This window comes from Euleptes europaea, chromosome 19 (assembly GCF_029931775.1).
Source record: "Euleptes europaea isolate rEulEur1 chromosome 19, rEulEur1.hap1, whole genome shotgun sequence".
Lineage (NCBI taxonomy): Eukaryota > Metazoa > Chordata > Lepidosauria > Squamata > Sphaerodactylidae > Euleptes > Euleptes europaea.
The window spans coordinates 2140059-2277679 of record NC_079330.1 but is presented as its reverse complement, the minus strand read 5'-3'; the positions used below and the strand labels follow the sequence as shown (position 1 = coordinate 2277679).

Below are 137621 nucleotides of genomic sequence, written 5' to 3'. Positions count from 1 at the left end.
ACCAGAGGACACTCGCATTTAAAAAACATTTCAAACCCTGACTAAGCCTCCGTCTCCATATTCCTCTCAATTGGCCGGTGCCCCAAGATCTACCAAGAAGCCCCTTCTGAGCAGGTCTTGAGGGTTGGTGTGGTGTACTGGTTAGAGCATCAGACTAGGACCTGGGACGACCAGGTTGGAATCCCTTGCTGGACTATGGAAGCCTGCCAGGTGGCCTTTTGCCTAACCTGCCCTCGCAAGGTTGTTGTTATGAGGATTCAGCGGAGGAGGGGGGAAACGGTGTGAAAAGGCACTTTGAGTCTCCAATCAGGGAGAAAAGCAGGATATTAACAACAATATAACTCAATGCAACTTTTCCCCTTAGCCAAACTGAATTTCCCACACAGCATCCGGCTGCTGCTTTTCAGCATCCTGCAACTGACACACACACACACACCCCGGCTACAGAATACATGAAGCTGCCTTATACTGAATCAGACCCTTGGTCCACCAAAGTCAGTATTGTCTACTCTGACCGGCAGCAGCTCTCCAGGGTCTCAGGCAGAGGTCTTTCACATCTCCTACCTGCCTAGTCCCTTTAACTGGAGATTGACCGTGGTCTTGGTATTTTCTTTCCTGACGTTTTGCCAGCAGCTGCGGCAGGCATCTTCAGAGGATTAACACTGAAGGACAATGTCTCTCAGTGTCAAGTGTGTAGGAAGAGTAATATATAGTCAGAAACCAGTCTAGTTTACAGCCTATGTCGGGGGCAGCAAAATAATCCCTGTTGGCTTCTGGCCCAAGGAAAGTCATCCAGGGTCGTTCCCCACAAGCACCAGACTTTGGAAACCAAACCGACTGAATCTGATTTGCAAGCGGCATTGATTTGAGGAAAGGAATCTCAGGCCCGCCCTTGAAGGCTTTGTGCTTTCCTCACCGGCCAAAAGGGTTTCCCGCCAAGTGGGCAGAATTCACACCTGTCCCTAAAAGTGCTTTTCAGCTTTTCCTCTGCCATTGGGGGTGCTGCACAGGTGAAAAACAGAGAGGGAGTGTTCTATGCACTTGTGCAAGGTCCCAAACAGGCAGTTTTATATGCGCGCATGCAAAACAAGCCACTTGATAGGCACAGGTGCCTAGGTGGAAAACTGAAAGGCAGTTTTGAATGTGCTTGAATCCAGTTTCTGAATCGCATTGTTTCAACCCTCTCGCGCTTTGCGGTGGACGCCTGATTTTGGCCTGACACACCCATGCAGTTGCAAAGGGTTATCAGTGTGGCAATGTGGCCCTGGAGCTCCAACCGCCCTCCGCCACTGCGAACGTTGCCCGCTTATCTCTTCTGCAGGGCTCCGCGTGCCCTGAGTTATCTGGTCTGAGGACCCACATGGGGTGGGAAGCCGGGCCCAGAACCAGGAAGCCCCCCCTGGGCAGCCCAACACTGTAGCCGGTGCTGGCAGATTGAAACGTCTCCCTGGCCTTGGGTGGCCGAGAAGAGGCGAGTGGGAAGGGGGGGGGGCGGTGGCTCTGAACTGGGTTTTGTCCTGGTATCTGTTTGCAAGGCCGGCTGTCAACTTGGCACCTTGTGAATGAAACGCCTTTCAGCATGCATGTGCAGAGTGCATTTCCCTCACCACTGAGAGCTACCATGGAGCAAGGGTTTGGCGGGCAAGGGGCAGCTACGGCAGACAGTGGGATTGTCTGGCAGCACGCTGGGGGTCTCGCTTTACTTAAATCCTGAGCCCCACTCAGGGGTCACTTTCCCCCATTTAATTATTTTTTTAAGCAGCTTCTGTCCAAAGGCAAGGATAGGTTGCGCTTGCTTAGAAGTACTTTGGCCTTTTTAAAGAAGCTGCTTTCAATTGGGGAAAAGGCATTCTGTACGTGGGCAGAAGAACTTTAGCTGTGCTTCCTGGGGGTGGGGGATTGCTTCACTCCAGGGGAAGGCGTTCTGCGTAGGATCAGAAGCACCCTTTCAAAGATGGAAACGTGTGATTTACGGGGGCGGGGGGGGGGAAGAGAAAACTAAACTCTGCCCATGCTCAGAGTATCTTGGCCAGAATTAGGGCAAGGGGTTAGAAGTACTTTGGCCTTTTTAAAGAAGCTGCTTTCAATTGGGGAAAAGGCATTCTGTACGTGGGCAGAAGAACTTTAGCTGTGCTTCCTGGGGGTGGGGGATTGCTTCACTCCAGGGGAAGGCGTTCTGCGTAGGATCAGAAGCACCCTTTCAAAGATGGAAACGTGTGATTTACGGGGGCGGGGAAGAGAGAACTAAACTCTGCCCATGCTCAGAGTATCTCGGCCAGACTTAGGGCAAGGGGGTATTCCGTGGCCAGGTGGTTGCACCAGTTCGTTTGGCCCCCGCTGACGCCACATCACCTTTTCTTTAAAAAAAAAAAACCTGTTTGGCCGTGAAACGCGGACCTGGGTCGCGAAGAGCAAGCGGGGCTCTCTGCCCGCGCGCAGAGGACCCTCCGCTGGCGGCTGCGGTCCAGCCGCGCCTGTGGCGAGAGGCGTCGCTCCTCCGGCCTCGCCCCGCTGCCCGCTTTTCCGGCTGCCCGAGGAGGAGGAGGAGGAGGAGGAGGAAGGAGGCGCGTGGGGCGGGCCGGAGTCACGGGTGCGGGCCGGGCTGGACGGGGCTGGACGGACGGGGCTGGCCGGGGCGGGGCGCGGCCGCAGCAGAGGAGAGCCAGCCGGCCGCCCGCCCGCCCGCCCGCCTCGCCCTGCCTTCCCGCAGCCATGGAGGTGCCGGCGGTGAACCTCAAGGTGCTTGGGGGCGCGCCGGGCAGGGCGAGGGGGGCTGCTGGAGCGCTTGCAGGGCTGGGCTGGGACGGGACGGAGCCGGGGGGCTGGTGCGCGTGGCCAGTCCCGCCGCCAGCCCTGGAAGGCAGGCCGGCGCGGAGTCCAGCGGGGCAACTCCCTGCCCCAGGAGGTGGGGATGGCTGCCAACTTGGAAGGCTTTAGGGGGGCGGGGAGTGGACCGGTGCATGGAGGAGAGGGCTAGCCGGGGCTACGAGCCACGAGGCATACCTGTTCTCAACTGTATCAGAGAAGCAGGCCGGTTATCTTAGCTGCTGTGGAACCCAGGCAGGACGGTGCTGCTGCCGTCGTCTTGTTTGGGGCTTCCTAGAGACACCTGGTTGGCCCCTGTGTGAACGGACTTGATGGGCCTGGGTCTGATCCAGCAGGGCTTTTCTGATGTTCTTAACACAGGCAGGACGGTGCTGCTGCAGTTGGCTTCCTTGCGGGCTTCCTAGAGGCACCTGGTTGGCCACGGTGTGGACAGACTGCTGGACTTGATGGGCCCGGGTCTGATCCAGCAGGGCCTTTCTTATGTTCGTATGGAGGAGAGGGCGATCCATGGCTACTAGTCAAAATGGATACTAGTCATGATGCATCCCTATTCTCTCCAGGATCAGAGGAGCAGGCCTATTCTATTAGGTGCTGTGGAACACAGGCCGGACAATGCCACTGCAGCCGTCTTGCTTGTGGGCTTCCTAGAGGCACCTGGTTGGCCGCTGTGTGAACAGACTGCTGGACTTGATGGGCCTGGGTCTGATCCAGCAGGGCCTCTCTTATGTTCTTATGTCCCCACCCTTCCTTGAAGGCTTGAAGAGGGGAATGGACATGTTCATGGACGGTAGGGCTATCCATGGCTACTAGTCATGATGCATATCTGTTCTCTCCAGGATCAGAGGAGCAGGCCTATTATATTAGGTGCTGTGGGACACAGGCAGGATGATGCTGCCACCGCCGTCTTGTTTGGGGGCTTCCTAGAGGCACCTGGTTGGCCCCTGTGTGAACAGACTGCTGGACTTGATGGGCCTGGGTCTGATCCAGCAGGGCCTCTCTCATGTTCTTTTGTTCTTATGTTATCTCCATTGGGGGGGACGAGGGTGAGAGGAGACGGGATGCCCTTTGACCATTGATGGAGGTCTGGGGGGGGAATACCTCCTGGCACAGAGCTTGCGGACTCTGGGACTGCCCCAGAGGAGAAGAGGTGTACACTGAAAGCAGCCTTTCGTTCTCTTTCTCCCAGGCAACAGGTTCAAAACAAGGTAAAAGATGGAAAGTTTAAAGCAGCCGTTTATTGGAGCTGGCAGTGTGGTGCAGTGGGCCGAGTGTTGGGTAGGGGTTGGGGGAAAACCTGGGTCCAACTACGGAACTCTTCAGGGCCCTTGGCCCTGTATCACGTTTTCTCAGCCCAGCCTCCCTCCTAGGGGTGTTGTGAGGATGAACTGGGGATTGGGGCTGCCTTGGAGGAGGGAGGTGGGAATAGGAAAAATATAACGAAGAAGTCTTCCAGGCGGGAGTGGGCGCAGCTGGGGGCGACCAGAGAGCAAGACGGCTGGGTGCGTAGCTTGTGCAAGAGTGTGCAAGGGGGGGAGGAATCTTCTTGTGGCAGAATGTAGGGCTTGAGACGTCTGTGGGGTGAGCCTTGCAACTTCTTGGAAGCGACCCCCTCCCCAAGCAAACACGCCCTCTCTGCGTCCAGAATGTGAAGAGGTTCTGTCCTTGAATTCTCCTGCCCTGGATTTCCCCACCCACCTTGATGCCCTGGGACGGTTACTCTGCACATTCCTGACGCAACAGAGTAAACTCCCACGGACTGTTTCCTTTCTGTTGAAAAGTTCTCCCTGTTTAGTTTTATTTTCTGCTGGTAGCCGGGAAGGGGGCAGTTTCCCAACTGAGTGTCTCAATAGTAAGGCTTGCTTCTACTTTCTCTTTAAATTCTCAGTCTCCACTTCCTGGTTGGGGGTGGGGAGGTTCCTTTCCAACTCAACCCCCTGGTTATGCCCCCATAATCTTGGACCCATGAGGCTGCCAAGAGCCCCTTTCCCTGAGTCCCCAACAGTTCAGTTGCCTCTTGCATTCAGAAGAGCACCTCCAAGACTTTTGGGCAAACAGGGTTTACTGCTGACATTTATTTACGGTATTTGTAGCATGTTGCATGAACACATGAAGCTGCCTTGGTCCATCAAAGTCAGTGTTGTGTACTCAGACTGGCAGCGGCTCTCCAGGGTCTCAGGCAGGGGTCTTTCACATCACCTACTTGCCTAGTCCCTTTAACTGGAGATGCCGGGGATTGAACCTGGGACCTTCTTCACGGCAAGCAGGTACTCTACCACTGAGCCACGGCCCCTCCCCAAATACGTCTTTCTCACTGAGATCCAATGAGGATTACGCAGTGTAAATACCCTCTTTGGGTCATCTTTTTTTTTTTGTATCCCCAGTTTTGTGTATTCCCAGTTGCTGCCCCCCTTCTTTTGCTGGCCCTGAAAACCTTGTTCACGCATTCAGGAAAAGCATGTGACAGAACCGAGCATGCCCCTTCAGGTGGTTGGCAGTGGAGAATCATGCTTCATACCCTGTGAAAAAACTCCCTGCAGGTCAAAAATCAGTGCAGCAACCAAGGGGAGTGGGGAGGTACAAGATTTCTCCCTGCATTTTATTTGCATGGATGCTTTTTTTTTTTACACAAAGGAGCCATCAAAGCCGGAATGCACCCCTGGCAGAGATGCGTTCTCTCCCGCTGCCTCATTTTGCACATGTGAACTAGGCCAAAGTTCTCACTTCTGCTGGTGTTTCAAGGCTACTCCATGTCTCTGTTTCTGGTTATTTGCACCTGGCCAGGCCCGGTCAGCCCAGAACGATCCAGGAAGGTCGATTGAGAGGGTTCAGACTGGAAAGAAAATTAAGGAACGCCTGCTTGAGAGATTCAGTTCCTCCCAGGCTGTGATTGGAACCGCCAGACCAAGGTAGTTTAGAGCTGCTTTAATTTCCGATCGGTTTGTGGCAGCCTCCACAGGTGGAACAGCCACCTGAACTCTGGTTGACCGATTCAGACATTGCATCCAACCACTGTGAGCACAAGCTGAGGCTTCTGGTTTTGCTTGGTCAGCCAATTCAGACATCATATTAAACTAGTGAAATTCCCTGTGCCCCTGGACTGGTGGGGTATCTGAACTGCCCGTTAATCCTAGGAGAGTGAGGCCTATGAATGGGCAAAAAGTTGGAGCTGAATTCTAGCGTTGCCTCTGTTTCCTGTGGATTCCTTGTATGCCTGGTTTTTCGTTCTGGCAAATGGGAATAAAGAATCCTACCATGTGAATTTATTTTGAACGTCGCTGTGCTACCAGATAATTGTACCAGTGCAACCGGGAGGTGTAGAGATGTGGATGCTGAGATTTAGCTGAATTACACTCTTGGCAACATAAAAATCTTTCCCAGAGCCTGCTGTTGCTTGTGTGTGTGTGTGTGGGGGGGGGGTGCTTTTCAAATGCTTCCCCAAAGGACCTCCCTGCATGTAGGGAATTGAGTGCACTGGGGCAAGAGGCTCTAGCATAGATCTTGTCCTTGAAGTGCTAGCTTTCCACATGCAGGGAGACAGCTTTTTTTTGTAAAGTACAAGGATTTACATCAAAAGGGATAACTAGAGAGTCCAAATAAGGCTTCTCAATCAACTCTCGTATGGATGAAGTGATGTCTGTCCTCTCAAATTTTTCCCCAAGCAGCTGGTCCCCAAATCATGCATTTACATAGGAAAAGCCGGGCCCAAGAAGGACAAGCAGGAAGGCCAGCGAAGTTCTCAGGGGGACAAAATAGGGTGCAGCACACAGGAGAGAAAGAGCTTGGAACTTCTTTGATTTCCTAGCCTTTGCCAGGAGTTAAATATTAACTTGGCACATTTTTTCCTGGCAAGAGGAATTCAGTGGAGTGTCCAAGCAGGCTGACGTCTCTCTGTTGACCTGTGAGTGGAAATCAAGGCTTATGATTAATCAGTAGGAATTACGCATCCACTAAAGTTTTGTTTGCAGATTAAGATTTGTCCCCTTGATTGATTGATGAATTTGGGGTTTACGACAAACAGAGGCTCTTTGGGAAGGGAAGTGCCCCTGCTGCCCTGCATCCCTTTTCACCATGAAAAAAGCTTTGTCCAATAGAACCTGCGTGTTCAGAAGCAGTCTACCTCTGAGCTGCCAGCCGCTTGGGTCAAACATCAGGATGGGGGTGGATGCTAATTATACAGTGCTTTCTTTAGAAGCTTCCTAGAAGCATCTAACCAACTGCTCCGACAGAAACCGAATCCAGTTCTTTTGTGCTGCGTAAGAAACCTTATCAGCTAAGAGCGGAGGGTTTTTCAAGGCTAGATAATGGGGTTTCAGTGTTTCTGTGAGCTCGTGTGTCTGGCTGATGGGAAGGGGGGTTGTAATCTGGGGTGGAGGGGCCAGGACTGTCCTTGGGTAGGAAGCTCTTCCCACAGATCTTGATTTTTGCTCAGCTAAATGTTGCAAATAGAATGAGAGAGGGAACAAGGAAGCATCAGTTGTCATTTTTTATCTTGGTCTTAGTCAACAACCAAGAGGCGGTGGGGGGGGGGGAAGATGTTGTTCTCGGTTGAATTCCCACTGCCTGACATTGTGGCTACCTAAAGGATTTCCTAGTGGGAGCAACCCCAGGTGACTCTCCTGTTACCCGTCTCCTGACAAATGACTCTTTCTTTTTTTTTTCCTTGGATCTTCCTAAACATGTTTTGCCATTGTTCTTAACCACACCCCATTTTTGCATCATCGAAATTGTTTTGAAAAACCTGCATTTTAGGAACAGGGTGAAATGATGCAAGTTTGCTTAATTGCCGTTTCTCCAAAAATCCAGTTTTTAGTTCCCTAAGTACAGGTATACCTGGTTTTAAGTACTTCTCTGATGTTAGGCTCAAAGGTTAGTCAGCATCTAGAAGCTGCACACAGACGGGATTCTCTTGCAGGATTTCTTAAGCTTTGCTTCTTATTTCTCAGACTCTGCCAGGTTTCCTCTGCGTTCCACGCTTTATGGGTCCCAGAGAGTAGAACAGATCAAGTCAAATAGCTGTTATTGGAGCATCTTAAACTGACAGGCTTTAAGGTTTCACAAAATTCCTCAGGATTAGTAGCATCCCACAACTAATCTGCTCTGCTAATAGTAGTTGGAGGTGGAAGGCAGGCTTCTCTGGCTGCCTGCCATTGGCTTAGCTGCCATGATGTCACAGAGGCAGAAGAACTGTCACAGAGCCCTTCAGTTGCAAGAGCACCTTTTTTGTTGAAAGGAGACCCTGCATATATCCCCTCGATGGCTTTCAAATGATGCCTTATGGGCGCACGTTGTTTGAGCTGTGACAGTCCTGGTGGAAGGTCGTGACCCAATGGTCAGGTGACGCTGGCTGTTTAATTGGGGCCACCTTTGGGATTTTGGTGGGGCTTGGTTCCTCCTTGGTCCCTGTGATCCAGCAAGGGGCAAAAAGGGTAGAGTTTGCAAGCTGACCCTAGTGTCTTCAGAGCAGACGGCTCAAGGAAGCAAGCCCAGCCACAACACTTGTCCAATCACTCATAAACCCCCGCCTAGATCTAGCATCTCTGTCTTTTTTCCTAAGGGCTTCTGCATCACAATTTAAGTCAAGGAGAAAGCAGAGTCTTTGTAGCTGTTTTTCCTCCCAGGGTCTTGGGCTCAGGACTTGGCATGACCCACCATTTCTGCCTTCTGGCCCTGCGCTTCTGGCTTGCAGTGGCAATTAGGAATGGGTCCTCAAATAGCCGTGCTGCATTTCAGGAGGGAGAGAAATTTCAGAAGGCTCTGAGGAATTTTGAAGTTCCCTGCTACCTCTCATACCCCCAGAACCATCTTGCGCCTTAAAAAAAAAAAAAGAGAGAGAGAGAGGGATTTATTAATAAAATCCTTGAGTTCATATTAAATAATTGGGTGCTAAAGGTGACAAACTGTTTCGTCCCCCTTCTGCCTTCTCCCCCGCTTCGTTCCAATTTTCATAGAAGCCCGGGGGAGCAATTAAAGTGTGCATGATCCCGGAGGTGTTTGCACTGGGACGTGCAAGGTTAATTGTGTTGGGTCTTTGGTGGGTCTTGCAGTGTTGGAGGACACGGCTGGGAAGCGAATCTTAATGAGCTGGGGTCCCTCTAATGAATGTTGCATGCACTCAAGACCCCCTGAAGCCTTGCTGCTAACATAATGAAGCCAGTCCTTTTTCAAGAACCGTCAACATACATGAGAAATGTGTTAAAATAAGGGAGTTTCTCCCCCTCCCTCCGCCTTGTTTAGGGCTTTATTAAGCAAATCCATTATGATCCTGTTTCCTGTGCGGACTTTAGGAAACCGGCAATTCTCAGATACCTTTAGAAGGAGTGGCCAGTTACACTGGACACAATTTTTAGAAAACATTATTCATTTTTTTTTAATGAGCATAATCTATACACCTAACAATTTGCACCGCACTGAAACAATATCCTCAGCGTTTAAAGGCTTAGGTTACTCAATGAGAGGTGGGTACTTTGCAGAAGCTCAGAGGCATTTAAAAAATGTTACAGGTAACATTTTATTGTTTTTGTCAATTACATGTCTGCCAGTTAATGAATTTGTTATTATTTGCATATGATACTGTAAACAGAAGCTTATAAATATTTTAACACCGGGCTGAAGAAGCATAACTCTGCGAAAAACGTTTGGAAATTCCGGAAGGCGTTTCCCATCATTCCCACTACATCAATTCTTCCAAGAAAATGGGATTTTTCTCCCTTATGTTTGAAAAATATGTACCAGGACATAGTCTAGTCCAAATGGACATTGTTTAAACTTCATGTATTAACAACTTTCAGAAGTCTCCTTTGACTCTACAGAAAGAGTGTATATAATTAGTGTATGTGTATATACACTATGTGTATATAATTAGTGTTTAGTTTTGTATGTAAATTTCCGTTTACAGTTCACAATTGTCTTCACTATTTTTGTAATACTGTTTGATACTTTTGCATATAGAACTGAGTAGTGTTTTTTTTCTAACTACCCAAATAAGTCGGCATGAAGGAGGTACCTGTTCTCTATGGTTTGCCCCTTGAATCTAGTATTCAGAGGTATGCTACCTGTGCCTATGAAGGATCTCTTCAGTTCATTATTATTTTTTTGCTGTCGTCACAGCCAACTTAGGTGACCCCATACGATTTTCAAGGCAAGAGATATTCAGAGATGGTTTGCCATTGCCTGCCTCCGTATCAAGCCACTGGTGTTCCTTGGTGGTCTCCCATCCAAGTACTAGCCAAGGTCGACCCAGCTTAGCTTCTGAGATCTGACGAGATCAGGCTAGCCTGAGGCTATCCAGGTCAGGACTCAGTTCATTATAGACCATGGGGTTTTCCTGTTTTTTTCCCTTGTCCATCAGCTAAATCTATGGCGATGAATATCATTTTCTGTATGAGTTTTGAGATGTCTGATTTAGTATTCTCAAATATTCTGGCTGACCCCAGCACCAGTTAAAGGATCTTGTGTTTGGGAAACTCTGTAGAAAACCGAGTGAGCAGGTTCCTTCCCAGGGCAGGTTCCCACCAAGGAAGTCAACCCACCTGTATCAGTATTGCCAAATCTGTATTCTGCTGCTCGTTCCCTCGTAGCAGGTCAAGGGTGGCGTCATGTTCTCGAAATGAGCGGTTTCCTGGTTCTTGGCTCAATTCTTGCGTTTATTGTTGTTTTTCCTGATTAATGCTCTAGTAATTTTGGTTTTTGGGTTGCACCACATGAGGAAGGAGAAAGAGAAACAGGATTGGGGCTTCCCTTAGGGTTGCTTTCGACATTTCTACTCAGAAAGCTCACAGTTCAGCTTGCGCTAGAATATGGCACTTGCAGAATCGGCCTGTGCAGATCTTTGTCCACCCAGACTGTTGGAAGTGTGGTGTCGTGGTTAAGAGAGGTGGTTTGGAGCAGTGGACTCTGATCTGGAGAACCAGGTTTGATTTCCTACTCTTCCACATGAGCGGTGATGGCTAATCTGGTGCACCGGGTTGGTTTCCCCACTCCTCCACATGAAGCCAGCTGGGTGACCTTGGGCTAGTCACAGCTCTCTTAGAGCTCTCTCAGCCCCACCCACCTCACAGGGTGTCTGTTGGGGGGAGGGGAAGGGAAGGTGATTGTAAGCCGGTTTGAGTCTTCCTTAAGTGGTAGAGAAAGTCGGCATATAAAAACCAACTCTTCTTCAAGTTCTGTTGATGTCAAAATCTATTGAAAAGTACCACTTGCAACAATTAATGAGCTCAGCAAAGTGTGTCTGTTTGTGGAGGAGCTAGCACCTTCCATTTTCATCCACAACCAAAACTTTGCTTAATGTGTGTGTGCGCTCGCAGTTCAAATTCCTTAATATGGCTGCTCGAATTTTTTTAAACTGTTAAACTGCAGATAGACAGTCAATTTTGCATTATTTTTGTATTTTTATATTATGCACACAGCAGGCCTCATCTTGGTGGAAGGCACCTATAGACCTGCAAATATTTACATTTTTAACTATCCGCCTGATTGGAAAATACGTGTTCAAGGGACCTGGGGTCTGTTTGATTAATTGTCTAAACCAGTGGTTCCCAACCTTTTTTTGACCAGGGACCACTAGGACTTTTTTGTTCGGTGCAGGGACCCCAAGGTTCAAAATAAAAATTCAGAGAATTTGAAAATAAACTTTAATCATAACTGTTAGTTAAACATTAAACTTAGAATAATATTTGAATATATGTTTTTATAATAGAGAACTTTTAATTGAAAATATTAATTTATTATGGGTTTATAACTTTGTTTCGCGGACCTTAATTTAGTTCTCGCGGACCCCTGGGGGTCCACGGATCCCCGGTTGGGAACCAGTGGTCTAAACAATAAACAGGAGTCTTGAGACACCTGAACGGCTAGCAAGTTTTTCCTCCGGTGTAAGCTTTTTTTTTTTGGGACTGGAGCCCCATTTCTTCTGCAGAAGCGCTATAAAATTATGCGAGCCATTAAGGTGCCTCTGGATTCCTCTTTTCTGTTTGCTCCTCCGCAGCCTTCTTCTGCATTATTGTCTAAGCAATATAGTTCTACTTCCTGCTTCCATGGAGTTCAGGGTGGCATCGACAGCTCTTCCCTCCTCCATTTCACCATCATAACAGCCCTTCGAGGGAGACGAGACAGACAGTGGTTGGCTCCATGGCTGGGTGGGGATTTCAGTTTGGGTCTCCCCAATGAGCCCCTCTACCAGCTACTCTGCCTCTTGGTTCCCTTTCCTGGCTTCTTCCTGTCCTGTAAGTTCCTCAGGGCAGGGACCTCTTCCCTTTTGCCTTCACTGCTCTACAAAGCACCGTATGCCTTGACCTCTTTTTTTTTTTTTCTGTTTGCAGGCCATCGTCCTGGCGCACTGGCTGCTTACGACATGGTAAGCAACTTCCACACCGTTCCTCCCTTGTGAGACCGGGGTGGGTGGGTTGTGGGGACAGGAGTCGCGCAGAGATGCGACAAGCTCGTGTCTGAGTTGGCCAGGAGCCTGCGCGTGAATGACGGTAAGAGCAAAGGCACCCAAATTCAAAAACCTTTATCGGCATAACAAATCGTACAAGGTATTCCAGAATTTGACAAATGATAAAAACATCAATATCGAAATCTGTAGCAATAGATATGAATAAAATGAGGTATGCCGGAGTACAGTGAATATAAGGTATACATAGAAAGGGAAGCAAGGGCACCCCAACAGCTCCGCCTTGCTGGTGCAGAGTCAGAGATGAGAAGAAAAACCTGCAGGGGAAAGACCTCAACTGCTGAGCTTAATGGGGGGAACTCATCTCTGGGTTGTGGTGGGAATAGTTGTGGTGAGGGGCTCTATGGGGCTCAGAGCTCAAAGCACTGGCCGGCATGTAAGAGGAGGTGAGCATAAAGGGAAATTGGCCGAGTTACTTTTTCAGCTTGCTGCAAAGTCCGTTTGTCAAGCAACGTCCAGTGTGTGTCCCCCTTTTCTGTTCTCCTTGGCTCCCCTAAGGGTGTGTGCGTGCAGGAGGACAGCTGTTGGTGTGTAAAACTGGGTCTCCCTAGTTATGTGACTTCAGGTGTCTTCCAAACGGCTTAAGCCAAGTTGTGCTTTTCTTCCCAATCAGGGGCTACATGGGACCGTGGCTGCCACCGTCCTACGCATGGGGGAATTTCACCATTCTGGCCGTCGGGGTCTGGGCCGTCGCCCAGAGGGATTCTGTCGACGCCATCCTCATGGTTTGTGCCGGAAACTTATTTTCTCGTTCGGCTTTGTTTCTGTTAGTTGCATCACCCGAGAGTTCGCAGTGCCAGTTCAAACCCTCATGGGAAAGTTGTCTTCCCCCCTTGCCCGCAGCTTCTGTGGCCTCCTGGTTCTTACCCCCCCCCCAAATTAACTGGACAGTACACATTTTTAAATATTAATTATGAATTGACTGCGTAGAAACTGCCAAGTGCCATTTTAGAAGAGGACTTCTCCCCTTCCATCTTTATAGGAGGGGAATGCCCCTCCCACAATGAAGTCTTCCAAGAATTGTAATGTGAACTCAAAGGTATCTGCTTCCCCCTCCTTCAAAGCTTTTCCCCTATTCATATTAAATGTCGTGTAGATTTGAATGAATGGATACGCCAAGATTTCTTTAGGTTGGCTGCGCTGATAAGAGTAACAAAAATTACTGAGCCGGGGAGTTCCGCAGGCTAACGGCGTGTGTTCTTTCGGGCTGTCTCCCCCTCCAGTTCCTCACTGGCCTGCTCCTGACCATCCTGACGGACATTGTGCACATCAGCCTGTATTACCCGTCAGGCCTTTCGGACACTCTGCGCTTCAGCAGCGGCATGGCCATCTTCAGTCTCCTCCTGAAGCCGCTGTCCTGCTTCTTCGCCTATCAGATGTACCGGGAGCGCGGGGGAGAGTACGCCTTCAGTTTAGGTAGGCTGCCGCCGCCTGGGACGGTCCTGCCCTGCCAACATCCACCTCCGTTGGGCCTGGCGCTGGGTTCCCTTCAAGGTTGATGGGTCTCCTTATGCTGCTTTGTGTGCTCTGGTTGGATCTCGCTGGCACTCTTGCCGACCATCTGGTCTTAGAATCATAGCGTTGGAAGGGACCACCAGGGTCTACGCAGTCTTCTTTCTTGAATCATAGCGTTGGAAGGGAACACCAGGGTCATCTAGTCCAACCCCCTGCACAGTGCAGGAAATTCACAACTACCTTCCCTTCCTCCACACCCCCAGTGACCCCTACTCCATGCCCAGAAGATGCCCTCTCTCTCATCATCTGCCTAAGATCGTAGAATCAGCATTACTGACAGATGGCCATCCAACCTCTTCTTAAAAACCTCCAGGGAAGGAGAGCTCACCACCTCCCGAGGAAGCCTGTTGTTCCACTGAGGAACCGCTCTATGTGAAAATTCTTCCTAATGTCTAGACGGAAACTCTTTTGATTTAATTTCAACCCGTTGGTTCTGGTCCAACCTTCTGGGGCAACAGAAAACAACTCGGCACCATCCTCTATAGAACAGCCCTTCAAGTACTTGAAGATGGTTCTCCTGTCCCCTCTCAGCCGTCTCCTCTTCAGGCTTGAGTTTGTCCTGTGTGTCTCTGTCTGTATGTGTCTCTATCTGTGTTCATGTTCTCTTTCTCTCTTTTTGAATTTCTCATCCCTTGCAAACCTAGAGTCGTCTTTGGACAGTCATTTTAGATGTGACGGTATTGACTCTCCTGCTCTACCCCTCCTTCGACATTGCTGGGCCTGCTTCCTTTTCTTTTAGCTGCCTCCCTCTCCCATTTTGCAGATATTCCTGCCCCCACCCGTCATGCCCTGTCCCAACCTCCAGGAGCCTTCTAAGAAGGATAATAGACTAAAATGCAGAGGTCAAGATACCCCCCCACCGCAGGCCCTTTGACAGGAGGGGTTGCGTACTTGTCAGTTGCAAGCCCGTATGCGTTACTTAGAAATGTAACCATGGTGGCTTTTCTGACCCTTACAAAACGCTGGGAATTGTAGTTTTAGGAGAGAACAGTACCCCCTTCTTTTCACAGCCATAGGGACCTCCACCAGACTATGATTCTTTGGAAGGTACCTAGGATAAGCGTATAAACTGGTTTAAGCTTGCAGTATAAGCATATTCTGAGATTGCAGGTGTGTGTGGGGGGTCCATTTCTTTCCCGGGTCTGGGTAATGGGTTTGGTTTTCTTTGTTCCCTGTATGGAAGCAAGGAGAAACCTCGCTCATGGAAGAGAGGGGAAGATTAAGGCTCCGTAATCATATGGTGGGGCGAGGGGGCAGAGGCTGTCAAGGAATTAAAATCCTGTATTTCGTAACTCGCTGGTTTTGTCTGCTTAACGATGAATAAAGTATTATAATAGAGAGGAGAGCCACTGAATAAGGCCCTTAAAACCCTATGAGAACCTTGCTTTAGCGATGCAAGCACTTTGGTGGTGGTAGCAGCAAACATATTGCCAGCAGGGGGCACCGCTGAGACATTGTTATAGCATTCTGAGGATTGTCTCACCTTGTGGTGAGATTTCCCTGTTGTGAATTTTTCTGTGTGTGTGTGTGTGTGTGTGTGTGTGTTTTTAAAGGGCAGTCTCTCATCAGTGTCTCTACTGCTGATTGGTGTCTTAGAAGGACACTCCACTCACCCACTCCCCTGTTGCAAGGTTCTTAATAGCACCCCCGGGCTAGATTTCAAGGCTCCATCACGTACTTAAGGCAGCTGCTCCGTCATACTTGCCTTGGTCTCCCCCTGGATGGGATTGCACCAAAGGTCCAATTGGTCCGCCATTCTTTTCCATCAGAGGTATACTGCCTTTGGTTTTGGAGGCTCCATTGTGCTATGATGCCTGATAATTGCTGACAGACCTAAGCTTCTCCCTAAATTTCTTATCCTTCAGAAGCCATCTAAGATCAGCATAGCTGATTCTGGAATATACAACCCTGTACCGGAGCATGTGCAGAGCGTTTTTCCTCTCACTGCTCTCCACACCACACACGCTGCTGACCCGCTTCCTTGAACCGTGGATCTTCTTATGTTAGCGATGGGCTTCCTTCAGCCATTTGAAAGAGTGTATTTTGATACTTAAGAAGGCTGGGGACCTTCTCTTATCTGTCTTGTGTCCCTTGCTGTTGCACATCAGAATGGAAAAGCGAGGCACAAATTTTCTAAAATAAATATGCTGCCAAGTTGTATCCAGGATACTGTGCAGGGGGCTGGAGGCTCATCCTTTCTGGGCTCAGGACACAGAACACGGTTGGTTGCCCCTTCTGCACCCCAACCTATATCTTTACCCCTCTCCTTTCCTCCATATAGGCGTTCTTGGTGTGGCGCAGGACCCCAGTGCGTACCAGTCCATCGACCACGCCGATCCGCCACGCCCCTTTCCGGACGCATCCAGCAAGATGGCTCCACCCCGCCCCTACTGAGATGCTGTCCTTCGTTGGGTCTCCGGCCTGTGTTACTTCTCGTCCTGTGCCCTTTACTTGCTGCATTTGGGAATAAACTTTAACCCCCGCCCCCCCGTTTCTATACCAGAGGAAATATGATCACCGGCACAGAAGAAAACTGGACTGTCTACTCATTTCCTTTCTCCGATCGAGAGAGCTGGAGGGAAGGGGGTTCATCTCTTTCCAAATTTCCTGCTGCATTTCCTGAGCCGCTGGGCTGTGGCTTTTCTGTTCTGTTCTCCTGCAGAGCTCTCAAGTGCCCCTATTCTTCCCCTGGCCACGGTGCACCGAGGGTCGCTTCGACTACGTTGCTGCCAACCAGCCCCGGAAGTGTGAAGAAGTCCAGTCTAAGGAGAGACCCTGTGTGGTTGTCTGAACAAATCCTGAGCAAGCATATTGCAGGATCTCCTTTGCCAGGCTGCGGGGCCCCAAGAGACTTGCCGTTCCCACAAGGACGGGACCCCGAGGCTCTGTGAGAGTGGCGTTCGCTGTTTTCGTTTTGTTTTTGGCATTGAAGGGACAATTGCCCCCCACCCCAGTGCCTAATCCTGTGCCGCGTTGGGATGATGAATTATGCATCTTCTAATGCCTATCTGGGGGGTGGGGGTTGATTGACCTGTGACAGATTGTTGTGCCTGAAACCCTATCTCCCCTCCCCACACACACACACACACACTTATTTTGCACCTGGATTTCTAAAGAGAATTAAAGGTTTTTTAAATTAAAAAAAATTATCTGGAGATTTCTGTGCAAAGGAAGAGGCCAGGTTTCTTCCCTCTTGGCCTGTGCAGTAATTTGGCTATTGTGTGTGTGTGTAAAGTGCTGACAAGTTACAGCCCCATAGGGTTTTCAAGGCAAGAGATTTTCAGAGGTGGTTTGCCATTGCCTGCCTCTGCATAGCAACCCTAGACTTCCTTGGTGGGTCTCCCATCCAAGTACAACCCAGAGCTGACCCTGCTTAGCTTCTGAGATCTGACAAGATTGGGCTAGCCTGGGCCATCCAGATCAGGGCAGTTTGGTTATTCCCGGGGCATAAATCCCCATGCTGTAAAATATGATGAAAGAGGTTGTATCTCCAGAAAATGTGGGTAAGAGCAGGGGTGGGAAATGTGTGTTCTGCCCCACAGACCCTGGAGAGCTGCTGCCAGCCAGATCACTTGATTTATTCATTTGTAGCCCACTTTTAAGGTTGACAGTGAGGCAATTGAAATTGTTCAAGACTTTCTATTCCTTGGCTCCACCATCAACCAAAAGGGAGACTGCAGCCAAGAAATCAGAAGGAGATTGAGACTGGGAAGGGCAGCCATGAAGGAGCTAGAAAATATTTTGAAGTGCAAGGATGTGTCACTGGCCACCAAGATTAAGTTAATTCATGCCATCATATTCCTTATTACTATGTATGGGTGTAAAAGCTGGACACTGAAGAAAGCTGATAGGAAGAAAATAGATTCCTTTGAAATGTGGTGTTGGAGGAGAGGGTTACGGATTCCGTGGACTGCCAGAAAAACAAATCAGTGGGTTATAGATCAAATCAAGCCTGAACTGACCCTAGAAGCTAAAATGACTAAACTGAGGCTGTCGTATTTTGGTCACGCCATGAGACGACAAGAGTCCCTGGAAAAGACAGTCATGCTAGGAAAAGTTGAGGGCAGCAGGAAAAGAGGAAGACCCAACAAGAGATGGATGGACAATAAAGGAAGCTACGGCCTTCAATTTGCAAGATCTGAACAAGGCTGTCAAAGATAGGACATTTTGGAGGACTTTCATTCATAGGGTCGCCATGAGTCGGAAGCGACTTGACGGCACTTAACACACACACACACACAGAGCCCACTTTTCTCCCTCGTGGGGACCCAAAGCGGCTTACATAGTTCTCCTGCTTTATTCTCACAGCTAGGGTTGCCAACCTCCAGGTGTGACCTGGAGATCTCCCAGAATTACAACTGCTTTCCAGATGATAGAGATCAGGTCCCCTGTAGAAAACAGCTGCTTTGGAAGGTGGACTCTTTTGGCATTATACCCTGCTGAACTCCCTCGGTTTCCCAAACCCTGCCCTCCCTAGGCTCCATCTGGAAATGTCCCCACCCAGAGCTGGCAATCCTCCTAACAACAACCCTGCGAGGCTGAGTGTGTGTGACTGGCCCGAGGTCACCCCGTGAGCTTGTTTGGCAGAGTAATTAACACAACAAAGGTGCACAGCCCGAATAAAGTGTAGATAAAGGTTTATTAAGGAACTACCATACTTGATAGTAAAGAGTAGAGACAGAAATGGTCTCCTAACTACACACCTAGCTGAGAGAGGGCCGAGAATGAGAGACTGTCTTCCGAGAAGGAGGAGGATCTTGCCCTAAGAGTAGCAATCTGGAGACAGACCAGGAATGACAATTAGAGGGAAGGAAGGCGCTGACCTCACTGTCCTGTCTAACTGCCCACCTGCAGCACTCGTCTTGTTAGTGGCTTCCTAGGGGCACCTGCGGAGGTGGGCACCTCGTGGGCTCTGAATGCCAACAGCTGCCAGTCCGCCACCCCCTCCAGGAGCACCCCTCTTGCCTGCTCGTCCTGCCCATCCCAGGCGGCCTGCTCTTCTGCCCCCTGGGCTGGCAGCGGGGTCTGCGCGACCCTCCAGCAGGGGCTTGCAGCCTCGCTCTCCGGACGGGGAGGTTCGTCTCCGCCAGCCTCGCCCCTTTGTCCCCACCCGCCCCGTCGACGCAGATGCCAAAGGCCCCCTGGCGCTTCGTCCCTCGAGGGCTCCCTGCCGGGGCCCCCCGCGCCGCGCCCGCCGGCCCTCGCGCTCCCCCTTGGCTTCCCCCCGTTGCACGCCCGGCGGTTCGGAAAAAGGAGCCGCTGCAACGGAAAGCGCCTTTCCTCCCCCGGGCAGGGAGCCCCTCTGCAAGGAGGGGGGGGGTCCCTGTTCCTCCAGCACCGGTTTCCCCCCCTTAGGAAAAATGCCCGCAGCTGCTTCTCCCCCCGGGGCAGCCAGATGGCCCCCAACCCCGATTTAGCCCCCGTAGACGGAGGTAAGACCCCCCCCGCTCTCTCCCCCCCCCAGTACAACCAAGAAGTCACACATGAAGCTGCCTTATACTGAATCAGACCCTCGCTCCATCCAAGTCAGTATTGTCTACTCAGACTGGCAGCGGCCCTCAAGGGTCTCAGGCAGGGGTCTTTCCCATCACCTACCTGCCTGGTCCCTTGAACTGGAGGTGCCAGGGATTGAACCTGGGACCTTCTGCATGCCAGGCAGAGGCTCTGCCACTGAGTCACGGCCCCTCTCCAAGGCTCTCCAGGGTCTCAGGCAGAAAAGGGGCTTTCACATCACCTACCTGCCTAGTCCCTTTGACTGGAGATGCCAGGGATTGAACCTGGGACCTTCTGCATATCAAGCAGGTTCTCTACCACTGAGCCACAGTCCTTCAAGTCGGCCGAGGCCTCTGAATGCTGCAGGAATTGCAAGAAAGGAAGCGTTCCTAACAAACCAGACGGCCCGTGTAGGGTTGCCGGCCTCCAGGTACGTAGCAAAAGAAAGAAAACAGCACCGTGGCCAACAATAATCACACCAGTGCAATCGACTCTGCCCATATAACTATCCAACGGCGATTTTACGACCATGAAAGACAGCTCTTTCTTCCACACTCCCCAAGAATTTGTTCTCCAGGCGCTTTAGGCATTACTACAACCTTATAATCTTAATGACAAAATAACACACACAAGAAAAATGGACTTTTCTGTGATAGATTCCTTATATACAAAAACAGAAATATTCCTTGGATCTAATTCCCAAAAACAAAGACATTCCTTGCATATAATTCCGTGTGTTCGTGAATACAAAACCAAATCCGGTCTTGCAGGTGGCACCTGGAACAATTTAATCCACAGTCGACTTTATTTTGGGACATTGCCTTCTCATTTAAGTTGGAACATTGACTACAAGCAAGACCGGATTTGGTTTTGTGTTCTGTGTCCATTTTTCTTGTGTATGTTATTTTGTCATTAAGATTATGGAGGATAAGCATTGAGCCGACGTGCTGACTTTGCCATTTAACTGTGTTTAATACATCATAGGTACACTAGTTTTTTTTGTCAAATTACTACAACCTTGCCAACTACCTATATAATCTAGCTCTACCATTCCAGAGAAGAGCCTTCACGTTGGCAAAATTAAATGCCTTTCCATCGGCAGTGACTCATGGCAGGTTTCTTTGTACACCTCACAATGCCCGACTATGCGCCTGTGACGCGGGAGTCCCCGACTCTGTGGAACATATCCTATTGGACTGCCCGTTCCACAGCAGACCTCGCCATATAATGCTCAGATCCTCGGCGTAGAAGATCAAAAAGGGATGTGACTCGCTTCCTTTTAGCAGATCAGGATAGTAACCTCGCTGCTCTTGTAGCCTCCTTTTTAGCTACAGAATCCCCAAAGATCATCCGGTTCAAGAGAGCTCAAGTATTATATAAACTGTAATTTTAATCGATAAATTATCATTACTCATGAATCATAAGAATGATTTTAACCTATCTTCGCCGGCTGTTTGGCGTGTTTTATTACTTCAAGATGCCAATAAAGGTATTGTATTGTATTTATTGACTGCCAATATATGCTTATTGGTTATGGTTGTTGCCGTTAGCCTTGCCTTTCGCGTCTGATGTCTTAGTTTTATGTCTCTAATCCTATATTGGCAGTCGTTTACACTTGTGTGATTATTGTTTATATTGTTGGCCACTGTGCTGTTTTCTTTCTTCTGCTAAGCTCTTCACAGCACCATATTTGTTTGTTGCAAAACCTCCAGGTACTAGCTGGAGATCTCCCGCTATTACAACTGATCTCCAGCCAATAGAGATCAGTTCATCAGGAGAAGATGGCCGCTTTGGCCATTGGACTCTATGGCATTGAAGTCCCTCCCCTCCCCAAACCCTGCCCTCCCTAGGCTCCGCCCCAAAAACCTCCCGCAGGTGGCAAAGAGGGACCTGGCAACCCCAGGCCTGAGGGAAGCAGCCCTTTGAAAATCCCCTTGAGTTCTCAGCAAAAGCTGTGCTGGGTGAGTGGGGTCTAACAGAAAGAGCCAGGTGGTGTAGTGGTTAGCATGTTATGCTTGGGATCTAGGAAACCTGGGTTCGAATTCTGGGTTTGCCACAGAGCTTGCTGGGTGGCCCTTGGGCCAGGCATGCTCCTTCAACCGTCTCCACTTGTTCTGAAGATGAAATGGGGAACACATGAACACATGAAGCTGCCTTATACTGAATCAGACCCTGGGTCCATCAAAGTCAGTATTGTCTACTCAGATCGGCAGCTGCTCTCCAGGGTCTCAGGCAGGGGTCTTTCACATCACCTACTTGCCTAGTCCCTTTCACTGGAGATGCTGCCGGGGATTGAACCTGGGACCTTCTGCATGCCAAGCAGATGCTCTACCACTGAGCCACAGCTACTGAGCCACAGCCCCTCCCCAGAAAGAGAACCAGGTGTGCTTGCCCAGAACTCATGGGAGGAAGGGTGGGGTAAAGTTGCATAAACACAAAAGCCTTCCTTTGGTGGTAGTGGTGGGGTCTTTCTTGCACTCACTGGCTCTCCTTCCAACACTTTAATTCGCCAGGTATTTGATGCAGGACCCTGCTTTCCTGGTGCCAGAATGGCCTTCCTCTAGTCTAAAGCTTTGAAAGTTGAACAGCGTGGCCATGGAGAACCCAAACAAGGCCCCGAGAATCAGGAAGAAAGAAAACAGACCACCTCGCTTAAACAGGGACGCCACACCAGGTAAGCTGGCTTTGTTTTTTGGGGGGTGGGGGTGTATTTTTGCACCTAGAAAGTCCTGCTTTGTCAAATACAAGACCAGCCTTTGCTAGGTGAGGCCTGAGGTGCTTCTACTCCAACATCAGGGGCCAGACAGATATATTTTTTTTGGAAGGCAGCAGCTCACTCCTGTTTATTTTCCAACACTCAAGGATAGACTGCCTCTGAAGATGGAAGTTGTAGTTATCAAATCATGGTCCATTCTCCATGAACTATTAAAAAAATACCCTAAGAATGGCCCTGCTGGACCGTACCAAAGGCCCTCCAAAATCCAGCGTCCCATTTCCAACAAGTGCCCAGCCGGTGTCACATGAAGCTGCCTTAACAGACCAAGATCAGAATTGCCTACTCAGACAGGCAGCTGCACTCCAGGGTCTTTGACATGCCGGGGATTGAACCTGAGGCCTTCTGCAGGCAAAGCAGATGCTCTGCTACTGAGCCACAAACCCCTCCACTGTCTCTGGAAGCCCCACAACGAGAAGAAGAAGAGTTGGTTTTTATATGCCAACTTTCTCTACCACTTAAGGGAGACTTAAACCGGCTGACAATCGCCTTCCCTTCCCCTCCCCACAACAGACACCCTGTGAGGTAGGTGGGGCTGAGAGAGCTCTAAGAGCTGTGACTGGCCCAAGGCCACCCAGCTGGCTTCATGTGCAGGAGTGGGGAAACCAGTCCAGTTCACCAGATTAGGCTCTGCCAATCATGTTGTTGCTGAACCAGAATTCAAGAAGAAGAGTTGGTTTTTAAACTCCGACCTTCTCTACCACTTAAGGGAGACTCAAACCGGCTTCCAATCACCTTCCCTTCCCCTCCCCACAACCGACACCCTGTGAGGTAGGTGGGGCTGAGAGAGCTCTAAGAGAACTATGACTGGCTCAAGGTCACCCAGCTGGCTTCGTGTGGAGGAGTGGGAAATCAATCCCGGCCCTCCAGATCAGAGACCACCGCTCCAAACCACCGCTCTTAATCTCTACACTACACTGGTACAACAGCCTCCCCCCTTGCATTTAGCCCCCACCCCCAGTTAGTGGCATGCCCAGTTCTAGTTAGAGGTGTGCCACAGAAAGGGTGGTGAAAACGTCCCTCGAACATCACTCCTGCCGTGTTTTTGATGGCAAACGTGATTGCCTCGTTGGGAGCTCATTTCCCTCGCCCGTCTGGAGGGCGGAGGGTCTAATTAGATGCGGATCAAAGCTTCCCCCTCCCTGGGACATCTGGAGCCCCCGCGACATCTTTAATCGTGGGCCTTAAGCCGCTTAGAGTGACTCAGGTGGCTCAGTGCTCCAGCGTGTGCCAGCTACAGGGGTGGGGGGGGGACCGCAAAGCGGCGGCTTCGGCTTCCCCCGTCGAGATCAGAGGAGCCAACACAAAGAGACTTCTGCTGGCGCCCCGGAGGCTCCGGACAGGGCGAAGGGAATGTCCCGCACTGGTGATGGGAGTGAGTAAGGGCTCAGGCGGCAGAGAGGTGGTTTTCCCCCCCTGGAGGTGTGTTGTGACAGTTGCTTGCAACACACTGGAGAATCTGTTCAGCTCAGGCCGTGGCCTGGCCAGGTACAGCTCCTTGTGCCGGGGTGGGGGGTGGGGAAGGGACGGCCGTGTCCTCGGTTTAGCTTCCTGGCAGACAGGACGCGAGGAACCCGAGTTTAAAATCTGGTTAATTGTGGCAGCTTCCCTGCCAGCCGATTGCGTGCCTCCCCGCTCGTCTGGAATTCGGGGGTGAATTGTTCCAGGCAGCTCAGCATTCACGGTATAGTTTCACCGTTCATTTGCTTGTTGTTAAAAGGCTGGTGCTTTTCACCTCTGTGATTGCAAAGGTAAACTTTGAAAATACATGGAGAAAGTCTCGTGAAATCTAAGCAGTAAAGGCCGGTGGGTGTGGGTGTGGGTGTGTGGGTGGGGGGGATCCTGCCAAAGAAGCAAACGATTGGTGGGCAGAATCTGAGCTTTAGAATGTGTAGCGTGGTGTAGTGGTTAAGAGCGGTGGTTTGGAGCGGTGGACTCCAATCTGGAGAACCATGTTCGTTTCCCCACTCCTCCACACGAAGCCTGCTGGGTGACCTCGGGCCAGTCGCAGTTCTCTTAGAGCTCTCTCAGCCCCACCTACCTCACAGGGTGTCAGTTGTGGGGAGGGGAAGGGAAGGTGATTGTCAGCCGGTTTGAGTCTCCCTTAAGTGGTAGAGAAAGTCGGCATATAAAAACCAACTCTTCTTCTTCTTGGTTCAAAATTAGGGATTTCTTTTTAATTTTTTTAAAAACGCAAAATACACATTTTTATATTTTGCATGTCTACACTAGCAACAAGAGTGAAGTTGGATTTTTTCCCCTGGGTCTTTGGTGGCCTAGAGATACCTTTCCCAGTTCTTGTTCCCGAGGGAACATAAAGCCAGTGTGGTATAGCAGTCCAGGAGACCCCGGTTCGAATTCCCTGCTTTGCCATGGATGCTCTCTGGGTGATCTAGGGTCAGTCACACACACTCAGCCTACCTCACAGGGTTGTTGTGAGGATATAATGGAGTAGAGGAGAACAATGTAAGTTGCTTTGAGTCCCCATTGGAGAGAGGTAGGGTATACATGAAATAACAATGGGCTGTCTTGATCGTACAGTGTCCATGTTGTCGGACTGTGTTCCAAGCATCTGCCTCGAGAAGAGGGTCTGGTTTTGTTATTGGGTTGAATTGGGCAGGGTAGGCCTGGCCTATGGGGAATGCTCTGGGGCAGTGGCATTACCTCTGGACTTGGAGGGTTTCCTATTCAGCAAAGTTTTTTATGCTTCACCTGGTGCTTGGGCAAAAAGGTAATCAAGGATTTTAAATAAAATAAATAAATGGCATCTGGAGTTTGCAACCAGAAGGCGCTTTCATTAAAAGCTTATTACAGTGAATGAGCGTTACCAGGTTCTCGTCTGTCTTACTCTCTCGAGAGGGTGTGTCCTTGGCAGCTCCCCACCTCTTCCATTGGCTTTGCTTCTCTGACATCATGGAATTTTGACAGTCCTTCCAAGTGTGAAGGATCCATCGTAGAATTAGCACTGAATACTAGCTCCAGCAGGCAACGGGAATCTATTTGAGAAGGGGCTTCCGAACATTAACAGGCTTATGTTTCTTCCCTCTGACCCCCCCCCCATGCCCCTAGAACAAAGAAACATTCAGAAGAACGTCAACATTAACCTGTCCTTGGACTCCTTCAGCGACGCTGCCGTTTCCCCTCGCAGCTCTAGGGCTGCCCTTCCCGCTACCAACTGTCGCAGAGCCGCTGCCCATGGGAAGCCACCTGTAGCGTCGATCAGAGGTGCCGAGCCACATCGGCGCATTTTGGTTCAGACCAATCTCGCATGCCCTTATCCGCCTTCCTGGGACACTCCCGGTGGGCTCTCCGGCGGCCCCTCCCGGCAGCAGAGCAACCTCGAGACCAGGCTGGGGTGTCGCAGGTCGGACAACAGGGCCCGTGTCGGTGAGCCGTCCCGCCTACCTGCCGTGGATCTTGGCCGAGGCTGTTCTTGCCTGAATGAAGAGGGTTTGAAAAACAGCCCTAAAAATGACTTCTCAGGCAGGAGACCATGTTGGAGCCAAAAACCGAGGGAAGGACTCGGGCTCCGTGGTGTTCCCCATTCTTGCAACGATATCTCCGAGAGCGGGGCCGGAAACAAAGACCCACAAGTGTTAAAACGTCCAAGGGGACGTTTCTCTATGTCGGAAGAGAGCTGCAGGACTCCTGGCGATTCCTTCTGCCCTGCCAATTTGTATGAGAGACCCTCTGCCGGCTCCTTTCTCCATGGCCTGTGTTCGTGTCCGGAGAGCCCCGGCAGCAGTTTTAGCTCATCGCCTCCTGGGCCTGCCCTCACCTTGGACCACCTGAGGTCCTCGGCCGAGAGCCCCCTGACCTCAGCCGCATTGCACGTCCTCCTGTGCTCCTCCCAGGTGTCTGCCGACCTGCACAGCTCCATCCAGCACCTTCAGCAAGAAGCGGCTTCGATGGGGGCGCTCGGTTCCTTCCCCTGGGAGCCCAAGTCTGCCCCGCTGCCTCACCCGTCACGCTTTGAGCCTCGGGTCTCCACCTCGGGCAGGCTGAGGACCACAGAGCAGCTTGCCTGGGAAGAGAGCTGCGCCAAGCAAGCCAGGGTGAAATGGCGGAACACCTTTGCCAGAGACTGGGGCCTCGGTTCCGCCACAGGCTCTTTGGAAGGACCTCATCCTGTTGGTTACGGGTGCAGAAACGCAGGACTGTACGCAAACCCGGTGGAAGCCTCAGACCAGTTCTGGCCGTCGGCCTTCTACAGCGGAGTTGGGTCGACCTCCTTGGTAGGTCGAGGAGAAGAAAGTGGCTCCAGCCCTTCTTTTTGCTACCTCGGATGTTGCTCCCGAATTCAGGAGGCTCTGGAAAGGAAGGATCTCAGCGGCCATCTGAAACCCCATTATCACCAGAGGAGGCTTGATCCAGAAGAACTTTCCTCCAGGTTCTTCCATTATCACCAGAGGAGACTTGATCCAGAATTTTCCTCCAGGTCCCATGAGTTGGGGCATGGGGACACTCCCTTCTGTCCTCCCTCCTTCGATGGTTTGGCGGTGTCCCTGGAGACACTCCGTGCCGGGTCTCCGGTGAACGTGGGGGTGACCGTGGACGGCACCCAAAGGGAAGTGCACGTGACGATTCATTCTCCGGCAGTCGATCAGTTGGGCATTGGCTCCGAATTTGTGGACTCGCGTGGACTTCAACGTGAACTGGCAGGGGCTGGTGGGGACCTGGCAACCGTACAGACTGTGGATGGGGCCGCCTTCTTCCTGCCTGCTCACAACTCTTTGGAAGAGACAACGGGGAAAAGTCCCAGGGAGCGTTCATCAGCTGTCCCGGCCAGCTTTGGAGGAAGCGCTTCTGGTACCAGAAATTCCAGCCGCAATTACCGTTGGGCTGGTGCAGGAAACGATGGCGGTGGAGAGCCCCCTAAAGAAGAGAACATGGAAAGTTCCGAATTTCGACACCGTGAAGAGAGCTGCCAGGGAATTCACGCTGTGCAGAAGGAGGTGAGCTTGGTCTGTTTGTTCATTGCAAAGTTTGGATTTGGGAGCACCCCGCAAATAAGCGGCGGACAGAGAAATTCCGGAAAGCATTTGACGAGTGAGGCCGGAGATGCCCTTTGTGATACGGCCGGCCACTGGACTTTATCCTGTTCTCAGAATTATGTGTCTCTCCTAGTTCAGGTTCTCGCAGCGCAGAATCTGGAATCTTTGCGGGAGGAGTGCACAAAGCCCAGCATTTCCGATGGGGAGGGGAGGGCTGCGGACGCTCTGATGGGGACGGTCTGCCTTCTCTTTCTTTTGTAGACTCTGAGAAGAAGCGATGGATCGGTGGATGGAGAAAGAAACAGGTGACGGGGTGCCAAGTCCTGGGGGGGGATTGCCTCAGGGGTACGGGCCATGCTCTAAAGAGGCAAATGTCATCCTTGCAGTTATTCTGATTCATTGATTAATTTTTTATTATTTATTTACAAAATGTATATCCCACCTCTCTGTGGCTCACAAGGTGGCCCACAAATTAAAACATATTTAGTAAAACATATATATTCTTGTCTCCACCCCTTTCTACATAAGGACATAATATTTTTGTTCTTCTTCTGTCCCAGGTTCAGGAGTCACCATGGGCCAAATGTCTAGCTAATGGCAATTTGGGGCAGCTGAAACTCTGGGCCCAGGCTGGGAATGTCTCCTAAACAAGACCCTTGTTTCCCCCCTTCCCCGTTCCCCCTTTTTTCTCCTTTAGGGTGCCTCTGCAGAACACCCTGCTGCTGGCGAGATGTTTTGCAGAGTGGCGCGACCAAGTCTTTGGCAGTAGGGCTGCTGCCCAGGCGCTATACGAACGGCTGCTGCTGCGCAAAGGACTCAGGGCCCTGAGGTGGGCGGTGGAACTGCGGCAGGTCCAAGTTGGCATCGCCCAGCGGAGACACCGCCGGACGGTGCTGGCTGCCAGCTTCCGCAGAGTAAGTTCGCTCAGGGAAGCAGTAGAAAAAGCGGGCAAGGGCCGGGGGGGCGCAGGCCACAGCACAACAGTGGAGCCGAGGTCCCGGTTTAATTCCACACATCCCCAGCAAAAAGGCCACAGGGAGCAGGTGGTGGGAGAAACCTTTTGCTGCCTGTCAGAGCCTACAGTGTTGAGGCACGTGGTCTGGCTTCTTGTTTTACAACGGCCACTCTGTGATTGGGGGAAAGGGCTTCAGCCTACCCTAGTTAGTGGAAGACGCCTTAAACTGAAGCAGACCCTCGGTCCATCAAGGTCAGTATGGTCGACTCAGACTGGCAGCGGCTCTCCGGGGTCTCAGTCTTCCGCATCACTTTTACCCTGGTCCTTTTTAACTGGAGATGTCAGGGATTGAACCTGGGACCTTCTGCATGCAAGTGCTTCACCACTGAGCTTTGGCCCTTCCCCAAACACACATGAAGCTGCCTTATGCTGAATCAGACCATGGGTCCATCAAGGTCAGTACTGTCTACTCAAAGTGGCAGCAGCTCTCCAGGGTCTCAGGCAGAGGTCATGCACCTCACCTACTGTCTGGTCATTTTTAAACTGAAGGTGCCGGGGATTGAACCTGGGACCTTCTGCATGGCAAGCAGCTGCTTCACCACTGAGCCACGGCCTCCTCCCAGTGCCTTAGCTTTGGGGCAGATCTTGGGGAGGGGCAGTCTAGGAAACACCCAAGTACTTTGGAGAGTAACTCCTGGTCGAAACTAGAATGTCTGAAATATTGAAAATGTAAAGCTCCCACCTTTCCGCTCCTGTATGATGGGCAGGGGGGCGTGTATCCCATGGCATTGAAAAGAAGCCGTTCAGCTGACTCTGGTTCTATTTCAGTGGCAGGGAGCCACGGCCAAGCAGCAGAAGGAGCGAGCGTCACGGGTGGAGACAGAGGCTCACAGCAAAAGCTCACTGGCAGCCCCAGGAGGAGAGAAGGTTGCCAAGTGCACTGTCTTGTGCCAGCTGTCTGCCAAGTGCCTGGAAGCGGCCACCCAGTACGGCAGGTGAGCAGATCCAAAATTCAGCCCTCCATCTTGCAGTGGGACTCAAGACACTCTCTGGTTTCCCACACACACACACACACCCCCTCCCACCCCAAATCTGCAGAGTGGGGCACCGCTTGGCATTTCCTGAGAATTTCGGCTGTCTGTTTAAACCGAGATTCACATTTCTAGCCCACTAAAAGAAGCGAGAGAGGGGCATACTCACTTGGCAGTTGGCTGCACCTTGTGATCAGTAGGAACTGCGTACATTATGCAAACAAAGGAACAGTGTACAGATGTGCATAATATAAGCAGGTCACCACATCTAACGCATTTGTGTGCATATAATAATTTGAATGAATTATGCAAATAATCGAACAGGGCACCTGGTTATTCTCTATTGTCTCAGGGCAGCCGCTGAATCTTTACTGCATGTTTCCACCATGAAAGTTAGGCCAGTTTACTGGGGGTTATTGTGTGGATTTGTTTTTGTACTAAACCCTGCAAGGTAGACGATGCGCACCCTAATTAAGTTCCTGGTGGAGTGAGGATTCAAACTGAAGTTTTCCTGTGGTATGTCTGACACTGTCCATCCTGGGATAAACAGAATATTTTGGCTTTTTTCAGGGCAGAGGGAAACCTGTGGCTGCAGATTCACCACAACCGGGGAGTGGACAAGCCGCATGGAAGGGTCCAAGCAGTCCGGGACATGCGGCGTCTGGCTGGTGAGCACTCGTTCTAGCTGAGGATGCTGCCAAATTTTGCATGCTCACTGTTTCAGCTCAAAAATCCCCCAGCCTCAACTTTACGAATCTTTATGTCTGAGCCGTTTTGTGTTCCCTGGCTCCAAACTTTCCCCATTCAGTTAATGCAATTTTTACAATTTCTGCTGTATAGAAATGGTATGAAAATGCCACTAAAACAAACAAGCTAAATGGTCTCAGGCAGAGAAAGGTCTTTCACATCATCTACTGCCTGGAGCTTTCAGCTGGAGGTGCCAGAGATTGAACCTGAGACCTTCTGCATGCCAAGCAGATGCTCGACCACTGAGCCACGGCCCTTCTTTCCACCCCTGGTTCCGACATCTCTTTTCCCCCCCTCTCCGTCTTGCAACACAGCAGCATTCCGATTATGGCGCCTGCAGAAGGAGAGCCTGGATGCGGAGGAATCCCGCGCCCAAGAAGCTCGTGCCCTCCTGGAGAAAAAGAGGCTGAGGAACACGTTCAGGACGTGGCGAGGCCGCCACAGGGCCACCGAGCGGATTTTGCCGCTGATGGCTCAGATCCAACGAAGGCTGCTCAGCCAGTGAGAAGAGCACTCTCCTACTTTTTGGGAATACTTTTTGCGCATCGCAACAAAACTTCAACACCCAGGGGTCTTTACACCGACCCTGCGATGCAGGTCGGATCCTGGGTCCTATGCAGCCGCTGCCTCGAACTGTCAGGCCTGTAGACCTCTGAGCTCAGAGGGGTCTTGGCAGATTGGCAGCGGCCCTGCAGGGGTCTCAGGCAGAGAAAGGGGCTCCCCCCCCCCAAGCCTTTAACTAGAGATGCTGGGGACTGGATGGGGGGGGGGCTGGCTTCTGCATGCTGGCTCATGCTCAGCCACTGAGATAAAAGATGGGGAGAGCTGAAACTTTAAGGGAATGGCCCTGCACTGCTCTCGCTTAGAGGGGTTGAAGCGAAGAGGGAGGACCCCACCTCCAATTTATCCTTGTGCAAAACATGGAGGTGGGGGGGGGGGTTTACAAAGCCTGCGGGGTGGAGGGAGGGAAAGATTGGCCCGGCACCAGATGGTCGACGGAAGCCTCCGGTCGGGTTGTGAATTCTGTACAGCTCCAACTGAAGCGTTGCCAAACTACAGCGGGAGGGCAGACCTGGGAGATTTCCAGCTGCGAGGTTTTTTTTTTGGGTGAGACCCAGGTGTGTGTGTATGCTGTTAGTGCTTTTGCAGTGGTTGGAGGGGCCAGGGAGGGATGCAGAGTAACGTAAAGGGGAGGGAGTGGGTGGTTATAGCACCAGGGAAGAATCCCCACTCAGACTCGGGTAAGGATTAGCACAAGGCAGAAGAAGAAAGAGCCAGTCTGACATTTTCCAAGGCTCAGAACACAGGAGTGTGTGTGTGGAGGGGGGGGGGTCTTTGGGTTCTCCTGTTTCGAGGAAGGCTGTGACCATCAGAGTATGAACTCCACCCCTGGGGCCTTCTGCCCAGCTTCTTGAAAGCAGAACAGAAGAGGATTCTGGGATGTCTTGACCAGCTGCTGACCGTGAGCCTCCTTTGGGGGCAGAGGGGAGGCAGGCCTCCATCACTGGGTACCAAGAAAACACATGAACAGCACACGAGGAAGGCCTTGCAACGGGCACTAGGAAGGGCGGGAGGATGAGCAGGGAAATCCGGCCGTCCACAGGGGTCAACTTAACTCTTCTTGGTCTCTCCAGGTGCTTCGACACCTGGAAGAGCTTTGCCGAAAGGGAGGCTCACAGCAGACGCAGTCTGGACCGCCGGCGGATCGGTGTCCTGAGGCTGGGCTTCCGGATGTGGGCCCTGATGGTGCGGGTCCGGGAACGGGCCAGGAAGACGCTGCTGGAGCTGCTGGCCCTGAGGCAGAGGATCGCCTACGGTGAGGAGCGGAGGGCCTCTCTGGACCCCAAGGCTTGCTCGGAGCCATTGGTGACCCCGGGCAGGCTTGGGGGAGCACCTTTGACCTGCCCCCCACGTGAATCCCTGTGCCTGCTTTTCTCCCGGGTTGCTTCCTGACCCTTTGATATTTTATGGTTCTCCTTTCCAGCTATTTATTTATCAGGCTTCACTTAATTTTATTCATTTATGTTATTTACCGTCCGCCTTTCTCACTGAGACTCAAGGCGGGTTACACCGTGTAAGACAATACAATCAGCAGGATGGGACTTCCGATAAGCAGTGTGGTAGGATTAAAATCTAAAACAGAAATAAAGCATAAGTATCCATATGACATGCTAATGCAGAAACCTCATAATAAAAGAATGCACGCATTAGCAGGAAATATGTGTGACGCTCTAATAACTGATTATTTGCTGCTGTGGATTTGTAAGAATTTTTAAAAGGATTCTGTTATTACTGCTGCCGTTATTTTAATAGCTTTCCTTATATATTTTCCTTTCCTTATATATTCCTGATATATATTTTTTAATGCTGAGGTTTCAAAATACTGCTAAAATATTCTGCTAAAAACATTTTTTGGGGGCAAACCGGAGTGAGAATCTCTTGGCTGAGATCACAGTCTAGAAATAACCGTAATAGATAATAGTTATCAACTTACTGGGAAGGCCACGAGAAATCTCTCGAAAGGATTTCCCGCGTGGCTTTTCAAGAAAGCACTCTGATCTTTGCCTTGTACCCCGGAGGAACTGCGTCTCCCTCCCCCCGTATTTGCACATGGGGGATTCTAATAAATTCTCTTCTCTCTTTCTTCTCTTGGTATAGCAAGGTTTGGTTTCGCTTTGAGCCCTCCCAAGACGCAGCCACATCTGAATGCTGGAAGGCAGTCTCAAAGGAACGGACCCGACGCCCTGGACTGCCTCTACGTTGCGTTGGTGCTACAGGAAATGTTTTACACCTGGAAGGCAAGATGGTGCCAGCAGCAGCGTCTTGGGTCAGTCCTCAGCCATGGCCAAGAATGTGGCAACGGCGGGTGTGGAATTCAGCTTTCAGGGGATCCCAGTTGTCATTTTCCTTTTTGAAAAGGCAAAGATGCCTGCAAAGATATGCTTCAGGGTGTGAAACTGCAGGAACTGGAAAGGTGGGAGGATAAGATTTTTGATGGTGGGGAATCATGACTGGCAAATCCAGAACAAATGGTATATAGTAGGAAAAGCTTCAGAATAAATTAGAGAAATTGGGCATATTTGCATAATTGAGAGAGGTCAGCTGGAGTTTTTTGGAGCCGAATGTGAATATCTTGGGTGCAGAATTTTAATTCCACACCTCCCCCGTATTGTAGAGGAAACATATTTCTGGCTGTTGATTAGTCAAAATTAGTATTTTTTAATCAACCTCTTAGCCTAGGCTAGAGATTTACACCCTGAGGTGCTAATTTTCTGCTTGCAGGGAGTTTTTCCCTAGGAGGGGAACATTCAGAATTGCTGTCTCCCCCCCCCCACATACACACACACGAGGTGTTAAATGGCATACTCTGCCAACTGTTCAGTCATATTTGCAGTATTTGCAGCACTTCCTCTCTGGAAGCCTGGTGTCGAAACAAGACGCAGGTTTTCCTCATGTCCAAAGGCTCCTAAATTTTTATTTTTAGGGCCTTCCGTCAAGCTGCGGAGCAAAGGCTGCTCAGGGAAGCTCTGGACTGGTGGCGCTGGAGGACCCTCAGTCTGCCCCCTCTCAGACGCTCGGCCTGGGGTCTGGGTGAGGAACCCCTCCTCGCCTCGCTGGATTTGGATGAGAGCTCTGTGGTGTCGTCTGGCTTCCACAGCAGCCCACCCACCCTGCCTGCCTCCAGTGATTCTTTGGAAAGGGTGAGGGAAATGTCCTCTGCAGGGCACTGCGTGGCCCTTGGTGGGGTGGGGGACTCCCTGTGGGGAAAGCAGCAGTGGGCTGTGGCTCAGTGGTGGCGCCTATGCTTGGCACGCAGAAGGTCCCAGGTTCAATCCCTGGCATCTCCAGTTCAAGGGACCAGGCAAGGAGCTGATGTGAAAGACCTCAGCCTGAGACCTTGGAGAGCCGCTTCTGGTCTGAGTAGACAATACTGACTTTGATGGACTGAGGGTCTGATTCAGTAGAAGGCAAAGAGAGGGGGTTTAGTTGAGAGCAAGAGCATCTGCTTGGCATGCAGAAGGTCCCAGGTTCAATCCCTGGCATCTCCAGTCAAAGGGACTAGGCAGGTAGCTGATGTGAAAGTCCTCTGCCTGAGACCTTGGAGAGCCGCTTCCGGTCTGAGCAGGCAATACTGACTTTGATGGACCAGGGGTCTGATTCAGTGTAAGGCAGCAGGTGATGTTAAAGACCTCCACCTGAGACCCTGGAGAGTTTCATGTGTACCGGCATCCAGTTTGGCAGAGGCTCAGCTTGGCTGTCGTTGACGGAAGTTACCACGCAAAGCAAGCAGCCTCAGTGCGGTGCAGTTGTCTTTCATCCCCTTTGGCAAATGTCTAAGGCACTGTGCAGATGAGATGCAGAGCGCCACTTTTGCTCAGTTCGGAGAGGGATCTGAAGTCATACAGAGGCAGTTCTGGCGGGCTGTTAGAGGAGGCCCTGGAACTCCAAAAAATAGCAATTGGACTGGAAATGGATCCCCACGTTATGACGATCAGGTTGGCTCGGTCAGAAGGCCGGAATTGATTCTTGTCTCTTCCTGTGGCCAAGAACAGGTCAGCAGTCTGACGGGCAGCAGCCCTGGCAGCGTCTCCTCCTTGGTGACAATCACAGACCCCGGGCACTTTCTCCACCACCTCTCCCCAACCCCAGCACCCTCTCCTGGCCAGGAAGAACCTGGGGATGAAGCCGTGGAGTTCTGTGTTCAGGCATCCTCTCCTTTGAGGAACATCAAGTAAGCCAGTTTCTCTTTTTGATCTGTTTTTTTTTTTTTAATTGAACTGTGAAGGGGCTTGCTGAAATGTTTTTTTTTTTTTAAACCACTGGTGCTGTTTCCAAGACCCAAACTCAGTGGGAGGGACTGTGGCTCAGAGGAAAAGCATCTGCTTTGCATGCGGAAGGTCGTAGGTTCAATTCCCGGCATCTCCGGTTAAAAAATAAAGACCAGGCAGCAGGTGATGCGAAAGACCTCCACCTGAGACCCTGGAGAGCTGTTGCCAGTCTGAGTAGACAATACTGATCTTGGGTGGACAGATGGTCTAATTCGCAGAAGGCCTGGAGGGTCTGCATTCCCATCTTCTTAACCCGTGAGGTCTCCTGGAACAAAGTCGGGGTGGTTTTTCTCCTGGGCTTGTTGGCGCTGTAAAAACAGGTCGAATTTCTGTCTAGCAGGAAAGATGGCTTCATAAGAGATCCCTTCCAGTCTTTGGTTTTTTTTAGCCCAGATTGCGGAGTTCACTCCATCGCTGCGTCCTCGTCATGGGAAGTATCAAGATCCGGAGGTGACGAAAAGGAGATTTTAGAGGTTGGAAACGGCTTTGCAAGATCATACTTAATTGAATGATGAATGTGATTTTGAGGTGCCTCTGGGCAGGTTCCTCACCCTCCTTCGTCCCTCGGTGGCCGAAACCTCCAAGCGTGGCCTGCATAGGAATATGGGTTTATAGATAGAACCTGCCTTTCTGTCATACTTTATTCCCTCCTATGTGCAGTGCTTTTCAGCAGAATCTACTCTACCATCTCCAAAATGAGATGATAGAGTCTTGAGGTGGTATAATGGACTGCACCGTCGTAGACTGCGGGTAGGAGACTCAAATTTTTGAATGCCCTGTGGTTTTTCCCCCTTTAAAAGTCGCATCCCTGCAAACAGAAAACCAGTACCTCAGGGAGAAGAATGGGTGGTAACCGTCCTACGTTTTCAGGGATTTTTTTTAACACGAGGGAGCATTTAAAAAGCAACCCCACTTCCCCCACAGCCTGAAGCAATGTAGCCCCTTCCGCCCACCTCATTGCATTGTGAGTGTCGATCCTGCATCGGCTGTTTTGTGTCCTGCAAAGGTGTGCAGAGAAATCCAGGGATGCCCCCGCACGTGTGTGACCTTGCTCTTCTCTGTTTTGACTCCAGGATCAGAGGCAGCTCCTGGCAAGATGCTTTGCGCTCTGGTCGTCTCGGACTCTGCAGAACTTGAAAGGTCAACGGCTTCGCAGGCGCACCCTCCTCTCCCGGTAAGACTCCAGGGAACCAGGTTGCTCTCTTCTCTAGAGAGGCTGGGGCAGGAGAAGCACTCTCAGGTACCCAGCGTCCAGCTTCCATGGCGACGCTGAGTGCATGTATAATGCCAGTCCAGGAGAATCATGCAGTATATATAGAGAATCCTGCACCACCCAGTGATAATCATGGGTATTCAGTGTGGAATGTACCGGAGGAATTCTCATGATCTGGCCTGTGAAAGAACTGCTGCTTCTGTGGTTTGCCTATATGAATGTTTTTCATATTCATTTTTTCCCCTCGCTCGGAACTGCGTTTTCACAGGGCTCTGGCTAACAAGTGTTTTGAATAACATTAAGAATTAGGGAGAAACTGAGGGTCCGTGCTCCCCCAAGAGCGGTCATTCTTCCCCAAGCATCTTTCGTAAATAAACTTTGGGGGCAAGGCCGAAATGTGCCTTCAAATTTAATTCAAAGCGTGTGTGAAATTCAGGTTCAGCAACAAAGGTTTCCTCTGAACATGCACAGAGGGTTTCCCCCCTTGCAGCTGAGTAACCCTAGCCAGCCCCTGTTGTGATTGCAAGGGCTTCCCCCTCCCCTGAAATGTGGGGGCCCTCTTGCGTGCGAAAAGGTTAATTGTCCGGCGGCAGGCCAGATGGTTTCTTCGTAATGAACCCCTTCTCAGTCCTCCCCCCCCATCCGTCCGTTCCCCCCCCCCCCCCGCACCCATCTGGCAAATCTGGGCGTGGATCTTTTTGATGGCGATGAGCAGGCAGGATTCTCTTTTTTTTCCCCTCGTTAAAGATCAATTTGTGGGAGGAAATTAGCACGAGCCCAAGCCGAGCGAGGCGTTCCCGCCGGGGCACAGTAACCTGTCCTCAAGAAGGGAACAATAGCTTGTCCGGAGTCCCAAACAGCGGGAGCAGAGAACCCCTCCGCCTGGAGAGGAGAGGGGGGAGAATAATGAGCCCCAGGCCCCGAGGCTGGCAGGACAAAATTGGGGAGGTGTTGGGAAGGGTCTGCCCCGGTTCTACCTTTGAAGCTTCCATCCCAGCCTCCTGCGGTGGGAGGTGGAGGCTGGAAACGGTTCTTATGCCTCCTTTTTCCCTTCCCTGCTGGTACTGAAAGCCCTAATGGGAAGGGAGGCAAGAGTGGGCTGGCTGGCGCAGATGAGAGAAAGGATGCCCAGCAACACGCAGGATTCTGCTGGAACCCACAGAACCACCGCTGAAGAGGCTTGCTGGATCCGGCCATCAAAAGGACTAGAAACCTTGTTTTTTAAAAAGTGAAAGCCAAAAATTCAGGGCAAGGACCTGCATTCTCATGGGGACTATTCCTGGTGGGACCAATCCCCCCCCCCCCCACATTGCTTTGGCCCTGAGTAAGAAGCAAACTACGTATCACCAAATGTTGTTGTGTAGGATACCCTCGCTTGTGCCTGAATATGGAAAAACAATCAAGACAGCCTCCTTTTCCCCTTCGTTCCCTTCCCCCAGGGCTTTTATTTCCTGGTCTCTTGCCGCAGCCCGTACTTCTGCGCAGCACCGGGCCCATGTCTGTCTGCAGAGCGCCCGGCAGCGACGGCTTCTGGCCTTCTGCTTTGGGAGGTGGAAGACGGCGGTCTGGAGAGCCCGACAGCGAAGGGAAGGGGAAGGCCTGCGAAGGAGACCTGCCGGGGGCAGAGCCGTGCGGCGCTGGAGGAAAGCGGTCCGGGGCTACCAGGCCCTGCGGCCGAACACGGGGACCGAGGTGCAGCAGGTGGGGAGAAACATCGGAAGAGCCCTGCTGGACTAGACCAACCGTCCACCTGGTCCAGCATCCCGTCTAACACAGTAGCTGACCGGATGCCCCCACAGCCCCCCCCCCCCACCAACGGCACAAGGCTAAAACCCCTCTCAGTTCCTGTCTCTTTGAAACTGGCATTGAGAGCAGCATGCAGGGACGGGGGCTGTTTATTTATCTGAATATTTGTATCCTGCTTTTTTCCCCACGCAGGGGGTCTCCAAGTGGGCTTAAGATACATATAATATGCATTTAAACCTTACGCAACCCAGCAAGTCCTCAGTCCAAGACTTAAAGGGGGGTTCTGTTTAGCTCTCCTGGCTGACAGCCACAGATGTCTCCTCCTTTGTGAATCTGTCTTATCCCCCTTTTAAAGCTATCTAATCTAGTAGGCATCGCCCCATCCTGTGCCAGGGAGTTCCATAAGTTAATTCCACATGGTCAGAAGTACCACTTCCTTTTGTCCCGAGTCTGCCGCTTGCCAGCTTCATCTTGGCGCCCTCCCAAGGTGTAGTATTATGCAGGTGTGCCTGCTAAGAGTACAACGCACCCTCCATTTGCAGCAGAGGCAGGTACGGTGGCTGGAAAGTTTTGCCTCTTCCTTTTCTAGAGCTGCAACTACTGGACGAAAGCTGCTGCCTTCCACCTGTGCCTGCGGGAGAGGAGCAGTCTCATCGGAGCCCCCAAATTCCTGAAGATGCCCCTCTCCTGGCCGAGCAGTAAGAAATCCAGAGAGCCAGCATGGTGTAGTGGTTAAGAGCGGTGTACTCTAATCTGGAGAAGCAGGTTTGATTCCCCACTCCTCCACGTGAGCAGCGGAGGCTAATCTGGTGAATTGGATTTGTTTCCCCACTCCTACACACGAAGCCAGCTGGGTGACCTTGGGCTAGTCACAGCTCTCTCAGCCCCACCGACCTCACAGGGTGTTTGTTGTGGGGAGGGGAAGGGATTGTAAGCCGGTTTGATTCTTCCTTAAGTGGTAGAGAAAGTCAGCATATAAAAACCAACTTCTTCTTCTCTTGCTCTGCTTCTTCTGGGGCAGGGTCCCCACCTTTTATAGCCCGTGGGCACTTTTGGAAGCCTGACCCAGCTTGGGGGGGGGGGGGTGCAGCCACAAAATGGCTGCCTCAGAAGGTGAAGCCAGCCACAAAATAGCTGCCACGACTTATACCTTCAGTCATACAGTGAAGACCCTTGTGCTGTGGTGGCAGCTGCTTCCAAAATCAATGTCTTTTAAAAATCTGCACAGCCAATCAAATCTCCAGTGGTCAGTTGGAAGCCTTGCTGGGCAAAAGCACCATTTTGTACCGCTGCGGAGTCAAATGCTGAAGCAGGAGATAATCCGTTGCACATTAATGTGGGTCCTCTTCTTCAAGAGCAGAGAAGGAGCAGAGAGGAGGGACCCCCTCCCAGCTTAGCCGTCTGTGCCAGGCTGAATGGCAGCGCTTTCCACGTCTGGCTGATGGTCTACAGATGCCAAAGCAGGGCGGCGGGGCCTTCTCACCGAGGGCCCCCAGACGGTCCAGGCAGAGCAGAATGGAGAGGGAAACAAGCCCAGATCCGGAACAGCAGTGCTGAAATGGATTCGACGAGGTGGCTTTGGTAAGGACCCAATCTGTCCCTTTTTGTGGCATGTGCTCTGTGAGGTGACAGAGCCTCTGGATCGTGGCTTCAGAGAATTCTGGCACCTGATATAAGATTTGTCCCATGATAGGATAGTTGGGAAAGAGTATAATGCAGTAATCGATAGTGAATTCATTCTTTGTTTCTTTGACCCAACTCCAGGAGGAAATACCTGAGACTCTGGAGACACAACGTTCTCTTGCGGCGTTTCCAGGATGCCTGGAAGATGCGCTACCTGGTGGGGGCGTGGCTGCTGTGGAAGGATGCCTGCAGGACCGAGTGGGTGGTACAAGCTTTGGTAAGCGCCCACAAGAGTGGGGCGAGAGAGAATGACAACCTCTGCCTTTCACTCCACCTTCTGGCACTCTTCCAAAAATTGATCTGCTGAGACTGGTCCTTGATGCGCTTCCCCTCCGACAGGCAAGGCAGAGGCTGGCCCAGTGGGGCTGGAAGGCGTGGAGACGGCGTTACCTGCAGACTCGGGTGGCCGAGCGTTTCCTGGAGTCCCAAGACAGGAGTCTGCTCAAGAGGGTAGGGTAATCATTCCTGAACTCATTTGGGGCCACCTTTAGATGCACCACGAGATAGAAATGAATTAAAACCTTCTGTGAACTTGTGCAAATTAGTCCTTTACAGAGGTTGTCAGCTGCATCTCTGTATGATGTACTGCTCTGGCCCAACCATCTTTTCAGCCAGTGTGGTGTAGTGGTTAAGAAAGATGGTTTGAAGCGGAGGAGTCTGATCTGGAGAACCAGGTTTGATTCTCCACTCCTTCACGAGTGGCTAATCTGGTGAACTGGATTGGTTTCCCCACTCCTACACATGAAGCCAGCTGGGTGACCCTGGGCTAGTCACGGTTCTCTTAGAACTCGCTCAGTCCCACCTACCTCACAGGGTGTCTGTTGTGGGGAGGGGAAGGGAAGGTGATTGTAAGCCGGTTTGGGTCTCCCTTAAGTGGTAGAGAAAGTTGGCATATAAAAACTAACTCTTCTTCTTCAATCACCTTTGGTTGAGGTGAGAGTGTAATTCTGCTGCTTCTCTGCTTTGGAAGCATTCTGTTGCTCCTGATGCAGAGGAGGCTGCCTGTTGTATTTATATGTGAGTCACTGCTCTTGGCTGTGATTCACGCCGAGGGCTTTGCATGGCCTCAGGGCCACCGTTGCAGATATTCACGTGGCCCTGCTTCAGCTGCTGGTTTGATCAACTGAAAGTGGCAAGAGGATCCCTATTGGGTGACGGAATGGCACCGTTCAGACATAACCACAAACCCTGGTTTGTTGCTGCAGGATTAAGCCAGGGAAACCTCCTGCTTACCCACTCCCTTCTGCCCATAGCCAGTGAACAAAAGACACCTCAATTTACGGTAACTCGCAACTGGTCCTTGCATCCAAACCACAAACATTATTTTGCACCCTTCCTTACGAGCGAGGGTTAAACCTTGGTTTGGAATCCCAGTTTGTAGGGAAGAACACAGGCCGTTGGTCGTGGGTCAGATGCAACCAGAAATGCCAGCTTGCGGCAAATCTTTCACTCTGTCAAGCCTTCAACAGAAGGGAGAACAGAAGCCCAAGAATTTCCCCGGTTTGCTCAGGTTGTGGCCAAACCAGGCTCTCAACAGCACATGGATCTTAGGCTGCGTAAAGCTTTCTAAGTTTTTTTTAAAAAAGCATATTTTGGTAGCATGCCAGAAGCCAGGGTGAAGCAAAAAAGGAAAAGGGAAGGCCATTTGCCAGTGTGGTAGGGGCCAGAGAAGAGCTGTTTGCCCACCTGTGCCCCCTTAAAGTAAGGGATTTTGCGGGGTACCGACTGCCTGTGATAATTCCTGTTCCCTCTCTTCAGGCTTTTGAAACCTGGCGGCGCCTGGCAGCAAACGACCAGCCCCAAAGAAGCTTTTAAATCTTCAAGCTTGTTTCACACAACACCCTGGCAGATTTAACCAGTGCCGGAAGCCGCGTGCCAAAGGACACCGACACATCCCGGCGGTTTCTCTTCAATAACACACAGAAGCCAACCACTCAACGCCTCTTGGGTATTTTTTAAGTGGTGTGCATGTGCAAATTCGGTTTCCAGTGAAGAAAGTCCTGATTTTGCCAAGGGGTGAGCATTTCCCATCAGCACAGGCTGCATTTAGGCCTGGAGGGGGGATGAGGGGAACTGACTAAAAACATAAGAAAGGCCCTGCTGGATCAGACCCAGGCCCATCAAGTCCAGCAGTCTGCTCACACAGGGGCCAGCCAGGTGCCTCTAGGAAGCCACAAACAAGACGACTGCAGCAGCACCATCCTGCCAGTGTTCCACAGCACCCAAAATAATCGGTATGCTCTGAATAGAGCTGTCTCCCTGGTAGAACCACCTATAATCAAAGCTTCATTGTTTTTCTGTTATTTAACGTCTGTGCAGCATCGAGGGGTTCACCCCCAAAGGCTCAGGAAGCTCCATTTGTAGTGGAACACCCCACCCGTTCCCTCTGGGGGGGAGCAGTAGCCTTCTTCCTCTATTTAACCCCCCCCCTTTGTCCTGGAGCACAAGGATGTATTTTTAAACCAGCCTCTCGCAGCTGGAATTTCTTAGCCCTCTATGCCCGGCATGTGTTTACATCCATCACCACTTATTAAATGCTCAGCTAAGCAGGTGAGCACTCTCTCTCTCGCTCTTTCTCCTTCCTTCGCCTCCTTCCCTGCTTTTCCTTTTTCTGCTGATTAGGCTGCTGATGAAGGAATCTGCCGGGGACAGCTGAGGCCCCTGACAAAGCTGCCCCACCGCTCCCCTAGGGATTTCCTGGTGGAGTCCTCCCTCTCTCATTAGCTTGCGGTACAATTGATGGGTTTGGATTACCCCCTCATCGCTCATACCCTAAAGGATAGGAGGAAAAGACTTGAGCACAGGGACGGCTGTTCTTTAAACGGGGGCTGGAAATGGATCAGGTACCTACAAAGTCTGATATTTCCAGGCCTGGTCGAAAGCCTGCCTCAAAGAGCAAGGCCTGTTTGTTATGTTGCAATTATGCTAGGGGGGGAAAAACCCCAGCCCAGACACAGGAGGCTGGAAACGGCTTCCTCGTTCCTTTCGAAGGCTTCTACTCCACAGGACTGCGGCGAGATATTAAAAGAATGTGTGTTATGCCTCAGAAAACAGAAATGTGGCAGAGCAAGATTTCCAGAGGTTAAGGGGCGGGTTTGGGACTATGCTTGTGTTCAGAGGCCTGGGGTTGGGGTATGCAATACTGGCCCTTGAAACTGGCAGGCATTATGATGCTACTAGGCTGGGTATAAATTGCTAAAAGCTTAGCTAAAGACAGCAGGAAGCGAACTTTGAACTCCAATTCAGGGTTTGCAGGTCTCACACGCCAGCTCTAGATTTAGGGGTTGATACCTACAACCCCAACAATATCCATCTATGGGCAGTAAAAGGGCATTTTCCTAGATCCTCTGCCCATTCCACGACACAATTTGTGGAGACATCAGTTATGTACATTTATTATTATTATTTTTTTACAAGTGTTTAAAAATCGGGCAAATCCACCCAGCAGGCAAAAAAATAAAAAGGACCTTCAAAGAGTCCTTCATCCCGCCATCTTAGTAAACAAAACAAAATAAATAGCTAACCGAATCCCCGGGCTTGGGGTGATCCGCTACGTGGGAACCCCCAGCGTAAGTGCCATTCTAGACTGGAGGCTATAAAACCTTTGATCATTGCACCAGCCAATCAAAAAGGAACGCGCTGCAGAAATGGCTCAGTACATTGAGTGCAACGCAAGAATCGTGTGTAGTGTATATGGGGGGGGTTTAAGGTCACGGGGAAGCCAGTTGGGTTTTGAGCTGCCCTTAGCCTAGGCGAAGGGAGAGCTTTGTGGCAGAATTGGTAAACTGGAAAAAAAAAAAGGAAAACTTTAAAATCCTTAGTAAATCTTCCCAGATCAGAAGGGAGGACAAAGGCCCCTGTGGTCTGGAGGAAGGGGACGGGAGAAGACAGCCAGAGGGACCCTCTGGGGGAGTGTCGGGGGCCGCCACAGCTCCGCCTCGCGTCCAGAGTCAGACCGCGCTTCTGGCCAGGTTGCCTGGGGGACCTCATTCACTGACAGACTGGACAGTTCAGCAGCTCAAAAGTGTCCTCCACTACCTGCCAGAGGCAGTTGTCAAGGGGGAAATCATTGTCCACCAGGTTAACCAGGTAGTAGTTGTCGTGGATGTACTGGACGATCATGCGGGAGGGAGATTCCTCTTCGTACAGCTTGGCCCACTGCTCGATCCACAGGGCAAAGGCCTCATCCTGTCCAGGAGGGGCAGAGAGAGAGAGAATTGGGTTACTGTGCTGCAGCGTGGTGTAGTGGTTAAGAGTGGTGGTTTGGAGCGGTGGACTCTAATCTGGAGAACCGGGTTTGATCCCCCACTCCTCCACATGAGTGGCGGAAGCTAATCTGGTGAACTGGATTTGTTTCCCCACTCCTCCACACGAAGCCAGCTAGGTGACCTTGGGCTAGTCAAAGCTCTCTTAGAGCTCTCTCAGGCCACCTACCACACAGGGTGCCTGTTGTGGGGAGGGGAAGGGAAGGAGATTGTAAGCTGGTTTGAGTCTCCCTTAAGTGATAGAGAACGTCGGCATATAAAAACCAACTGTTCTTCTAAAAATGAGCTGTGACTGTGGCAACTCAGCTTCCAGGACAGTGGACTTGAAGTGCAAACTGCAGGAATATGGGGGGAAAGGGAGATACAAATCTGTCCCAAGCCGCCCCCCTCAAAAAAAAGAACAAGCCCTTTCCACCCAGTTTAACAAACCTTTTGTTGCACTTTTATCTCTTGATCTTGTGAAAACAGTAGAGTTAGGGGACAAAGACCTACAAAATGCTTAAAGGGCGGCCCATATCCCAAATCCTTTACCATTTTAGTTGTGACAACAATTCCACCAATCGAGAGGAAGGTTTTAAGAGGAGAAGCAGCAGCAGCAGCATGGTCCAGTTTTCCCCTGGGAACCCGGAGGCATGCAAGCAGGGGCGAAAGGCGGAGGGAGAAGAGGGGTCGACCAGCTGTTGCTGCTGCCGGCACAGTGGCCCTTTGCTCCGTGGGGAGACAGCCGTTTCCTCCCTACTGTTTTGAAAAGGGGGGTGCAGAGGGGGGGACTCTCCTCCGGAAGGAAGATTCCCTGGCTCCCCCAACTAAACTCCTGTACCTCAGGGAAGGCTTGTGATGAACTACAGGAAATAAAGTGGAGGACTCTGGAGAATGTCCCCTATGTGTCATCTCTGAACATGAGCCAGGATCATGTGCCAGTATGTTAAAAAGTGAGGGAGGAGCTCAGAGGGAAAACTACTTGCAACCCAAAGCCAAACGTTTCCCAAATGAAGAGGCAGAACAGCCCCCTCCCTTACCTTCCAGTACATGAAGCTAACTGGATCCACCACCGTCGGCTGGACGATCTCCCTGCCGGGGAAGATGCCCCAAGTCACAGCATTTGGCTGCAGGTCGTGAGCGTTGGTGATGTTCTCGCCCTGCCCAACGGGAAGGGGAGAAGGGAAGGATTAGAAAGCAAAAGAAACCGGCGCTCGTCTCTTCCCATGGCTTGGTCCGCCGGTCATTCCAGATTTTGTTCTCTCCACCTTCAAAAGATTGCTCTCTTAAACTACTTGTAGGACTGTTACACCAAAGGGTGTATTACTCGTGGCTTTTCTCTTGCTGTTGAGCCAAAGTCCGTCCACCTTTGTGCGCCAAGTTTCGATAGCAACCCTTGTGCTACCTGCCATCTGAGAAACGGCCACTGGGGCTCACCTTGACGTTGACAATGTGGTAATTCACCCGCTGCCCGTATTTCTTCAGGACTGTCTGGAGGGCCGTGACAGTCTCGCTGGAAGTGAAGAACTCCAGGTAAGCCTGCAAGAAATCAACAGGAAACATTAGAACGGAGGTTCCTTTGCAGGGGGAGCACAAGGGGGGTGGGGGAACTAAGGATAGTAACAGGTTCTTTCCCCCCACTCTTAAGTAACCTTTAGGGCCCAGTATTTCCACCCACATTGCTTCTGTTGGGCAGTTAATTCCCCTGATTATTTTCCAACTTTTTTTGATTCTATGCCCTCTGATACACAATGCAACACACACACACACCCCTCAATACATCCCTCCCTGCCCTGCCTCCAGTCTTGGAAACAAAACTTTCGCTCTGGAAAAACAGCCAAAGCCAAAAATAGTACTTCGGGCAGTTTCTTTGGCTCTCAGGTTTTCCAAGCTCAGAAAAGTTTCTTCTTTACAAAACAGCCATCTTGCATGTGAAAATGGGGGTGGGGGCTTCCTATCTATATAGTAACAACACTGCCCCCCAAACATCCCTTAATACCCATCAACCATGGAATTTAACACCAATTTAAAGAAGACACAGTCATGATCAGCAATGGATGCAGATGTAATTGGCCCCAAACAGACCTTCCTGCATGTTTCCTGCTATGTGAGGGTCATACCCAAAGAAGATGGATAGGGGATGCAAGGGGCTTCCTTCCCTTTGACTATTTTTCCAGGCTCCCAAGGGCCCTTTGAAGCAGCGGTTTGCCCTTTGGGGGGAAATGTACAGGCAACCTGCGTATCCCCTCCAGTGGGGGCAAATGGCAGCTTCATGGAAGTCATTTGAGGTCAGGAAAACAGCCATGGGGGAAGATCATTTGAGGTCAGAAAACCACACACACACAGCACCACTATTTAGCACTAAAAACACACTGGAAATCGGTTCAGGGATTTCCGTCTAGACATTAGGAAGAACTTTCTAACAGAGCGGTTCCTCAGTGGAACAGGCTTCCTCGGGAGGTGGTGAGCTCTCCTTCCCTGGAGGTTTTTAAGCAGAGGCTAGATGGCCATCTGTCAGCAATGCTGATTCTGTGATCTTAGGCAGATGATGAAAGGGAGGGCACCTTGGCCATCTTCTGGGCATGGAGTATGGGATCACTGGGTGTGTGTGTGGGGGGGGGAAAGGTAGTTGTGAATTTCCTGCATTGTGCAGGGGGTTGGACTAGATGACCCTGGTGGTCCCTTCCAACTCTATAATTCTATGATTCATCCAGTGTCTTGTCTAGTTCGACCCTGATCTTACTGGGTAACCCATCTAAAAGTAATTCAAGACCTAACAGGATATTTCCCGTCTCTAGATATAGAATGAAAATTCTTGGCTCTCTCTGCCACCGTGTGGAGAACAGCAACTTAAGATTTTGCTGAGCAGTGAACTGCAGCTAAAACACAGGTTGCCTGTTACAGGCAAAGAGGTGGGTTTGGGCCTGTCTCCAGCCAGCCACCCACTGGCGTTAGAGGGTTTGAGGCATTACTCGTATGTCTCGGCTGACCTTAATCTGGTTCCACCAAGAGTTAGAGAAGACAGCAGGACAATAAGCCAACATGAAACCGGATCTCATCGACAGCTGACGGGAATGAAAAGAAGCATGCTAATGCAAGCCACCTATTTTGTGTGTGTGTGTGTGTGTGTGCCATCTCCTGGTATTTAACATTTTATAAAAAGGGAGCAACACAGATCAAGAGGCTACTTTGCAAGTATGGTAAGCGTGAGGTCTAATTTTGTACTGAGGGGGCAATTTCACTGTGGGGGGTGGATTGCAAGGGGGCTTCCCGCAGCACATCCTGATAGGCTCTTAACGAGGGCTTTGACATTCGCAGCCTTGCCTCTTTTATGTTAATGGCAGCACACAGATCTGCTAATACCCCTTAATCTCTCGGGCCCCCTGCCTTGGAAATAGGCCCTGGCCCACCTCCCCCAGTTTCTCTTTCATTATTCCCAGCTTGAGACCCCCCCACAAACAAAACCACTCCTTTTTTCCCCTCAATCATCTCCAGCACCTGCAGGCACCCAGGAGCTGGGTTTCGCTCTGCCTCGCTGCCTACACTGCTGTTTGGCCAACCTGAGTTCTAAGTCGTGGGTCTGCCCTCACACAAAGGAGAAGGGAGATGCCTGGTGCACGAGCGTGCCGGCCAAGAGGCCCTCTCCTTGATCTTAGAATCGGCTTCTTCAGTGGTTGCAAACAAGCCAACCAGACGCAGAGCGGTTAAAACGCTTAGGGCTGTTTAGCTTGGAAAGAAGGCGGTTAAGCGGAGACACGATAGAGGTCTGTCAAATTAGGCATGGTATGGAGAGAGTGGACAGGGAGAAATTTTCTCCCTCTCTCCTAATACTAGAACGCGGGGGGGCATCTGCTGAAGCTGGAGGGTGACAGATTCAAAACAGATAAGAGGAAGTAGTTCTTCACACAATGCATAGTTCAATTGTGGAACTCCCTGCCCCAGGATGTGATGATGGCGGCCAGCTTGGGAGGCTTTAAGAGGGGAATTGATATGTTCCTGGAGGAGAGGGCTATTCGTGGCTACTAGTAAAAATGGATACTAGTCATGATGCATCCCTATTCTCTGAAAGTATCAGAGGAGCATGCCTGTTATATTAGGTGCTTTGGAACACAGGCAGGATGGTGCTGCTGCAGTTGTCTTGTTTGTGGACTTCAGAGAGGCACCTGGTTGGCCACTGTGTGAACAGACTTGATGGGCCTTGGTCTGATCCAGCAGGGCCTTTCTCATACAATGTGTGCTATTCTGTCACCAAGTGTGGGAGGATAAGATTTGTGGCCTGCTGCCTCCAGCACCCCTCCGAGGAAGGCGAGCAACTGCTGTGCCCAGGCCAATTTGTTCATTACGTTTGTTCCCTGCACCAAAACTCCATTTAAATTATGGATTTAAATCAAGTCCCCCATTTTGTCGTTCAAAAATTGCTTAAACCGAGTAGCTACAGAGATGTTGCTGTAACAATTGAGCACACATTGGCTTGCAGCCAGATAGAGCCATTCTCCTGCCCACAAGTATATGAAAACCCTTTGGCTGTCCAGCCCCCATCCCTTGGCATCACAGAAATACAGCTGCTCAGAAACCAGGGAGCAGCTGTGAAAAACCAAAACGGATTTCTGTTTTGCAAGCCCGCCTGCTTGTTTTTTGCAGCAAGATCATCTCCTTGGAGAGGGAGGCCACAATCTAGCAGAGCTATGTGACAGGTGATCTACTAAAATCAAGCACTGTTAACTTTGTACTGTAGCCTAAATGATTTCTCAAAGCAAGGGCATCCCCCTGCAAAGTGATGGAAAGTTAGCACCTGTGTTGTTTGGCTGAGAGCAAGTGATCAATATTTATATGTGCAATACTGTGCCTGATTTGTCATGGTTCATCCCCAAAGGCAGATATCCCTGTGATTCTTTCTTTTATCTAGTTTCAGGTGGGTAGCCGTGTTAGTCTGTAGTAGTAGAACAGAATTCAAATCTAGTAAGACCTTAAAAACTTATAAAACGTCCAGGGTATAAACTTTTCCATAGCTCAAGCTAACTTTATCAGAGACATCTGATGTGTCTGGCTAAATGAGCTTTGACTCACAGAAGCTCATACCCTAGAAAATTTGTTGCTTTTCAAAGTGCTACTGGGTTTGTCTAGAAAAGCAGGGTTAAGCCCATTGTGTTTGACAGAGGATAGCGGCTTGTGTTTTGAAAAGGCTTAAGCGCCAATCTCTAAGTCTGGCTTGCATTGCGTCCAGATTTTAAAATGCAATTTCAAATGTACTTAAAAGTGTACAAAATGATCCTGTGAAGCTGCCTTGCAAAGAGTAAGATCCATAAAGTCCGTCTCCAATGGTCTGGTTTCCCCTGACTGGAAGTGGCTCTCCAGGGTCTCAGGCAGAGACGGGTCTTTTCCTAGCACCCTCCACCTGAGATCCTTCAGATGGGAGTGCCAGGATTCTACCAGGACCCTCTCCGTGCAAAGGAGATGCTTGACTACTTAGCCACAGCAGCCTCTCCCCTGCTGCTATACAGAAAGCGCTGCAGGGAGGAGAGAAGAGAGACGTGCACAAACACAAGGGATGATACCTTCTGGAAGACGTAGCCCCCACTAGGCCCCCAGCCCACGATGGGGTCGGTGGATGGCTTGCCATTGATGTTGGGCTGGGAGTTGATGGTCAGGATCCCTCTCTTGTTCACTGTGGCCAGTTCTTCCTTCAGGAGATTGGTCTCAGGAGCCAGCGGGTCGTCGTTCCAGGGCAGGCAAGTCACCTACGGAGAGGCCAGAGAGTTGATAAAGATTTGGATTACCATCTACAGGATCTGCATGCTTATGTGGAGACGGAAATATTGAGACCCTAGAACATATCTTTTTTTGATTGTAAGATCTATAGTCATATTAGATTACCCCCATAATTTCCCGCCATCCTGGTAAAAACAGAAGGACCCTCCTCTCACTGTTAGCAGATAAGAATCGAGTGATCACTTTTAAGGTTGCCAAATTTGGTTGAATAGCCTATAAGATTAGGAAATCTTGGGTAAGCCATATATAGGCTTTTTAGCTATGTTTTAAAAGATATTGCATAATTCTGTGATTCTACAATTTTAAATGTTTTTTTAATCATAGAATCATAGAGTTGGAAGGGACCACCAGGGTCATCTAGTCCAACCCCCTGCATAATGCAGGAAATTAACAACTACCTCCCCCCCCACATCCCCAGTGACCCCAACCCTCCCCCCGCCATGCAGTATCCCACAATCAAAGCACTCCTGACAGATGGCCATCCAGCCCCTGCTTAAAGACCTCCAAAGACGGTGACTCCACCACCCTCCGAGGCAGCACATTCTACCGTTCAACAGCCGTCACCGTCAGAAAGTTCTTCCTAATGTTTAGGTGGAATCGCTTTTCTCTTAGTTTAAATCCATTACTCTGTGTCCTAGTCTCTGGAGAAACAGAGAACAAGCTAGTTCGCTTATCAACATGACATCCCTTCAAATATTTAAACATGGCTATCATGTCTCCCCTCAACCTTCTCTTTTCCAGATACAACGTCATCATGAGTTAATTGATATTCTGGAAGTTTGAATTATTGTATTGATTTTATTTTTATCGGTCTCGGACTGTATTAAATAAATTTGATCAGCAGCAGCAGCAGTAGTTAATGCCTGTATGTTTGTAAGAATCCCTCCCCTGCTACACCCTCCACATTACCGCTGCAGCGTGGCATGAAAAGCAGCCTGGAACCATTTGAACTATGAACTACAAATAGTATCAGTCAAGCAGAAGGCAATAAAGTGCCTTCCAGACGGCACATGCTAATTTGAACTTGCGGCATCCTTGACATATACCATTAGTAGTTCATACGGGATAATTTCTTCAATTTGGCTGATAGCTACAAATCACAAGGTCACCGTTTGAAGATGAGACATCGAAACGGGAAATTAGCCGGCATACCATCACTGTACTGGTGTGGTTTTTTTGTACTACAACTAATGCTTGGTTTCTGTTTGTTATAACTGTACTGTATTGCATGGTTTACAATTGTTCTGTTATTACTTACGATAACAGTTTCTACTATGTGCTTCTGCATTTTTTTGGCTAGCCATTTGAAAATTTAATGTTCATATTATCTTTTAGATTTTGCATCGTTGGCAATAACTATACTGTTAGTTTTTGAATCGGCTGCAGATGGTTACATGAACGTCTTGCAACCTCTGGTGCCGTGCGCCTTTTCCCCTTCAGTGATAATACAATAGGGATCATCTCCTGCAAATGGCTCCAAGTCTCGCAGCCAAACTCAGCCTCTGCTGGGACTGAGGTGCTGCCTCGCTCTTCCCAGGTTCCAACGGTCATGGAAATGGTCCTCCCTCACCATCAGAACCCTTAAGCATCCCCACCCACTCTCTTCCGCAGAAAACATCCCTCACCTTGTGGCCATTCTTGTTGGGCTCTCCGGAGATGTAGCACCCGAACACCTCAAAGACGCTCTGCTCGCTGGTCAGCTCCTCACCCCACATCTTCAGGAGCTCCTCCCGAGGAGACTTGCTCTTCAAGTAGAAGAGGTAATAGTCCTTGAGCTCTCCAAAGGCTGGGGAGGATGAATTACCCCTGAGGGTTTGGGGAGAGGGGGGCATGTTAGTGGAGGGGAAGGGAGGGGGAAGGAGGAGAGGAGGCGTGCAGAGAGAGATCAGTGTCCGTAGCGAGTGATGCTGATTCCATGCACCTCCAAGCTCCCCACGGAGCCAGGCAACAAGAATAGTGAGGGATACTTATTTTAGTAGTTTCAGAGGGTACCCGACCCGTGTTGGCCTGCAGGAGAAGAACTAGATTCGAGTCCTGGAGCACCTTAGAGACCAGCAAGATTTTGAGAGTCAAAGGCTTTACTATTGAAGAGAGCTCTGACTCTCAGATGCTTATACCCCCAAAATCTTGTTTTTCTCTGAGATGCCAATGGATTCAAATCTAGTTGATTTAGTTAATTAATGTGGACATTGGGGTTTTCACCGTATTTATTGTTCAGCACTTTGGATTTTAAAAGAAAAGCGGTATATAAAGAAGGAGGTTATCGCACGGGCCCCACTGGCCTCAGCCTGTCTCTCTGTCCCATGTGGACAGGCCGTCTCCCAACCCAGACGGCCTCTTCTATGGTCCCGCCAGCAGACACTCACCAGCGGCCGTTGGGGAACTCGTCCCATTCCTGAGTTCGGTAGATGTAGCTCTTTGGCCTGGAAGCCCAGAAAATGGGCCGGACGTCTTCGACTCGCCGCTTGGGGTGAGCGCTGATGGCCCATGGCAGGAGTCGCCTGTGTGGGTGGGAGGGCGGGAATAAAACAGCCACATAAATATTGGTTTCTCGCATCTGGTTTGATTTTCCCTAGCATGTAGGGCACACTTCCCCCCCCCCCCAGAATTTGAACTGAAGGCATGCTTTCCTCTTCCACCTTACAATGTTGGCTTTTTTAGTTGCCCAGCAACTGGTACTCAGAGATCTACTGCCTCTGCTGGGCCTCTCAAGTGCTCAGGGCAATTCCCCCCCCCCCCTCATTTTATCCCTATTACAACCCTGCGAGGTTGGTTAAGCTGATGGGAAGCAACTGGTTCAGGATCACCCGTAGTGCAATTCTATAAAGAGTTACTCTAGTCTAAGCCCATTGATTTCAGCAGGCTTAGACAACAGTAACTATGTTATCGGGTTGCACTGGGGGTGACTCACAACTGAGACAGGATTTGAACTCCGGTCTTCCTGTTCTGACTCCACCTCTTAACAACTACATCCTGGACAATGGAAATTTACCTACCCCCACCATGGAAAGACTTCTCCCATAATTTCCTGTTAAAGCCATTTAAGCAACCATCGCATCATCTTGTGGCAGTGAGTTCCGTAAGTTAAACATGCGCCACACAATATGTCGTCCATCCTGAAACTACTGCCCATGAATTTCATTGAGGGGTCCCCAGATTCTAATATTATTCCCCTTTTTTGGTTAATAGCCCTGTTATATCGGGGTCTCGTGCACATTTCGGGACGCCAAAGGACAGCTGCCACGCAGCTGTTCCTTGACTCCTCCCCCAAAGTCCTCCTCCTACCCAAGCGGAGCCGCTCCAGAAAGGCTCGCCCTGCGCTCACCTGGGGTCCTCCTTCCAGAGGCCCAGACGCCTCAGCACTTCCATGGTGGCCACTTCCCGGTTGAGGGTGTAAAAATGCAGGCCGTGCACCAAGCCGCTGTCTAGCAGCTCGCGGCACATGGTCACCGCCAGCTCGATGCCGTAATTTCGGATCGCCGCATCGTTGTCCTTGATGGGCTCGATAATGTCCTTGATCTCCTGGGGCACCTCCAGCTTAGACAACTTCACAAGTTGGCGCAGAGAATGATAACCCTGGATCGGAGGGACAAGTGTTTTTCATCACAAATATTCACCAATAACGAATTGGTTGAAAACGGCGGAGTCTACAGTTACGGCGGAAAGATACGAGTCTTGAGAGGGCAAAGCAGATTTAAACTGCAGGTGGCAATAAGGAAATACTATTTTTGATTGTATAGCGGAAAAAAATCTTGAGAGTAGAAAACTAGCAGAGAAAAGCCTGGAAATATTTCTGCCTGATATGCTTGTTGCTGTTTGCTAGGAACTTAAAAAGAAGAGGGGGGGGGAACAGTAAAAATAATATTTGCTCTCCCATCCTAACTTTACCATTTCAGTCTCCTTTTTATCCTAACATAAGTTTCTTTCAGTTTCGTGACAAAATGGACTTGAGGCCACAAGATCTTGAACAAGAATAGAAAAGGGTCAGTCTTACAGTGCTGAAGACTCCCATTATCTTTTGTGTCCCTTTTACAGGCAACTTTGTAAATTGATAGCAACAAGTAATTTAATTGTGTTGAGGTGTTTTTTGTAAGCCGAAGCCCATTTGTTCAGATGCTAGAAGCACCCACTTTGGCATCTGTTGGGAAACCTTCCAGCGCCACCCACAGCGGTCTCACCTGTATGGGAAAGATTCCCGGCACAACGGGGCAAGTGATGCCGATGTCCTGGCAGTCCTTCAGAAACTTGAGGAATGTTTCCGACCTGAAGAAGAGCTGCGTAATGACAAAGTCAGCTCCTGCCGAGACCTTCTCCTTCAGGTGCTTCAAGTCATCAGCGTAGCTCTCTGCCTCTGGATGGCCCTTGGGGTAACCTGTTGTGGTCAACAAGAGAGAGGATGAGGGGTTGTTTTCTTGTGTATTACTAAAAAGGTAAAGGTAGTCCCCTGTGCAAGCACCAGGTCATTCCTGATCCATGGGGTGACGTCACATCAAGATGTTTTCTAGGCAGACTATGTTTACGGGGTGGTTTGCCAGTGCCTTCCCCAGTCGTCTCCCCTTTACCCCCAGCAAGCTGGGTACTCATTTTACCGACCTCGGAAGGATGGAAGGCTGAGTCAACCTTGAGCCGGCTACCTGAAACCGACTTCCGTCGGGATTAAACTCAGGTCATGAGCAGAGCTTTTGACTGCAATTTTGTTGGTCTTGAAGGTGCCACTGGACTCTTGCTCTTTTCTACTGCTAGTGACAAATTAAAAACTGTACGTGAGTTGCCCTTCAGGACAGACTCCTATATCTTATTAATATACAAAAAAACCCCACAAACTCAACCCCACACTCCCCTCTGCCTACTTTCATTTCCCATTTAGGTTAGTACTGGGGTGACACTGCTCCATAGTTCGTATCTTTTTTTGCACCTAAGTGTGGAAACAGCAGCGATGGAGGAAGCTTTGCAGCGCACGGACGAGCCCAGCTCCCTTACCCGCCACGCAGATATCAAAATAATCTTCAAATTCGGAACGGATGTGCTTCACCAAGTCTGTGGCATAGTTGAAGCCGTCCACTTCCTCTTGCCACTCTTCTGCAATCGGATCTGAGCAAGCGGAGAGGGGGAGAGAGTGTCAGCATAGGCACCTGCTCGCTTTTAGCAAACATAGTCCTCTGTAATGCAGGTTTCACTTTGTGTTCTTTTCCCTCTGTCCTTTTTTTTTTAGAACATCAGAAAAGCCCTGCTGGATCAAACCCAGGCCCATCAAGTCCAGCAGTCTGTTCACACAGGGGCCAACCAGGGGCCCCTAAGAAGCCCCCAAACAAGACGACTGCAGCAGCAGCATCCTTCCTGTGTCCCACGGCACCTAATATAATAGGCCTGCTCCTCTGATCCTGGAGAGAATAGGTATGCATCATGGCTCGTATCCATTTTTACTAGCAGCCAGGGATAGCCTTCTCCGCCATGAACATGTCCACTCCCCTCTTCAAGCCTTCCAGGTTGGCAGCCATCACCACATCCTGGGGCAGGGAGTTCCACAATTTAATTATGCGTTGCGTGAAGAAGTACTATCCTTTTATCCAGCAGAAGATCCTGCATTAACCCTCCTGATTGTGAGAACCTGTACAGTGCAATGGATAGAGTGGCAGAATAGGACAGTCTGCGACCCGGGTTCAAATCCCCACTTCTACCATGGAAGCTCACTGTATAACCTTGGGCCTATCACAAACTTTCGGTCTGGCCTACCTCACAGGGTTATTGTGACAGAATGGAGGAGGGGAGAATGATATCGCTTTGAGTCCCGACCGCGGGAAGAAAAGCTGGATATAAATGATTAAATGTAAATGTACATGGATTGGCCAGGCCTGGTAACCATGGTGAGAACAGAGCTTTCCGGTCAACACAGCAACACCTTTTGCCAGCTGAGAAATCCCCATCTCGGGTCCAGATTCAGGATGACCCAGCTCCAGGGGTAGAACGAGCTGCTGAAAATAGCTCTGGGACGTGGTGAGCCCAGTGGCCCAACGGCAACAACAGCGGAGGTCGCAAGGATGCCCGTTGCCGCCTCCCGTGGCACTGTGGCCCAGGTCCAAACCGAGAAGCTGACAGGCAAGCCTACGTCCATCATTGCCACGGCCCGCTGGGCCCAAACCGAGCAGTTCCTGCAATGCTGCCAGAACCATTGGGACGTGACCCTCTTCGGCCTACTCACAGCCCTCCAGAAACTTTCCCTGTAAGCCACAGGGCCAGTCCGCCCCTGCCTAGCTCCGGCGTCACCTGCCCACCCTCGTCCCAAATTCCTTACAGGGCACATAGAACGGCCGCTCACCCCCGCGCAGCGCCATGACGTTCTTCAGCCCCAGCCGCTTGGCTTTGTGCAGGTGCGCGGTGATCATCTCCTTCGTCTGGTTGCAACAGGTCATGTGCAGGATGGTGTCCAGGCCGCAGTAGTTGAGAGCCGTGCTGGCGATCATCATCGAGGAGGTTTCCTTATCGGAGCCGGGGTCTCCGGCCGGGTGCCAGGTGACGTCGATGAAGAGTGGGCCGCCTGCCCCCATGCGGTCGAACCTGCCCATTGGACCCAAGCAAAGTTACAGGATTGTTTGAGCCTCCGGGCACATCTGGAATTCTGACACGGCACGGTGGCTGCAGCAACACATGAACACACATGAAGCTGCCTTATACTGAACCAGAGCCTGGGTCCATCAAAGTCAGTATTGCCTACTCAGACCGGCAGTGGCTCTCCAGGGTCTCAGGCAGAGGTCTTTCACATCACATACTTGCCTGGTCCCTTTGACTGGAGATGCTGCCGGGGATTGAACCTGGGACCTTTTGCATGCCAAGCAGAGGCTCTACCACTGAGCCATGGCTGAGCCACAAAATGGATGCTGCAGGAGGTGGAGCCAGCCACAAAATGATAGCCACAGCTTAACTTCAGTAACACAGTACAGATCCTTGTGTTGTGTTGGCAGCTGTTGCCAAAGCAAAATTTTTTTAAAAATCTGCACAGCCAATCAGAAGCCAGGCTGCGCAAAAGCCCCACCTGGCCCACCCGCTTCCTAAAAACACTTGGTGGGTGTCAGAAAAGGTATCAGTTGCACCCATGGGCACCACATTGGGGACCCCTGGTTTAGACAGTCACTTGAGCTGTCAAAAGAGATTAGTTCAGCTGATCAGTAAAATATTTTTAAAGCAGTAACTTTATATTTAGAACAAAAAAAGTTACTTTCATCGTACACCGGTGTGAAAGTTGTGCATCTTTTTTAAAAAAGCCATCACGGAAAGAAAAAAAACCTTAATATTTGGGAGGAAATGTAGGTGAGGTGTCTCTGAACATGAACGACTCAGCGTCCTTCTTGTTGGCTTTTATCCACCTGCAGGTTCAACATTGGTTTTTAAAGGCCAATGGAATGTAAACTGAAAGGAAGTCAAATGACTGCAACTATTAATTAACAAAAGCTGGTTTTTAAGGTATGCGCTGAGTGTGTAGAAGCCCTAACCCTTTTGTCTGGAGAGGCCTGTGGTTCGAAGAGAAGTTTTCCTCTGTGCTGAGTTTGCCTCCCCACAGACACATCGCTGCAGGGTTTGGGGGCGACCGCTCCTCACTCCTGCCCTTGCTAACAAATGACACCAGAATGAAACAGAGGGCACAGAACTGCCTCTTACAGAGTGTTGCTGCTCTTGGCTCCATGGACCACTTAGAACCATAGAACCATAGAGCTGGAAGGGACCACCAGGGTCATCTAGTCCAACCCCCTGCACAATGCAGGAAATTCGCAACTACCTCCCCCCCTCCACACACACCCCACTTTTTGAGTGGCTTCAATGATGTATTTGCATGGTGGTTTTAATGGCTTTTAAAGTGAGATTTTAACTGGAATGTTTTAATTAGGAAGAACTTTCTAACAGTTAGAGCGGTTTCTCAGTGGAACAGGCTTCCTCAGGAGGTGGTGAGCACTCCTTCCCTGGAGGTTTTTAAGAAGAGGCTGGATGTCAGCAATGCTGATTCGATGAACTTGGGCAGATGATGAGAGGGAGGGCATCTGGGCATGGAGTAGGGGTCACTGGGTGTGTGTGGGGGAGATAGTTGTGAATTTCCTGCATTGTGCAGGGGGTTAGACTAGATGACCCTGGTGGTCCCTTCCAACTCTGTTTCTATTATTTTATTATTCTAATTTCTTAGCTGCCCTGGTGACCCTGTGAGGGCAGAAAGATGGGGTAAGAATCTTGTTAATAAATAAATAGATGAGATGACAACAGCTCAAAAAGTATTGTGCTGAATTAACCACCGCTGCAGATCAGAGGCAGTAAACCTGTGAATACCAGTTTGGGAAGGGGCACCTCAGAGGGCGGCCTTGGCCTCTGTGCCCTGCTTGGCACACTGCCTCTCTGTCACGCCCACCGCATGCCACAGCGCTTTCCCTAGAAGACCGACGCTGCTTCGGACTCCCCTTCTCCCCCCTTCCCACCCCTCACCTGGAGATGAGGTTGACGGCCCCGATGGACGTCCGCGGGGGGAAGAACTCCAGGGAGAACCACTTGTCCCCGGAGTCCTGCCTCCGTCGCATCTTTTCGCACAGGCGGTCGTGCCGCTCGGCATCCAGGATGGGGGTGGAGCATCGCGAGCTGTCCTTTGAGCTCTCGCTGCCGCTGCTGTTCCCTTCGGGCCTCAGGCCGGCCACCCCGTTGCTGCCACCACCAATCCCGCTGCTGGCGCTGCAAGATTCATTGACCATGGTGAGGGACCTGGAATTAGAGGAAGAAGAGCTGGTTTTTATATGCTGACTTTCTCTACCACTTAAGGAAGAATCAAACCGCCTTACAGTCAACTTCCCTTCTCCCCACAACAGACACCCTGTGAGGTAGGTGGGGCTACAAGAGCTCTAAGAGAACTGTGACTAGCCCAAGGTCACCCAGCTGGCTTCATGTGGAGGAGCGGGGAATCAAACCCAGCTCTCCAGATCAGAGTCCACCGCTCCAAACCACTGCTCTTAACCACTACACCACGCTGGTAAGGAGGAAGGTAAGTTGCATTGGCTTTCTTCTCTGGGCTTTTTAAGGGGGTGTACAAAGATTTTAATATTACGTGAGCAGCTATGATTGGACCCAGACAGTGCAGTAATAACTCTGCCCTGCCTCGTTTCTTGCACTTTGGGACATGCAGTGGTTCTCTCTGGCCTTGCTTGTTCATGAGCTCTGGCTTCCTGATAAAGTCAGCCTTGCGCAGAACAGCGGCAACAGGTAGGGTTTCCCCGTCCACCCCCCACCCACTGGCAAGGGATGGGGGGCGGGGGTAGGGCTGACAGATCCAGGTTTTTGAAACTCCTGGAAATTTGGGGATGGAGCCTGGGGAGGACAGGGACCTCAGTGGGGTACAATGCCAGAGAGTCCACCCTCCAAAGCATCCATTTTCTCCAAGGGAAAAGTTCTCTGTAGTCTGGAGATAAGCTATAATTCTGGGGGATCCCCAGGTCCCACCTGGCTTCCCTAGCTAACAAGTCACTGCCAAATCTAAGAAGAATCACTTTGAAAGCAGGACAGTTGACAACCGAGTGTCTTTCCTGTTAGCAGCAGCAATGATGAAAAGGCACTGGATTTACTGTCTTTCCACCATTTATTGTTAATTCTTCTCAACAGCCCTGCGAGGGAGGGCACTCAAGAGTTCCCATTTTGCAGATCAGGGAAGCAGAGCTTTTCCCAAAGCTAATCAGGGAGGCTGTATCACACAGTGGATAAATCGCAGCCAAGACCAAAGATTAGGCAACGAGGGGGTTGATTGCATTAAATGCCCTACTGAGGTTCTGCAAACAAGAAAAGGGGACCACGCCCAAGACAGAAGGCAAAGGAGATAAGGTGCAATCGTTGTTTAGAAAGCGATTCCGGAGGCTGTTTGGCTGTCCGCGTCAGAAAGGGTTCAGCCGCAGATGCAAATGGCACCTCCTTCTCATGAAATGCACCCCAGAGGAGCTTCTCTACACGCACACTTTCTTCCCCTGGCCGCCTGCCTCTCCCCAAGCAAATTCTGCCACGGCAGTGCACAAGGAAAATCATTTTTCCTTCCCCTAATCTGGTCTCCCGTCTGTTCACACGGCTGGCAGAGACTGTCGCAAACTCCGCACAGCTGGGCTCCCTGCGGGGACAGCACAGCTGCCCCAAGGCGGTGCGGGAGAAACTGCCTGCTGCTTCCAGGGCTGCCTGTCAAACTCTCCAGCCGGGCTCCAGTGGAGGCAGGGCAGGAGAGGCGATGGGCAGGGAGCCATCCCCCAAGGGGGCAGATGGGAAAGGGGGCAGCGGACCAAAGCAGCCGTCACTTGCCTGGCGTGGTGGTTCTTTGGGGCCAGCGTCCACTGCAGCCTGGCATTCTGCTCGCTGGACCTCCTAGCGCCCTCCAGTTTAATTGTTCCCACTGCCCACGTGTCTCCGGCGAGGCTCAGCCTCACCTGACCTCGTGGGGCTTGGACAGAGTTGGCTGCCTCTGCTCTCCCATCCGCTCTCCCTCTCCAAGATGGACCCCGTCCAGCAGCCTCTGCCTTCCCGGCCAAAGGCAAACAGCAATGCCCAGGGGTCCCATTCAGGTCTGTGTGCACAAAGCCAGCCCTCTAGGTGCGCACGCCAGGGCGGCTCTCCTCCAATCAGAGGCCAGCCCTTACCTGCGGATACCCTGCCTCTCTTGCCAATGGGATGCTGGCCCTGGCATCCCCTCCAATCAAAGGCTCGATGTGGGCTCCGTCCACCAATGGCCAGCATCCCTCCCGGTGGAAAAGCCAGCCCCACAACTCCCCCTGCATCGCTTGCTTAGCAAACACAAAAGCTGCCGTTCACTGGCTCTTCTGAGCACCCAGCACCTTACAAAGGCGGATTCGTACTGGCTGTTCTCCAGTGACCTTTCCAGCCGGCTTATACCCCGCAAGAAAGAGCTGCAAAAATATCTGCTTCCTCTTTTGCTGTACAATCCCAGTAGCAAAAATGGGGAGAAGCAGCATAACACCCTTAAATATATATATATAAAATAAAATATATATATATATATAAAAACAAAGAGTCTTGTGACACCTTAAAAAGAGACACAGAACCAGACCGCCCCACCCCGCCATACACACTTCATCTGTTGTGTTTTATTTTTGCGTACCCAAATCCAAAACAGACTGAAACGCATCCTACATCCCTGGTAAATGCAATTAATTGCTCTACATACTGCAGGCTTGAGGGATCTCTACCATGCTAAAATCTCTTGCAGAACGCAAAAGTCACTCTCAATTTTTTATGTAGAAAAGAGCAAGAGTCCAGTAGCACCTTAAAGGCTAACAACATTTCTGGTAGGGTGTGAGCTTTCATGAGTCACAGCTCGCATTTTTTATGATGTTTGGTTGTTCCTAATAGAACAGAATTTACGTGACTGTTTTGGGAACTTTTTCTATGAGCGACTAAAGCTTTCTTCAGACTTAGTACAGGGATGTAGTGCAGGAAAGGACCTTTTAATTCTGCCACCTACGCTAACTTCTGACAACTGGAGTTCATTCCCACTGGAGCTTTTGCTTCGGCTCAGGGTTAAGTTTGTGGCGGCTGATCTTGGACCCCAGACCAGGACAGATCTCCAGATGACAGGAGTCCCGGAAATGTTACTGGACTCAGATCTCTCCTGGACAAATGGAGAAAGGAATTTAGAACAATTTGAGAAAGGAATTTAGAACTTTGCAAGCCTGCTCTGTTACATCAAGAGGAGGGTGCAGATCTCAAAACAAGCTGATCCTGCAAGAAATCGCTCTTGTCAGAAGTGGTACCTTGATTTGTTAGAAATGCTTTGCTGCAGCAAACCAAATATCTCCTTAATCAGGCTTCAAACTGTAGCCAGTCAGAAGCCGTTGGGAAGCTGGTAGGGTTGAAGGCCCTACCAAGAAAGGGTATGAAGGCCCTTTCTTGTCCTCTGTCCACACTCAGAGGTATTCTGCCTCTGGACATGGAGGCTCCATGACTTTTGTCAGACCTATAGAGGGAGTAACACTGTCCTTACCCCCACCCCAGTTTCACATCAGGCAAAACACAAGTCATGCTGGTATATTTTCTTCCTATGGGGCAATTAACAGTGGGAGGATAAAAAATTTCTTGTCCTCTGTCCACACTCAGAGGTATTCTGCCTCTGGACATGGAGGCTCCATTTAGGTTGTCATGACTTTTGTCAGACCTATAGAGGGAGTAACACTGTCCTTCTTACCACCACCCCAGTTTCACATCAGGCAAAACACAAGTCATGCTGGTATATTTTCTTCCTATGGGGCAATTAACAGTGGGAGGATAAAAATTTAGAGTAGGAAAGCTGTACTGGGGAGGGAGGAGAGTAGAAGAGCTGCTTTAAAGATTAAAAAAAATATATTGGGGGGATCCAGAGATCTTGTTATATATGTCTGTGTTCACACCTGCAGTCCTGCCCTATAGTTGTGAATTTCATATAAGAACTATAAACCCTGGGAAAATGTCCTTTTCTCTGCCCACTGGACTCTGGAATCCCGTTCTCCTGGAAGCTAAACCAGTCTTCTGGGAGTTGAGCCAAAGTGCCGACTGCAATTTGGTGGCCAGGGAAATGGACGAGATCAATGTAACTGTGGAGTGTGTGTTGATAATACTGTTATTTATTTTTATTTACATCTCTTATAGTCTGCCTCTCTCACTGACACTCAAGGTGGATTACACAGAGTAAGCCAATTCCGTCAACAGGGCGGGACATCCCATAAACAATGCAATAGCATTTGAACATAAGAAAGGCCCTGCTGGATCAGACCAAGGCCCATCAAGTCCAGCAGTCTGTTCACACCGTGAACTAGGTGCCTCTAGGAAGCCACTAACAAGACGAGTGCAGCAGCATTTATCTTGCCTGTGTTCCACCGCACCCAAAATAATAGGCATGCTCCTCTGATACTAGAGAGGATAGGTATGCAGCATGACTAGCATCCATTCTAACTAACAGCCATGAATACCCCTCTCCTCTATGAATATGTCCACTCCCCTCTTAAAGCCCTCCAGGCTGGCAGCCATCACCACATCCTGGGGCAGGGAGTTCCACAAGTTAACTATGCATTGTGTGAAAAAATACTTCCTTTTATCTATTTTGAATCTCTCATCCTCCAGCTTTAGCAGATGACCCCGTGTTCTAGTATTATGGGAGAGGGAGACTGTAGAAAGCTGGGACCAACTAGAAACCTGAAGCAGAACTGAAGCAAAGTGTAAGTATTTACACGACATATTAAAACGATGCAGAAATTACATAGTAGGATCCAACTTACAGCAACAGGCAGTATGAACTGCACACAGTAGTATAGACCACAATCCCGGTCTCTTTACCCAAGTGTCTGCTTCAGATGAAGGCTAGTAACACACCAAAATAAACTGCATTTCCCCGTGGTCTTCCTATCTGGTTAATGTGAACGCAGACTCTGCAACTGCTGGAGCCAAGCTGGCTTCCAGCAGCAGGCCTGCCATAAAGTGTGTTTGAAGCCTCTGAGTTTATGTCCTCTTCCAGTGATCTTAATTCCTGAGCAGAAACATATGGGAGAAGTTGGCCCTTCAGCTACCCTGGTCCGAAGTCATGTAGGACTTTAAAGGTCAAACCCAGAACCTTGAATCGGGCTTGGGAGCAGAGCCAGTGTGATTGCTGTAGTCTTGGGATCACGCGCTCACATGAACACATGAAGCTGCCTTATACTGAACCAGACCTTTGATCCATCAGAGTCAGTATTGTCTACTCTGACCGGCAGTGGCTCTCCAGGGTCTCAGGCAGCGTCTTTCACATTACCTCCTTGCCTAGTCCCTTTAACTGGAGATGCCGGGGATTGAACCTGGGACCTTCTGCACGCCAAGCAGATGCTCTACCACTGAGCCACAGCATTTCCACTCCTAGTAGCTGTCCTCATCCAGCAGTCTAGCTGAAGCATTCTGCGCCAGCTGCAGCTTTCAAACACTCTTCAAGGGTAGCCCCAAGTAGAGCGTATTGCAGTGATGTAACTAAGGCATGGATGTCTGTGGCTAGATCTGATTGAACCAGGAACGGGTGCAGCTGATGCCCCAGCTGAAGCTCGGAAAAACACTCTGAGCCACCACAGGGACTTAGAATCATAGAATCGGAAGGGACCACCAGGGTCATCTAGTCCAACCCCCTGCACAATGCCAGAAATTCACAACTACCTCCCCCCACACCCCAGTGACCCCTACTCCATGCCCAGAACATGTCCAAGATGCCCTCCCTCTCATGCCCAGAAGATGCCCAAGATGCCCCTCCTAAGGTAATAGAATCAGCATTGCTGACAGATGGCCATCTAGCCTCTGCTTAAAAACCTCCAGGGAAGGAGCGCTTACCACCTCCTGAGGAAGCCTGTTCCACTGAGGAACCGCTCTGTTAGAAATTCTTCCTAATATCTAGACGGAAACTCTTTTGATTTAACTTCAACCCGTTGGTTCTGGTTTTCGAAGGTGACTGCTGTGTCAAGTAGCACTCCCAAACTGCAAACTTGGCTTTTCAAATGATTTTTTTTTTTTGCCGACAAGTCACAGCTGACTTATGGTGACCCCATAGAGTTTTCAAGGCAAGAGACGTTCAGAGGTGGTTTGCCACTGCCTGCCTCTGTGACACGACCCTGGTCGCCCTTGAAGGTCTCCCATCCAAATACTAGCCAGGGTCGACCCTGCTTAGCATCTGACGCGATCAGGCTATCCAGGTCAGGGCGAGGGAAATATAGCCACACCCATTATTCAGCACACCACTATTCCTGTCCTGTTGGTTTCCTATTGATCTCCTTTAGAAAGAAGCCAGCAGCCTCCTGACCCCAGTCTGTATAATGGAGCGAGTGCCGTGCCCTTTCCAAGGTGCTGATTTCCTGGGCAAAGGTACTTGAGGTCGGCAGCATCGCTTCGCGATGCTCCAGGTTCTCTTTGCTTAAAGCTTGCCTGCCTGGACTAGCTAACTCGCCTGTGCAGACATGGCCCTGCAGGCAATAAAGTGAGTCACTGAGATCACCCCACATTACGTTCATGATATACTAGAAACAAATTAGGGTGCTTGATGCCCAGCTCTTCATCCCAGTTCCTATATAGAAGACCTCTCCCCAATAGGAGAATAGTCTTTCAAGCTGAAAACGGAGGAGGGGGATAGAATTCCCTCTATAGCAGCAATATTTTCATATGTACCATATTAAGAAAAGTGACTCACACCACAGAAGGAAAATTTGAGGAGGGCCTTCCTTTAGCTGCATTATTTATTTGATCCTATCCCCTCTCCACCTACATCTAAAGGGGGAAATTTCTTAGTCTTCTATGTATTGCACTACTTGCCAGACGGGAAGGTCTACTCCTTGCCCCATAGAGAATCTAATGTTTTATTTCTGTTCTACATGCTGCAAGAGAGAATTCTCCCAAACTACGAGAAGAACCCGCAAGGGCCCACTTTCTTCGACCCCAAAGATAACTGGGAAGAAGCGAGATGTGAGCCAAGGGGCCACCCCCAAATAGGCCCCTCCCTCTTCCAACCCTCCGTATAAGGCATGAAATACTTCTGGAAAGGGAGATGGTGTATTTTTAGCATTGCACGGGTGGCTATGGAGAGAATCACAGGGTGCAGAAAGCTTTGGGGGTTGTGAAAAGGGCATCTCCGTCTGGAGAAAGGCTTATGGTGGGGGGAAAACATGGGGGAGAAATGTAATTTGAAGGGGTGAAGGATTATGATTGGCGGAAATATAATGTTGAAGCGGAACTACGCATAAAGAAAATAGGGCGCGTGTGTGTGGAATATTATTATGTATGTGTGTGTGTTAAGTGCCGTCAGGTCGCCTCCGACTCATGGCGACCCTCTGAATGAAAGTCCTCCAAAACGTCCTAACTTTGACAGCCTTGCTCAGATCTTGCAAATTGAAGGCTGTGGCTTCCTTTATTGAGTCCATCCACCTCTTGTTGGGTCTTCCTCTTTTCCTGCTGTAATTATGTAGTTTAAGCAATGCATATTTATTATTTAGCATCGGCATTGGGGGAACAATATTTTGCATTCCCCTCTCAATTACTGGTGTGCACATCTATCTCTATACATGTATGTATCTATGTACAATGTATGTGCGCCTCTCAATTATCCTTTATTTATGGCAATGGGGCAGAATTGGGAGGGTGGGTGGTGGAAATATTTTATTGGGTGTGTGTGTGGGGGGGGGGTAAGTATGGAGCAGAAGAGCAGAGTTGTGTGCGGAGACACATTTTTAAAATACAGATATGTATTCATTCATTTTAGTGCTCCAGGGGAAGAATCTGGCTTTTCTCATCCTTTGGACCCCACAGCTCGGGAGGGAGGGGCGCGACCAACTCTCTTCCCCCCCCACCGCCCAGCCACGTGGAGTTAAAAATGAGGGTGCTTTCCCCCCCCCGCCCTTTTCAAAATGGTTTCTCCTTCCTCTATGAAACGCCTCCCCGCCCGCGCCGCCTTTCAGAATGGACCCTCTCCGCGCGTGCGCGCTCCCCGGCTCACCTGGGCTTCCCCGCCACGCTCTCCGCCCGCAGGGGACCCTCCGACCGGCCGCCGGCAGGGAAGGCGAGAAAAGGAGCGGGCGGGCGCGCACACCTCCTAACTCCCCGCGCTCAGCCTCTCATTCCCCCCCGCCCTCGTTTTTTTCCCCCGCGTCACCAGCTTCCAAAATGGAGGCGAAGGCGACGCCTTGCCCGGGAGTCACCCCCTTTCGTCCCGTTCCGGTGACGCCGTTGCCTGGATACCGTGAGAGGCCTTCCGCCACCCCATTTTTGAATATTTTTATTTATTTTTTAATCTATTTTTATTTTATATTATTTTTTCGCGTCACCGTTCCATCCAGCTTCCAAAATGGAGGCGAAGGCGACGCCTTGCCCGGGAGTCACCCCCTTTCGTCCCATTCCGGTGACGCCGTTGCCTGGATACCGTGAGAGGCCTGCCGCCTCCCCCGCCCCCCGTTTATGAATATTATTAAATGGGCGATACCGTTGCTGTCGTCTATTGGCCTCCCTGGCTTGCCGTACCTAATTGTGGAGGAGCTCAGCCTCCCATAAGGGGCGTGACGCTCGGCGCCGGTTCTTGGCGGCTCACGCCTATTTGCATCGCCAGGCCCGACGGCGCCGGAGCAGTCCACCGGAGCCGGTCCGGCCCCAGACCAGCGCTCCTGCAACCCCTCGCCTTCCGACGAGAGTTGGGGGCCGGGTGGGCCGTGGGCCCCACGGCTTGGCGGCCGACTCCGCTGTGTGCCTCCTCTCCACGTGCTCAGCACGTGGAGGGAGGCTGAGGAGCGGCTTCCCCTCTTTCCCGGGGGGGGGGAGCCCCGTGGCGTTTCGGAATGGTTCCCGCCCGTCCGGACCAGTCGGAGGCGGCCACGTGGGCTGGGCGCGCCTCCCCTTTCCCTTTCGCTTCTCTTCCTCCTCGCTGGGCTGGGCTGGGCTTTGGGGTCCCGAGCAGAAGACCCCGAGACAAGGTGAGGGGGAGGCTGGGGCGGGGGGACAGGGAGACACCCCCCCCATGCCTTATACTGAGTCAGACCATCATGTCAGTATTGCCTACTCAGACCGGCAGCGGCTCTCCAGGGTCTCAAGCAGGGGTCTTTCACAACACCTACTTGCCTAGTCCCTTTAACTGGAGATGCCACTGGGGATTGAACCTGGGACCTTCTGCATGCCAAGCAGATGCTCTGCCACTGAGCCACAGCCCCTCCCCTAACAAAGTGCCCCATGACTATGAACACATGAAGCTGCTGTGACAGCAGGTAGACTTCCCCTGACTATGGAAGATCCACTGATTTAGCAATTTGTAATAATCTCTTTTCCTTTCTGTAAAATGTATTAGGACAGCCAGGGAATAGCTTGTTGCTGGGCAGAATTTCCCTGTGTGTCTGTGAGCTAGTAACTGGGGTAAGAGTCATGGAGGGTTACAGTAAACCATAACAAGAACTGGGTGAAACTATTACTCCACTGCCGCCTCGATGTCTGGAGTGTTATCAGCCTACCCTGAATGTTGATGGATTGTCATATCTTGAATTTGGATAAATATCCCTTCCTCAGTATGATCGGGGCTCAGAGATTTTTACTCGGTAGAGTGCTCTGGGTCGCAGCTGCCAGAATAAACTGTTTTCTTGAATAACGATCTGCAGGTCTCTCTCTCCCCCCACGAACCCCCGTTTGCTGTATCACTGCCTTGCACTGAATCAGACGTTTAGTCCATCAAAGTCCGTATCGTCTACTCAGACTGGCAGCGGCTCTCCAGGGTCTCAGGCAGAGGTCTTTCACATCACCTACTCGCCTAGTCCCTTTAACTGGAGATGCCGGGGACTGAACCTGGGACCTTCCGCGTGCCAAGCAGATGCTCTACAAACTGCAACAGTAATATCTTGCCACTCTGGTGCATGTCCTGGTAACCACTAGATTACTGCAGTGCACTCTACATGGGACTGCCCTTGAAGACTGTCACGTGAACTCATGAAGCTGCCTTATACTGAATCAGACCATCAAGGTCCATCAAAGTCAGTATTGTCTACTCAGTCCGGCAGCAGCTCTCCAGGGTCTCAGGCAGGGGTCTTTCACATCACCTGCCTGCCTACTCCCTTTAACTGGAGACGCTGGGGATTGAAACTGGGACCGTCTGCATGCTGAGCAGAGGCTCTACCATTGAGCTACAGCCCCCCTGGGTTTTAAAAGGGCCAGTAGGGTGTAGCAGCTAAAAGCAGCGGGCTAGGTTCCAGGGGAGCCGGGTTCGAATCCCTGCTCAATCCATGGGTGACCTTGGGCCAGTAACACACACACAGCCTAAACCACCTCACAGGGTTGTTGTGTGGATAAAATGCAGGAGAGGAGAAGGATGCAAGCTGCTGTGGTTCCCTATCAGGGAGAAAAATAGGGTATAAATGAACTAAATAAGTAACCAAGGGCCCAGGACAGGCTATGGAGAAAATCACAAGAGTGTTCCCTTCTTAATTATCCTTATTAATTAATATATGGCACCTTATTAATTAATATATGGCAACGGGTCTGAGTAGTGAGGGAGGGTGGTGAAAATATTTTATGGGGTGGGGGTAAGTATGGAGCAGAAGAGCAGTCACTTGTGGTGGAGACATTCCTGAGAGAATTTTTAAAATATAGATATTCATTCATTCATTTTAGTGCCCCAGTGGGAAGTTGTGAGGGAGAATCTGGCTCCCTCCATCCTTTGGCTCCTCCCCACTGGCTCGGGGTCGATTCAGGACACGGCAGAGGAAGCAGCTTTTCGCCACGTGTGGCTTTCACTGGCCTGCGATGACCTTAAAAGGGGGTGAAACTGACTCGTGGAGGGAGGAGAGATCTGTCTGTGGCCATGAACTGAGAAGAATGGTTTTGGTCTCCGTCTGCAAGACTCCTTGTGGCATTTCTCTGCAAAGTGGGGGGGGGGGAGAGACTAGATTCAGTGCTTCCACTCAAAAATTGGCTAGGTTTCTAACAGGGCTCTGGAGATACCAGAAGGCAGAGCCACACCACACTGAGTCCTATTGCCACCAGCGGGGGCTGTTTGTACCAGAAACCCAGGCTGGTGGTCACCCTGGGCTTGTTCTGTCTGTGCACTTGGAAGCGGCCAACACTAGATTTCCCCACAGAGCTGTGAAAAGACAAGTGGCTCATACTGGGTCTATTTGGGGTTTTCCTGTGAAGCTGCTGAGCGGCAAATGAGCAGAATGTCAAATAGCATTCCAAGCCCACACAATGCCTTTTTAGAAGGACCCAGCGCTTTCGAGTTTCCCAGCCGACTTCATGCATGCGCTTACGATGCAGTTATTTATTTATATCCCGCTTTTCTTCCCACAGTTGGGACTCACCGTGGCTTTTAGAAGAGAGTTCTCCCCTCAGTTCTCTCCCAATAGCCCTGTGAGGTAGGCTAGGCTGAGAGGTTGTGATGAGCCTAAGGTCACCCAGCAAGCTTCCACGGTAGAAATGGGGATTCGAACCTGGATTGCCCAAAATCCTAGTCCGCCACTCTATCCTCTTATGCAGATTCTTAGTTTATTTAGGTGGGGCTGAGTTCAAATTGTGATCGAATTGCTCCTTCAGCTTGTTGGGCTGAAGAAGGAAAAACGGGCAGCTGAAAATATTAAAAACATCAGTTGATCAAATGTTTCTCTGGTTTGACTACACCCAATTTAACTTGTGATTAGTGAGTTGGTTACTGTTGTTATCAGAGGACAATTTTTAACACAATTATTATTATTAATTGTTAATAATGGCAGATTTATTTTTAGCTTGCACACAGACTTTCCCACTGACTAAGCCAGCCACACCGGCTCCCGTCAGCATGGTTATTTCCTTTTATGGAGAGCTCTCTCTTTTCTGTAGCTACCGTTTCCACTTCCAAAATTATCTAAGGCTGTAACTCACGAGCAAGGCGGCCCCTGAACAGGATTTCCGCCTGAGTTACTACAGGGCTGGTACTGCTATACTCCTCAAAATATCTTTTTCATGATTACGCTAAATAATGTGAGTCATGAACAGTGGAGATAAATACTGTGTACTTTATCAACCTATTACTATTACAGTACTGCTACAGTACTATTATTGCAGAGACGTCATCTGAGTGAATAGAAATGAAGGGATCTTTGAATCCACTTGAAGGAAACCTAGAAAGCGGACCCAGGAATTCTGCTGTTGGTCAAACAATGATGTTCCTCAGTGGATGCTCGGGGATGAGGGGCTGTCGTGGTAAGCTGATTTCCTCTTTTCTCCATGGGGTTGAGAACTTGGCCTTTGAACAGAGGGAGAGCTAAACTCATGTGAAGCTGTAAGCAGCATAGTAATCTCTCCATGCCCATAACTGCTGCAGATAATTTCACGATGCGCTTGTCAGAAAAGTGGTTGGTCTGTTTCATAGAATCATAACAGTTGGAAGGGACCACCAGGGTCATCTGGTCCAACCCCCTGCCCAATGCAGGAAATTAACAACTACCTTCCCCCCACATCCCCAGTGACCCCAATCCTCCTCCCACCATGCAGGATCCTACAATCAAAGCACTCCCGACAGATGGCCATCCAGCCTCTGCTTAAAGACCTCCAAAGATGGGGACTCCACCACCCTCCGAGGCAGTGCATTCCACCATCGAACAGCCCGCACCATCAGGAAGTTCTTCCTAATGTTTAGGTGGAATCGCTTTTCTCTTAGTTTACATCCATTACCCCGTGTCCTAGTCTCTGAAGCAACAGAGAACAAGCTAGTTCCCTCATCAACATGACATCCCTTCAAATATTTAAACATGGCTATCATGTCTCCCCTCAACCTTCTCTTCTCCAAATGAAACAAACCCAAATAGAAGACTGCTTTGAGGCCATTCTGCATCCTAACACAGAAACCTTTGTGTCATTAACTCTGGTGAGAATCCATGCCCTGAGGAGAGACTTAGGCTTTGACACAGAGTTAATGACACAAACGTTTCTGTGTTAGGAGGATGCAGAATGGCCTCAAAGCAGAGTCTTCTATGTATGTTATTCTTGGCAGTATTTTGCAGAAAAATAGCATGTTACTGGTTCTTCAAGTAAATACATTTTAGTGGTGAGATGGAAGAGGAGGGTCTCCTCTGTAACCTTCTTTCGGAGGCTTTTGTGGATGTAATTGTAAGGAAATCTGTGGGTCCTCTTGTCTCTCCACACAGAGAAACCTGAATTATCAATTATTATTAAGTTTTGTTTATAAACCACTTTCCTGTTCAAAATTTGCAGTCCCCTGCACAATTAAATTAGAACAGTGCAAAAGAAAAAATGCATCCTAATTCTGCAATGTAGGAGCCCCGTGGCGCAGAGTGTTAAGCTGCAGTACTGCAGTCAAAAGCTCTGCTCACAACCTGAGTTCGATCCCAACAGAAGTTGGTTTCAGGCAGGCGGCTCAAGGTTGACTCAGCCTTCCATCCTTCCGAGGTCAGTGAAATGAGTACCCAGCTTGCTGGGGGTAAAGGGAAGATGACTGGGGAAGGCACTGGCAAACCACCCCGCAAACAAAGTCTGCCTTGGAAACGTCGGGATGTGACGTCACCCCATGGGTCAGGAATGACCCGGTGCTTGCACAGGGGACCTTTACCTTTACCTTTTAATTCTGCAATGTGAGTCCGGTGCAAACCAAAGTAGCCAGTCCCAAGGAAAACTCTCTCAAACAGGCAAGTTTTAATTAGATGGCAAAAAAAACATCAAAATGGTACAGATAGAGTTCCCTTGGGCTGTAAGTTCCAAAGATCCCTCCCTCCTCTGAGAGAGGATTGCAGGGCTTCTGGAGGACCCTTCTATGATTGATTCATTATGGGTGTTGACAAAGAGATAATGTGCCCAATCTGCTCTTTTCATATTTGTGGACTAGTACTGGCTGCTGAGCTTCTGTTCTTTCCATTAACAGTTTCCATTTGGTGTCTTGTTTACTCTCTGTTTTACAAGTGGAAACTAAATGGTCCTTGAAAGTGCTCCTTCATCGATGCAAGAGAGCCATGAAGAGCCTTGGTAAGTGCCGATTGCTTTTTCCATCCACAGGTTTACAGACCTGTGAGTCGTTCTAGCAGGGAAGCCCATAATCTTGGGCAGAAACCAAGGGGAAATGGCTGTGGTCTCCAACAGCCAAGACTAATACCCCCGTTTCTGTCTTCCTTTCTGTGCATTTCTATTCTGTGATTGGATATCCCTGCCGTAGAAGGCATTCCAGCTGCACTTTGACACTGCTGGAGTATGAAAGGTCATGCCACTACAGTAAATAACTTAGGGGTACTGCGGATCTGTCTGTCCAGTTCCAATAAGCAACCAAAACTTTGTTTCTGTAATCTACCAGCTTTTCTGCTTACGAGAATATCGGCAACGAAACCTCAGACAAAGAGCCATAGGAAGTTTTGTGTCTCTGTCTCTTTTAGCTGATGGAAAAGATTCAGAGATCACCATGAAAGATATTGCCATCATTGTTACCTTGGCTGTGCTGTTGCTGATCTCCATTGGCTTCAATATTTATCTGGCTGGTGAGTTCTTAAGTCCCTCCCTGTTGCCATCCGGCTCCCACCCTGAAGCTAAGCCTTTGCTTCCTGCCTCCTCTCTGGACTCAAAGGCATTCACAAAACCTGGATTTCCTCCATCGCTGCTGGCCCTGGCATGCCGGTCCGCCAGCCCTGTGGCTCCACTCCTTTCCTTTCCCACCTGGCTCCTCCATTGTCTCGGCAGCCTCTCTGCTCAGATTGGGAGCTCACAGATGAAAGAACCAGGAAGTGGAGAATGAATCAAAGCACTGCAACGGAGATACATTATAAACTTTAAGCTGTGCTCCCTTCTGGGCACAGATGCCCGAGCAAGCGTTCTGAGATGTCCATCTTGGTGGTGAATTTCTTGCTTGCTTGACTGTTTTTAGCATTTGAATTGACTCCTACTGGTGTCAGGACGCAGAAACTCAAGGAGCATAATAGGTGGGGCAAAGTTAGTGAAGCCCCTGTCTCCCAGAAGATGCTGCAACTTTGTTTATGGGTGAAGGATTGTGGTTTGGTGGTGGGTGCTGGACTCAGGAAGCTCTTCTCGTGACTCTCCAGAGTTGTCGGTCTGCTACTAACGTCTAGCTGAGCCTAGGAAGTGCCACTGATTCCCCAGAACTGCAGGGTGAGATACTGACAGCTCTCATAACTTTTCTCCCTGTCTTTCCTTCAACAGCCAAGCGCCAACATTTAGAAACTGATCTGAGCAGTTTGTGCCCCCATGGCTGGGTCAGGAGCCAAAGCAGGTGCTACCATTTCTCCGCTACCCAAGAGGCCTGGGACGTTGGTCAAGATCACTGCTTTTCTTACAGAGGCTCCCTGGTGGTGATGGACACTCCACAGGAAAGGGTGAGACAGCCAGTTGCGCTTTGTGGCGTGGATCCGGCGCAGGCATGGTGCTTGCTGGGGGCTGCTAGGTGAGGCTTCGAGGAGGTGGGATGAAGTCTCCACTGCAGTCTGGGTGAGGGGTCTGCACTCAGGCAAGGCAGCTGAAGATGAATCCAGGCAAGGCGGTAGTCTTGGTAGCTGAATTGGGGGTCTGTGAGCAAGAGGATTCCCAGGATTTGCAGAGTCCAGCATCCCCCACGGTCAGCCTTGGGATACTCCTAGATCATTCACAGTTCCTGGACCTCTCATTTCCTGAAACCGCAAGGAGTACTTTTAATCTGCTGCGTTTGATCCCAAGGCACTGTGGACTGTTTTTGGCTTTAGATCTAATAACTGCCTTAAGACCTCTGGAAGGAGCCATGGCTCAGCGGAAGAGCCTCTGCTTTGCATGCAGAAGGTCCCGGGTTCAATCTCTGGCATCTCCACTTTAAAGGACATGCTAGCTGGTGATGTGAAAGACCTCAGCCTGAGACCCTGGAATGCTGCTGCCACTCTGAGCAGACAATACTGGCACTGATAGACTAATGGTCTGATTCATTATAGGGCAGTTTTATGTTTATACCCCTGGCTACCTAGTGGGATTGTCCTGATCAAGTGTATGGGCATACTTTCCTCCTCAACCAGGGTCTGCTTGTGACTGATGCAGGCTTTGGCAAACTAGAACCACTGTACATCAAAGATTACCATCTCCTTCTGGTTCAGAGCCAGCATGGTGTAGTGGTTAAGAGTGGTGGTTTGGAGCAATGGACTCTGATCTGGAGAACGGGGTTTGATTTCCCACTCCTCCACTTGAGTGGCAGATGCTAATCTGGTGAACGGGTTTAGATTCCACACTCCTTCATATGAAGCCAGCGGGGTGACCTTGGGCTAGTCACAGCTCTCTTAGTGCTCTCTCAGCCTCACCTACCTCACAGGGTGTCTGTTGTGGGGAGGGGAAGGTGAGATTGTAAGCTGGTTTGATTATTCCTTAAGTGATAGAGAAAGTTGGCATAGAAAAACCAACTCTTCTTTTTCTGCAGTCTCTGAGTTCAGCCACGAGAACTCTCCTTTCTCCTGCTACCAAATAAGTAAGGAGGGGGGAAACAGCCCAGTGTAGGACATGGCCAGCGACTGCTTATATCCTTGCTTGTACCCAGTTCCAAGCTGTTCTCCATTGGTTTGGCCTGTAAAAAAAAAAAAGCTTGGAATAAGCATCACAGTCTCACAACCAGAAGGTCAGCATATACTGTAAAGTGTGTGTGTGTGGGGGGGGTACATCTGTCTGCTAGCTAGAATCAGATGATGGAGGAGTCTGATGTGTGTGGCTTATGACTTTATTTTAAAAGAGAAGACCTCTCCATTTTTGAAAGGATTTTGTAATGAGCTCACAAGGCGTGGCTGGTTATTGGATCGGCCTCTGGAGAGAGGGAGTTGGACAGCCCTGGAAACAGCCCAACGGGTCCCTCTTTAGCAATTGGTAAGTCTTGTGAACTTTGGGGAAGTGGAGGGGGGTTTAAAGGGGGTGACTTGTAAAAGAAGGGCTGCTTCTGGTTGGCAGTTTTCAGGGACATCTTAACTGTATGAATCCTTGACATGAACCTCAGCATTTCCTAGCAATGAATTTTTCCGGGTGTATCATCCAGCATGCTTAAGGTCCCCTGGTATAATTTTATTTTTTTAACTGCATGGAAATTAGCCAGTGTCCACATCTTGAGTCAGTTATGGTCACTAGGTACAAAATCCCCCATTTAGAATTTTCAATTTGGATTTTTCCCCTGTGGTTGCTCAAAAGCTTTTCAGGGGTTCTTCAGTTTAGAAGGTCTGCGTTGGTAGGCGGTCCTGAAAGCTTACTCAATACAAACCTCCCTCTGCAAAACCCAACCAGAGAGGAGGGTTGCTCTTGGTGGCTCATGGAGGAGCTGTGGTTTGTGCTCTGTGTACAGCCGGTCCCAGGCTCAATCACTGGCATCTCCAGTTAAAAGATTTTGGGTAACAGCGGGTGTTGAGAGCTCCTGCCAGAACAATAAGGCCGTGCTGAATTGGAACGACAGCCCGCCTCCATATCAGGCAGCTGCATCTGTCCATACAAGGCTCCAGTGAGGGCCTGGCTGGTTCTCTAAGTAGATAGATGCTGAGCCCTGAAACCTGGGGTCCAGCGTTCCAGCACAAGGTCCCAGAAGGAGGCAGAAAGGCTTCCTCCACCCTTTGGCTAAAAATTGGGGCATCAGTTGTAAGGTGTGTCTTGGGCAGGGAGGTTGATGATCGGGGTTCATGGAATGGCTTCCAAGTTTCTGTCCCTGAATAGCCTGGTTATATTTTTGTTTTTCTTTGGGGACAGTGGGGTTTTATGGAGGGTCTGATGAATGGGTGAGACTTTGCTCTTAAGACAGTAGAGTGGAAGCTCTTAAGACAGGAGAGAGTCAGTGTGCTGTAGTGGTTAAGAGCGGTGGAGTCTGATCTGGAGAACCAGGTTCAATTCCCCGCTCCTCCACATGAGCGGCGGAGGCTAATCTGGTGAACCTGATTTGTTTCCCCACTCCTACACACAAAGCCAGCTGGGTGATCCTGGGCAAGTCACAACTCTGTTAGAGCTCCCTCAGCCCCACCTACCTCACAGAGTGTCTGTTGTGGGGAGGGGAAGTGAAGGTGATTGTAAGCCGGTTTGAGTCTCTCTTAAGCGGTAGAGAAAGTCGGCATATAAAAACCAACTCCTTCTATGAGTGGTTGTGGAGTGGAAGGGGGTGCGAGATGAGTATGAGGGGGTTCATTGGCCAGGGGCCTGCTAAAAGAGAGGGCAGGTGGAGACACCATATGAAAGGCAGGTGCTGTAAGAAGGGAGTGGAAGGATGTCTGAGACTTAAGTGGATGTCAGTGAAGAGGGGAAGAAGGTGGTGGAAAAGAGTTCTCCATCCCCAAAGGTCTGTTTGTCTACTCTGGATTGCAGCATAGCCAAATACTAACTTGACTCTGGGGTGATTGCATTGTAGGTTTCCAATAGGTGGAGAAGGTTGTTGCGCCTACCTGAATGACGAAGAGGTCAGCTCTAAGCAGTGCGTCAACAGGCAACGGTGGATCTGCAGCAAACCAGTTGCTACCCTAAGTAGGCAGTCTGCACTTTAATTGGGGGAATGAGCTGGAGACAAAGAGCAAGCAGTCCTAACTGGATCAATAACCTATGTATACCAAGAAAACTCAAGCAGGAAGTTGTATAATTAAAAATATGGTTTTATTAAAAAATAAAGAATTGTAAAACAAGAAATATATTTTCAACAATGAACATGCACTCACAGAGCATACAAGAGCTGACCAAGGGAAAAGGGAGGAAGTCAGATAGGGTTTTGGGGATGGGTGATAGTTGCCAGTCTTGAAGGGGTGTCCAGGGAAAGCAGAAGAGGAAAACAGCCAGCATTTCAGGTGATCAGCATGGACACAGAAAAGTTCCACCTCCAAGTATAAAGTGATCCTCATCCAATCAACAAAATGGGATATTCGATACTCGATGCGTTAGGATATTAGAAGTCTGGAGCCACCAGAGAGAACTGAAGCATAGCATAAGTATTCACACGACACGCTAAGCAGTACAGACATTACATAAATAGGATCCGATTTACAATAAGCTAAACACAGCAGTATAAATCACAGTTTTTAATCATTTATCCAAGCATGTTTGTGCGGTGTGATCCTGTTACCTATGCAGAATAGCCCTCTTGAATAGTTCAAAAGAGCAAGAGTCCAGTACGATCTGAAGAAGTGACGATCTGAAGAAGTGAGCTGTGGCTCACGAAAGCTCATACCCTGCCAGAAAATATTTTTTTTAGTCTTTAAGGTGCTACTGGACTGTTGCTCTTCTACTGCTGCAGACAGACTAACACGGCTACCCACTGTTGAATAGTTCAGTTTTGCATATCATAGAATGATAGTTATATTACAAATATACATAAAAGTGCCGTTTGTGCATTTTTGCTTTCTTAAAGAGGCCCAGCGTGACAGACAATGCTTTTTTAAAAAAATAAGTAAAAGAACGCCATTTATTAAATTATGTATCAATAACCCATTTACTGTGTTTTAGGACGTTGTCAATTTAGGAAAGAAACGTGTTCGTAAAGCTGCTGTCCTATTCTGCCTGAAGAGTTTAGGTTACAATACGCGTAGAAATCGATTTCACGTTAATTTGTGTACCAATACTGAGTGTGCATTTACGATCGTCTTAAGCATCCCTTCTGTCATTTGGGTGTGAAACAAGCTGGGGCATAAAAGCAAGCGAATGTCCGGCGCTGCCGCTAAAAAATGGAGCCTCAGACTGGAGACGTGGGATTTAAAACAAAACTGGCCTTTCAAAATTATTTATTGTGGTGGGGGGGACACAACGAGCCGGAGGTCTCGTTGCGAATGAGGCCGTTTCACACGTTCACGATTCATTTCCCACCCAGGAAGAAGGGCGGAAGTCAAACGCGAGGGAGGCGTTTGACTTCCGCCCTTCTTCCTGGGTTCGCGACGCCGTTGCCTGGGATACCGCTTCCCATTTCCGGTTGGCGCCTGACCGCGCCCGTCTCCTAGTTCCGGAAATGGGGGTGTCGCGTGACGCGCATGCGCACGGAGGGCGGCGGGCCCCGAAGCCCTCAGGGCGGTGAGGAGGAGGAGGAGGAAGATGGCGGCGGGGTGCGGGGCGGGGTGCTGCGGCTGTTGCTGCGGGGAGAGGGACAGCCGCACCCCGGAGGAGCTGGTAAGGCGGGCGGGAAGCCGACGGGGGTCCGTTGCCTTTCGCCCTCCCCCAATAGGGTGGGCGGGCGGAGATGCCTCTGAGCATGTGCAGAGTGCCCACGTTGGGTCTTCTGCAGCGAGGAACTGTAGCCCTAACCCTTCCCCCCCCCGCGCGTTTATATAGGGCCAATTGCATGGGAGCATAAAGGATAATGCAAATAATATTGCATTAATGCAAGTAATAATGCAAATAATATTGCATTAATGCAAATAATATTGCATTAATGCAAGTAATAATGCAAATAATATTGCATTAATGCAAGTAATAATGCAAATAATATTGCATTAATGCAAGTAATATTGCATTAATGCAAGTAATAATGCAGATGATATTGATAACTTCGATGTTTTTACTGCAGGGTCGGTTTGTGGGTTTGGGTTGCGGAGAGGTGGGGGTCTTTTAAGGCTCCCCACAGAGGCTGCTTGTAGAATAGACGCGCATGTGTTGTAGAAAGGGGTTGGGTTGCCAACCTCCAGGCACTAGCAGGAGATCTCCTGCTGTGACAACTGACCTCCAGCCAATAGAGTTCCCCTGGAGCAAATGGCAGCTTTGGCCATTGGACTCTACGGCAATGAAGTCCCTCCCCCAAACCCCACCCTCCTCAGGCTCCGCCCCGAAAACCTCCCGCCAGTGGCAAAGACGGACCTGGCAACCCGAGAAAGGGAGGCGTGCTGGAGCTCTTCTGAACATGTGCAGACGACCCTTCTGACCCTCTTCTGTAACCGTCCTTTTCCTCCACGTGTATAAAAATCTCCAGTTGACTTGCGTGGTGGGAACCAGCATGTTGAAGGAAAAGAATTGGGCGGGGGTCTCTTACAGGGCTGGATATGGGTGGTCTTCACATGCCCCCACCCTGCAAGATTGAGTGCCAAGAAAAGCATCATTTGGTGACTCAGAATACTGGGGAGGCAGCGGTGGAGCGGGAAGGGTGCCTTTGAGCATAGCTGGAGTGCTTTTCCGGCCCCCTCCGGTGGGTAGCTGCAACCATTGCCTCTTCGCCTCTGTCCCCCACCCCACCCCTAGCAGTGGTGTGAGGACAAATTACAGGAGGAGGGACAAAGGTAGGCATGGAAACATTTAACAGATTTTAAGGCTCTCTCCGGGTGTTGCTTTTTAAGTGAGTGTGCATGTTTAGAAACGTTTGTGATTGTCGGCACCCACTCAGGATTCATCCCCTTCCTCAGATGCAACAAAATGGTTGCTCATGTGATATGCGTGCAACGTACATATAAAAATATAACTCCTAACAGAAATGGGGTGAATGTTGTAATGTATAAAATAGGTAAACCATAATATTCTCCTTGCCCCTGGGTTAGGACAGCCACAGGTTTGGGGATTATTGGGGATTTTCCTTTAAGAAAAGTCAGTGGCCGATGGACTGTGGAGAAGTCTGTGTGCCTCTGAGTTTTGCAAAAGAGGGCATTCTGGTGGATGCAGCTTCTCCCTCCTGCAGGATCTCAACTAACAGCCCCTTCCCACGTGGCTCTAGGTGGTGCAGGAGCCCAGCTGTCTGCCCTTACGTATGGCTCCCTTAATCCTGGGAGGTCCATAGGACGACAAAGCCGGAGGGTTGCCCCTGCATAGGTTGGGCGATAAATGAGGAGTGGTTTTTCTGAGTTGGCAGCAGTGGGTTTTGCTGAAGGCGCAGCAGGATCTTTGGCAGCTCACGCCACCGAAGCAGGAGCTCTTTTGTTAAAATGCAGATGGGATTGTCATCACCAACGTTTTGGGGGCCATCCAGGCTTGTTTCTCCGGCACCTCCTCCTTTTCCTGGGCGTCTCCATTCTCTTGGAGCTGTTTGCCTTCGGAGCCACAGTCTTCTCTGCATCTTCGCTGCTCTCCCCTACTTTCCCTTTCTTCTGCTTCCAATGGTGCAGCCATTTGTAGGCTGTGCCGTTTCGCTGGCTTTCTGTTGTGTCTCGCTGGCTGGTGGATTGAGGGGGAGCCCTTGTGCCTAGCAGGAGAGCGCATGTTTTGCATGATGCCTCCGGTCTCATCTGCGGCATCTCCAGTGAAAAGGTCTCGTGGCCCAAGAGATCTTTCTCTGCTTAAGACCTTGGAGAGCGCTTCTGGTTTGAGGCGAAGGTGCTGGGCAGGCTAGACCGATGGTGTGACTTCGTGCCAGGCTGCTTCGTGCGTTTGTAAATTCCAAGGACTCCCTCAGTGTGGCCTTATGAGGTGAAGGGGTGTGATCCTTGCCTTCGCGCTGCTGCTGCTCAAAGTAACGAAGGCATTTTCTCTTAGCCTTCTTTCCCCTTCCTGCATGTTGAAAAAGTGGAAGGGGCAATTGAGAAGATTAAGGAAAAACTAAAGAGTTTTGTACTTTAAGTTTAGAAAAAAGGTGACTAAGAAGGGGGGGGGGAGAAGACCCAACATGAGATGGATAGACTTTATGAAGGAAGCCACAGCTCTCAATTAACTTTGCAAGACCTAAGCAAGGCTGTTAACAACAGGACATTTTGGAGGACATGGATTCATAGGGTCACCATGAATTGGAAGCGACTTGATGGGAATTGATACAAGGAGGGGGACGTGATAGAGGTTTATAAAATTATCCACAGGGTGGAGAAAGTGGGTCATCATACTAGGCACCTGATGAAGCCGAGGAGAATCCATTCAGGAGAGACACAAGGAAGTACTTTTTCTCTCCACCAGTAATTAGATTGTGGAGTTTGCTCCAGTGGGAGGAGTGATGGACAGGAGTATAGATGGCTTTAAATGAGGTTTAGACAGATTCATGGAGGGAGGGGCTATCAGTGGCTTCTAGCCATGGGGAATAAAGGGAGCCTCCATATTCAGAGGCAGCAAATGTTTTGAATACCAGAGCTGGCAGGCAGCAACCGGGGAAGGCCTTGGCCTCTCTGCCCTGGTTGGCCACTAGGAGAGGTAAAAGGTAAAAAGGTAAAGGTAGTCCCCTGTGCAAGAACTGGGTCGTTCCTGACCCATGGGGTGACGTGACATCCCGACGTTTACTAGGCAGACTTTGTTTATGGGGTGGTTTACCAGTGCCTTCCCCAGTCATCTACACTTTACCCCCAGCAACCTGGGTACTAGATAGACAGGAGGTTAATCTGGATGGACCACTGGTTTGATCCAGCAGCAGTCTACTTAAATTATTATACATTCCTATTTATCACCCTGTGCTAAGAACATGGGGGAGCTCACTCTGTCGTCTCCTCCTGTCCTCATGGATGCTTGTTTCCTGTGTTTCAAGAGTTAATTCAGTTGTGTGTTTTTAAAACCCTTTGCTTTGTTTGCAGGCTTATCAGATGTTTCTCAATGGGATGCTCAGTAAACATTCCAGAAAAGACTGTGTGCCCAGCACTGTTGGTCATGCCCTGCAGTGCACAGCGGGCAGGAGGGGGGTGTTGGGAGTGGCATGGGGCATGCTCTTTGTTTGCAAAGCGCAGCAGGGTCTGATGGGTCTTCATAACGCTCCAATTGCGCGTACCAAGCTACTTACTGCCAAGGTAGGCTTTGTTCCATCCAGATGAGCATTGCCTGCCCTGACTGATTACCCCCCACACACACACACATCTAAAGACCCTGGGACCATCTGGATGAGTATAATCTCTGTCAGTGGCTGTGCATGGGGCCTGAGATGACAGGAAGCAAAGCTGAGTCTTCCTGCATGTGCAGTAGTTGCTTGACCAATGAGCCGTGCCTCAAACCCTGTGAACACCCTTGAATATAAACTTGGGGTCCTATAGCAGGTATGCAGGGGTTCCTCAGATGACATGTGGATGTGCAACCCCAGGGGTTAACTGCTGTAAACCCACAGTGTTAGTGACCCAGAACCCCATGCAAATCCTTGTGGTTTGCTTCCTGGCTGGAGGAGGAGGAGGTTTATTTATATCCTGCCTGTCTCCCCAATATGGGTCCAAAGTGGCTTACATCATTCTCCTTTCCTCCGTTTTATCCTCACAACAACCCTGTGAGGTGGGTTAGGCTGAAAATGTGTGACTGGACCAAGGCCACCCAGCAGAGTGGGGATTCGAACCTGGGTCTCCCAGATCCTCGTCCAACGCCCTAACCCCTACAGTACGCTGGCTGTCAATAAGCAATGAGCAAGCTTTTGTTTCCTGCATAATTTGACTTAGTGGCTATAAAGTCTTGAATTTCCTTCCTAGACCATCCTTGGAGAAACTCAAGATGAAGATGATGAGATTCTCCCACGTAAAGACTACGAGGTGAGCTTCTCTAATGTGTTAAATGGGTGCTGGGGGTTCATAGGGTAGATTAAGAGGAGGCTGTACTTCTGTTTCCTCTTTCATAGGCGTTAACTAGCCGGGGATGAGTCGCTTTGGGGGACCCCTCTCATTTTTTTTCTTCCTGTGTTGAGGCAGGGTTACCTGTTCTCTGACTGCTTCCCGCAGAGCATGCTCAGAGGTCAGCGGAAGGCCGAACGCCTTGCCAAGAAGTCCCAAGAAGTTAGTGGCACGCAGTTTGATGGTTGCTTATATGCAGAGAGCCAGCCTCGATCGTATGTGGCTCTGTGAGAAATCCTCCCTCCCCCCACCTGCCCCATCTTCCAGCTTACGAATCCTTCCTTTGGCCACTTGCTGGTATCTCTTTTACTTGCCTCAAGTGAGCAACTATTCAGATGCCTTTGTGGAGAAGCTCTGCCGCTGAGCATTTCCTGCTCCGGTTCAGTCTATTTTGTCTTGAGAGATGAGAAGTGCTTGACTGTGGAAACTCATGTCAGGGTCATAGAATCATAGATTTGGAAGGAACCACCAGGGTCATCTAGTCCAACCCCCTGTGCAATGCAGGAAATTCACAACTACCTCCTCCCCTCCCCACACCCCCAGTGACCCCCTACTCCATGCCTAGAAGATGGCCAAGATGCCCTCCCTCTCTTGATCTGCCAAAAAAGTCATAGAATCAGCCTTGCTGACAGATGGCCATCTAACCTCTGCTTAAAAACCTCCAGGGAAGGAGAGCCCACCACCTCCCAAGGAAACCTGTTCCACCGAGAAACCGCTCTGTTAGAAAATTGTCTAGACTTCTGTGAGCAATTGCCGGCGTGAATGTAGCCTCATCCCTTCTCCCCTATCCGGATGTCTCTCCTCTGACATGAGGGTGGTGGTCTCATGGTGGCCGGGGGGGTTGTTTTGCCTTCTTCCAGAGCTTGGACTACGACCGCTGTATCAACGAGCCCTACTTGGAGGTACTGGAAAGTCTGGAGAACAGGGTAGGAGTTACTTCTGCCATTTCGACGATTCGGGGGAGGGAGTGGTAGGAATAATCCCCTGCAGTTTTGGCTGGGAGCTGCCTGTTGTCTGGGCAGGAGGCCAGCTTGCTGTTCAGCTAATGCTGAACGTGGGGGCATAGGAATAGTGGAATACGAGTCATGGCGAGTGCAGGCTGCCAGTAGTCTAGCTGGGCAACAGAGCAGCTTTAATTCTGAAACAGAATTTCTGTGGCGCCAGTATGAACAACGAGTACCCTTGTGCTTGTTGAAATGATAGATTAAGAGAAAGGCACTCTGTGTAGGCTCAGGAGCTCTTCTTAATCCACAAGCGCTAGGAATGAACCCTGGTGTTGAAAACATGTTTGTGGGTTTGTCCTTGATTAGATTAGGCTGTGGGGCAGAAGCTGAACACCAAAGACACTGGAGCCTTTGCCGGAAAAGGTGGGCAGGGCCGTTTCACACCATGAGGTCTAGAGGCTTAATTTTTTAAAAGTGGATAAAGTTAACTGAGTGTATCAGAGGCTGACCTCAGATTTGTACAGATCTTCCTATACAGATGAAATATACAGGTTGTTCTGATGCAAACCTTCCTGTGATTCAGGTATGCCAATTCTGACCTTTTTTCTCCTCCGCCGCCCTTACAGAAAGCCCGGCGGTACGAAGCGGTGAAGTGGGTGATGGTTTTTGCTATTGGAGTTTGTACAGGGCTGGTAAGGTGCTTTCTTTCTTTTCTGTCAAAGGTTTTGTTGTCTTTATGCAGGATATATTGGGGGGGGGGCAATTGGGTTGGATCGTGCCTGCGTTTTCAGCTAATGGAAGCATGTGTGTTATGTCCCGTCAAGTCGCTTCTGATTTACGGTGACCCTGTAGGGTTTTCAGGACAAGAGGCATTCAGAGGTGATTTGCCATTGCCTGCCTCTGCATAGCAACCCTAGACTTCCTCAGCAGTCTCCCATCCAAGTTCTAACCAGGGCTGTTAGCTTCCGAGATCTGTCAAGATCAGGCTAGCCTGGGCCATCGAGGTTAAGCCAGCTAACAGAAGGGATGTGGAAATTTCCACCAATTCCACCTTCCAGCTGCAGACACCAGGTTTGCCTCTCGTGCTGCTTCTGAGGGTCCCCTGTCCCCCAGGGGCAGCATTATGGCAAGATCGACAGGCTGCAGCGGGCCTGCTCCCGTCCCACTGACCAAAGTGCCTTGGATGAGCAGAAAAGCGTTCTGGATGTATCCTGTTGCCAGATTCCCAGAAAGACATTTGCAGGGCCGTTCACTGGAGCCCTTGTTTCTTCTCTTGCAGGTGGGCCTCTTCGTGGACTTTTTTGTCCGGCTCTTCTCCCAGCTCAAGTTCCGGGTGGTTCAGAGCTGTATCCTCTCTGTATTTTTGGGCCTCAGTGGGTGGGGGAGGCAGAGGGAGCAACTTGAGGGTCACCTTCACAAGCCTTCCTGGCTTTGAGGGGATCCATGTGCGCAGCCCACCCTGCCCGACCATTGGAACAACGTCCAGGAGCTTCTGTGTAGGCTGGCATGTAGGGCAGCTGGAGTGAGGGAGGCCAGAGCCTGGCCGGTGCAAAGGTTTGGCGGGTTGGCTGGACCTATTTCCTTGACTCTTCCCCCACAGCGGTGGAGGAGTGCAGCGAGAAGGGCTGCCTGGCCGTCTCCCTGCTGGAGCTGCTGGGCTTCAACCTGACCTTCATCTTCTTCGCCAGCCTCCTCGTCTTGATCCAGGTAAATGCTGGGCGGCCAGCCTTGAGCTAGCCTGAAGAGGTTCTTCCTGCACATCCCCCTCGGACTGTGGCTTTATTATTATTGTTGGAGAGCCAGCGTAATGTAGTGGTTAAGAGCGGTGGTTTGGAGCAGTGGATTCTAATCTGGTGAACTGGGTTTGTTTCCCCACTCCTCCACATGAAGCCAGCTGGGTGACCTTGGGCTACTCACGGCTCTCTTAGAGCTCTCTCAGCCCCACCTACCTCACACGGTTGTGAGGAGGGGAAGGGAAGGTGATTATAAGTCAGTTTGATTCTTCCTTAAGTGGTAGAGAAAGTTGGTGAAGAAAGCCTTTAGGAGCTGCGGGGCATCTCATGGGCCAAAGCCTGCCACGCCTCCACCCTCCCCCACCTTTGCATGCACAGGCGTACCTTCAACATCTCTTTTGCCCACGTTGCATCCTTGCAGCTGGCTGCGGGCCTTCCTCTTCCTTGTTTACGGGAATGGGAGGATGGCACAGAGGTGCAGTGATTAAGAGCAGTGGTTTGGAGCAGTAGACTTTAATCTGGAGTACCAGATTTGATTCCCCACTCCTTCACATGAGCAGTGGACACTAATCTGGTGAACCAGGTTGGTTTCTCCACTCTTACACATGAAGCCAGCTGGGTGACATCGGGCTAGTCACAGCTCTCTTAGAGGCTCTCTCAGCCCCACCTGTCTGTTGTGGGAAGGGGAAGGGATGGTGATTGTAAGCCGGTTTGATTCTTTCCTTAAGTGGTAGAGAAAGTCGGCATATAAAAACCAACTCTTCTTCTTCCTGCCAAAAGAAGTTCTGTAAGTAACAGGCCACGAGGAGGGGCAGAGAACTCATTCAGTAATGGAGAAAGAGAAGCAGCGTTGGTTCTTCCAGGAACGGGATGTCTTGCTGAGGTCTCTTATCCCTCAGTGCTCGTTTGTTTCCATGCTTGTCCTACTTTCCATCCAAAAATTGCCTCCCTTGCGTTCCTCTTCCCCTTTCACCCCCTGCCCCATAAGACCCTTCCTTGCGATTCTGTCCAGTACATAAATGTGTTCTCTTTGTAGCCTGTGGCTGCCGGCTCCGGCATCCCCGAGATCAAATGCTACCTGAATGGAGTGAAGGTGCCGGGAATCGTTCGGTTCCGGACTCTGGTGTGCAAAGCTCTCGGCGTGCTCTTCAGCGTGGCCGGAGGTAAGTGAGGCCCCGTGGCTTTTCTCTCTCTCTGTCAGCGGGAGATGTTTGGTGACATCCGTTTACCTTCTGGCTCTCTGGTCTAGCTGTTCTTTGTAGGCGACAAAGTGCACCTTGAGCATTGTCATCATTGTTTTCCCCTCAGGGCTCTTCGTTGGGAAGGAAGGGCCGATGATACACAGTGGCGCCGTGGTAGGGGCTGGCTTGCCTCAGGTGAGTGCTGGAGCAGTTGTCCATGGTGGCTGGCCAGCAGAGCCAACTGTGCCTCTAAAAGGTTTTTCCCTTGGCTGGGGTTTGGCTACTTAGATTCTGCCCATCTTTTCCTCCCCTCTCTCCAGTTCCAGAGCATCTCCCTAAAGAAGATCCAGTTTAACTTGCCCTATTTCCGCAGCGACAGGTACAGTCCTGTATTGGGGAGGGGTTCAGGGGAGGCTGAAGAACAGCTGGGCTGGAGCAGACACCCAGGATTAATCTTCTCCTCTCAGCATCCTCACGGGGTTGCTGGACTCAAACACGTCTTCCTCCCGGCGCCCAAAGCCATCTTGCTCCAGTTTAGAAACGACTCCTGATTCTTTGCTCTCTCTGATTAGGGACAAAAGGGACTTTGTGTCTGCAGGAGCCGCTGCTGGGGTGGCCGCAGCCTTCGGGGCCCCAATTGGGGGCACGCTGTTCAGCCTGGAGGAGGGTTCGTCCTTCTGGAACCAGGGGCTGACATGGAAAGTGGTGAGGACCGAGTGGAGACCCAGCCGGACCCAGCAGTCCCAGGCAGACCTTCCATCCCTCTAACTGAACTCAGTCTTGTCTGCTTCTACTGGGGCTTTCCAGGGTCACAGGCGGAGAAGGGCCTTTCCTAAACTGAGTTTCTTTTAATGGGGGGCGGGGGGGATGTTGCTACGGATTGAATCCGGGACCTTCTGCATTCGGAAACAGTGATCTACCACTGAGCTGTGGAGTCTGCCTACTCCTTTGGGTGTGAGATAGAAACTTGTTGATTTTGTTTGTTTGTTTGTTTGTTTGCCGCATAGAATCCATTTGACAGCAAAGCGGCTCCCGTTACTAAAGAGCGAAGTGTCTGAACGTCTTCTCTTTCTCTCTCCGCTTCCAGCTCTTCTGTTCCATGTCCGCCACCTTCACTCTGAACTTCTTCCGTTCTGGAATTCAGTTTGGCAGCTGGGGCTCCTTCCAGCTCCCGGGTTTGCTGAATTTTGGGGAGTTTAAGGTGCGTGGTGCTTGAGGCTTCTCTCTCTCTGTGGCCATTTTTGGCGCTCGGAAAATATTATGCGCGGGTGAGGACAACCCCCGCCCCCGACCGTAGAGAGGACAGCAACAGAGCGCCTCAGCTGAGCTGTGGGTGATCTCGATTCCCCCCTTCTGCTTCCCCCCCCCTTCCCCTCCCAGTGCTCGGAGTCTGACAAGAAGTGCCACCTGTGGACGGTTGTGGACTTGGGCTTCTTCATCCTGATGGGGGTCGTGGGGGGCCTCCTGGGAGCCACCTTCAACTGCATCAACCAGAGGCTGGCCAAGTACCGCATGCGAAACGTGCACCCCAAGCCCAAGCTGGTCAGGTACCCAGATGCTTCCCCCCTCTGCTCTTCTGTCATCTGGGGCTTCCCCCCCCCCCTTTGCCTGTGTCAGCTCTGGGTCACCAGCTAAATCCCACAAACGAACTCCTAGGCAGGTTTTCCATAGAAAGTTGTTTATTAAGAAATAGGCACAGTGATTTGCAGAAAGTGACTTGGAAATAAGCAACGATACTAATGGGGGAATGCTGAGGGTACAGGAAATATAAAGAAGAGCAAACTTTCAGAACGACTCTTGGTTGCCACGACAACCCCTCCTGATCCCTGTTCTCAGGGCCTTGTTCCCAGTGTAGAGCCGGTGTAAGACATAACATCAGGACAGAGCATAACATCGCGACTTTGAGGCTAGCCACCTGGCCAGCCACTGAACAACAGGCCAGTGCCTGACAGCCTGGCTCTTTGTGGTAGAAGACCCTGATGGTCCCTTCCAACTCTATGATTCTAAGAGAACTCGCTTGGGGTTGCCAATCTCAGAGGTGCATTTCGGCCCTGAGCCAAAGTGGAGCTTACCTAGATGAGCAGACAGATATCGGTGCCTTTCCCTTGCTGATTCTCTCCCTCTCTCCTCATGTGGCTGTAAAGACTGGGGCAGCCTCGTGGCCCCCACTTCCTTTCCTTGGAGACCAGAGACCTGGGGGAGAGTGGGGTTGGCCTACCAGCGTCCAGGTGTCTCCCGGCCCGTACCAGTGTTGCATTCCAAGGGACAAGGCTCCTTAAGACCGCCTTGCCCCAGCCCTGAGAGCCACCATGGTGTAGGAGAGCCAGTGTGGTGTAGTGGTTAAAAGCGGTGGTTTGGAGCGGTGGACTCTAATCTGGAGAACCAGGTTTGATTCCCCACTCCTCCACACGAATGGTGGATGCTAATCGGGTGAACCAGGTTGGTTTTCCCACTCCTTCACATGAAGCCAGCTGGGTGACCTTGGGCTAGGCCATTTATGCACGGGAGGCTTTGTCTTGGATTTGCACATTTTTCCCATCCAGATTCTCAGAACTCCAAAATAAGCCCCCATGCAGAGTTTTGAGAATTCGGATGGGGAAAATGTGCATCTAGAGAGCGGCAAATCCAAGGGAAAACCTCCCATACATAAATGGCCCTAGTTACAACTTTCTTAGAGCTCTCTCAGCCCCACCTGCCTCACAGTGTGTCTGTTGTGGGGAGGGGGAGGGAAGGCGATTGTAAGCCGGTTTGATTCTCCCTTAAGCGGTTTGATTCTCCCTCTCCAAAGGGCCAGGCCGCAGTGGGCAGCTCTGAGCCATGGGTGTTCCCTGCATGGTTTCTGTCTCTCTTGCTTGCAGAGTCTTGGAGAGCCTGTTGGTGTGTCTAACGACCACCCTTGTGGTGTTTGTCGCTTCCATGGTTCTAGGGGAATGCCGCCCGATGTCTTCCGCCGGCCACGGGGACAACAGCTCTTTGGGCCTACAGGTAATTGAGTGTGCCCTGAGGCCCATCCCCTGGGGGGGGTGCATCCAGGAGGCCTCTAAGGAGCCTGGCGTCTCATTTGCTGCGCTTACTCGTCTTGCCCTGTATCTTGGTTGGCAAGAAGGCCCCATGACCTTCTCCTGCTGGCTCACAAAGTTGTGGCCTTTCCCCTTTCTGGTCAACGTTGCGTTTGTAGCATCTCCTGGTGCTGACAGCCAAGAGCGGGAGGGCAGCCTTGCCAATCGTTGCTTTTCCCCTCTGGAATCTCCAAAAACACAGTTCCTAGGAGTGCTGTGCAATCTAGTTTGGCCTGCTTTCTAGCGCTCAGTTTCGGTTCATCCCAGTATACCCAATGCCACCTTTGACTGCTGCTTTTAGGACTCCTCCTCTGATGAAGTGAATTCGAGCATCAAGACCTTTTTCTGTCCCAACGATACTTACAATGATATGGCGACGCTTTTCTTCAACCCACAGGAGTCGGCCATCTTACAGCTCTTCCACCAGGAGGGTAAGTGCAAGAGCAGGTTTGCTTGGGCTGGAGATGGGGTTGCCGACTCTGAGTTAGGAAATTCCTGAAGTTTGGGGGTGGAGCTTGGAGAGGCGGGGTATGGGGAGGGGAGGGACCTCAGCTGTGTATAATGTCGTAGTGTCTAGCCTCCAAAGCAGCCATTTTCCCTGGTGGAACTGACTTCTGACATCTGGAGATCCGTTGTAATTCCAGGAGATCTCCAGAGGTTGTAAAACATAGCTGGAGTGGTCTTGAAGAGGTGCCTGTGGCTAATTTCTGGTTTCCCGTCTTATTGTACGTCGGGCCTTACTGCTGATTGTCACTATGGGGTTAGTATGGGATGGACCTCCCTGATAAGAAAAGGCAGGGTTGGTCAACGCATCAGTCGACACCAGGGTGCGCGCATAGCTGTTGTACAAAATGAAGGTGGTAAGGTAGTCTGGAGGGGACTTGATTGTGTGATCAAAGCCTCAGATGGCGTCGGATCGTGGCCAGTTTCAGAAAAGGAATAGAGACTGGTCGAGGTGTCACAGGAAAAATGGAATAGGAACGATCTTGTGCGGGAGCCTCCTGTTTTCCAGCCCAGCATGGTGCCTGTGGGCACCTCAGCATCTCTGAATACCTTTCCTGGCATCTAAATGTTTCTAGAAGGTGGGTGGGGCCAGGTAGGGCTTTTGCCCAGCAGGACTTCTGATTGGCCACTGGAGGTCTGATTGATTGTGCCTGTTTTTAAGAAGGGGCAGCAGCTGCCACCACAGCACAGGGACCACCCCTGCATGACTGAAGATCAGCAGCGTGTGTGTGTGTGTGCAAGGAAATATTTTTAAATATCTTCATTTTAAAAGGCATTCTGCTGAACAGAGCTTCTGCTTGAAACGTTGTAGAATTACAGTTAAGAGTTATGCATGACCTCACTTCCTGACATTTTGTAGTTGGCTCCGCCTCTTGTGGCAGCCATTTTTATGCCATACTGTGGCAGAACTGCGGGGCGCCCACAGGCTCAAAAAGGTTGGGGACCCCTGTTCTAGCCACTCATGGTCAGCACAAACTAATCAAAATGGTGTGGATAATAATTAATTGTGTCTGGGATTTCCATTGGCTTCTGGATTGACTGAAATTTTATGGTAACCTTGAAAATTTCCCTTTGGGGCAAAAATGTTGGAGCACCCAGATCTCCTGGTGAGATTTCTTAGAGTTTCACAATTAATTATTTATGAATCTACATCTGTTTACCTATAAATCCACTTCTGCTGATTTTTTTTCTCTCAAAGAAATTAACTTACTCTTCTAAGGGCCATCAACATCTGTTTGGTATTAGTTGGTTGGGCAACTTCAGCTCTTCTGAGGGCTTCTGTAAATGAGGGGCATCCGGGGGGTGGAGCTTTTGTTGCAGGGGTGTGGCCTCTTATTCCAGGGCGGAGCTTCTGCTCAGCCCCCTCTCTCCCTGTTGTCTTGCAGGTACTTTCAGCCCGGTCACGCTCTCCCTGTTCTTCCTTCTCTATTTCTTGCTCTCCTGCTGGACCTATGGGATTTCTGTGCCCAGCGGCCTCTTTGTGCCCTCACTGCTTTGCGGGGCCGCCTTTGGACGCCTGGTTGCCAACCTCCTCAAAAGGTGCCACCTTCACTTCGGGCTCACATCGTGGGGCGCGGCCTCCGCCTCCAGGCCCTGATGCCCCCCCTTGTCTCTACTCCTTAGCTACATCGGTTTGGACCACATCTACTCGGGGACCTTCGCGTTGATCGGAGCTGCCGCCTTCCTGGGCGGGGTTGTCCGCATGACCATCAGCCTCACTGTCATCCTGATTGAGTCCACGAATGAGATCAGCTACGGGCTCCCGATCATGGTCACCCTCATGGTGAGTCACCAGAATAATCAGTAATAGCCGTAAGAACCACCTCCTTCCATTTGTCCCTGTGCGGCAGCAGCAGTCATCAGGCGGCCGTCTGTTGGCTCTCCCACCCCTTAGGGTGGTGGCCTGCCTGGCATTGACCAGAGCCCCATGGATTTCTGACTCCCCAGGGGTTTTTGCTTGGAGAGCTCATGTGGTGTAGTGGTTGAGAGCGGCAGACTCTAATCTGGAGAACCGGGTTTGATTCCCCACTCTTCCACATGAGCGGCGGACTCTAATCTGGAGAACCAGGTTTGATTCCCCACTCTTCCACTTGAGCAGCGGACTCTAATCTGGAGAACCAAGTTTGATTCCCCACTCCTCCACGTGAGCAGTGGACTCTAATCTGGTGAACTGGGTTGGCTTCCCCACTCCTCCACATGAAGCCAGCTCGGTGACCTTGGGCTAGTCACAGTTCTCGCTGAACTCTCTCAGCCCCACCCACCTCACAAGGTGTCTGTTGTGGGGTGGGGAAGGGAAGGAGATTGTAAGCTGGTTTGATTCTCCTTAAAACGTAGAGAAAGCTGGCATATAAAAACCAACTTCTTCTCTATTCCAGGTAGCCAAGTGGACCGGGGACTTCTTTAACAAGGGCATCTACGACATCCATGTGAACTTGCGAGGGGTGCCACTTCTGGAATGGGAAACCAAAGCAGAAATGGACAAGTGAGTCGGTTGGTGTTAAAGCGGACGGAAACAGGCAAACTTGATCGGAGAGTGAACCTTTTCTCTGATGGATGGGTGCAGCCGACAGCGGTTTAATCTTTCTTCCTGGCCCCCCAGGCTGAGAGCCAGTGATATCATGGAGCCCAACTTGATGTATGTTTACCCCCACACCCGGATCCAGTCCCTGGTGAGCATTCTGCGTACGACGGTCCATCACGCCTTTCCCGTGGTCACAGAAAACCGGGCCTACGAGAGGGAGTTTATGAAGTGGGACCAGCTGATCAGCAACAACATCAAGTTTAAGGTGAGGTTATGCCACTGTTGCCGAGGAGAAAGAAGTGAATTCTTTGTATGCAGGACACAAGTCTTGGTTTCTTCGGGTGTGCGAGTTGCAGCCAACATATGGCAAAACCCGTAGGGTTTTCAAGGCATTAGATCACTGGTTCCCAACCAGGGGTCCATGGACCCCCAGGGGTCCGCGAGAACTAAATTAAGGTCCGCGAAACAAAGTTATAAACCCATAATAAATTGATATTTTCAATTAAAAGTTCTCTATTATAAAAATATATATTCAAATATTATTTTAAGTTTAATGTTTAACTAACAGTTATGATTAAAGTTTATTTTCAAATTCTCTGAATTTTTATTTTGAACCTTGGGGTCCCTGCACCGATCAAAAAAGTCCTAGTGGTCCCTGGTCAAATTCCTTGGTGGTCTCCCATCCAAATACTTACCAGGGCCGACTCTGCTTAGATTCTGAGATCTGACGAGTTCAGGCTAGCCAGGGCCAACCAGGTCAGGGCTGAAAGGAAGAATAAGAAGGTGCAAAGAATCGTAACCTTGCCTTTCAGCTGGTAAAAGCACAGTTTGTTACAAAAATTAATTTAATATATTGGAGAGCCAGTGTGATGTAGTGGCCACGGTGTCAGACTAGGATCTGGGAGACCCAGGTTCGAATCCCCAACTCTGCCATGGAAGCTGGCTGGGTGACCTTGGGGCATTCACACCTTCTCAGCCTCGCCTACCTCACAGGGTTGTTGTGAGGATAAAATGGAGGAGAGGAGAAGAATGTAAACCACTTTGGGCCCCTATTGGGGAGAAAGGCAGGATATAAATGAAGTAAATAAATAAGCTTAATTAAAAGAAGATTTCTTAGAGCAAATTGGGGAAGAAGCATCAGGTCATTTCAGTAGACGAAAGAGAAGAAAAGTGGTACTGAGAGTGCATAAGATGCTTGTTAATGGGGAGCTTTCTCAAGGTGCAGCTGTTGTTCAGGCCATGGTTTTAAAATGCTGTACATGATAACATGTGATTAAGGGCTGTTTGTTTCTTGCTTAAAACGTGTCCTCCCCCATGCCAGAAAACCAGCATCCTCACCAGGGCCGGGGAGCAGCGCAAACGCAGCCAGTCCATGAAATCCTACCCGTCGAGCGAACTACGCAACGTGTGTGATGACCACATCGTGACGGAAGAACCGCCGGAGACGGAAGACATGTTGCAGCAAATGCTGGAGCGAAGGTGAGCACGGGGCATCAGGAGGCAGAAGCCACCCCTGGTGCAAGGAAGCTTACCCTGGGGTATCCGGCGGCCTCCATTTGCAAGCCAGAGCACCGAGCTGAGAGGAACGCTGGTCTCTCTCCAGTGTCCTTGCCTGTTCCTACCAGCCTCTTCTTCAGTCTGTCATCCAAGGGTTACTCCGTTTCTCTCAGGTACACTCCCTATCCTAACCTGTACCCAGACCAGTCGCCCAGTGAGGAGTGGACCATGGAGGAACGCTTCCGGCCTCTTACCTTCCACGGCCTGATCTTGCGCTCGCAGCTGGTCACCTTGCTCGTGCGGGGCGTCTGTTACTCGGAGGGCCAGTCGGTGAGTTCCCATTGGTTGGTTAATCAGCCACGGAGGCTCCTCAGTAGCTTCTCCTGCTGCAGCTGATATGGAAGGTATGGTGGTGGGCCTCCATTACCTGCTGTAGATATTGATAAAGAAGTGGCAAAGGAGGAAGGAAGCAAGAGTGAAATGCTCTTCCTCTCTTTCCCTAGGAGGCAATGCCTGTTTTCCCCAGTTGAGAGTTACCCTTCTTTCCCCACTTTGGGAATATGCCTACCTTCCCACGGGGGAGAGAGAGGCTCTACCACTGAGCCATATCTCTGTTTTGGGACTGTGGCTCAGTGGTAGAGCCTCTGCTTGGCATGCAGAAGGTCCCAGGTTCAATCCCCAGCATCTCCAGTTAAAGGAACTAGGCAAGTAGGTGATGTGAAAGACCTCAGCGTGAGAGCCTGGAGAGCCCCTGCCAGTGACTTTGATGGACCGGTGGTCTGATTCAGTATAAGGCAGCTTCGTGTGTTCATGTGACATCTAGAAACAGGAGGGCCCCTTTACCTTTGTGGTTCAAGACAGGAAATTCCCTTCCCTGCCTTCAGGCGAGTCTCTGCAACACTCACTGCTCTTCTTTTCTTGAGAAGGACTGAAATTCACAGGGGGGGATGTCTGAAGTGGTTCCTCCTGTCGCCGATTCCGTCCCGCCTTCTACCCTGTCTATGTTCCTGTCTCTTAGAGCGCCAGCCAGCCTCGCCTCTCCTACGCGGAGATGGCTGAGGATTACCCTCGCTACCCCGACATCCATGATCTGGACCTCACGCTGCTCAACCCCAGGATGATTGTGGTAAGGGGTGTCTTGTTTCTGTGGTTATAAAGTGTGTGTGTAGTGACCAGAACTGTCTAGGTTTGTCTAAATGATGAGGATGACGAGCCACTTTGACAGTCATAGAATAATAGCGTGGGAAGGGACCACCAGGGTTATCTAGTCTAACCCCCTGCACAATGCAGGAAATTCACAACTACTTCCCTGCCCCCACACCCCAGTGACCCCTACCACTATAGTCTCTTGCTACCCTTGACAGGATGTGACCCCCTACATGAACCCGTCTCCGTTCACCGTCTCGCCCAACACTCACGTCTCTCAAGTCTTCAACCTCTTCAGGACGATGGGGCTCAGGCACTTACCAGTCGTGAACGCTGTCGGGGAGGTGAGTCCATTTGAGCTCTTGAAGGGAGAGGTCCAGGGGCTTTAACCATACCTCCGCTCTTGCCCTGGGGGCCAATCAGGGTTCTGCCTGGTCAAGAGATTTTTATTCGGGGCTGCCTTCTGTTCATGGGGTGAGGTTCCCCTCCTGCTGAGTCACCCCTTACGTAAGAAATGAAGCAGAGCCAATGGTTATTCAGTCCTGCCTCCGTCCTGCTGCTCTGTTGCTTGATCTGACCACCTCTTTGCTCCCGATGGCTGCCTGCCCACCACCCCCTGCCCTTTCCACCAGCCTTGCTGACCGGGCAGTCACTCCTCAGTCTCTGTGGAAATGAACATGCTGGATCAGACCAAGGGCCCATCAAGTCCAGCATCTTCACACAGTGGCTGTCTAGAGAGCCCACAAGCTGGATGACTGCAGCAGCAACCCATAAAGTGTTTAGGGTTACGGCTGTCCTGCTGTTGCGTAGTTTGGCTGCTTTTTGTAATTTTCTGTGGAAGAGCCAGGACCCGAAGCCGACTTGCTCAGCCAGCGCTGGCCACCAGATGTCCCTGGCCGCCTGTGAGATCCCCTGAAGTGGAGCGGGAGGGTGGATTTGCACACGGAAGCATCTGGGAGGCTGAGCTGCCAGCTGCATGAAGGCCAAAGTGGGCGTGAAAATGTAATTTCTGATTCTGGGTGTTTGTTTCTGAGCTTGTCAGCCAACTCCTCTCAACTCCTCTCAAAGTGTTTCGCTGGCACAAGCAGAAGAGATACTGTCAGCGTGGATCAATTTATTTTATTTATTTACAGCATTTCTTCTTGTCTCCACTCCCTTACCTGAATACATGAAATGAGGATGTCTTGCCCCGTGTGTTGGGTTGCGCTTGCATTGGATTTTTGTCTGACGTTTCATTGCCCCTTTCCTCCAGTTCCTCACAGTCCCTTTGTGGTTTCACATTCTGAACAAATTGGGTGTTGGCTGCAAATGTCACTACTTTGCTCTTCTCCCCTGCCCCCCCTCCAGAGCATTTATGAATAAATTAAATTGCACTCGTCCCTACACGGATCCCCGGGGTCACCTCCCTCCTTGGCCAAAACCGTCCCTCGCTTTCTCTTATTTAACCAGTGACCAATCTGTCACCCGTTCTCTTACATTGTTAAGAAGCCTTGGATTAGGCACCTTGTCAAACAGTTTTGGGGGAGGGACCGTGGCTCAGTGGCAGAGCATTAGCTTGGCATGCAGAAGGTCCCAGGTTCAATCCCCGGCATCTCCAGTTAAAGGGACCAGGCAGGTAGGTGATGTGAAAGACCTCTGCCTGAGACCCTGGAGAGCAGTTGCCGGTCTGAGTAGACAATACTGACTTTGATGGACCAAGGGTCTCATTCAGTAGAAGGCAGCTTCATGTGTTCACGTGTTCATGCGAGGGTACGAATTCTACCAGATCTGCGTGTTTGTGGACACCCTTAGAGAATTCAGAGAGGTCGGTGAGGCAGGACTTCCCTGGGCAGAAGCCACACTGATTCCTCTTCTGCAAGGCTTGTTCTTCTGTGTGTTTAACAAGTGGATCGTGTGCTTTTCCACCAGTCCTTACTATGTCTTGTTGGGATGTCATGTGTAGGATGGTGGGCATCGACTTTGTAGCCTAACGCCGTGGAGAGTTTCGACCGAGTGTCCGCAAGGGTGGTTTGTTTTGCTGCAGCTGAAGCTGCTCTGAGAGAGCCAGTAGGAAGGGGTGTGAACCCGAGACCACCCTTGTGGCTCATAAGCTCTGGGTTTCCAGCATTGTGTGAACTAACTTCCCTACATCCTAACAACAACAGAACCTGGGTTCGAATCGAGCTGTCCTTTACATCTTCGGCTTTTATGCATGTCGGGGCCAGTGTGTTTGACCCCCCCCCCCTTCTCCATTGCCTTCCAGATCGTCGGCATCATTACCCGGCACAACCTGACCCACGAATACCTGCAGGCGAGGCTCCGGCAGCACTACCAGACCATCTGACTGCTCCCCACCCCTCTGCCCTCCCCACCTCCTTCTGCTTCCTTTCCCGGCAGTCCCCCAGGCTGGCTTTGTGCACTTTACAAAACCGGGGTGTGGGGGGGAGCTTTGGTTTCCAACAGGAGGCCTCCAACCATCTCGCCAGCCGGGAACCAAAGGAGTTGTGGGGGTTTCTCTCCTCTTTGGCCGGTCCTCATGGGGCTTGCAGCCTGCTTGTCGAGGCAGCTCCTGACCTCTTCCAATGAGGCTTTGGAATGATGGGGCCGGAATGTTTCACTGACCAGTCCTGTGGACACACTTTGAAGACACACATCCCTGTGCCGTATCCCAGACGGAAGGAACCCTGCCCTTCTGTTTCCTTCCTGACTTTTCTGCATCTGCTGCCTTACCGCAAACCAGGCTCCCTTGGCCCAAGGATTTAAGAACTGATTCTGCGTTTTTCTTTATTCTAAAGTTAGCCGGTCGCTTCTTGCAGCAGGGTTAGCATTCTTGGAAAGGTTGAGAGGAGGGCACACTGTCTTTTTCCTTTATGGGGGATTCTGGAATTTGCTGGATCTTGAATGTGTGTACGTTTGTGTGTGTGTTTGTGTGTATGTGTTTCTTTCCATTCCGCTTACAATTCAGATTTTGTGGAAGCATTCCACGGACATCTCTAGGCCGGGCATTTGACCTTTATGAGTTATACATGCAAAAATTATGTGTCAAGAGAGCAATGAACAATCTTTGGACCACTATATGTGTGTGCGAATCACTTCTCGGGGGCGTAACCTGCCGACCTTTGTCCAAGATGCTAAGAATTGGGGTTTAGAGTCCTGAATGAGTTTGGTTGGATGTGTATATGGGGTCATAAACACAGTTTGGGGTTGATTTGGGCAGGGTCCAACACTCCAGATACTCAGCACCAGCAGTGGCTGGACAGACACTGGATTCATGTCCAGTAGCATCTTTGAGACTGACAAGATTTTCAGGGTGTCCGCTTTCCAGAGTCGAAGCGTCCTTTGTCAGATACAAGTCAGAATGGAGATCTCAAAAGCATACACCCCGAAAATCTTGTTGGTCTCTAAGGTGGTGCTGGACTGTAATCGAGGTGTTCTACCGCAGACCGGCTTGGCTACCCTCTGAAACTATCTCCATGGACAGACTCTGAACATCCAGCTTGCCCTGTGGAGTGGCTGAGGGACCCAAGCGAAGCTTACCACCCGCTCTAGCCTGGCCCGAAGCCAGTCTCAATTCTTTCCTTGGGCCCCTTGGCCTGGTGGTCGCCTCTGCATGCGAAACATTGTTTGCCTAATTCTTCTGGTTGCTTGCAAAGGGCTTCTTCCTCCTGCATAGGACGTTAGGGTCAGTGGGAGTTTCTAATGCCTGCCCCATGCCAAGCGGTTGTGGGAATGGGGCTCGGTGTTCCACTTGGTTCTTAGGGCACCGTTCGAGCAGAGGTCAGTTAGCCGTGGAGTTTGCTGGCTCTTCTGTATCTATCTCTCTGCTTGTGGGGAGTGTCTTTTAGAAATGTAAGTGTGGCTTGGCTTTCTGCTTCCTTCCTGCTCTGGGCATGTGGATGTACTGCTCCAGCATGGTCACATCCCCACTTGCCTCTGTTGGGGTTCAGCCATGGGGGTCTTCTTTCTCCCTGTCCTTTGAGCTAGCAGAGCAAATGAGAGTGTTGGGGCATCCATCTTTTCAATGACTGATCGTGGGGGGGGGGTGTCCCCCAGGAGGGCGAGGAGGTAGAAGAAGAAGAAGAGTTGGTTTTTATACGCCAATTTTCTCTACCTTTTTAAGGAGACTCAAACCGGCTTACAATCTCCTTCCCTTCCCCTCCCCACAACAGACATGTTGTGAGGTAGATGAGGCTGAGAGAGCTCAAAGAGGGTCTGTGGCTCAGTGATAGAGCATCTGCTTGGCATGCAGAAGGTCCCAGGTTCAATCCCTGGCATCGCCAGTTAAAGGGACTAGGCAGGTAGGTGATGTGAAAAACCCCTGCCTGAGACCCTGGAGAGCCGCTGCCGGTCTGAGTAGACAAGACTGATTTTGATGGACCAAGTGTCTGATACAGTATAAGGCAGCTTCATGTGTTCATGTAAAGAGAACTGTGACTAGCCCAAGGTCACCCAGCTGGCTTCATGTGGAGGAGCGGGGAATCGAACCTTGAACCCAGTTCTTCAGATTAGTTCGCCACTCTTAACCACTACACCACACTGGTTGCACCATCTTCTTTCTCCCAAGATCTGGCCTCTGTTTTGCTCAGCCAAAAACCATCACCTGCATGTACCCCTTTTTTATCTCTGCTAGTCTCTCTTAGTCCCCCTTTCTCCCTCCCGACCCCTGCATCTTTGGACCTTCCCCCACCCCAGGTATGCCCTGCTCACACCCCGTTCATCCATCTTGAAGCATGAGCCTATTGCTGTTTCAACCACCATCTTTCAAAGCCAGTTTTCATAGAAAGTCGTGGAGCAGTGGCATCTAGCTTGACATGCCCCCCGGGGATGGGGAGAGTAATTTAAAAGTTGCAAATGACACCCAGGTAGGACCAGAATAGTTTTTTTTCCGGGGGGGGCAGCAGGAGAGTTGTCTGCATTAGCTTTGGGAGCACTGGTGCGATTTCTGCCAACAGCCCGGAGGCTCCAGCCAGCCGCAGCCGGTCTGTTGCTTCTAACAGGTCCCATCCCGGCCAGCCCTTGAATCATTCCAGCAAGCACCTGCCTCCGTGGGTTTCTGCTTTCACATACATCTCTCCCCTGGAGAAGGCCGCCTCCAGCCTCAGGAGGGAGGGAGGGAAACACACTTCTGATGGGCTTGATAAAGCACAGTGCAGGTTTCGTGTGCGATCTTTCGAGGACTGGGCCGAGGAACCAACGGAAGGCGACCCTGGAAAAAGGTCCTCCTGCAGCTGTGCCCCTTGTATTAGCCCCTCGGACCTTTCCATGCCAGGGCAATGTGGCAGAGACAAGGCAGAATGGGGAGGGGCCATGGCTCAGTGGTAGAGCATCTGCTTGACACGCAGAAGGTCCCAGGTTCAATCGCTGGCATCTCCAGTTAAAGGGACTGGGCAAGTAGGTGATGTGAAAGACCCCTGCCTGAGACCCTGGAGAGCCGCTGCCAGTCTGAATAGACAGTACTGACTTTGATGGACCAAGGGGGTCTGATTCAGTAGAAGGCAGCTTCGTGTGTGTTCACCTTCCATTCCCTTGCCTCTTGTATGACACTCGATCCCTTTTCCCAGTTCAGTTCAGACGTTTCATGGCTGGCGCAAGATTCATTTTCCTTGTGGGTGCTGTAACATCCCCAAAGGCCAGGGTATTGGTCTTTTTGCAAGACTGCATGCCCCAGGGTTCCTTCTAGGACGCGGTCATCAAGGGGAGAGTCACACCTCGGCAGCTGGTTACGCACAAACAGCCGCTCCTGCCCCTGTTCTTTCCAGGCAGATCGGTCCTTGGTTTGAAGTTCTGTGTTCCTGGTTCAAACTGGTGAAGTCCCGAGCGAGTCCGCTCAACCAGTTGGTCGTCCAGATCCTTTGATGCGAAGAGCCTGCTGGAATGCATGTATGGGCTGCCTCAGAGAAACGAGGGATGGCTGGATTGTGCCCATTCCCTGGGCTTGAAGCCAATGCCCAGGCTACCTGACTTGAACTCTTCCAGCAGGAGGTGGTCTCCTGGGGGCAGGGAGGGGAATCCAGAAGTGAACACTGGTTGAAACTGGTCCCTGGGCACTTAGCACTGTATGTGTGTGTGTGTGTGCGTGCGCGCGCCACTGAATTGCTGGGGAAATTGCAAGAAGCAAAACGAGGGCTGGTGAGGCTGTTGGGATCTCATAAAGGGGAAATTAGTTTTTGGGGGTGCGGGAGGGGCAAATTGTCTGCATTCCCCCCCCCCACACACACACACACACAAGATTCGAGCATGAGTGCACAATTGCTCTCCAGCCTGAGCCCAGTACGAAGGAGCAGCAGGAATCTGGGTTGCCAGTTAAATTAGAGTCAAGATGTATTTGCTTCACTTGGTGTCTTTCAGTAATGGATGCTTGATTCAGGTTTCCGGGGTGGGGGGCAGACGGGGGCAAGGGCTAACGAGTTGGAGGAGGACCGGCAGCATTTACGTGTAATTTTTTAGGAAAGGAACCCCCACACACACTCTGGTTTCTAATTTCCTCCCACCCTGTGTCAGATTGCTACCATTTCTGTCTCCCCCCTCCCCTTTTATACGTGACTGCTTGACCTTTCTTCCCTTGAGGGAGGAAGTTTAGCGAGGTGTTAAACGCTTTGAAGCAACCTTGGACATGTCTGGTTACAGCAGGTAACCCGTCCGCTTTGCATTCCTCATTGACCTGCTGCCTCGGAACCTGTCTGGGGCGTTCAGGGTTTGACTTTCTCTTCCATCCCCTATCTATCAGCTACTTGTTTGGAAGGGGGGAATCCTCAAAATGGTGGGGGTTTCTGCTCAGGGCTTTTTGCCGTATTCGCCTCTTTCCTCCAGCCTGTTGTGTGGGTTTGTGGTGTGTGAACGTCTGCCTGCATCCTTGTGGATTTCCTTTTCCCTGGCCAGTTCCTGCGCAAGAAGGGTGAACCTGCCAATTCCAGCCGTGGGGGCCTCGGATCCCCTTGATGCATTTGCCGGTTGGCGAAAGCAAGCAGGGAAGTGTCAGGAAGTCCCGTTTCTGTGATTTGTGAGGTGTGGGACCAATTACGGGCCTGGCATCTCTCCTCCGCTCCCTCCTGAGTTGGAGCTTTGGAGAGAACGTTTTGAGGTTGTTGGCATCCAGCCGGCGGCGTTCAAACCGTGCTCCTTCATTAAAAGCGAGATGTCAGTTGCTGCTTGCCTGTAAAAATGAGGACCGTTTCCCTTCTTCCTTCTCTCTGGCTTGTTAGCCGGGAGGCAGCTGAGGCCCAGGTCTCTGGCAAGAACTGCCTCGCCAGTGTTGTTTTCTTCTGCTTTCCTGCCCTCATCAGTCTCCTGCAGAGTTAAAGGGAGAGCCCCCCCCCCACAGTTCCTGTGGAAAGGGCCGCCTCACCAGGGCCATGTCTTGGAGGGGCTTTATAGGAGAAGGAGGGGTGTGCGTGCGAATTCTCCCCCACACTCAGCATCCCACCTGTAGCATTAAAAAGAGCTGGATTTCCACTTCTTGGAGGAGAAGAAGAGTTGGTTTTTATATGCCAACTTTCCCTACCACGTAAGGAAGAATCGAACTGGCTTTCAATCACCTTCTCCTCCCCTCCCCACAACAGACACCCTGGAAGGTAGGTGAGGCCGAGAAAGCTCAAAGAGAACTGTGACTAGCCCAAGGTCACCCAGCTGGCTTTGAGTGTAGGAGTGGGGAAACCAACACGGTTCACCAGATTTGCGTCCGCAGCTCATGTGGAGGAGTGGGGAATCAATCCCAGTTCTCCAGATCAGATTCCACCGCTCCATACCACCGCTCTTAACCACTACACCAAGCTGGCTCTCAGCTGGCTCACTGCTTGTGTGTGTAGGGGTGTTCCTCAACTGTATTCTTGTGAAGTCGAAGTGATACCTCAGAGCCTGTGGAGGTGGAAGGGGGGGTCCTGATGTGAATATTGCACCCCCCAAGATATTAGCATATCAAGGATTGCTTCCGTGTCTGCTCGATGCAAGCGTGGGATCTCCTTCAGTGCTTCTTTGCCTTCCATCACCCCCCCCCCCCGAAATCCCCATTTCTGCCAACAGCCACCTTGCCGGGCTTCTAACCCTGTCAGAAGGCCTCTGGTTTCCTTTTTCCCCCAGGAGAAGGCGCACCCAAAAGGCACAATTCACTCAGTCTTCAGGTCAGTGTTCATCTCAGTGGTGGGGCATGCAGGGGAGGGCTTAGCTGTATCCTTCAGTCTCTTGTGTGGTGTGAACAGGTTTGGCCAAGACGAAAACCCCAGCACGCTCTCTCCACCCCCTGTCCACAAGCCATTCCAAAGATGACTGCCTCTCCCTCCTTTTTTCCTGTTCAATCTCGTTTTTGTTCAGAAGGTGCTCGTTTTTAGATTCCCCCCCCCATTTCAACGCCTTAAGGAAGGTAATTATGTGATACACATCGGTTTCAAGCTAATTCCATGATACACATCAATTTTATTTTTCTAAATCCATTTTAAGTGATGATTTCCTCTGTGTATCTGTGTATATAACTGTGTATATACTTGTCTTAAAAATAAATATATATAACTGTGTATAACTGGGACTTGTCTTAAATTCTTCTCGGGTGTCTCCCTGACTGCTGGTGGTTTTTCCCTCCCCCAAATGGCCTGCATTTTAGCTGAACAGATTAGTTTATGTGTATGTGCAAGTATTTTAACATCTGGAGGCTCCTCTGTGTCAGCTTTGTGACCAGGCAGATGTTTCTCAGAAGCCCTGCCCTTCTCTCCCCCCACTATGTGGCATTTAGAGGCCTACTGCTTCTGAACATGGGGGCTCTCTTTAGCTGTTATAGCCGCTAGGCTTGGAGCTATCACTTGTCTTAATCCTTTCAATTCCAGTATTATTAAAGTAAAAAACTGCTGCCTACCTTCTCCTTGCCATAATTTAATAGACTTCTATTGCATCGGCTCCCATGGCACAGTTTAACACGAGGCAAGGAATTTGCCTGTGCAACTCACGTAAACACTGCAGCTACCCAGGCAAAGCAGCTATACATGCTTAGTTTGCACAGCTAAGATCCCAAACCCTTGTGGATCCTCTCCTGGTGTGCTTACTACGCACATGTAACTGTTTGCACATGCTGCAGTCTAGTTGGTGTAACACCTGAGTTCCAGCAGGGAAGTTATTTGTCTCTCTGCCATCTGGGTTAAATCCAGCCCAATCAAGGATTGTGTTTGCCTGCCCTTTTCTGCCTTTTTTTCTAGCTCCATTTTCAGATGGGATGTTTGTTTTCAAATCAGAAGCTCCTTGAAGAATTTTTCTCTCGTGCTGGTCTCACAGGTATCAGGGCTGCAATTTGAATGTGTATCCAACCCTGCTTTGGAACTAAACAAACCAAAAAGATCACACTGGCTCTAAGCCATGGATACCTTTATTCAAGCGGGTGGCCTAAAGCAGGCGTGGTGAAGTGAAGGCTAAACCTTGTGCTCCAGAACTCTGGGGGATCCCTGCCTTGGGGGTCCCACTTCCAAGTTTTTGGCTGCAAGCCCCAACACCCTGTGGAGGAGAAAGTATGCCAGCGAATGAGCTCCTTTCATAATATTGATTTATCAAGTGCCTCGGTTCTATTCAGATTCTCGTGGAGGAAGGACAGGAGTTTTGGCAACCTCTTGCTTCACCTCTTCCCACCCGGTCTCTCCCAGAGGGGAAAGAAAGGGCAGAATTGGCCAAACAGCATTTTGCTGGTTCTCGGGCTCCAGGCAGAGGTCAAGATAAAGGCTGAACAATCTTTCGGGCTCCTTGGCTCTGTCCGTGGTGCTGAACACCCCAAATAAAGAGCGACAGGTTCTCTTTATACAAGGAGGAAGCACCCGCAGGCCCGTGCTTGCAGTTTTTGGGTTAGGCCAGAGAAGCTGCGTCTCTGCACGAGTCTTTGCTCTGTGCTTCCTTTCTTCCGATCTGAAGGCAAAGCTGGAAGGGAGACCTGTGCTAACAGGTGACTCTTATCGATAATACTCATTATCTCTGGCTAAGTGGTGACCCTGCAGGCTGGCCGTGACCCTTTTCACGCTGTGCTGTTTTTTCTGCCCTGCTGTGAAGGAGGCTTGCGTGGTCGACTCGGCGGTGGCCAGATTTCTCTCTCGACCCCCACCCCCTTTGTCAAGGAATTTGCACCTGTCTTTCTGTGAAAAGGAAAGCTGTGAAGCTTGCGTGCTGGACAAGGGGTCGTCTTCATTCATTGTGCTCTACTATATTTGTAGATAAAGCAAAACTTCAGACTGAGACTATAAACTCAGTGCTTATTAATAATGTTATTTCTGGCACACTTGTATAAAAGCAATTTGAGAAATCCTTCCATTTATTTTCTTGCTGAATGAGAGAGCCAGCATGGTGTAGTGGTTCAGAGCGGTGGTTTGGAGCAGGGACTCTGATCTGGAGAACCGGGTTTGATTCCCCACTCCTCCACAGGAGCAGCGGAGGCTAATCTGGCGAACTGGATTTGGTTTCCCTACTCCTACACACAAAGCCAGCTGGGTGACCTTGGGCAAGTTACAGCTCTCTTAGAGCTCTCTCAGCCCCACCTACCTCACAGGGTGTCTGTGGTGGGGAGGAGAAGGGGAGGTGATTGGAAGCCGGTTTGAGTCTCCCTTAAGTGGTAGAGAAAGTCAGCATATAAAAAACCAACTCCTCTTCTTCATGCCCTGAATGTGGGCTAGAAACCTGCTTGGGCTGTTTGGTTGTGGAGCTATGCAAAACACCCTGTACAAAAACAACTATTTTGGCTTCGGGAAAAGAATAGGTGGGGGAGGTGGGAGGTGAGAATGAACCCGGCATGAGGAAAAGAGCAAATGTGTTTTTATTTCAAGCATAGTGCTAAAAGTAACAAAGGTTCTTAGAAAAGGGGGGCAGACAACAAAACACCCAGCCAAACGAAAGAGGTCAAATAAATAAATTAAGAATAAATAAATAAATAGGCAGAACATTCCAGAGGTTTAGCAAGCAAACATTTTCTTGGAGCGTCTTCAGAAATCTGCACGTTGTATAATTCCCTGCATGAGGAATCCGCTTTTTTGGAAGAGGGCTTGGGACCAATTTCAATTCCTTCTGGTTCCTGCAGGCAGACAATGAAAGAAACCAAAGTCAGTGAAAAGGACAGAGAGAGAAAGTCTCTGTCTTCCAGTTAGGTGGTGGTTTGCACTTTCACAAGCTTTTAACATCCCCAGTAAAAATAGCCCCTCACTTGGCCATCAAAATAAACGTACGGCCTTCAAGATGGAACAGTTTCCTTAAAAAATTGCATTTCGGTCCAAGTGGTGGTTTGCAGTATTCAGTGACCACCCGTGAGTGACTTGGACACTCTACTTTCTTGAACCCCTGCCACTGAAAGAGGATTCTTTCTCATGTGGGCCGGGCTATCAATGTACCTGGTGCTGGGCAGAGGGGATGAGGGAAAAGCCTCTGCCCCAAGGAGCTTGCAATCTCCAACGTACCATGTGGGAGGGGCAAAAAAAAAAGGAGAAAGGCTGTGAGTCTGTTTCAGTTGCACCTTCTAGCCTTCGCCTCAGCAGGGCTTTTGAGTCCGGGGGAGAGAAAACAGGACTCCGGTGGGGCATGAGAGAGACTTCTAAAATCATGCCTGGCATGGAGAGAGACCAGTTGTGCTCTCGTGTTTTTCCTCCCTCCTCCCCAGCAGTTCAGGGTGGCACTGAGGGTCAGTAAAGAGGCACACCCGAAACAGAGTGGTGCAGAAACAAAAGGGAGGATAATTCCCACCCGGGGTGGGTCATTCTCGCTTGAAGCATGTCTTCCCCCCCCCCCATTTTGATTCAAAGCAATAAATCCGGCTTAGCTATCAGAGGTCTGTCGGATGCTTCCGTGGGGTGAAACCCGAGGGGTTGGTTTACCTTTACATCCCATTCCGCTCATGGACCCGATCCTGTCCAGCCTCCTTCCAAAACAGCCAGACTCCCGCAGGTTCTTGGGGGCCTGCAGCCCTCGCATGTGCTTGAGCCAGGAGCTCCTGTAGGAGGGGAGGGGGGCGGGTTCTGCCCTGGCTTCTGGCTGGGGGTCGCTGCCGTCCTCGGGGGCCTCGGCCTGGCTCTCCCTCTGGCCTTGGGGCTCCTCAAAGTCCGGTTCGCTCTGCAGGTCCTCCATCAGGGCGACTTTTTCTTCCAGCCTCTCCAGAAGTGCCTAGATTTTAAAGACCTCAGTCTGTGAATCCCGTTTCCCCAAGGATTTCTCCCAAGCCCTGTTCTTTTCCAAGGAGCCTACATTTTAATGTTTTTCACTGTGCTTCTGCAAATCTCAGAGTGTGCATTTTTCCTTAATGTGGAAACCCAGTGATGGGGGAAAGCCACACTTGATGAATTTGTATCCTGTAGCATGTTCCTGTCCCTGCTGAAATGAAGTATATCTAGATTTTTTGTATTTAAAATATTTACATGCTGCAACTGAGGGCATCAGTGCGCCCAAGGGTGGTGGCCAGTAATCAACTAAAACAGTAATCAGTGGTCAGTACACGCCGGTAAAACCAGCAGAGCCCTTCACCCTTTTTCATAAAACCAGCTAGGAAAAAAATAAAAAGGCAAGAGGGAGACTAAATCCAGTTAAGTCAGCATATCACACACACCCTTTTTGCTTCTCTAAAGTCAAATTTTAGATTGCAAGTCCCTCAAAGCAAGGCAGAGACCTTCATTTATATATCAAAAGAAAGAAGAGGATTCTGCACCGTGGGTCACCCTCTCAAACTCTGCTCCCAAATCTGCCTGGGTACTTTCCTTCTGCCACCGTTTTGGTGCTTCTGACCTGTGGGATTGTGGTCCTGATGCCTCCTCTCCTTGATGCTCCAAGTTAGTGCCGAAAAGCGGCGGCTGCTTCTTATCCCCACGTTTTAATTTAGTGGCCCAAATTCCTCTGGCACCTCATTTGGTCAGTTCTGGTGACCGTTCCTGCTCTTGTGCTTTTAAAACACTCTTTCGTTTTTCCCTTGTGGGCTTCCCCCCCACCCCACCCCTTGTTTTTCTGCTTCTTTTAATAATCACTTTGATGCTGGCCGAATAGCTTCTTTCAGCATGTTTAGTTGCTGGTTTTGACTGAATCTTTACTGGTTTTTTGGCGGCTGTAAGCAATTTCTCCACATCGCGTTGCTTAAGCACAGGCCCTAAAAATGGGTGACCGCAGTCTCTCCCCTTCTCTAAGACCAACATTATTTCTTATTTCGAAAGGGTCTCTCCAGCTTTGTCTCTTATTTCTCCTGAAGATGGGCCGTGCGTTTTTTAAAAAAGAATACTCCACCTCTGAGCCTCTCAGTGCTTCATCGGCTCTAAACTCTGTCTGGCCCATCACCCTGTCTCTAAGCATGTCTAAACTGCTACCCCTCTCCTGGCCTCAGTATCTCACCATCTAAGGTACACTGCCTTTGTTCATGGAGGCTCCATGAATGTATTTAATCCTTTAAAAATATTCACCTACACTAAGATCTGTCATATTCTGTGGCAGTGAACTGATTAGCTAATAAAGTGAAATAACATAGCTTAGACCAACCGCTGTTTCCCGCAACAACTGCTATTCGAAGATAGGCTGCCTCTGAACTTGGAGGTTCTGCTTAGTGATCCTGGCTAATAGCTGTGTGTGTAAAGTGCCGTCAAGTTGCAGCCAAGTTATGGCAACCTGGTAGGGTTTTCAAGGCAAGAGACTAACCGGGGTGGCCTGGACTTCCTTTGTGGTCTCCTGTCCAGGTAATAAGCAGGGCCCACCTTGCTTTGCTTCTAAGATCTGATGAGATCAGGCTAGCCTGGGCCATCCAGGTCAGGGCAGCTGATAGTTAGTGAATCCTTTCAAAATCCATTGCCGCGTGTTGGGGCAGCGCACTGCACGGGTTAAGTAACCTACCATTGAGCCTGCCTGTTGTTAAGCTCGGCTGTATGGACCCCCCCACCCTGGCTCCTTACCTCCATGCTGGCTAGTTCCTTGGCAGGGCTGAGACTGTCGACGGGGTGGGCCGTGGAGCGCTGGAAGCCAAAGAGAAGCAGCAGGCAGCAGCTGAGAAACAAGGCTCCGTTCATGTCCATCCCGTTGGGTCCGCTGGAGATAGAGAGAGGCAGCTCTGTGGAGCAGGTGTCCTGTAGGATGAGTCTCCGTCTCTCTCCGTGCTCTCCCCTTTCCCCCTGCTGCTCTTATATACTCTTGAGGTGCCAGCCCCACTTCCTTAGGTTATCGGCGGGATTATCTGGGGCACATTCCAGTCCCAGCGCTGGCATGCGACTCCTCGGAGAGAAGATTCCCTTTATTAGGTGTCATTAGCGGCTGCTCCCGAGGCATGCGAGTCACAAGTCAGTGATTTCATGCTGCCTGCCCTCTCCGCTGATACCGGGCGTGGAGATTACACACACACACACACACACACACACACACACACACCCCGCACCTCCTGGAAATTCTTTCCTTCGAGAGTTTCCCAGGTTGTTGGCGAGTTTGGGAGGAGGGAGGGAGGACCCTAAAACTCCCCCAAAATGCAAAGGAGCAGGGAAGATCACCTTGTATAGGAAAGTGGTAGGCTCTGAGCGCAGGGGCATGGCGTGTCCGGACATTGCCCGAAGAGCCATTCCTGTACAAGAACTTCTGAGGGTTCTGGTTCAGCCAAGACCAGGCAACAGTCTATTTTTTCCAGCATCCAGTTTCATAAGAACATAAGAAAGGCCCTGCTGGATCAGACCCAGGGCCATCAAGTCCAGCAGCCTGTTCGCACAGTGGCCACCCAGGTGCCTCTAGGAAGCCCACAAGGAAGACAGCTGCAGCAGCACTGTCCTGCCTGTGTTTCACAGCACCTAATGTAACGGGCATTCTCATAACAACATAAGAACATAAGAAAAGCCCTGCTGGGTCAGACCCAGGCCCATCAAGTCCAGCAGTCTGTTCACACAGCAGCCAACCAGGGGCCTCTAGGAAGCCCACAAGGAAGAAAACTGCAGCAGCATTGTCCTGTCTGTGTTCCACAGCACCTAATATAAGAGGCATTCCTATTTCCTACAGAGGACCACCAGAGATCTCTGAAAAGCCCTACTGTGACATTCCCTCACACAACAATTGATATTCCCAGGTATACTTCCCCTGAATAGAGAGGTTCCACTGACCCATCACAGCTTAATGGCGATCAGCAGCCCCATCTTCCTCCTTGAAGGTGTCAAGACCACTTTTAAAGCCCTCTAAGATTGTGGCCATTGCTGTATCTTGTGGTAGGGAGTGCCACAACTTAATGATGCCTTTTGTTGTTGGGGGAGAGGATTTTCCTTTTATCTGCCTGGAATTGAATGCCCATCAGTTCCAGATGGTGAGAAAAAAAGGAGCAGAGAATGGCTTCCTTCATCTTGCCCCAGAGGGTACATGATGTGGCAAACTTGCTGAAGCTGAGCAGGTCTGCGTTGGTCAGGGCCTGTGACCCCCCCACCCTCCATTTACACCATCATGATGGAAGAAAGGTAGGATATGAATGCCATAACAATACTGACCTTCCTCATAGGGTTGTTGTAAGGATTGCAACAGATAATGTACGTGGAGTGTTTTGAAATTGTCATACAAATGTTTTGTGGTTATTACAAGTGAGGGGCCCAAATTGCGGGGGGGGGGGTGTGTGTGTGCGTGTGCGCAATTTGGATATCTTCCCCCAGTCAAAAAATCTCCTGCTTTAGGGTTGTGTCAGTTTAAGGAGGCTGGTTTTCCCCTCTCCCCGTTTAACTGCCTCTCTGTTGCATTTGGCGTTCCATAGCTCCGGATGCCTGCTCCGCCCTGTGTGGTGCAAGGGTTAGAGTGTCGGACTAGTATCTGTGATGCCCGGGCTCGGATCCCCACCTGTGCTGTGGAAGGTTGCTGGGTGACCTCAGGCCAATCACTCTCTCGCAGCCTAATCTACCTCACAGGGTTGTTGTGAGGATAAAATGGAGGGGAGGAGAATGATGTAAGCTGCTTTGGGTCCCCTCTGTTGGGATAAAAATTAATGCATAGAATCAAGCCATTGGGGGGGGATTCTTTTTTTATTTCCATTAATTTGCAAAGTCTGGTTTTTTCCCTACACCTCATACCTGGGAGATCCCTGCCTTGTCTGGGCATAGCCTGGTTTCCCTGCTTTCGTGAGAGTTTCAAAACCACTCTCTCCAGTCCATAATTGTTTGTTTGGGTAGTTATTTGACCTTCACAAAGGATAGTTCTCAAGTGGTTGTGGGATAGAAAGGTGGGGCCGGGGAGGTGCAAGAATCCCGGGTGGGCTGGGCACAGAAGGGCCTCTGGCGGCTGTCCAAGGTGCTGAATCTGCAGCCTTTCGGCCGACGCGCACTCTCTCCCCCCTGGCTAGGTGGAGTTGGTAGCTGCAGCTCTCTTTTTATGGTCAACGGAATCTGTTTCTTTTGCAAGGCTGGATTATTTTGGTCCCCGGAAAAGGGCAAACAGGAGGCTTCCCCCCCCCCCCCGCTGCCGCTTCAGATGCTTCAGGCTGTTTGTATTCTCATCTCTCAACCCGTTGCACAGATCTTTATCTATTTTGCTTCTTTTGGCTATGGGAACTGTAGTTTTAATGTGTCCAGATTGCTTACAACTATTGCTTCAAAAAAACAAAAAACAAAAAAAAAATCATTTGTGCCGCCCTTAAAAGAGCAAGGTTTTGTTGTGCATAAAATGGCAGTCAGACACATGTGTCTTTAGACTCATGGCGACTCTGTGAATTAACGTCCTCCAAAACGTCCTATCTTTAACAGCCTTGCTCAGGTCTTGCAAGCTGAGTGTTGTGGCTTCCTTGACTGAGTCAATCCATCTCTTGTTGGGTCTTCCTCTTTTCCTGCTGCCTTCTACTTTTCCTAGCATTATTGTCTTTTCCAGTGACTCTTGTCTTCTCATAATGTGACCAAGTACAGTAGCCACATGAGGAGTAGGGAAAACACCACAGACGCGTGAGATCGTTGAGGTGCCAGAGAGAAAAGGGGAATGTTTTAATCATTGCTTTAACATTCACTTTAACCTCCAGGGTGCTTGCATGCTTAGAGTGCTGCTCATTCTCTCTTTTGGAAGGGTAGGGAGGGGGGTCTCTTTCCTCCAACTCACAGCGATGTGCCAAACTTCAGATGTCGTCTATCTTTGTGCTGATGGGGACAGAACTGGTGGGTGTATACTGGGAAGGGAGTGGCTATACTGGATTAATTAAGCCCCAGAATTAGCCCTGTAACATTCCGCTGACATTTACTCATTCTAATTAACATTTAATAGTGATTTGGTTAGATTAACTGTTCAGAAACCTTTTGTTCAATTGAGCATGTGCCCCAGATTTAATTGAGGATCAGGTGTTATTGTTAAATTAGATATTTATGTAGATTGTTTTTTTTTAAACCTGCCCTTCTACCAAAAATAGCACTCAGTGTGGCTCGCAAAATTTAAAAGAAGAAAACGCGACAACAAATTCAGAGCAGCAAAATGGCAGCCAGTAATTAAAAAGGTAGCCGGTGGAGCCTGATATGATGCTAATAAGCGGCAGAAGCCGGTCCAAAAGTCAACTGGGTGTCAATCTGTTACTGGAAGTGAGAGCCAGCATGGTGTAGTGGTTAAGAGTGGTGGTCTGGAGCTGTGGACTCTGATCTGGAGAACCGGGTTGGTTTCCCCGCTCCTCCACATGAAGCCAGCTGGGTGGCCTTGGGCTAGTCACAGCTCTGTTAGAGCTCTCTCAGCCCCACCTGCCTCACAGGGTGTCTGTTGTGGGGAGGGGAAGGGAAGGTGATTGTAAGCCGGTTTGTAACCACTGCTCTTAACCACTACACCACGCTGGCTCCAATAAAGACGTTTCTGTTCTGACCTTTGAGGTCTGTTGGCCAATAGACATACCACACCTGCTGGGGTATAGGATGGCAGCAACAGATTGGAGGCTTTGGAAGGTACAGAAGGAGTCTAGAAATGGACTTCTGCAGCAGACTGGTTGTGGTGTGGGTCTCCGAGGGCACGTGGCTGGATTTGTGGGCATAACATGGCTTTTAAGATTACTTGTCTGGATCTCTGCCAATGCTTGGCTTGTCTCTAGAGTGTTTACTAGCAATATGAATCTAAAGTATCCCCACGTCTCTGTGATTTTTTTTTCATGAAGGAGTCAGAATTCAGCAATGGTTTGCTCATCTTGAGTTTTTCAGAAGATAAAATATCAAGGGCTGTAACTTAAATTTGCTTTAATAGCAGCCATTGAAATTTTTCAACCTGGCACACGTACAAAGACACGCACAATAGAGCCTCACTTAAGTGTAAGGAAAAGTCTAGTGCTCATCAGGCACATGGACAAGAACATTCAAGGTCAACATGCATAGAGCTAGTGTGGTATAGTGGTTAGAGCTTTGGGCTTGCACTGAGAAGACCTGTGTTCAGATGCCTTCCTGGGCTGTGATGGTCATCAGGTAACCTTGGTCTAGTCACTCTTTCTCAGCTGAACCACCTTACAGGGTTGTTGTGAAGGAGACAGAAAGTAGCATCCATTGCATCTGAGCTCCTGGGAATAGGAGTGGGGTGTTTATGTAACTGGCCACTGTGTGAGCAGACTGCTGGACTTGATGGGCCTTGGTCTGATCCAGCAGGGCCTTTCTTATGTTCTTAATGCATTAATTTAGATAGTGATGCTAAATTTAAATCCCTTTGATACATGGCTGTTCCTTTAAAAATATGTGCATGGCCTTCTGTAGCAGCACAAGCCTAGACTCGCTTTCCTGAGCCAGCTGCGGTCTTAGGCACCTGCATCCCATAACCCTGCCTTTACGTCGTTTGCCTTTCAGAGCCACCCCCAAGCAAACCACTCAGTTTCTACAAAATCTTTATTGATAATACATCCAAAGGCTCCATTCCAGTAGGATGAGATTGCAATGTTATCGGCTATAGCAATGCATACAACATGAGAATACAGATTTTACATAGCGTAGAAAAAGAACATAATTCCAGGAATCTGAGCTGCTTTCAATACATTCAGGGGTCATATCACAGGTTGTGGGAGGGGGGGGGTTAAGGTCTTTTTGAAGGCTGGGAGGTTAGACTCTTTTTTGGTTTCAACTCCTGGGTTTCCTCCGAGAACCTAAAACAAGAAAGGAAGAGAGGCGATGAGGATACTTTGAGTTGGGAGTGTAGTAGAAAAGAGCAAGAGTCCAGTAGCACCTTAAAGACGTAACAAAATCTCTGGTAGTGTACGAGCTTTCATGAGTCACAGCTCACTTCTGGTGGGGTTGCTAAAGGGGGCACGATCCAGGCCGACGATGGCCCAGCTCGGTTCTTGTGCAGGGAGTCCGTCTTGGGACTGCCTGCAACTGACTCCCTGCTTGCTTAAACAGGTTCGTTGTAACGGGGGCCAGCGCTCTCGCCTGAAATCAGGTCTCCGTTTCTGTTCAGAGGAAGCTTGCAGCATGTGTGAGTGGAGCCGCAATCTTGCGGCTCTCTTGCTGCGCTGCTGGGGTGGGGGGAGCAGGCGCCTTCCACGAGAAGTTTTCCCCCTCGAGGGGAACCCGAATATCAGAACCAACTGCGATTTGGCCCCAGCAGATGTTGCTGCGTCCTTTCTTCCCCCTCTACACCAAGTCACACCGCTGGCCCATCTGTAGCTCAGTACTGCCTACTCTGATTGGCTCTCCAGGGTCCTGGGGCCAGAAAAGTATTTCCCAAAGCTTGCTAACAGAGGTGTTGGGGCAGAGCCTGGGATCTTTTGATAGCAACCCATGCATAAATAGTTCTAGTTTTTGATATTAATGTTTTGTTTTACTCAAATGTTTACCTTGTTTGGATTTTGTTGTTATTCACCTTAGATTCTGGGACGCATGGGAGAAAGTCGGGTATATAAATATTTTAAATATGTAAACAGATGCTGCCCTGCAGATAGGTATTGAGGATGTGTAAGCCCTGGGCTTTTCCAGCTGAATGGGAAATTAACCAGACCTCAGATATGTCACACACAACTCTTTTCACCATGTTAACCCTTATTTAAATTTGATTTAATAAGCGGCAGAAGAGAAACATTTATCTTCCACCAACGGATCCAGTAAGCAGAGTCTCAAAGTTCAGGCTTTCACATACAATCTTGAACTAAGAAGATGAAGAAGAAGAGTTGGTTTTTATATGCCGACTTTCTCTACCACTTAAGGGAGACTCAAACCAGCTTACAATCACCTTCCCTTCCCCTCCCCACAAAAGATACCCTGTGAGGTAGGTGGAGTTGAGAGATCTGTGACTAGCCCAAGGTCACCCAGCTGGCTTCGAGTGTAGGAGTGGGGAAACAAATCCAGTTCACCAGATTAGCCTCCGCCGCTCATGTGGAGGAGTGGGGAAACAAACCCTGTTCTCCAGATCAGACTCCACCGCTCCAAACCACCAATCTTAACCACTAAACCACACTGGCTCTGATGTTGCTTCCTAATTCTGTGCTGAAATGTATACCTGAAAATGTCACGTGGGGCTTTGACAAACAGATCACAGACACATGAACACAAATTAAGTTACTTTACACTGAAGCAGACCCTTGGTCAGTATTGTCTTCTCAGACTGGCAGAGGCTCTCCAGGGTCTCAGGCAGAGGGTGTGGTCTTTCACATCACCTGCTCCCAGATATTTTAACTAGGAATGTCAAGATTGAACCCAGGACCTTCAGTTTGTAAAGCACAGGTTCTTCCATTGAGCCACAGCCCTTCCCATTAGGGTGGCCAGCTCTGGGTTGAGAAATACCTGGAGATTTTTGAGGTGGAGCCTGAGGAAGGCGGGGTTTGGGGAGGGGAGGGACTTCAATGCCATAGAGTCCAATTGGCAAAGCGGCCAGTTTCTCCAGGGGATCTCTATCGGCTGGAGATCAGTTGTAATAGCAGGAAATCTCCAGCTAGTACTTGGAGGTTGGCAACCCTACTTCCCATAAATGTTTGGGAACATGGATGTAACCACATCCAAGCACTAGGATTGTGTCTAGTTTCCTGCCGAATGCAATTCACCAGACAGCTCTATTGCTGCGTAATGTGTAAAATGTATGTGCGCACATAGACACATGCAAATTATTTTCAAAAAGACCTACGGGCTTTGAAGAAGTTGCACCCGAGTCCCGTCCGGGATCCGATCCGCTCCAGCCTGGTCCCGAAGCATCCGGAGAAATGCCGCCTGCGCTTTGGAGAGGCCAGGAATCTTCTCCACTGGTCTTCCACCTCGGCCTGCTGAAGGGGGCCCTGGGAATTGAGCAGGCTGGGGGGGAGGGGCTCCGAATCCATGAGGTCCAAGTCAGCACCATCGTCTTCGGGGCCTGCCCCATAGTCGAAGGCTGCCAGTTCCAGAGAGTCCCTTTCTCCTTGTGGAAACTTCTCCTTCAGCCGCTCCAGGAGGTCCTAAAATTGGAGAGAATATAAACAAGAGCTACCTCCTCTGCTAACAGGATGGGAAAAGGCTGTTTTGTTAGGGAGAAATTGATGGCTGCTGTCTGTGTATTGAATTCCTGGTGTCAGCGTGTTGCAGCCAAAAACTAGTCATGTTGCACCTTCCCTGCCTCTGCGCAGCAACCTTGGACTTCCTGGGTGGTCTCCCATCCCAGTACTAACCAGAGCTGACCATTCTAGCTGTATCTGAAGAAGCGAGCTGTGACTCACGAAAGCTCATACCCTGCCAGAAATGTTGTTAGCCTTTAAGGTGCTACTGGACTCTTGCTCTTTTCTAGTGCTGCAGAGCTGACCCTGCTTAGCTTCTGAGATCTGACGATATCGGGCTGTCCTGGTCTTCTTTCTTACAAGAGTAGAAATTAAATGATGCATACATTTATTGCAGTTGTGTTGCAATTTCAGCATTCAAGTTTGACTTTTGAACACATGAAGCTGCCTTATACTGAATCAGACCATCAAGGTCAGTATTGTCTACTCAGACCGGCAGCGGCTCTCCAGGGTCTCAGGCAGAGGTCTTTCACATCACCTACTTGCCTGGTCCCTTTAACTGGAGATGCCACTGGGGATTGGACCTGGGACCTTCTGCACGCCAAGCAGAGGCTGTACCACTGAGCCACGGTGGAGGGATTTTGACCTTGAAGTCCATTATTTAAAAGAGTTCTTCTTGACAAATTTTCAGGCAAGTTGTATTTAGTATTAGCTTTGCCAAATTTGGTGTTTTTACATTACAAGAAAAAAAATGCATACTCCCAACTACAGAAACTGTTTGGGTTAGGACAGAGCTGTTTCTGTCCAAATCCAAACAGTTTCTGTAGTTGGGAATATAGATTTTTTTTTTGAAAATAATGATGACAACTAGGAATTTTTGGATGGAAATCTGGATTGGGGAGAATTTTTTTTAATCCCCCCCCCAAGCTCAAAAATGAATTTAATTTCTGCTTCTTTCCTTCTTGCCCTTCTAGAGCAAAGATGTCCAAACCTGGATGTGTGACCCCTGTCCCTATAACTCCCTTAGGGAAAGTGTTTGATGCTTGCTGCATTGTGAGGTGGTAAGCGCTCCTTCCCTGGAGGTTTTCAAGCAGAGGCTAGATGGCCATCTGTCAGCAATGCTGATTCTATGACCTTAGGCAGTTCATGGAAGGAAGGGCATCTTGGGCATCTTCTGGGCATGGAGTAGGGGTCACTGGGGGTGTGTGGGGGAGGTAGTTGTGAATTTCCTGCATTGTGCAGGGGGTTGGACTAGATTACCCTGGTGGTCCCTTCCAACTTTATGATTCTATGAAACCCTGACCCCCTCCAAGCATGGCTTCAGAGTGTGGAAATATGCCAGGGCCTCCAAAGTGCCACAGGGCACTGTCCCTTGTCCTTTGCGTGGGAGACCCAAGAAGATCAGCCACCCCCTCCAAGTGCCAGGATGCCTTGTCTATCCATAAAGGGATAGCTGTTGGATCACTGAGAGGTTTGGCAGGCCGCTGCGTCTCTCCTGATGGTGTGCCAGGAGGGAAGGGACCATTCTTGGCCATGCCAAGCCAGTTCCTTGGGTAGCCGACACGTGGACCCTCTTCAGCGACTTCCATCTCCTCCTTACCTGCAAGGATTCCAGCTCTTGGCTGGAGGGACTCCAGGTCACCGGATGAGCCCAGCCCAGCATGGCTTGCAGGCACAGCAAGAGCAGAGGGGACCAGAAGAGCCCCAGGGTGACGCCACAGCTCATCTTGCCTGCTTCTCCTTCGGCCTTCCGCTCTCGTCTTCAGCCTGGGACATGGAACAGCCTCTCGTCGGGCAGAGGGCTTCCTTTATAGCCCCCTCCCGGGACGCTCGCTTGCTGCTCCAAGCCGGCCAGACCCCAGTAAGCCAACTCTGACCACTTAGCCCTGATAAGAAAACTGGTTCCAACTAGTCGCGCTAAGAGTTTAGGCTTTTGAAAATGCCCCCTCTCTTTCTCCCCCCTTTTAACGAAGCAGTTATAGTCTCTCTCTCTCTCTCTCTCTCTCTCTTCCCCCCATTAGGTATAACAGCCATGAGCCGGCAAAGCAAGCTCTTTCTTCAAAGCAGCCACCCTGCCCCCACCTCTGCATCTCTGTATGTTTCAAGCTGGGAGAAGCTTACAGATGAGAGTCCTCTTGCGTGGGACTCTCGATCCCCATTAGGAGAGTTTTGATGGATGGGTCTGCGGCCCTTGAGTGTGTGGGGGGGAGCGGCTTCTCCAAATGCTCTGCCATCACAACCAGACACACTTCAGGCAGGCAGGCTGGCTGGCCTCAAGCCCCGGGGGGTTGATTTCTCCCCGGGGGGGGTGTCATGAAAAATGCAGCAGTTCTCTCACCCCAAGATGCCAGCAGCTCAGCTAAATTTGTCCCTCTTTTGTCCTTCTGAGGCTCTTGGTACAGGCTCAGCCTAGGAGGTTGTTCTGCTTTTGGTCTTGGAAGGTCAGGCAGGTGTGAGTGGGATACTGGTGGTGGTGTGCTGTTTTAGCATCCTGGAGACCATGCTGTGATCTGGGGTGCTTTCAAGGTGTCTACAAGCAGGCCAGGGAGAAGCAAAGCTTCTCCAGAAGTGTTTCCACGTTTTCATCCTTAGAGGATACACTTCCTTGGAATGTGGAGGTTCCATTTCGTGGTCATGGATAACAGCTGCAGGAAGAATTATAAGGGCACTGAATTTTCTAGCAGAGCTGTTCCTCAGTGGAACAGGCTTCCTCGGGAGGTGGAAAGCTCTCCTTCCCAGGAGGTTTTTAAGCAGAGGCTAGATGGCCATCTGTCAGCAATGCTGATTCTATTACCTTAGGCAGATGATAAGAGGGAGGGCATCTTGGCCATCTTCTGGGCATGGAGTAGGGGTCACTGGGGGTGTTGGGGGGAGGTAGTTTGGAATTTCCTGCATTGTGCAGGGGGTTGGACTAGATGACCCTGGTGGTACCTTCCAGCCCTATACCGCTATGATTCTACATTATTTCAAAGTCACACCACTGGTAGAAAGTGTGTGGGGGGAGGTCCTCCACATCACCTACTACCTGGGGATGCTGGGGATTGAACCTGGGACCTTCTGCAGGCCAAGCAAAGGCTCTTCCACTCGGCCACAGCCCCTCCCCTGCATTGCACTTCTCTCCCCTCATGGGTTCTGTTTCCGTTTGCTTAAAACGAGGGAGAGCTGAACTAAGGAAAGCATACAAAAGTTAATAAACAAATGACCATGTCAGCTCCTCCTCATCTCAGGGCAGTATATCTCAGTGTTCTTCACTGTGATTAATGCCATCTACATACATGCTGGTTTACAGCAAGCAAGCACGCAAGAAAGAAAGGTCCCTGTCCCAATCTGAGTACAATTGTTCCAAAATTCTCCTCATACAAATTTCTGCATAGAATTTGGAGTCCCAAATCGCCTGGTCTTGCTTCTACAACGGACAAAATGGAATAGGAACCTCCTTCTTCTTTTTTTAATCTCTGGAATTTTCTGTGGAGCATTGAGCTTGCACTTCCTAGAGGTGATTCATGCCCCTTTGCCCCTCCTTGTCTTTTACCAATGGATATATGGGCATTAAAAAAACAGTTTTATAAAATCCATCTTGCTGCAAGTCCTGGGCTTGGGGCTTGGCGCATCACTAATTCACAGGAGCGCATATGAACATCTCTAAAATGACACATAAAGGTCGTTTATGCTTGGTAATTAGCAGCACGTTCCAGGCTGAAGCGCTCCGCATATTTTTTTTGAGTTCTTCACACTGAACCGTCATTCCAGAAGTCACTGCGAAGCTGGCACACACCTGCTTCGCATTTCTTAAGAGCCTTTTTAATGCAACCTTTTTTATTTGCACCATCCCCACCTTGAAGCATCCACTCAAGGAAGCATGAAGAATCACAGCCAAGGGTTAGCTATGCAAATGACAATTGCTAATGGCTATGCAAACTAAGGAATCCGCAATGGCAACTACATTTGCAGCTGTGTAGAATAGCAGGCGAGGGAGGAAATCAGATGCCTTTACTTGGAATTCAACTGGGAATTGAAGCAAGAAAGTCCAGTGTACAGAAGAGGAAGTTGTACTGGGCAGAGAAAGGCAAGACGGAGATGTGGGACAGGCCCAGAGGACAAGCGACGATTACATTTCCTGCCCAGTGCATCACTAATGGGGCATGCCCAGGTGCCCATGGGAAAGCTTCTTTCTGCACTTCATTTCTCATGCTTCCATAACTGTACATCGTTACTAGGAAGTACACCCTGTCAAGGACAGATATAGTCATATTAATAGTTATAGTGGGTGACCATACCTGGGTCCAGTAACTTCTCAATGGAAACTGTGTGCTTGACTCTCCACTTGACGGGGCAGAAGTATTTCCTTTTGTATCCCTCACCAGGTCCATCACAGAGCAAAGAGATAAACATCAACAGAAGTATTGTGTCCAGATCATGCAAAGTGATGGTATCGCTTTACTCTGCTCTGGTTAGACCTCGCCTAGAGCATTGTGTTCAGTTTTGGGCACCACAATTTCAGAAAGATGTAGACAAGCTGGAACGTGTCCAGAACGTGTCCAGAGGAGAGCAACAAAGATGGTGGGGGGTCTGGAGACCAAGTCCTATGAGGTAAGGTTGAAGGATCTGGGTACATTTAGCTTGAAGAGGAGAAGACTGAGAGGGGATATGATGACCATCTTCAAGTACTTGAAGGGCTGTCATGCAGAGGAGGGTGCTGAGTTGTTTTCTGTTGGCCCAGAAGGTCGGACCAGAACCAACGGGTTGAAATTAAATCAAAAGAGTTTCCATCTAGACATTAGGAAGAAATTTCTAACAGAGCGGTTCCTCGGTGGAACAGGCTTCCTTGGGAGTTGGTAAGCTCTCCTTCCCTGGAGGTTTTTAAGCAGAGACTAGATGGCCACCTGTCAGCAATGCTGATTCTATGACCTTAGACAGTTCATGAGAGGCAGGCTATGAGAATGAGGGGACCTTGGCCATCTTCTGGGCATGGAGTAGGGGGTCTCTGGGGGTGTGTGGGGGAGGTAGTTGTGAATTTCCTGCATTGTGCAGGGGGTTGGACTAGATGACCCTGGCTGTCCCTTCCAACTCTATGGGATCTGTGCAAAGGGACAGATAAAGTCTAGCACTGTGAGAGGCAGAATTCTGGACTAGATGGACCACCAGTCTGATCCAGCAGGGCTCTTCCGTTCTTGCCCCACCCTATCCCATTCCAGCCCAGAGGACAGCCCTCCACTTTGAATTCTGCATGAGTAGGGTTGCTAGGTCCCTCTTCACCACCGGCAGGAGGTTTTGGGGGCAGAGCCTGAGAAGGGCAGGGTTTGGGGAGGGGAGGGAATTCAATGCCATAGAGTCCAATTGCCAAAGCAACCATTTTCTCCATGTGAACTGATCTCTATCAGCTGGAGATCAATTGTAATAGCAGGAGATCTCCAGCCACTACCTGGAGGCTGGCAACCCTATGCATGAGGTTTTAATTAATACAAAGAATTCGGCCAGGGTTGGGACCTTCCAGAAGGTCCCACAAGCCTGAGAGACAGCAGTCATGAAAGACCCTCTGCCCATGATCAGAGGGGATCTTTATTGCTGTTATTATTTTTACATATTCAGGCACCGAAAACTCAGCAGTCTGCTTTCATTCATCTGCAATCTGAAGCTTGCAGGGCTGTTAGCAAGACAGAGAGAGAGAGAGAGAGAGAGAGAGAGAGAGAGAGAGAGAGAGAGAGAGAGAGAGAGAGAAAGAGAGAGAGAAAGAGCAAACTCTTCTGGTCTCTCTGGACAGAGGTGCTGCCTTCCTTGTGCCGACTGGGGCATGCTGCTTCCCTCCTCCCGCTCCATGCCAGTAGGGGAAAGGGTGCCACCCACCCCTTGCCCATGGAAGCTCTTTCTCCATTCATCTCCCACCCAGGTTCACTTCAAAGGCCAGCTTTAATCATTTATATGCTAACGAGAATAAACAAAGCATCCAGGGCTGGAGGAGGGAGCATTTAATTAGGAGGGCCTTTTTTTCTTTGGGGGGGAACTATGCCCTCTCCCATGTTTTAATTAAGATGGGCACTGTACAGGAGGGAGACATGTTTCTGGCAGGGATTTCATTTCATGGGTGGATTTCTCTCTGCCCTCTCTGGTGCTGGAGTCTTGTTGCTGAAGGCTCAGGAGGGGCCGCCAGGGTCAGAACTGGGGGGGTTTAAAATCAGAAATGTTCACCAAATGTGGAGACATCTCTGGTTCCAAAGAGGCCCTTTGGCTCCCAGCCTACCGACTGTATGGAGGTGTGCACCTGAATAGACTAGGGCGTATTTTGTGAGATTAATGAACAGGACAAGGAACTTGGTGGGGTCCTGGCTCCGAGGTAGAGCATCTGCTTGGCACGCAGAAGGTCCCAGGTTCAATCCCCGGCATCTCCAGTTAAAGGGACTAGGTGATGTGAATCCTTGGGCCGTGGAATCCAGTTGTTCATGACTTAAATGTTGGTTTGGTTTATTTGTGCTGTGCACCAAGCCACTGCATTACCTCAGACAAGTCGCTAGTCCTCAGCATCCTCCTCATCTGTCAAATGTGAATCATTTGTCTTCCCTATATTCATTCCTCCTTTGTTATGTCTGCCTCTCCCCCTTCCTGCAAAGAGCTTTGGGGGTGCTGGTGAGATGCTTCAGGGTGGCGATGAGTGTGGAATCAAACACTAATTGCCAAGCCTTTGCCAATTAAGAGCCAGAAATCATTACAGAGCCCAGCAGCACAAGAGTCGCTCGGGAGCAGCCCCTGTCAGGCCTTATTTCCCTTCCAGTTTCACACGGCAAGGGAAAGCTCTGCCTTTTGCCTGTTTGCAAACTTTTCTGGCATCTCTGAGACACTGTGGACCAACGTGGGTGTCAGCTCTTCTTTGTTGGTGTATCGAGCAGCTGTCCCTGCAGACTTGAGCTTTGCCCGCCTGGTGGGCTTGAGGGGGAGTCTGTGTGGCAGCTCCTTTGCCGCATTAACACACCCTCCGACTTGACTGGCGCACGAAGAGGCAATATTTCAGCTATATCTGTAGCCACAGAACCCATGCAGTGTCGCGGGGGGACCGTCCGCTGTCAGGCTTTGATTTTCTTTGTCGTTTTCGCAGGACGGTATGTTTAGGGGTGCCCAAAAAGACTGCCTGGTTTTCCTCTCATCCCACAGCTAACTTCTGCCCTCTGCCTTTGTTGGGGCCCATTTTAGTTTGCAGGGAGGGAGCCGTGCCTCCATTCCTGGCATGCCGAGGGTCCCCAGTTCAGTCTCTGGCCTCTCCTCTTGAAAAGGTCTGGCAAGGCGAGTGTGGGGAGAGACCCTGGAGAGCCGTTGCCCAACTAAGGAGACCAGACCCAGCGGGAGAGACCAGAGGTTGGATTCGGTATCAGGCGGCTTCATCTGCTTCACTGCCCCACAGGGGACTCCACCGATTTCTGTTTCACAGAAGGCTTTTTGCCGTTTTCTCCTTCTGCTTCTTGGTACTGAAAGCTCATTTTCGAGCTGTGGGGTTTCAAGACCCAGACTGGGTCTGTGCTCGGGCGAGGGTTGCTAGGTCCCCTCCTGGCCAGCGGCAGGACGTGGGGGATAGGGTGGCCAGATCCAGGTTGGGGAACTCCTGGAGATTTGGGGATTGAGCCTGGGGAGGGCAGGGACCTCAGTGGGGTACAATGCCTGAGTCCAACCCCCAAAGCATCTGTTTTCTCCGGGGGAACTGATCTCTGTCATCTGGCTCCTCCAGGGGACCCTACGGACAGGTCCCACCTGGAGGCTGGCATCCCTCGCTCAAGTCCCCCTGTCCCAAGTCAGGAGGCCTTTTCCTCGGGGCTCCCTTTTCCACTCCAGGCTAACCTATGGGGCAGGGCTGTTCCAGTTGTGCCCCCTCAACTACAATTCCTCTCCCCAGGAAATGTGTCTGTCCATCTCCTCCCCTCTAGACTTATATGCGGAAATGGTTTTGACTGCTGGGTTGTATTGTTGATTGCTGCAGTTCTTACTGCGCTTTGATAATTTTAATGGTTTCAGTCATAGAGTTGGAAGGGACCACCAGGACCATCAAGTCCAACCCCCTGCACAATGCAGGAAATTCACAACTACCTCCCCCCCCCTCCACACCCCTAGTGACCAGAAGATGGCCAAGATGCCCTCCCTCTCATCATCTGCCTAAGGTCACAGAATCAGCATTGCTGACAGATGGCCATCTAACCTCTGCTTAAAAACCTCCAGGGAAGGAGAGCTCACCACCTCCCGAGGAAGCCTGTTCCACTGAGGAACCGCTCTAACTGTCAGAAAATGCTTCCTAATATCTAGACGGAAACTCTTTTGATTTAATTTCAACCCGTTGGTTCTGGTCCGACCTTCTTGAGCAACAGAAAACAACTCGGCACCCTCCTCTATACGGCAGTACTTGAAGATGGTTATCCTATCCCCTCTCAGTCTTCTCCCCTTCAGGCTAAACATACCCAGCTCCTTCAGCCTTTCCTCATGGGACTTGGTCTCCAGACCCCTCACCATCTTTGTTGCCCTCCTCTGGACACGTTCCAGCTTGTCTTCCAGGTAAAGAGAGAAACAAGCAGATAACGTCTGTCACATACCAAGAAGCGGCTCCATCCTCAAGAACATATAGTGCCAGGTATCTTAAGGAACTGAGCCCATCTGCACCTCACAGGAGCATATTTAACTAGTGCCAAATGAACGAGAATTTCAGACAATTAGTGCCGATTTTAATGGGTGAGTCTGGAGACGGGCCGGGGCTAACTGATCAAGATTATTTGAGCTCGTGTAAAAGGGGTTGCCTGGCTAGCCCAGTCTCATCAGATCTCGGAAGCTAGACAGGGCCGGCCCGAGTAAGTATTTGGATAGGAGACCACCAAGTATGTTGCTATGCAGAGGCAGGCAATGGCAAACCCCCTCTGTTGCCTTGAAAACCCTACAGGGTCACCTGACGGCACTTTCCACCACCAAAAAGAGATGGGAAAAGGCCATATTCGAGATGAGGGGTTCTTCCTGACAGCAGAGGGGAGCGTTTTCTTATTTAAATACTAAGGTATGTTACTGCTTTTCTCATATACTAAATACTTTTGGTAACAGGTAACAACTTTGTTTTAATGTACTTATTCCACTAAATTCGCATCACTAATCACTTAGACTTGCAACAGTTCTGATTTTTACAGAAACGAAAAAAAACCTTTGCTTCAGTAAACTGGTTACACCTTTCAAAGCAGCCAATTTCTCCAGGTGAGCTGAGCTCTGTTGCTTGGAGGTTAGTTGTAATCCCGGAAGATCTCTAGCCAATACCTGGAGGTTGGCAACCCTACTCCCACCACATTTCAGAAGCCGGGTGGAAGGGCCCCCACCCAATGACCTGAGCAGACAGGCAAATTAATACAGGAGGAGACGGACCTTCAGATCTCCAGCTCCCAGACCATGTAGGCCTCTCAAGGTCAAGCGTCGCATTTGGTAAACAAGCCAGCAACAAATATGCTTTTTCATACAGGGATTAAACAATCTTGGCATCATATCCCTGTTAACACGTTTTGGACCAGCTGACCTTTTGTCAATATTTTATATAATTTGTTCGAAGACTGTCCTAGCAGTAGGTTAATTTAAAAAAAAAAACCAAAAAAAAAAAAAAAAACAGACAAGGATTCCCCCCGCCCCAAAGAAGCACAGTACAAATCTGGAAATTAATTGGGCAAATTATGAAAACCAATTTATTCCATAATCATTAGCATGGAGTGATTGGCACAAATATTCGTTGCACATAAATGGGACACAGGATGAAAATAGATATAATCTTCTCATAAATTAATAAATGGGTACAAATACGGAAAGGGGGAGGAATCGACGGCCTGTTTCTCAGCGTAGGTTGCTGCATATGCGTTTGTCCCATGATCCCTCTGAATTGCTCAGCATTTGATGACTTGAACTGACTTTGCTGAATAACGTTGAGGCGACATGATTTCCCCCCATATAATTTGCATTGGCTCATTCACACATGCAAGTTGCTACTTTAAAAAAAACCCTACTAGATTATACCAAGGTTGATCTAATCTAGCACTCTACATCCAAACGTGGCCCCCCAGATGCTCCTAGTGACTTTGCAAGTAGAAAGAGAGATGGAAATAGCCTTCCACTATTTTCCTCTCCCAGTATCCTGCATTCGGAGGTACATTGCCCCTGTACATGGAGGTTCTATTGAGCTATTATGGCTAACGCGTGTGTGGATTTCCCAAGAATTTGCCAACTTCTTGTTTAAGTAAGAAGCCACCACTGCCCTCTTCCAGATTCCATTTGTTACGTATGGGTTGCATGAAAAAACACTTCTGGTTTTTCTTTGGCAGGCAGGTGTGAATGAGCCCTTGATGGTCGAATGGTATTTGGGCAGCAGTTAGAGTCAGGACTACAAGAAGTCTGTATGATGTGGCATTAATTGCTGGGGTTGAACGAGGGGTCTGGAGGGACAGGGGGTGATGATCTCACTGGAAGGCCTGGGGGGGCCGCCGCCTGCAGGAGGAAGCAAAGCAAAATTAACTCCCTGTGCCCCAAAATCATGGCCTCAGAACAGTCATGGGAGCAAAACCATACAGGGCTGCAACATTTCGTGGACTGACTTGTTAGATTAATTGGGGGAAAGCATTTCGGCAGATTAACAAGGTGTCCCTGGTTAGTTGGTCTGCAGATTTTTAAAACATGCTTACCTACATATATAAAATAGGCATTATTTTATAGGTATTATATAGGCGCGTATTATTTAAATACTTACCTATATATATAAAACAGGCATCGTAAAAACTGCAGATGGCGAGTGACACCCTAGAAGAGGGACCCCTTCACCCAGGAAGGAGAGCCTCTTCTAAGGGAGTGTCTGCCGGAGACACACACACACTACCGAAGACCAAAGAGAGGGGCCTTTGTCTTTCAAACTATGGGATTGAGTTCTATGCAAACTTATTCTTCATCTATTTTTTAATACATTTTTATTCCACCCTTCTTCCAAGGAGCTCAGGGTGGTGCTCTCAACCTTTCTTCCTTTTTTCCTCACAACAGCCTTGCAAGGTAGATGAGTGTGGCTGGCTAATTAGTCAGAGGTCACCAGTGATTCATGCACAGACCAGAGCCTAGATTAGGGCTGCCAACCTCCAGGTACTAGCTGGAGATCTCCTGCTATTACAACTGATCTCCAGCCGATAGAGGTCAGTTCACCTGGAGAAAATAGCCGCTTTGGCAATTGGACTCTATGGCATTGAAGCCTCTCCCCAAACCCCGCCCTTCTCAGGCTCCACTCCAGAAACCTCCCATCGATGGCGAAGAGGGACCTGGCAACCCTAGCCTAGATGTGGCCCAGTCTATTTTTTCTTGCCGCCTGCCCTTTAGGGAACCACTGCTGCACGGCAATTTCCCTGCTGCCTGCCTCTCCTCCAGCACAGAACTGTTTTCAGTGGCAGGAGTTTGCAGCGTTAGACTGATTGAATTTCACATTCATGCAAAACGTCATCTGTGTTAACATGCATGGAGGGCACCTGGTGTGTCTCTGACTTACCGTCCTCTCGACCGTTCAGCATCCCAGCCCGCTCAGGGCTCCGATCCGGTCCAGCTTGACACCGAAGCAGCCCCTGGAGAGACCCTTTTTGCTTCTGCCCTGATAGCTCCGGGAGGAGCCCAGAAGATCGCTGAGGAGCCTCTGGAAGGCCCCCTCTCTGGGGTTCCTGGCCCAGGGGGGCAGAGCGTCTTGTTGCTCCAAGGCCCCAGTGAGGAGGGACTCATCCTGCTCCTGCTCTGTTTCCTCAGACCCCAGCGGGTGCTCTAGGTCTTCTTCTAATATTTTAGACAAGGCCTGAAAGAGAGAGAGGTGGAAGAAGAAAAGCTCACCAGTTAAATTTCCATCATGGCATGCTAATTTTGGGTCATTTTGCAGAATTTATGCAGGTGATGGAATTCTGGTTTTCTTGGCGCGGTCTGGCTAATGATTACTATTATTGATGTGATTATTAGCAATAATAATAAATCAGCATCTCCAATGACTAAGCAAGGTACCAAAACAAAGTGAGGAAAATTCTGCTTGCTCTCTAAAAAGATAAAGACAGATTAGTATTGTTGGAAGTGAAATGCATCCCCAAAAGCCACTTTTGTAAACGAATACCTAAAGACCAGGAAGCAGGAACTCTTGTGCGAGGCCACCGTTATTCCCATTTTACAGAGGGGGAAGCTGAGGCGAGCAGCCCCCCCCGATGGAGTATCCAGTTTGCAAGGACTGTGACTGGATTTGCAAATCTCTCTTCCTCAGCCTAATCTATAAGGTTGCTAGAGGGAGTTTTGAATCTACAAAGCTCATACTGAAAATCTGGTTGGTGTTACTGGACTCGAATCTCGCTCTCCTCCTGTAGACTACCCTGGTGGTAAGAGCTGCTCAGCAGTGGAGCAGCCTGCCCCAGGAGGAGGTGGACTCTCCTTCACCTGAGGGATTAAAGCAGAGGCCATGGGTGGCCGTCTGCCAGAGGTTCTGTAGTCTTGCATTCCTGCATGGGGCAGGAGGTTGGACTAGATGATCTCCAAGCACCCTTCCTACTCTGCGTATGTGTTAAGTACCATCAGGTTGCTTCCAACATAGGGAGACCCTGTGAGTTCCCAAATGTGATATCATCAACAGTCATGCAAACTGAGAGCCATGGCTTCCTTTATTCAGTCAATCCATCTCATGTTGGGTGTAGTGGTTAAGAGCGGTGGTTTGGAGCGGTGGACTCTAATCTGGAGAACCGGGTTTGATTCCCCACTCCTCCACATGAGTGATGGATACTAATCTGGTGAGCCAGGTTGGTTTCCCCACTCCTACACATGAAGCCAGCTGACCTTGGGCTAGTCGCAGCTCTCTTAGAGCTCTCTCAGCTCCACCTACCTCACAGGGTGTCTGTTGTGGGGAGGGGAAGGGAAGGCGATCGTAAGCCAGTTTGATTCTTCCTTAAGTGGTAGAGGAAGTCGGCATATAAAAACCAGCTCTTCTTCATCTTCTTTTTCTGCTGTCTCCAACCTTTCCTAGCATTATTGGCATTATCCAGTTGGCCCTGGCCTTCTCGTGGTGGTGTGACCAAAGTACGATAGCCTTCATTTAGCTTCTAGGGAAAGTTCAGGTTTGATTTGATCTGGAACCCACCTATTTGTCTTTTTACGGTATCCACAAAACTCTTCTCCAGTGCGGCATTTCTCATTAATCGTTTTCTCCCTGTCAGCTACTCTCCGTAATGCTATGAATATAACTGGGTATCTCTCTCCATTCCAAAGGTGCCCCCATCCTCTCTAGGGAAATCAGGTGGGGTCTCTTACCTGTATGTCGGTCATTGGCTTGGCTCTTCCTTGGTCATGTGTGAAAAGTAGAATCAGCAGAAACCAGCCGGGGCAGATAAATTTGGGGTTCATCGTTGAGGTGCCTCTGCTGCTATCCGGGCTGGCCGAGAGGGTCTCAGAGATGCTTTCCCGAGGCAAGGTGAGAGGGCTGTTTCTTCTCCCAGCTTTTTATATCTCCCTCGATCCCTCCCAAATCCACCCCCAAACTCCTGGAAGATGCCCAAGGATTGGTTCAAGGGGGGTCTCCTCCCGTGTTGTGGAGGAGGAGGAATTAATTGAGCATCTCTGCTGACATTCGCGCGCGCTCTCTCACGCTCTCTCGGCAGGTGGAATTTTTTTTCTGCTGTGCTTTGGCTGGGCATGAAAAGAGCAGTTTTCATCTTGGCAGATGCTGGCGATCTTTTTCATGCTGTTGGTCTAGAAATTGCTGCCGTCCGCTTGCCTGATGCTCCGGGTAGCTGTCGGTTTGGGGGAATACTCAGCTGCTTGACTGGCTTGCAAAGTCCGTCTGAATGGGGCAGGCGGGGGACCCAGAACCCACAGAGAAATATTACAATGGGGAGGGGGAAGACAGGAAATAGGGTGAAGGCTTCTCTGTTGTGGCAGATCTGTGAATGACTGGCTGTACGTGTGGGGAAGTCAGGGGGGGCAGTTGGTTTGCCGAAGGAGATTCACCCTCTCAACCTAAGCAAAAAGACCGGCGAGGAAGGAGAACAAGGAGGGCATGCGGAAGGTCCCAGGTTCAATCCCCGGCATCTCCAGTTAAAGGGACTAGGCAAGTAGGTGATGGGGAGAGACCCCTGCCTGAGACCCTGGAGAGCCGCTGCCGGTCTGAGTAGACAATACTGACTTTGATGGACCAGGAGTCTGATTCAGTATAAGGCAGCTTCATGTGTTCATGTGATCTTCCTGTGAGCTGCCTTGGGAACTTCAACTGAGAGGCAGTGTAAGAAACATATTAAACAAGCAAACAAATAAATGCTTCCAAGCATATCTTTGCAGCCATGAGGGATAGAAGCTTGCTTTTAAAAAATAGAAACTGATATTCTCCAGGAAGCTGAATTCAGCATCCAGGATCACTTTGTGCCCTTTTCCTGCATTTCCTGAGAATCGTGGCATTACACACAGCACTGAATATCATTCGGTACTCCCTGGGAAGCCAACACACCTAGCAGGGGATGGATGCTGTGCTGACTAATTAGACGTCGCTTCCGGGGCCTGCAATGAGCTTCAGAATTTTTGATGAATTTTTCACAATGTCTCACGAGGCCGCCCCGGGGGAGATGCATCCCCCTATTGAAGTTCTGAGGCTTAATCACCAAGCCCCAATGCCTTGGGAGCAGGAAAACCTGTTTTGTAAACTCATATGCTATTTTTTTAAGAACATATGAACATAAGAAAAGCCCTGCTGGATCAGACTAAGGCCCATCAAGTTCAGCAGTCTGTTCACACATCGGCCAACCAGGTGCCTCTAGGAAGCCCCCAAACAAGACGACTGCAGCAGCACCGTCCTGCCTGTGTTTCACAGCACCTAATATAATAGGCATGCTCCTCTCATCCTGGAGGAATAGGTATGCATCATGACTAGTATCCATTTTGACCAGTAGCCGTGGATAGCCCTATCTATCCTCCATGAACATGTCCACTCCCCTCTTAAAGCCTTCCAAGTTGACAGCCATCACCACATCCTGGGGCAGGGAGTTCCACAATTGAACTATGTGTTGTGTGAAAAAATACTTCCTTTTATCTGTTTGGATTCTCTCACCCTCCAGCTTCAGCAGATGACCCTGCGTTCTGGTATTATGGGAGAGGGAGAAAAACATCTCCCTGTCCACTCTCTCCAAACCATGCATAATTTTATAGACCTCTATCATGTCTTTTCCGAGGGAGAGGGGAAAATTTCCCCAAGAGAAATGCTACAAGGGAGTTTGGTGATTTTGTGTGGCTCTGAAAAAAGACAATCTAGGGAGATGGAAACAAGCTGTGATCTGGGTTCACATCTCCTCTCTGCCATGGACTCGTTAGGGGGCCTTAAGCAAGCTAATCTCTCAGCCTCCACATTTGCAGTGTGGAGATTGTAATTCTGGCCTGCCCTGCAGGGTTATTGCAAGGATTTGTGAATCATTTCGAGCACTGAAAGAGCCTTGTCAGTGCTCAGCGTTTTCCTGTTGCTGATTGAGATGCCCAAATTTTCCCACACCAGCAGCAGTTGAGAAGACACTGTCCATTTTATATCCTTATATGTTTCATAAAAAAAGAAGAAGAGATTGCGGATTACAAAAGATTTTTTAAAATACACATGGACATATGCCTTCACAATATAGAGACTACTTCTCTAAAAATTTACCAGACTAAATCATTGAATCTCTCAAATTTCTACATGGATTAAATAGTCAGAATATTTCTAAAATGCCACTCAAGAACACCTGCTCAATCCAGTTTACAAGTGAATACATAAACCAAGTTCGACAGAAAAACAACCGGTAATTCTGCTGTGTCTCCCCATCAGGAGCGATTTGAATACTACTCACACCAACTGCAAGCAGAACTTACCCTTACTTCCAGCAGATTCCAATTGGAACGAGGGAAGACCAGAACAGTTAATCATGAAGAGATGCAACAGGTACCCACTGCTATGGTTGGCTTATTATAGTTGGTGTTGGCATCACTAATGAATATAGCAACTTCGAAAGGGGTGAGGCCGATTGGCAGAGGTCAAGATGGACTGGGTAGTGATTAGAATCAGCAGGGGCCCTTCCAAGTGATCCCCCCCCACACACAAAAAAACTGCTGGATCCGTTCCTGCTTTGAGTTCCCCTATAGAAGAGATCTGAGCCTGGCCCCCAATTTTTGGTTCCTGCTCCAGCTAAGAGCAGGCCCAGCCTGCTGGCACCAGACCCCCTTGTGTTGTTAGCGGGGTCAGCGAGGCAGGGGCATCTGTGCCACTGTGGGAATTGGCGAGTGACTTCAGCAGGCGATCAGACGGGGAAAGCGGGCGCATGACGCTGAGCACTGACCTGGTGTCTCTGGGGGGCAGATGGGTGGCTCTCTGGGCACCTGAGCAAAAAATGTTAATGTGCCATAATAAGGGCACGGGGGGCCCAGTGCCAATTGCAGGCGCAAGCCGGAGACCCTGCCTTGACGACAGCCTAGCGGTGGCGTCACGGCCCTTTGAAGTGGCGGCAAGTCATGCGAGACCGGAAGAGGGGCTTAAAAGGCGTCACTGAAGGGATGGAGGGCAACTGAAGGGTTCCTGCCAGAGTCGAGCCAGAAATCAAGCAAAGCACCGGAAACCAAAACTGAGCTGAGCCGGGAATGAAGGTGATGGCTGGAGGGGGGAGACACCCCCTCCCACCTACGCCCCTGTCGGGAGGCATTACTCAGGTTGGCACAGCGAGGCGCCTGGAGAGACATGGGAGCAGAACGGTGCTGTTTAATGGTGACAAATGATCACCTGCCCAGCCAGGAAAGTTGCAAGAAGCCTGGCATGACAGGCGTATTTCTCAGATCCCTGGAGGCCGAGCCAAGCTTCATTCGGAGTGAAACTAGGGGTGGGTTTCTTACGCTCCACAAGAGTTGGACTTTTGGATAACATTAAGAATTAGAGGAGCACACCATTGGGATTTCTGTACGTGTTCTGGGAGTGCCAGCCCAGTGGAAAGGGGCAAACCTCCTTCGAGGGCCCATAATTCTATTCCATAATATAGGGATGAGGCAAAGTTTACTGGCTTTTTCTTCCCTGGAGGCTAATTAGAAAGAGGGATTCACACAGAGACACAACGGGCAGCCCTATCTGCAGGCAGGCAGTTGAGAAGCATCTCTGCAAAATGAGTGAATGACTGAATGCTCCAGATGCTAAAACAGATGCAGATTTAGTCACCCCCTGCAAAGAATGACTGCAAAGAGGCTACAGAGGAGCCCATGTACTCATGCAGAGTTGTTGCAGTTAGCTTCTTCTAGTTAGTTCTCCTCCACCTCTGCAGAAAGAGAGGGCAGACATTTCAGATGCAGAAACAGGACATGTTTATCCATCTCTGGCAGGATATGGTTGAAAAGTAGAAAGCCTAACATTGTGACTCAGGCAGAGCTATGACAGGCAGCCTCCTTGGAGGATGGGCCATTTGCATCACATTGTCCTTGCATCACAGCCATCTGGATGCTCCTGGTGTAGAAAAGCAGGGCAGAACTGTAGGATCTGACTGGAAGATGACTTCTGCTCTCTTTCTGCGGCAAGGATAATCTGTTGCCGCACCGCATGCAGAGACACGGCAGGCAGACTCTTGCGTGCATGAGGGCTTTGGGGCTCGTGGGTGCATTTGATTGTTGAAATAATGCCTTGTGGCACATTGGCAGCTGTGTGAGGGGGGTTCCGTTACCAGTCCTCAGCTTGCCTTTTCCGGGGGTCTGCGAACGTCCCCACCCCACTTGCTGTAGGTGTGACGCTTCTGCCCCACTGAAGACAAAAAGCCTTTTTTTTCTTTCTTCCTTTCCTTTTGCTGGCAAGGAGTCTTTGGCTGGGTTGGAGCTTAATACCGGGTCAGAGTTCGTTCTGGAGTGTCGGGCTTGGCCGGCAAAGGGCTCTGCGTTCGGTTTGTCAGCCACGTTGGACACCTTTAGCTGACGCTAATGAAGCCCAGCGGGGAGGCGGTTGGCAGGGAAGGGTTTGGAAACGGACGGAGATGGAGGCCGAGGGGGCTTGCTGTGCTGAGAAGAGAGCCCTGCGAGCAGCAAGGCTGGTCTGAACGCCCCCACCACCGTGCAGCCCCCCCCCATGCAAAAAGGGCCCTGCTTGTGAATGGAACGGCCCAGACTGTTGTTGCAGAGGGAAGGTAGCTGGCCCCCCGGGGTCCTGCTGTGTCCAAAACCTGCTGCCCTTTGGACATGGCACAAGGGCTGTTGTTGCCCTCAGGAGGGTAGAGTGTGATATAGGGAGCCAGTGTGGTGTAGCGGTTAAGAGCGGTGGTTTGGAGCGGTGGAGTCTGATCTGGAGAACCGGGTTCGATTCCCCACTCCTCCACATGTGCGGCGGAGGCTAATCTGGTGAACTGGGTTGGTTTCCCAATTCCTTACACGTGAAGCCAGCTGGGTGACCTTGGGCAAGTTGCAGCTCTGTTGAGCTCTCTCAGCCGCACCTACTTCACAGAGTGACTGTTGTGGGGAGGGGAAGGGAAGGTGATTGTAAGCCAGTTTGAATCTCCCTTAAGTGGCAGAGAAAGTCGGCATACAAAAACCAGCTCTTCTTCTCCTCCTCCTCCTCTGCTGCTGCTGCTGGCCGGGTCTAAGCCCATGTCACAAGGGCCCATCTTGGATGTGGAACTCACCGGTTGACCCCAGAATAAGGAAGGCCATTCTGGATAGCACGGCACCGACTTCACAGGGTTGTTGTAAAGGGAAAACGGGTGACCCCGTGAGAGTTAACTAACACGTGCACTAGGAGAGAGATGGGATCAACAGGTGCGTCCCCGGCATGGAAGGATCCGCAGGAATGAAAGCACAATTAGGTCAAATTGGTGCAGATGAGAAGACTTTAGTTCCTTCAAACTGGCCTTTGAAAATCTAGTTCCAGACCAATAGAGCAGCAGCAATCTTCACCTGTTTGTGGGACCCTGGCAATAATAGCCTCGCCCGCCTTTCCAGCCCTGGCGTTTTTCTAATTCTGCCTCATCTCATTTTATAGCACAGACGTTTCTCTGGGCAAAGGGGCTGGAATGCTGCCAGGAAGGAAAGATCATGCCCTGGAATTGATCTTTTGTGGAGGTTAGGTCCAGAGAGGTTTTGCTATTGCTGATCGAACTGGTTTGGAGACACACTAAGATGGTGTCAGCATTGTGTTGTGTGTGTGTGTGTGAAGTGTGTAAAGTGCCGTTAAGTCGCAGCCGACTTATGGCGACCATAGCAAGGGGTTTTCAAGGCAAGTGAGAAGCAGAGGTGGCTTTGCCATTGCCTTCCTCTGCAGAGTCTTTCTCAGAGGTCTCCCATCCAAGCACCGTCCCTGCTTAGCTTCTGAGATCGGATGAGGCTGGGACTGTACCACGCTGCCTGCCCTCCCCAACCTTGTGTTATGAAGGGCCAAATGAGTTCTCCCCCTACTTTGAGGGGCGCAAAGAAGAATCCGCATCTTCAATCACTTGAAGGGCTGTCATATAGAGGAGGGGGCCGAGTTGTTTTCTGTTGCCCCAGAAGGTTGGACCAGAACCAATGGGTTGAAATTAAATCAAAAGAGTTTCTGTCTGTCAGGATCAGGCGTCTGTCCCTAGCATCCCATAAGCAAACTCATCCAGGCAGGTAGCTCTGAAGCAGTAATACTTTATTAGGAGCAAAAAGACAGATTAAAGGACTGACTGCCTATAGGCAGGTGAGGCTGGTAATGGCGAAACATAGGCAGGTTACATGTTTAAAAGCACTACAGGCTGTGAAGGTAAACATGGCTAAGCAACCCCGAGATAAGCGATTCCCAGGTTGGAAGACTAAACATTAGAGTGCAGTTTTGGAAAACAGGACGAGCGAAACTGTACACAGAGTTTACAGGCATGAGAACCAAGGACTTGACGTGTAGCCAGAAACTGGCCTACTCATGTCAAGAGCCTTTACTCCTGCTAACAGCAAAGGTCTGACACTGTCTAGACATTAGGAAGAATTTTCTAACAGAGCGGTTCCTCGGTGGAACAGGCTTCCTCGGGAGGCGGTAAGCGCTCCTTCCCTGGAGGTTTTTAAGCAGAGGCTAGATGGTCATCTGTCAGCTATGCTGATTCTGTGACCTTAGGCAGATGATGAGAGGGAGGGCATCTTGGCCATCTTCTGGGCATGGAGTAGGGGTCACTTGGGGTGTGTGGGGGGGAGGTAGTTGTGAGTTTCCTGCATTGTGCAGGGGGTTGGACTAGATGACCCTGGTGGTCCCTTCCAACTCTATGATTCTAAGGAAGCCCCTCAAACAAGGATGTCTCATTGGCTGATGTACCTTTCCCCCTCCGAAGTTGTGTTCAGCGCCTGGCAGGAGACAGGCCCTCCTATACTGGAGGTTTGGGGGGGCTAATGGGCAGGGAGGATATTTTAACTGCTGCCTGTCAACACCGGCAGATTAGGAGGGAGTTTCGAAACCTCACACTTCGGAAAGTGCCGATAAGGGTCTCCGCAGCAGAGCCTGAGCTCAGGTTGCAGATACGCCAGCCCCCCCCCCCAATCCCTGTTCACACCTCCGCAGCCCTGCTAAGCCTCAGCTACCAGACTTAGCCAAAGTGTAGGCAGGCCGCGTTCCACGTCGCAGGCCTCAAGGATGTACCTTCCCTACCACGAAAAGCTAAAGAATTTGCCAGTGTTAAGATTTTCTGGCTGGTTCGACAACCCGAATCCTATTGCATTGTTTATTGAAGATCCCGACCTGTCAATTGTATTGACTCACTCTGTGTAATCTGTGGGGAGTCCCAGGGAGAAAGGCGGATTATAAATAATGTGAATAAATTTTTAAGAACATAAGAACATTAGAAAAGCCCTGCTGGATCAGACCCAGGCCCATCAAGTCCAGCAGTCTGTTCACACAGTGGCCAACCAGGGGCCTCTAGGAAGCCCACAAACAAGACGACTGCAGCAGCACCATCCTGCCTGTGCTCCACACCACCTAAGATAATAGGCATGCTCCTCTGATCCTGGAGAGAATGGGTATGGCATCATGGCCAGTATCCATTTTAACTAGTAGCCATGAATACCCCTCTCCTCCATGAACAAGTCCACTCCCCTCTTAAAGCCTTCCAAGTTGGCAGCCATCACCACATCCTGGGGCAGGGAGTTCCACAATTTAACTATGTGTTGTGTGAAGAAATACTTTAAAAATCCATTTAGGAACAAGATCACTTGGGGGGTGGGGTTCTTGTCAGCAGCTTATAAAATTATACATGGGATGGAAAGAGAGAACTTTTTCCCTCCCTCAAAATGCTAGACTGCGGAGACACCCGATGAACTTGACAGGCAGGTGAAAGAAACGTCCTTCTTTACACGATAGACAATAAACTTACAGAACTCAATGCCACAAGCTCGGGAGACCGCTACAAGCTTTAAAGGGGAATTCATAGCAGATTGGTCTGTTGATGGCCATTTGCCGTGATAGCTAAATAGAACCTCCATGTTCACAGGCAGTATACCTCTGTGTACCCGTTTCAGGGGGAGGCCTTGGCTTCTATGCCCCCTGCCTGAGGGCATCCAGTGGTCCACAGTAAGGAACAAGGATACAGGACTAGAGGGATCCAGCAGGGCCCCTGTTATATGAAACTTCAGTCTACAGCAGGGGTGATGGCTGGATCAGACCTTCC

General features: G+C 50.2%; 7 protein-coding genes and 1 long non-coding RNA gene across 8 annotated transcripts; 4 read left to right on the top strand and 4 right to left on the bottom strand.

Moving 5' to 3' along the window:
• Nucleotides 1–2709: 2709 nt before the first annotated feature.
• Nucleotides 2710–16186, top strand: AGTRAP (angiotensin II receptor associated protein). The gene is made up of 5 exons (XM_056865401.1): nt 2710–2739; nt 12144–12178; nt 12891–13002; nt 13501–13693; nt 16074–16186. The coding sequence occupies exons 1-5, from the start codon at nt 2713–2715 to the stop codon at nt 16184–16186; spliced, it is 480 nt and encodes a 159-aa protein (XP_056721379.1). The 5' UTR covers nt 2710–2712.
• A 23173-nt stretch (nt 16187–39359) lies between these two features.
• On the top strand, nt 39360–41041 carry LOC130491802 (uncharacterized). The gene is made up of 3 exons (XR_008933865.1): nt 39360–39473; nt 39596–39706; nt 41015–41041. It is a non-coding gene; the product is annotated as an uncharacterized LOC130491802 (long non-coding RNA).
• Nucleotides 41042–43221: 2180 nt separating this feature from the next.
• Nucleotides 43222–57992, bottom strand: MTHFR (methylenetetrahydrofolate reductase). Its single transcript, XM_056865084.1, has 11 exons — nt 57733–57992; nt 55586–55824; nt 54250–54360; nt 53448–53641; nt 52595–52845; nt 51636–51770; nt 50895–51075; nt 49056–49238; nt 44938–45039; nt 44541–44660; nt 43222–43444 (listed from the first exon to the last, which is right to left on the bottom strand). The coding sequence occupies exons 1-11, from the start codon at nt 57990–57992 to the stop codon at nt 43247–43249; spliced, it is 1974 nt and encodes a 657-aa protein (XP_056721062.1). The 3' UTR covers nt 43222–43246.
• An 11853-nt stretch (nt 57993–69845) lies between these two features.
• LOC130491696 (CD209 antigen-like protein A) lies at nt 69846–82367 on the top strand. The gene is made up of 9 exons (XM_056865483.1): nt 69846–69960; nt 71674–71736; nt 72138–72239; nt 72916–73088; nt 74477–74583; nt 76094–76193; nt 77664–77855; nt 81999–82058; nt 82215–82367. The coding sequence occupies exons 1-9, from the start codon at nt 69846–69848 to the stop codon at nt 82365–82367; spliced, it is 1065 nt and encodes a 354-aa protein (XP_056721461.1).
• Nucleotides 82368–83047: 680 nt separating this feature from the next.
• Nucleotides 83048–97082, top strand: CLCN6 (chloride voltage-gated channel 6). Its single transcript, XM_056864948.1, has 21 exons — nt 83048–83062; nt 83707–83772; nt 84360–84426; nt 84681–84787; nt 85850–85976; nt 86122–86189; nt 86315–86373; nt 86567–86699; nt 87082–87195; nt 87375–87541; nt 88853–88979; nt 89355–89484; nt 90943–91096; nt 91181–91340; nt 91933–92039; nt 92157–92343; nt 93400–93557; nt 93749–93905; nt 94594–94701; nt 94940–95065; nt 96964–97082. The coding sequence occupies exons 2-21, from the start codon at nt 83740–83742 to the stop codon at nt 97042–97044; spliced, it is 2370 nt and encodes a 789-aa protein (XP_056720926.1). The 5' UTR covers nt 83048–83062; nt 83707–83739; the 3' UTR covers nt 97045–97082.
• Nucleotides 97083–106460: 9378 nt separating this feature from the next.
• Nucleotides 106461–108707, bottom strand: LOC130491695 (natriuretic peptides A-like). The gene is made up of 2 exons (XM_056865482.1): nt 108566–108707; nt 106461–106805 (listed from the first exon to the last, which is right to left on the bottom strand). The coding sequence occupies exons 1-2, from the start codon at nt 108683–108685 to the stop codon at nt 106461–106463; spliced, it is 465 nt and encodes a 154-aa protein (XP_056721460.1). The 5' UTR covers nt 108686–108707.
• A 6946-nt stretch (nt 108708–115653) lies between these two features.
• LOC130491694 (natriuretic peptides B-like) lies at nt 115654–117733 on the bottom strand. The gene is made up of 2 exons (XM_056865481.1): nt 117608–117733; nt 115654–115971 (listed from the first exon to the last, which is right to left on the bottom strand). Exons 1-2 carry the CDS (start codon nt 117731–117733, stop codon nt 115654–115656), a joined length of 444 nt encoding a protein of 147 aa, XP_056721459.1.
• Nucleotides 117734–127534: 9801 nt separating this feature from the next.
• On the bottom strand, nt 127535–129390 carry LOC130491693 (C-type natriuretic peptide 1-like). The gene is made up of 2 exons (XM_056865480.1): nt 129298–129390; nt 127535–127813 (listed from the first exon to the last, which is right to left on the bottom strand). The coding sequence occupies exons 1-2, from the start codon at nt 129388–129390 to the stop codon at nt 127535–127537; spliced, it is 372 nt and encodes a 123-aa protein (XP_056721458.1).
• Nucleotides 129391–137621: the final 8231 nt, after the last annotated feature.

Bases quoted from the DNA above. Each gene is read 5' to 3' on its own strand.
- AGTRAP (XM_056865401.1), top strand. From the start codon at position 2,713: ATGGAGGTGCCGGCGGTGAACCTCAAG. The intron at 2,740-12,143 runs GTGCTTGGGGGC...TTCTGTTTGCAG, and splicing joins TGCCGGCGGTGAACCTCAAG to GCCATCGTCCTGGCGCACTG. The intron at 12,179-12,890 runs GTAAGCAACTTC...CTTCCCAATCAG, and splicing joins CACTGGCTGCTTACGACATG to GGGCTACATGGGACCGTGGC.
- MTHFR (XM_056865084.1), bottom strand. From the start codon at position 57,992: ATGGTCAATGAATCTTGCAGCGCCAGCAGCGGGATTGGTGGTGGCAGC. The intron at 55,825-57,732 runs GTGAGGGGTGGG...TCCAATGGGCAG, and splicing joins GCCGTCAACCTCATCTCCAG to GTTCGACCGCATGGGGGCAG. The intron at 53,642-54,249 runs GTAAGGGAGCTG...TGACCACAACAG, and splicing joins TTTTGATATCTGCGTGGCGG to GTTACCCCAAGGGCCATCCA.
- LOC130491696 (XM_056865483.1), top strand. From the start codon at position 69,846: ATGAAGGGATCTTTGAATCCACTTGAAGGAAACCTAGAAAGCGGACCC. The intron at 69,961-71,673 runs GTAAGCTGATTT...CTGTTTTACAAG, and splicing joins GGGGATGAGGGGCTGTCGTG to TGGAAACTAAATGGTCCTTG. The intron at 72,240-72,915 runs GTGAGTTCTTAA...TTCCTTCAACAG, and splicing joins CTTCAATATTTATCTGGCTG to CCAAGCGCCAACATTTAGAA.
- CLCN6 (XM_056864948.1), top strand. From the start codon at position 83,740: ATGGTTTTTGCTATTGGAGTTTGTACAGGGCTG. The intron at 84,427-84,680 runs GTATCCTCTCTG...CTTCCCCCACAG, and splicing joins GTTCCGGGTGGTTCAGAGCT to CGGTGGAGGAGTGCAGCGAG. The intron at 93,906-94,593 runs GTGAGTTCCCAT...CCTGTCTCTTAG, and splicing joins GTTACTCGGAGGGCCAGTCG to AGCGCCAGCCAGCCTCGCCT.
- LOC130491695 (XM_056865482.1), bottom strand. From the start codon at position 108,685: ATGGACATGAACGGAGCCTTGTTTCTCAGCTGCTGCCTGCTGCTTCTC. The intron at 106,806-108,565 runs GTAAGGAGCCAG...TTTAAAATCTAG, and splicing joins AGGAACTAGCCAGCATGGAG to GCACTTCTGGAGAGGCTGGA.
- LOC130491694 (XM_056865481.1), bottom strand. From the start codon at position 117,733: ATGAGCTGTGGCGTCACCCTGGGGCTCTTCTGGTCCCCTCTGCTCTTG. The intron at 115,972-117,607 runs GTAAGGAGGAGA...CTCCAATTTTAG, and splicing joins AAGAGCTGGAATCCTTGCAG to GACCTCCTGGAGCGGCTGAA.
- LOC130491693 (XM_056865480.1), bottom strand. From the start codon at position 129,390: ATGAACCCCAAATTTATCTGCCCCGGCTGGTTTCTGCTGATTCTACTT. The intron at 127,814-129,297 runs GTAAGAGACCCC...TCTCTCTTTCAG, and splicing joins AGCCAATGACCGACATACAG to GCCTTGTCTAAAATATTAGA.